The 125087-nt window shown below is 44.7% G+C and overlaps 2 protein-coding genes, 1 long non-coding RNA gene, 3 other non-coding genes and 1 pseudogene across 9 annotated transcripts; 1 reads left to right on the forward strand and 6 right to left on the reverse strand.

The window, feature by feature from the left end:
- Window positions 1–1208: 1208 nt before the first annotated feature.
- LOC131418780 (somatomedin-B and thrombospondin type-1 domain-containing protein-like) lies at window positions 1209–19733 on the reverse strand (annotated as a pseudogene).
- Window positions 19734–52626: 32893 nt separating this feature from the next.
- Window positions 52627–56934, reverse strand: LOC131418355 (uncharacterized). 3 transcript variants are annotated; one of them, XR_009222888.1, is made up of 4 exons: window positions 56611–56934; window positions 54775–56274; window positions 54371–54458; window positions 52627–52793 (listed from the first exon to the last, which is right to left on the reverse strand). It is a non-coding gene; the product is annotated as an uncharacterized LOC131418355 (long non-coding RNA). The 3 variants fall into 3 exon arrangements; XR_009222887.1 differs by lacking the exon at window positions 56611–56934 and having other exon boundaries at window positions 54854–56604; XR_009222886.1 differs by lacking the exon at window positions 56611–56934 and having other exon boundaries at window positions 54775–56604.
- Window positions 54613–54704, reverse strand: LOC131418818 (small nucleolar SNORD12/SNORD106). The gene has a single exon (XR_009223057.1). It is a non-coding gene; the product is annotated as a small nucleolar SNORD12/SNORD106 (small nucleolar RNA).
- On the reverse strand, window positions 54995–55085 carry LOC131418817 (small nucleolar SNORD12/SNORD106). The gene has a single exon (XR_009223056.1). It is a non-coding gene; the product is annotated as a small nucleolar SNORD12/SNORD106 (small nucleolar RNA).
- On the reverse strand, window positions 56350–56440 carry LOC131418816 (small nucleolar SNORD12/SNORD106). Its single transcript, XR_009223055.1, has one exon. It is a non-coding gene; the product is annotated as a small nucleolar SNORD12/SNORD106 (small nucleolar RNA).
- A 333-nt stretch (window positions 56935–57267) lies between the features above and the next one.
- ZNFX1 (zinc finger NFX1-type containing 1) lies at window positions 57268–81751 on the forward strand. Of its 2 annotated transcripts, none has more exons than XM_058562497.1 (14): window positions 57268–57367; window positions 59271–59385; window positions 61758–63566; window positions 68398–68529; window positions 69869–70017; window positions 70917–71066; window positions 72124–72238; window positions 73332–73579; window positions 75103–75242; window positions 76267–76421; window positions 76818–76963; window positions 77804–77914; window positions 78238–78333; window positions 79002–81751. In XM_058562497.1, exons 2-14 carry the CDS (start codon window positions 59325–59327, stop codon window positions 81438–81440), a joined length of 5751 nt encoding a protein of 1916 aa, XP_058418480.1. In that variant the 5' UTR covers window positions 57268–57367; window positions 59271–59324; the 3' UTR covers window positions 81441–81751. The 2 variants fall into 2 exon arrangements, with proteins under 2 accessions (XP_058418480.1, XP_058418481.1); XM_058562498.1 differs by lacking the exon at window positions 57268–57367 and adding an exon at window positions 57856–57994.
- Window positions 81752–84047: 2296 nt separating this feature from the next.
- On the reverse strand, window positions 84048–101928 carry DDX27 (DEAD-box helicase 27). Its single transcript, XM_058562499.1, has 21 exons — window positions 101792–101928; window positions 99969–100115; window positions 98132–98191; window positions 97711–97876; window positions 97118–97161; window positions 96924–97010; window positions 96102–96207; window positions 95115–95288; window positions 94314–94464; window positions 91982–92081; window positions 91686–91827; window positions 90659–90812; window positions 89552–89633; window positions 89266–89443; window positions 87709–87815; window positions 87398–87500; window positions 85952–86046; window positions 85733–85856; window positions 85112–85199; window positions 84352–84426; window positions 84048–84221 (listed from the first exon to the last, which is right to left on the reverse strand). Exons 1-21 carry the CDS (start codon window positions 101882–101884, stop codon window positions 84203–84205), a joined length of 2295 nt encoding a protein of 764 aa, XP_058418482.1. The 5' UTR covers window positions 101885–101928; the 3' UTR covers window positions 84048–84202.
- Window positions 101929–125087: the final 23159 nt, after the last annotated feature.

Below are 125087 nucleotides of genomic sequence, written 5' to 3' on the forward strand. Positions count from 1 at the left end.
TCTGGCCGCAACGGCAGCACGCTCCCACCTCAGGGCCTTTGCACTTGCTGTTCCCTCTGCCTGGAATGCCCTTCCGCCAGACATCCACATGGCTCCTTCCCTCATTTCCTTCAGATCTGTAATCAAATGTCACCTCCTTTGTGTCACCTTCCTTGAAAAACAATAACCCTCAGAACTTCCCCCTCGTCTGCTTTCTTTCCCTGACACTTACCTCCTGTCTGATGAATTACAGATTTGCTTGCCTAATGTCGGTCTCCTCACAGCAGAAGGTCCTCTCCATAAGGGCAGGGACCACATCTGCTTTGTTCACCGCCTCTCCCCAGTGCCCAAAACATCACCTGGCACATGCTTGAGAGTAAGTGCTCAACAAATATTTAGTGAATGAATGAATGAATGAATACCAAGAACTTAGAATAATGCCTGGTACATAGTAAGCACTCAATAAATGTTAGCTACTAGTGGGCTGGCCCCGTGGCTTAGCGGTTAAGTGAGCGTGCTCCACTGCTGGCAACCCGGGTTCGGATCCCGGGCGCGCACTGACGCACCGCTTCTCCGGCCATGCTGAGGCCGCGTCCCACATACAGCAACTAGAAGGATGTGCAGCTATGACATACAACTATCTACTGGGGCTTTGGGGGGAAAAAAATAAATAAATAAAATCTTAAAAAAAAAAAATGTTAGCTACTATTATAATTGGTATGCTAAGTGCTTTCTGAGTCTAGGGGGCTGATGTAAGCCAAATGTGGGCCAAATCCTGCTGTGTGACTTGACTAAGTCACACTGCCTCTCTGAGCCTCAGTTTCCCCGTCTATAAAATGAGGGCAACCAAACTCGGCTTGTAAGGGAATTGTGAGGATTCAATGATAATACCAGCTCCCTTCTCTTCAGCCTTTCTGGATGCCAGGAGCTATGCTAAGTCCTCGACTTGCATGATCTCGCTTAACCTTCACCACTGCCCCATGAGGAGGTTCTCTTATTATCTGCATTTTCAGATGAGGAAATTGGGGTTCAGAGAGGTTATGAGATTGCCCCTGGTCACACAGCTGGGAGTGGCAGGAGCTGCTCCTCCTCCGACACTGGGACCAGGACCTTCCAGGGCCCAGCCCTGACCAGGGAGCAGCCTCTGGCTCCGGCAGCACCTTCCTCTCTCAGGCAGCAGGAAAGCCCCAGGCTCTAAGTCACACCTCCCCACACCCAAGTCCCACTGCTCACCCTTCGGCCCCACCGCCATCCCCATAGCAGCGCCAGCTCCTGGCGTCCTGGGCAGGCCACTCACACCTCACACAAACCATGTGGCCCTGGGTCAGATACCTTGTCCACTGGGTATGGGATGCCCTCACCTGCTGGCAGCTCCCTGGAATGGGCCCCAGCCGGAACTGGACACAGTACCTGCAGCCACACAGGGAGACACCACTGCACACACTTGTGAGCATTTATGGAGCACCCGCTGTGCACCTAGCCCTATGTACGTCCAGGTTGGTACTATTTCTCCCTGATATAGAACCCTTTCGGGAAACCCAATCTGCATCAACAGGCTGCATACAACTAGAGACTCTGCTCCTGCTTTGCTTTTTTTTTTTTTTTTTTTGCTGAGGAAGATTGGCCCTGAGCTAACATCTGTGGCCAATCTTCCTCTAGTTTGTAAGTGGGCCGCTGCCACAGCATGGCCACTGACAAGTAGTGTAGGTCCATGCCCGGGATCCAAACCCAGACCACCGAAGTAGAGCGCACTGAACTTAACCACTAGGCCACGGGGCCGGCCCCTCGGCTGCTGCTTTTTAAAGTTAATCTCATGAAGGAGTCCCATGTGTCAGGCCCTCTCCTAAGCACCATATCCTAAAGACGACACAGGTTACTTCTCATGCGTCTCCCCACTAGAATGTCAGCCTCCACAAACACAGGAATTTTTTTTTCTGTTCACTGTTGGGTACTAGAATACTACCTGGCTCAATAAAAATTGGCTGAGTGAATCATTTGGTCCAGTGGACAAGGGAAACGCTGCGAGGTAGGTGTGGCCCCAGTTTACAGATTAGGAAACTGAGGATCAGAGACAGAACTTGCCCAGGTCACACAGCTAATAAGTGGTGGTGCCTAAATGAACCACTTAAACCCCAAAAGTCTCAATAAGCACTCCTCTGCATTTCATAAAAGATCCTGTGTTGTGGAGAAGATTCTCCACGAGAATTACTTCAGAGGGAAGCCCCCCATTCTGGGCTATCTGTAGTAAGACTGAATTTGTCAAAATTTTACTCCTACCTAAATTTCCTACAAGTCGCAGTGAATGGGCGCCCCCTGCTGGAGGAGACGCGGCTGGTCAGGGACTCAGGGTGACTGCGTGGGGCTGGGCTCTGGTGGCGGCAGCTGCTGGGAGGCCTAAGGAGTAGATGGTTTTCTTCTAGGACAGCCCCAAACCTGTTCCCAGCCCCTTCTCTCTGAGCTGCCCTCAGAACTCCTCAGGAGCCCGTCCCTTACCGGAGGCCTGTGAAAAACTTCCCTGTGCGCTTTTTCTTCCCCTTTTGGTGGTTCATTTGGGGAACCCTTGCCTTCACCCTGTGTGGTCCTGGAGGGGCAAGCAATCAAGGCACCTGGTCCTGGCTGCCTACACCTGCCACTAGAGCAGGCACATAATCGAAGCTGACCAATCAGGGTTCCCATCCTCCCGCCGCAGTGATTGGTTCAGGGATGGGCCTGGGATCCAAGCGGAACCAATGAGGGTCTCTCCCAGAACTGACACACGAAGACTGAGGAAGGGCTGCTTCCGCTGGAGCTGCTAAGCTGGGAGGACGCGGGGCCGCTGGTGGTCGTCTTGGCCACTGTAGCGAGAGGGGCTGCCTGAGAATGACGCCAATATACGGAGAGAGAGAGAGAATGAGAGCAAGAAGCAACAACATGATGTGACCTCTTGGCTTCAGCCATGCTTGCAGTAATTCTATTTCCGATCTTCCTTCTCAGTGACGTAAACCAATCATTCTTTTCACTGGAGCCAGTTTGAGCCGAGTTTCTGTCACTTGCAATGAAAGGAATCCTCACGAATGTAGCTCTCCTCTCCATCTGCATTGCCACTGCCTTAGTTCAGACCTAATTCTTTCAACTGATATTTATTGAGTAGCTGCCATGTGCCACTCACTGTGCTGGAAGGTTGACCTCATCCCCACCAGGAAAAACACACTGGTCTGACTGCAGTCCCTGCAATTCACCCTCACAAGGTGCAGGGCTCCCACTCAGGTCCAAACCACCTTCGCCTCTCGCCCGGACTGTTGCAGGAGCCTCCCCATTGGTCCCCCTGATTCCGTCCTTGCCTCTCTGCAATCCATTCTCCAAACAACATCCAAAGGGGTCCTGTGAAAACCTAAGTCAGATCATGACACTCCTCCGCTCGAAACCCTCCCATGACTCCCATCTCATGCAGAGAAAGTGCCCAACTTCCCACCACAGCCGACAGGCACTGTGAGGTCTGACATCCCCCTCTCAATATATTTCCAGCCTTATTTCTTACTCTCTCACTCTCCCTACACTCCAGCCACACAAGGTCTTGCTAATCCTTGAACACACCAGGCATGCCCTGCCTCAGAGCCTTTGCACTTGCTGGTCCCTCTTCCAGACATGCTGTTCCCTCAGACAGCCTCCTCCAGATCTTAGTTCAAATGTCACCTTCTCAGTGAGGATGTCCCTGGCACCCCCACCCTCTTCCCTGCTTTTTTTTCTCCATAGCACTTGGCATCCTCTGACATGCTATTTATTTGTTTATTGCCTGTTTCCTCCAACTAGACTGTCCAGTCCATGAGGACAAGTATTTCTGTCTTTTTATTCCTTGCTGTAGCCCCAAGGCCTAGCATGGTGCCTGTCATATAATGGGCATTCCATAAATGTTGAGTGAATGAATGAAGTTGAATGGAGACCAATTATTAAAGAATTCAAAATCCATGTTAATGAGCTCACAAATGTAACAGGACAAGAAAAGAGGAGATACCAAAGCTATCAAAGTGAGAGAGAGACATGATGAAAGTTTAATCTAAAGAAAAATGTTCACAAATTGTAGTTGGACTTTGGGTTCACTTGCTTCAACTTACCCTACCGTCTCCTGCTCCTTGGGGACAACTCGCTTTTTCCGCTCTTTCCCGTGGCTGCCTGTGGTTATCAGAGCAGGGACTGTGGGCCAAGGAGAAAACAGAGTTAGGTAGCCCAGCACCCCCCAGGCAATGACACCCCAGGAAGCAGGGTTAGGTACTCCTGGTGTCCGGGTCATCTACACGGCAGCCCTAAGGAGACTGTGGGGTCTTGTAACTGGGTAGTGGTCCCCACTAGGACCCTTTATGCGTGCTGGAGGCAGGATCAGAGTTCTCTCCTGAGACTCAGGGCCTAGCACAGTACGTCTCAATAAAAATTTTTCAGATGAATGATTTTGATGAATGAATAAGTGAACAAGTAAAAAAGAACAGATGAAAGTTAATAACTGAATGGATGGACGGATGGATGGCTAAAATTACAGAAGAAAGAAACAAAGAACGGATGGATGATGGGTAAATAAATGGAAGATGGGAAGATGGAAAAAAGGAGAGACAGAGAAATGATAGAAGAGATGCTGAATGGAAGGAAGGATGGATGGAGAGACGATAGGCGGATGGATAGATGAAGGGATAAAAAACAGATGAATGGAAAAGTGGACAGAAGGATGGATGAATGAATGGTGGGAAGACATAAGGATAGAAGAAAGGAGGCACGGAGGGATGGATGGATAAATGAATTAATAAAATTATTTTCTTGGGCCAGCTTCCAAGTCTCTTCCTTCCTAGAACAGACAAAGGAAGAGAATTGAGAGTCAGACCACGAGAGGCCGGTGATTCCAGAGGAAAATTTAAAAGCCAAAAGAAGTCCCTACCCATCCCCATTCCCTGAGCGAGGGGGCTGAGTCAAAGGCTGGGTGTTGACCTAATGCTTGTGACCGAGAGGAGGGCCCACCAGGGCATCCCAGGCCCCTCTCCCTGCTGCTGCTGTAGACACCGGGCTTGGTCTTTGCCATACACACTTAATCCACAATTCCCCTTCCCTCCTCTCTTCCAACACCCATAGGGCTTCTTTTGGTGCCGTCTACAGCAGTGAGGAGGGTCCCAGAGAAGCCCAGGTTCTAGTCCCAGCTCTCCCTCTTATAGCTGAGTGATCTTGGTTGGCCAAGTTACTGCACCTCTCTGAGCCTCAGTCTCCTCCTCACCAAAATGGGGAAAATACTAGAACCTACATCACAGAGTTATGGTCAGAGCTAAATAAGTATACAGTGAGCCATGTATCTTGGGCAAGTTTTTGCTTTCCTGAACCCTGGTTTCCCCTTCCGTAAAATGAGAATAGGAACATCGGCCTCACAGAGTCCAGTCATGTGGCAAAGAGCTTGGCACATAGTAGGGCAGTCAGGAAAATCTTCCTGGGGAAAACTGACATCTATGCAGGAAATGACAAACCGGACAAGGTTAGATGCAGGCGGCAGGGGAGAGAGAGAAGGATTTTAGGCATTGCTACTTCATCACCCCATTGCCGCCACCTGGTCTAGCCACCATCCTCTGTCGCCTGCACCGCTGCAGTCACCTCTTCCCTGGTCTCCCTGCTGCCCTCTGACCCCTTTCATCAGCCATCCCCACAGTCAGAATGATCCTCTAAAACACAGGCAGAAGGAGGAAGGAGATGAGGTCACAGGAGGCAGGAGCCAGGCTCAGGGAGCTAAGAGACCATGATGAGGAGTTTGGGTTACCCGGGGGCTCTGGGCAGCTACTGGAGAAATTAATCAGGAGGGTGGCACCGTGGTCAGATTTGTGTTGCAGAATGATCTACCCACCCCGCCGGGCTGTGGCATGGGGAGAGATGGGAAGGGGACAATTTAATCCTGCTGCCTGTTCTTCTATCCCTTCTGGAAAACCATTTCATTCTGTTGGTGTATTTCTTCAGCTGTAAAACGGGCATCACCTATTTTTTGTAGTGATATAAAATCCCTTTGTCGGGGTGTGCAATCCAGTGGACCTCTGTTGTTTTGCCCGTCCTGCACCCATTCTCCTCAATTTTCCTTTGGAGAACACCCCTCCCCTACTCTCATTCAGACAGGGTTCACCCTGCCCCTCCCGCCCCAGATTCAAAGGGAGCACTTGCCCCAGGCTCGGCCAATCAGAGCATTCCATACTGATTGGTTCAGCAGCAAACACATGACCCAGGTCAAGCCAATGAGACTTCACCCTAGCACATTTGCTGAAACTATGGAGAAAGAGGGCTTTTCTTCCAGCTGCTAGGCTGGTTGGAGGGAAGCCTGGAGCTATCAAAGACCGTTACAGGGCACGAGCCTGCCTGAGAATGAGGCCAACTCAGAGGTAAACAGAGCTGAGAGATTCCTGGCAACATTGCTTGAGCCCCTGGATCCACCCATGCCTGAATGCAGCCCCTGGACCTTTAGTTCCATGAGCCACATATTTTTGCTCTGGTCAGTTTAAGGTGGGCTTCCCATCCTCTGCATTCAGATGGGACAGATTCACACTGGGAGATGAGCAGAAAGAAGACACGGAGATGCCTAGCGGAAGTCAGAGCTTCTTACCTCATTCACAAGGCGAGGAGGGGGGATCAGAGCAAAGGAAAGCAGAGTCCCATCCCAAACTCAGACCCCACCCAGGAACTTGTGGAGGGCCTTGCAGTCCAGCCAGGCTGTTTCCACTGACAGCGGCCCCCCCGGGCCACCCCAACTCACCCAAGGACTGTTGGCACTCCACTCCCTGGCGGCTCCAGTACTCCACGCAGCCAGCCCGCTCTTCCAGCGGGGGGCAGGGAGCACCCCCGTTCCTCGGCACCTGCAGGACATGCCTCTGGTGGACACGGTAAGAGACCTGGCAGGGCTTGGCACAGCGACTCCAGCCACCCCACTCTGCCACTATGCAGGAGACCGCTGGAAGAGAAGGTGGCGTCTCCAAGGGCAACTTCTACGGAGTTTGGCTGGCTAGCAGCCAAGTCTTCACCTTCCCCACAAGGCAAACCCCCCAAAACACCACAGTGAGAGCTAGAACACTCGCAAACTTGAGTCCATGCCTTCCTTGAAAGTTTCTCTATGATGACTGGTTATACGCGTATCTAAACTTAGAATTCCACGTTTTATTTATCCATCACCCTACTGATGATCATTTAGGTTGTTTCCATCACTCATCCCTTCAACAAACACTTCTGAGCACTAATGGCAACTGATTTCACCTCTCTGTGCCTCAGTTTCTTCCTCTGTCAAATGGGAATAAGAACAGTATTCACCTGATGGGGTGGCCTTGAGGATTCAACCAGACGTGACATATAAAGCATTTGCTCCTGGCACAGAGCAAGCTCTCAACAAACACTAGCTATTCCTCTACAGCAGTGAAATGGACCACAGCTACCCCAACAACAACGTGGGGTGGAAAAAAGCCTCTTGCAGAAGCTATTTCTGGTGTAATACTATTTATATACAGTTTTAAAACCTGCAAAACAGTGCTATATTGTGTCTAAGAATTCATACAGGTATTATATACACAAATATATATGATACTATATATATACCTAAAATATATACATACACATACTAAGTATATATTTATGAGTCAATCCTCACTATTTGCAGATTCTGTATTTGCGAATTCGTCTATTTGCTAAAATTTATTTGTAACCCCAAAATCAATACTTGAGGCTCTTTGCAGTCATTCACAGACATGCACAGAACAGTAAAAATTTTGAGTCGCCCAAAGGGCACGCTCACAGCTGAGGTCAAACAAGGCCACGATCTGCCTCCTTGGACAGAGCGGCAGGCAGCTGTGTGGTGTCACGCAACAAGCTCTGGCTCTGGGGCCAGTTGGATGGGGTCTGAATCCCAACTCTGGCATCTGTTAGTGCTGGTCACTTAATTCTGGACCTCGTTTTTCTCTTTTGTAAAATAAATAAAATGGACTCTACCAGAATGAGTTGTTTTTAGGATTTAAGATTATAATCTATGTACATATTTCCCCTGGAGGCAATGGTTCAGTATTCATCAATTCAGTGTTCGTGGCAATTTTACAGAACATAACTACTGTGAATCATGAGACTCGATTGTGTATATTTATATACATAAATGCATGGGAATTAAAAATGCCAAACTCAACACAGAGGTTACCGCTGAGGAGAGAGGGAAGGCAGGTGCCTGGGGGGGAACACAGAAGCTCCAACAGCACTGGTCAGGCTTGTTTCTTAGCTTTTCAGGAGAGGTTCGTATATTATTCTCTCTCCATTGGAGCACGTATGAAATATTCCATCACAATAAAAGAAGGAAAGTGCTGGGGGTCCGCATCCTTGAGATGCTCCACGTGCCTGCCACACTCAGGGGCCCGATGAGCAGGTCTCTTCTAATGATGTGGCCTCTTCATCCACCCACAGTCCCAGACCAGGACTGGATCAAACCAGACAGGGAGGGCCGTCTGGCTGAAACACGGAATCTGCGGACTTCTCCAGGGAGAGAACGTCTACGGATATGCCAGCAAGCCTTGACAGTGACACACACACACACACACACACACGCTCGTGCACACACAAGGCGGCTACTACAGTCAGAATTGGTTCACTCATTCCAGATATTTACCAGGCGTCTACTGTGAGCCAGGAGACACCATGGGAACAAGACTGGTCTGTCCTCGTGAAAAGCACTCCCAGCTATGAGACATGTCCTAGTTCAGCAAGGTGAACATGTGAAAAAAAGTGTGCATCCTTGAGCTGAGGGAATGAGGTTATCGTGTTGTGAAAACAGACAGCATCGCTTCCAGCACCTCTGGAAGTCACATACTCCTTGCCTAGATCTCAACTCTCAGCAGAGCTGAAATGCTCAGAGGAAGGAAGGGCGGTGGGGGGGAGGAAACAAGGTACGACAGCCTCACAATCATCGATTGCTTCCATCACCCACCTAATAATGACACCAGTTATGTCACTGGTGCTGGACCAGGCAAGTCCATACACAACTGCATGTCATCCTCACAACACCCTTAGGAGGCTGTGTCTTCCTGGATCCCTCTTAGCCCTGTGCCCTCCGGGAAGCCTGTGCATCACAGAGGCTCCCCGGCCCCCTGGCTGCCAGTGAGTGGAGCCAGTGGGGAGCACCGCAGGGAGGAGAGAGCAGCCCAGGTGTTTACTGCTCCCTCGCCCCCCTGCAGCTCAGCCTCACTCCTGGGTGGGGGGACCCTCAGCCATGGACCCTGCTCTCACCAGGCTCCAATAACACCGTTTCCTCCTGTACCCCTGCCCCCACCCTTGTGAATAGAGCCCTCATCAAATTCTCTTCCATTCAACCCCTCTGGGCATACCATCTGTCACTCCCCAGGACCCCGACTCCTATATGTATTCCCGCTATTGTCAAATCCATCTCACAGAGGAGGCAAGTGAGGCTTAAGGGGGCGGAATATCTGAGTCGAGCCAAGGCGTTGGAGTCAGAAAAACTGCAATCTCCCAGGATTGGCGCAATGACGAATGCGAAGCACTGAGCAGATCCTAAATGCTCAAGACAACAGGGGTCTTGATGCGTTCATTCAACAATTTAGGGCCTACTGTGTGCCAAGCACTGGGCCGGGTGCCAGGAACACACAGGAGCAAAGCAGACAAAGCCCCTGCCCTCGAAGAGCTGACACTCCGTGGGGGAAAGAGACAATAAACAATACAATATATGATGTAATTTCAACCAGTGATTCATGCTCCGAGAAAAAACAAAGCAAAATAAGATCGTCAGGGGTGGGATGATAAGAAACTATTTAGATGGAGGGGTCAAAGGCCCACAGAGGAGGGGAAGGAGGGAGCTGTGTACGTATCTGGGGGTAAAGTGTTCCAGGCAGAGGGAACAGGCAGTGCAAACGCCCTGAGGCAGGGTCAAGGTTGGATGCTGGAGGGACAGCGAGGAGGCCAGTGTGGTTGCAGCATAACAAGCAGGAAGGAAAGTGGCAGGAGGTGATGACAGAGAGGGAGGGGATGTGACAGCACACAGGGCTTTGAGGACTCCTGCGAGAAGTCTGGATTTTATCCTAAGCATTAAGAAAAGCCACTGCTGGGTTCCGAGCAGAGGAGTGAGAGGAACACAGTTAAGGTTGTAAAAGGACGTCCCTGGCTGCTGGGTGGGGGTGAGACCCCACCCCTGGGACGCAGTGAGACCAACAAGACAGCTACCGCAGTTGTCCAGGCGAGAGAGGATAATCCACGGTAGAAGAAGCTCTAGAAGAAATGAGTTTTGGTCATTGGAAGTGTTCGCAGAGCAGTTGGACAACCTGGCAGGGAGACTGCAGACCAGATTCGGGCACTGGCTGGGCGGCTGGACCAAGGGGACGCACCAAAGTCCCATGCGACCCCTGCCTGCCCGGCCAGGCAAGTGAAAGATTTTGCAGAAAACTAGGCAGATGCCAGCCCTACATGTATTCTTTCCATGTCATCCCACATCTGTGAAGTCACCAGGCAGCATGCGCACGTGACACCCCCAGGGAACTGTCATCACACCTCACCTATGCCTAGGGTCACGACCTCGGTACATTCATGTGATTATTCACACCTTGTCAGCCTCCTCCGCTGTAATGCAGCTCCATGGAGGCAGCATCCTTGTTCCCTGCTGAATCCCAGCGCCGAGGACAGTGCGTGGCACACAGAGACCCTGTAAGGAACGAGCCGGTGAATACTGAAGGAGCAAATCTTGCCTTAGCAACAACAAAGGAAATATGACCACAGGCTGGTGTTGCAAAAAGGTACCACCAGGGGCCAGCCCCATGGCTTAGCCGTTATGCGCTCGCTCCGCTGCTGGCGGCCCAGGTTCAGATCCCGGGCGCGCACGGACGCACTGCTTCTCCGGCCATGCTGAGGCCGCGTCCCACATACAGCAACTAGAAGGATGTGCAGCTATGACATACAACTATCTACTGGGGTTTCGGGGGAAAATAAATAAATAAAATTATAAAAAATAAAAAGGTACCACTAGATGGCGGTGTTTCTCAAAACAAAAGCCATCCCACCCTTTTGTGAGAAAAGGGGAAATTATAGCTTATCAGCGTAGCTGAAAAGAGCGGGGGGGGGGGGGTTAGGGTTGCTCACCTAGCCCTGGAGACCCAGATAACATCATGCCAGCTGAGCCTGCTGGGGCCAGACCGAATTTCCTGCAGTCCCCTTGGATCTCTCTGCCCCCACTCTGACAGGCCCAGGCTCACCGGGAAATGCCTTTCTGGACCATCCGAACCCCACCTTCTTCTCTGAACCTCACTGCCCAGCCCCCTGACTGTCCACCCTGCTCACTGTCTACCAAAAGGATTTTTCTGGAATGCACTTCTGGCCTGCCACCTGAAATCCTTTAGTGGTTCCCGTCTCCTATTGAGGTGGTTCACAAAAGGTCTTTTTCCATAGTGGATCATAGAGACCCCCAAGCCTAGTGGCTAAAAATCTAAGAGTTCCTGCAAAACATCCCCATTCACTCCCTCCCTCCTCCTCCTATTTAATGTCTCAGCATGCTTTAACTTCAAGTTCCCTGAAACGCATGGTCTCCCACAGCTCAGTACAGAGTAGCTGTCATTTCTGCCCTCCCAGCCTCCTTACCCCCATCTTCTGGTAACACCATCTCAGTTTTCTTTTGAGGAACCAACCCTCCCCATTCTCAGTCCAAGTGGTTTGTATAGGGTTGACCTCACCTTCTCATTCTTGGGAGAGGACATGTGACCCAGACATGGCCAATTGACATAATTCTTCTCCCTAGGCTCAGTGATTGATTGGATCATGGATAAGCATGTGACCCAACATGGGTCTATGAGAACCAGCCCTAGGATTTTGGCTGGAACAACTGGGAAAAGGATGTTCTCTTTCCACTAGGGATGCCGGTTTGGAGCTACTGAGTACTATCTTTGCCACCGCTTGGCGACAGCATGCCTGAGAATGAAGCTAACACAAGCAGAGCTGAAAGGCGGACAAAGAGTCCTGATGACATCATTGGAGTCCCTGGATCCAGCCATGCCTGAAGCAAGAATTCATGGATTGTTTTTCGGTTATTTGAGATAATAAATTCCGTTGTTAGCTTAAGTCAATATGAGCTGTGCCACAACCCTAAGAGTACTGACCAGTATAATGAATATATAAGTGCATAAATGAGGACATTGATTCTTTCAGGGTTGAAGTGAGAATTAAAGAGTATAAAATACATGAAAATGTTCAGTAAAGAACTTGAAAAATGTGAAGGAATGATGTCCATCCTTTAAGGCCTTACTAGTCACTCCAGCCCCACCCTCTCCCTGCCTCCACCCCATCCTCCCAAATCATTTCCAAGTCTCATCTTGCTCTGATTAAAATTGTTTATTTCGGGGCCAGCCTGGTGGCACAAGCAGTTAAGTGCGCACACTCCGCTGCGGTGGCCAGGAGTTCACAGGTTCGGATTCCGGGCGCGCACCAATGCACCGCTTGTCAAGCCATGCTGTGGCGGCGTCCCATATAAAGTAGAGGAAGATGGGCACTGATGTTGGCCCAGGGCCAGTCTTCCTCAGCAAAAAAGAGGAGGATTGACAGATGTTAGCTCAGGGCCGATCTTCCTCACACACACAAAAAAATTGTTTATTTCTTTCACAGCTACCCTGTCTCCCAAAAACAGACTATAAGCTGGAGGGGCACCAGAGGCCCATCTTTCCAGCCCTGACCCTTCACAGCTGGGCACACAGCAGGTGGCCAGCAATTTAATTGAAGGTGGGCGATGTCAAGAGCTCCTCTTCCCCCTGGAGGCTCAAGCTTCCCTCTCCCAACACTTAAGCCCCTCCTACCCTTGAGCAACCACACAACTTTGTGGTCTGGGGCCAGATTGCTGGGGTTCAAACCCCAGATCTGCAGCTTAAGGCTGTGCAACTTTGAGCAGGTCACGACCTCTCTGTGCCTGAGTTCCTCATCTGTAAATGGGCATGATAACACTATCTATTCCATAGGATTGTTAGGAGGCTTAAAGGAGACAATTTACATAAGGCACTTAAAACAGTCCCTCCCTGGCACTTGGTAAGTACTCAGCAAACATTAGGAGTTTTTCAATCATCCTCAATACCTCTCTCCACTACAATCAATTAGTGAAGTCAGTCAACTTGATCTCCTAAATCATTCATGAAAATCCTCATTCTCTCTGTCTCTTGCCTCCTAACTGGTCCCCACGTCCCCTCTTCTCCCCTGGGAGATAGAAAATGAACTTTTCTCTGGTCTATTCAGAAGAACTTGGCTCCACCCAGCCCAGACAAGACACCAGATTCTAGGCCTGTTGACTTTTTGATGCCTTCCCAAAGGAGCAAATCAAAGAGGGAAGGAATGCTTTGAGGCTCCTGGGCCCACCGGCCGAAGCTCTTTATACAACGGAAAATGCTGGGGAGCTGATAACATCGCGTGATTCTGTGGGCAAGGGTCAGACCTCAGACCCTGGGAAAGTATCACTGTTCCCTTCTGCCTGGTCCCCTTCCTGGGGCCCCCACTCCTGGGCTGTGGGAGGGGAGCCCCTGTGGGTGCAGCCCCACACTCTGTATGACCCCAGGGCTGCAGGTGCTCTCTGTACTGAAAGCAGAATACAAAAGTGTTTCCAAGACAGTCCTTCTGCAAGTCTAACCTGGGGAAGTTTCATTTGCTATGATTTGGGAAGACACCACACACAAAATTACTTTTTCCTCTCACTGCTGCCTGAATTTCCACCATTGGCCACTCAAACCGGTGGGAAGCAGCAAGGAGGTAGCAGACGCCGGATCAGACCCAGCTCTCAAACCTGCTGGATCCCCTTGGCTGGCCAGAGCCCTCTCCCCTCTGTGCGGAGCCGTCCTCATCTGCTGAACCAGGACATTATCACACACAGATCCCCAGAGTTGGATGGGGACCCAGCCCAGCTCCTGGGCATAGAGGAGGCAGGTGACCAATAAATGGTGGGTACCTTCAATTGTGAATTTTTGAAAGTTGCCCTCTCTTTTAAATGTAAACTCCTGAAGGAACCCCACTGATGTCTCAGGGTACAGAGGGCCAATCAGTCACTCTCCTTCCTAACAAAGGAAAGTTGGATCATATCCACTTGACAAGGTGACAGAATTTAGAGTTTTGTCTCCAGTGGGTTCGAAAAATTTACTCCTGGGATTTAGAAAGGACAGAGTCTTCCCCACCAGCGACTCAACAAAAGCAGCCCCTAATTTCAAAGCCCGATGGATACCGCTCTGCTGGGGATCTATTTCTAGGGAATGCTTAGACCCTGGTCTGGCGGCCCCGGCCGGCACGGGGACCACTGGGGGCGCGTCACCTGCATTTGGATCAGGCCCTTCTGCCTCCACCCGCCGATCAAGCCTTAAGCTGCTCCCCACCCCGCTCGACCCCACCTCAGTTCCTCCGCCCCTCCCGGACCACCCGGCCCCGGTCCTCCCTCCGTTTTCTCAGCATCGCTCCACTCTAAGCTCTCTGGCTTCTCAACACTCTTTCCATTTGCCTTGTGAACCGCCCGCTCGCAATGTAGCGCGTGCGCCCACTCCTCGTCACTCCCCTCCAGGCTCCACGGCCTTCCCCCAGCTGGAGTTGCCAGATAAAATACAGGACGCCCAGTTAGATTTGAATTTCAGAAAAATAATTAATCATTTTCAATATAAGTTTGGTCCATGCACTATTTAGGACATACTTTTACTAAAAAATTATTGGTTGTTTATCTGGAATTCAGGTTTAACCGGGCATGCTGTATTTTTATTTGCTAAATCTGGTACCCAACTCCAATCCAAGCGCCCTCTCCTCCCTCGCAGCCTTCGATGCTTCACGAGCCCCTCTGACCGCACTCGCCCCCTCCTGCCTCCTACCCCTTCAGGCCCCAGGCGCCCTCCTTAGCGCATGCGCTCGCCCCCTCCTGTCTCGCACCCCTTGGTGCCCGAACGCGCGCATTGCCCTTCGGTGCCCTGCGTGCCGCAGCGGAGCCCTGCCACCCTCGCACGGCCCTCCAAGTCCCGCGTGCAGTCTTTGCACCCCGTCCTCCCAAACACCTCTCAACTCTCCACGCGTCCCCCTCCACGCCGTCCCCGGAGGCTCGCGCGCCCCGTTCATGCCGCGCGCATGTTCCTCCGCGCGCACCTCCACAGCCGCTCTTCCCCCTCGTGCCCTGCGCGGCCGCGTCCCGCCTTGGCTCGCGCGCCCCTCGATGCCCAGAACGCCGTCCGTGGGCGGCTTCCTTCCTTCCGCACCCCCAGAGCCTCGCTCCCCTCCGCGCACGCCTCGCGCTCCCGCGGCCGCACCTGGGCAGGCCCGCGCCTAGTCTTCGCAGCAGTCCCGCCCCGCCCCGCACGCCCGGTCACAGAAGCAGCGCGGGGGCCCGCGGGCGGCGCAGGTCGGCTCACGGCCCGGGCAGCAGCGGCCCAGCGCGGCGCAGCCCTGACCCGGCCGGAGAGCGCCTGGCGGCCCCCGAGCCCAGGACGCCGCGGCCGCCGCGGCCAGGGCGACCGCCAGCGGCAAGATCCGCGCCGCGCCGGGCCGTGACCGGGCTCCGGCCGGGGACCGGACGCCCACGGGGAGCGACCCTACGCGGCCCGCCCGGTGCTGGGCGGAGGCTCCCGGCCTGACCCCTCCCCAGACCCACCTCCTACCTGTCACGGACAGATACCCGCCTTCGTTCGTCCCATCCAAACTTTGCACAGCTCGTGGCGGTGAAACATCAAAATAATGGTAATAAGCGCAACAACTTCGCAGGGTTCTCCGCTGCCCCCACGTTCCAGGGAGACAGAGGCGACACAGAGGTTCATCAAAGCAATATAATAGATCACAGTAGTATATTGTTATAGCAAGAACAGCAGTAATAGCCACTATACCCTAATTATAATGGCGATAATACCAACAATAGCTGCTAGTATTATTAAAATAGTAATAATAGCCATAATAACTGCCATATATGGAGCCTGGAAACCAGACTGCGTGCCAGGCTCTAGGCGCAGCATCAATATTGCCCAAACCTGAGTCCCTTGGATACACCTTCATTTTCTGCTGTATCTTTACCACCTTGACCATTATTTCCTTTAAAACGCGAGTCTTTAAATGGACTCGCGTTTTAAACTTAAAATAATTTATTTGTTAAAAAACTGTATCACAAGCCACAGACTTGGAGAAAATATTTGCAAAAGACACATCTGAAAAAAGGACTGTTATTCAAAGTTTACAAAGAATTCTTAAAACTCAACACCCAGAAAACAAACGACTTAAAAATGGGTAAAAAACCTAACAGACACCCCGCCGAAGATATACAGATCGCAAAAAAAACGTGAAAAGATGCTCAACATCATATGTCATTAGGAAATTGCAAGTTAAAACGAGGTACCACTACTCACCTATTAGAATGGCCAAAATTTCCAAAACTTTCACAACACCAAATGCTGGTGAGGATATGGGGCCAAAGGAACTGGCATACATTGCAGGTGGGAATGCAAAATGGTACAGCCCCTTTGGAAGACAGTCTGGCAGTATCTTACAAAATTAAATACACTCTTACCATATGATCCAGCAATCACGCCCCTTGGTCTTTACCTAAATGAGTTATTTATCCAAATGAGCTGAAAACTCATGTCCATTCAAAAACCTGCACATGAACGTTTATAGCAGCTTTATTTATAATCGCCAAAACTTGGAAGCATTCAAGATGTCCTTCAGTAGGTGAATGGATAAACTGTGGTACGTCCAGACAATGGAATATTATTCAGCGCTAAAAAGAAATGAGCTATCAAACCATGAAAAGACATGAAGGAAATTTAAACACATGTTACTAAGTGAAAGAAGCCAATTAGAAAAGTCTACATACTATATGATTCCAACTATATGACATTCTGGAAAAGGCAAGACCATGGAGACAGTAAAAAGATCAGTGGTTGCCAGAGTTAGGGAGGAAGGAGGGATGAATAGGCAGAGCACAGAGGAGCTTTAGGGTAGTGACCATTCTGTATGATACTCTAATGGTAGATACGTGTCATTACTCACTGTCAAAACCCACAGAATGTACAACACCAAGAGTGAACCTTAATATAAACTGTGGACTCTGGGTGATAATGATGTGGGTCCATGTGGGTTCATCATTGTAACCAATGTCGCACTCTGACGGGGGCTGTTGATAGTGGGGGAGGCTGATCGTGTGTGAGGGCAGGGGTATATGGGAACTCTCTGTGCTTTCTGCTCAATTTACTGTGAATCTAAAACTGCTCTAAAAAATAAAGTCTATTTAAAAAGAAAAGATATCACTACCATAAATGGAAAACCAGTAATACTTTTCATAAATAAAAGAAGGATGGAAGGGCAGAAAGACAGAGACTGTGCAAAGATACTGTAAGTGAGCCAAATCCTCATATACTGGAGGCAAAATCAATAGAGGGGCCGGCCCGTAGCTTAGCGGTTAAGTGCACGCTCCGCTGCTGGCGGCCCGGGTTTGGATCCCGGGCGCGCACCGATGCACCACTTCTCCGACCATGCTGAGGCCGCGTCCCACATACAGCAACTAGAAGGATGTGCAGCTATGACATACAACTATCTACTGGGGCTTTGGGGGAAAAAAGAGAAAAAAAAATCAATAGAGAATGTCTAAAGCTGATAAATCAACGATTGGTCACATAAGTATATAATTTAGCTCTATGGAAATAACAACTAGAAGAAATAGCTACAAAGGCTAGAAGCGGTTACCATGCCAACTAAGCATATGAAGACATTCAGCCTCCTAATAAGACGTTCCAAATGTAAAAGTACAGAGATACCATCCTTACGAATTAGATAGCGAAGATCAGAAAGGTTGATTTTTGTTTGAAGAGAATTGGGGAGAGTGTGGAGAAAGGGACAAGGGTATGAAGTTGGGGGACAAGTACGTTAGTACAATCTCTTCGGAGGACACTTTGTCGATATCAAAATTACAAAAGCACATACCTTTTGACTCCGAATCCTTACAGGTAGAGGCATGCATGTGCAGAAAGATGTGAGCACAAGGTTCTTTGCTGCTTCACTGTAATATCAAAAAGTTGGCATCAACCTCAATGTCCCTCAGTAGGAGCTGGTTAAATCAATTACAATCCATCCTTACAATGGGATATTGTGCAGCCTCCTAAAATAATAAAGCAGTTGTATAGGTACTGATATGGAAGATCTTCGAGATGCATTGTTAGATGAAAAAGGAAGGTGCATAATGTGTCTGTAGCAAGTTACCATTTCTGTTTTATGTTTCAAGGATCTTTATATTATATGCTGACATATGCTTAGCATTTCTCTGGAAGGAGATGTAATAAATTGGTAAGAGTGGTTGCCTTTGAGGAGAGGAGCTGGGTGGTACCTTTGAAATTTTTACCTCATGCCTGTATTACCTATTCAAATAAATCTGAAAACAAAAGTTAAGTGATTGCCTGTAGAGAACTGAATAGGGGGTAGGAAGGGTGGGGCGGAACAGTGGCTTTTAATTACATGTATATAACAAAACGTATGTTATATATGTAATATATCCTATATGTATATATATAAAATATTAGTTGACAAATGTTTTAACTGCCAAGAAAGAGGAAAGAAGAAAGGAAAGATGGAGACAGAGGTGGTCTCTTTTTTTTGTGTGTGAGGAGATCAGCCCTGTGCTAACATCTGCCAATCCTCCTCTTTTTTTTTTTGTTGTTTTTTTGCTGAGGAAGACTGGCCCTGGGCTAACATTCGTGCCCATCTTCCTCCACTTTGTACGGGACGCTGACGCCGCCACAGCATGGCTTAACAAGCGGTGCGTCGGTGCGCACCCGGGATCCGAACCTGCGAACCCCAGGCGGCCCCAGCGGAGCACGTGCACTTAACCGCCTGCACCACCAGGCTGGCCCCGAGGCAGTCTCTTTTGATGTAAGGGTCAAGTGGGGACAGGCAGCCACTCCCGACCACAGCATGTCCCTGAGCAGTCTCCCATGACAAGGACCAGCAGCTTCCTGTAGTTTCCAGCCTCTTTGATCTGGTTTCTCTGTGTCCTGCCAGGTTTGAAATATCCAAGTAGTTGGTGACCCAGTTCCCAGAAAATCTCCCTTGCTGTCTTTTTGGAAGCACCCTGGGGGCTGTGGGGCTCTTGGCGGATGCCACATCTCTGGGCACAAAGAGAAGTTTATTCTCCTCTTAGCAGGGAGAGAGGGACCCGTCAGGTAGCAGACAGCTGTCCAGCTGAGGTGACGCACCCCTCTCTCCACAGGTCTGGGCTGCAGGGCGCTGTGCTCTGGGTGGGGCGGGGAGGCTGGTCAATCTCCCTTCGCTGTTCACATCTGTCTCATTATCTACTGCTGCATAATGGACCATCGCAGAACTTAGAGGCTTAAAGCAACGATTTATTATTATCCCTCATAGTCCTGGGGGTTGAGTGGGCTCAGCTGGGTGGTTCTTGCTTGGGTCTCCCATGCAGTTGCAGTCAGAAAGGAACTGCTGCTGGGCCGGCCCCGTGGCGCGAGTTCGGATCCTGGGCGCGCACCGACACACCACTTCTCCGGCCATGCTGAGGCTGCACCCCACATACAGCAACTAGAAGGATGTGCAACCATGACATACAACTGTCTACTGGGGCTTTGGGGGGAAAAATTAATTAATTAATTAAAAAAAAAAGAAAAAAGAGAAAACAGCTGCTGCTGAAGTCACCTCAAGGCTTGGCTGGGCTGGACGTCCACATGGCTTCTTCACTCACCTGTCTGCTGCCTTAACTGAGATGCCTGGAACAACTGGGGACCAGCTGGCCGTCTTTTTCTCTCCACACGGTCTTTCCACATGGCTAGTTGGACTTCCTCACATCATGGCAGCTCAGAGTCGTTAAACTTCTTTGATGGCAACTGGCTTATCCCAGAGCAGCGTTCTAAAAGCCAAGCCGGAAGCCGCAGAGCTTCTTAGGACCTAGTCTCAGCAGTCAGGCACGTCACTTCTGCTACGTCCTCGGTTACACAGGGCCAGGCCGGAATGAAAGTGGGAGGGGCTGCACAAGAGCGTGAGTAGCAGAATGTGTGGTTCTTAACGGGCCGTCTTTGGAGGCCAGCCGCCACAATGCTGTATGCCATTCAACACTTTCTTCTCTTAGTTCTCCTCCTACCTCACCAGCCAGGCCTTCTTAGGCTCTTTGAGTGGTGTTTCCTCATCTTCCGGCTGCAGATTAATCGAGCATCCCCAAACTCAGACCTGGGCCTCTTCTCTGTCTACACTCTCCCCCTTAGTGATCTCTTCTGGTCTCATGGCTCTACGCACCTATAAGCTGACAACTCCCAAATTTACATCTCCAGCCCAGATCTCTCCTCTGAAGTCTAGACTCCAGTCTCCACTGCCTACTTGACATTTTGCTTGGATGTCTCACAGGGACCTCAATGTGAGCAGCTCTAAAACCACCTTCCACTCCCTGCTCCCAGACACTTCACAAAAGGATATATGCGAATCACCAATAATTGCACATAAAAAGATGCTCAGTATCATTAGTCATTAGGAAAATGTAAGTTAAAATCATGAGATACCACGACACACCCATTAGAATGTCTAAAATTAGAAAGACTGATCATAACAAGTGTTGGCAAGGATATGGAGCACATGGAACTCTCATACACTGCTGGGGGAATGCAAAATGTGGTAAATCACTGTAGAGAACAGTTTGGTAATTTCTTGTAAAGTTAAACATGTATCTAAAATATGACACAACCCAACCGTTCCACTCCTGGGCATTTACCCAAGAGAAACTAAAACATTTGTCCACACAAAGACTCGTACACAAATGTTCAGAGCAGCTTTATTTGTAATCACCAAAAACTGGAAACAACCTAAAAAGTCCATCAAGAGATGAATGGATAAACAAATCATGGTATATCCATACAATGGAATACTACTCAGCAATAAAAAGGAACAAATTATTGATACCTGAAACATGGCTGGATCTCAAAATCATTATGCTGAGTAAAAGAAGCCAACCCTCACCACCCAAAAAATGAGTACATGCTTTATGACTCCATTTATATAAATTCTAGAAAATGCAAACTAATTTATAGTGATAGAAATAAGTCAGCGGTGGAGGGGAGGTGGGGAGGTGACTGCACAAGGGCATAAGGATGGATGATGGATTTGGGGGGTGATAGATATGTTTACTGTCTTAATTGTGGTGAAGGTTTCATGGGTGTATACATATGTCAAAACTAATCAAATTATATACTTTCAATATGTGCCATATAGTGTACTGCAGTTACACCTCAATAAAGTTGGAAAAAATCGAATCAAAAGAAAAAAACAAAGAACGAAAAAAAGGTATATGTTTGGAAGAATACACACCAAACAGTTAACAAGAGTGACCTTCAGGGAGTGGGAAGGGGGCCAAGAACTAACACTTGCTACCTTACATGCAGCTTTCCAGTTTAAATTGTTTACAACAAGTATATATTACTATGAGTTTAAGAAAAAGAGCAATACATTTTTTGCTCCCAAGCCTCAGGAGGTCTGTCACATACCCCAGAACGGACCAGGTCGTTCTGCCAAACCAAAACACCTCCTGGATTTGAGCCAAGGGTTTCTGGGGGCAAATTCCCATCTGGAGACAATGAAAAATGTGCTCCCTCAGAACAAAGACTTTATTTACACCTTATATCTACATCCCGGACTGGGCCCCGCACGGGACGATTGCCCAGGAAGATAATGGAGTCATTAATCTCTGCCCAAGACTGGGCTCTGCCTGCCAGCTCCCATCTGGGTAATTAAACCAGCTGACAGCCCCATGTCAGTCTCCATGGCGTTTGCGGGGCAGAGGGACAGGGCACCTCTGGACACTGTACTTGGCTTCTCCAGCGGAGCAGGTTCCTGGGTGACTTTAGGACAAGTGAGCTCAACCCCGGTCTTGACTTGGCCAGGCCCAGGACTCAGGCTAACATGGGCCTCTTGGCAAGTCAGTAGGTGGGAACAGCTGTCTGAGCTTCTGCATTTATCTTTGGTTGCCCATATGTGCGCTTCTTTTTCTCCTAACCTCACCCTAAACATTGGTTCCTTGAACCCCGCAGGAGCTGGCTTCCACACAGCTAGTCCACCTCTTCCCCAACTTTTTTCCCTCCTCAATAACAGCACCAAGATGCTTCGGGGCAGTGCCGCCTCGCCCTGCCCCCAGACCCAGAAGATAAATCTTAATTCGGCTTGGCCCTCACTACTCAGAGCATGATCCAGCATCAGCACCACCTGGGAGCTTAGAAATGCAGAATCCCAGGCCCCATCCCAGACTTACGGAACCAGAATCTTCATTTTAACAAGATGTCCGGTGATTTGAACACGTTAGTTCTCAACCCTGGCTAAACATTAGAAGCACCTGGAGAGAGTTTTAATGATACCAATGCCTGGGACCTTCACTGAGATTTGGAGGGTATTTCCTTATAAGGCTTGCAGGTCCTATTTTCCAGGGTGAGGTGAGGAGCTAGCGAAAGCTGAGTTGGAGGATTGTGACTGGTGTATGTCAGGTTTCCTTGACAGAGGTTTCCCGTAAGTCCAGGCTGACTTAGGTTTAGATTTGTGACATGGGCGGGGCCCCTGGGGCGGCCTCCATTTTGTGGGTCCTGATATAGGAATTAACTTTGCCACAAGAAAAGCAGAATCTCGGACCCCACCGCAGACCTACTGAACCAGGACCTGCATTTTAACAAAATGCCCACATTAAGCGCTGAGAAGCACTGCTTTAAACTATACACCAGCACATATGCTTTAGATTTTCTGGGCCTTTCTGTGGGCTGCCTCCCCCGACTAATAGCTGCATGACATCATGTTATTATTAATAATCATATGAAACGATGCCATGGGCACTGCGTACAGACCCCTGGCCAAGTTTCCCTTGCTCTCGTTGGTCAGAACTAGGTTGCAGGCCTTAGTGCATAGGAGGCTGCAAAGGTGGCTTTGTCTGCCTCTATTGTGGGAGACAGTTTCTGCCAGCAGGGAGGGTGGGAAAAATGGCTGTTAGGTACGAACCAGCAGTGTCGACCACAAATAAATATGAATGACCTTTTTAGAGGTTGGACAGGCTCAGAGGTGTAAAGTCACTTGCCTAAGGTCACGTAGCTAGAAAGTACTTGCCACTTTGCAGAAAACTGATTTTTTTTTTTTTTTTTTTTTTGCTGAAGATTTGCCCTGAGCTAACATCTGTTGCCAATCTTCTTCTGTTTTGTATGTGAGCTCCTGGCACAGCGTGGCCACTGATAGACAAGTGGTGTATTTTTGTGCCGGGGAACTGAACCCAGGCTACTGAAGCGGAACACACCAAACTTAACCACTAGGCCACCAGGGCTGGCCCGGAAACTGATAAATTTTTATAAATGAGGGTGCCTGAGTCAGTTTGTGCCTAAGCTGGGCCTTGAACCCAAATCCCCTGATGTCCAACACAGCAATCTAGCCACTTCCTCAAGCTACCTTCCTCTTGCCCTTTGGATGTGTTTATGTCTTAAATAATAGGTCTTTTAAGGACAGAGCTAACTCAGTGGACAACAGGTATCTACGCGACTTCCTTTATGGCTAGCCACAGCAGAGAAAAGAGATAGATGCCTGATAAAACTGGAATTTTTCCAGTTGCTTTTGGACACCACCCAATCTAAAATACATGTGGCACCCGTAGACACACAGAAAAATGTTATTTTCATCATTTCCTGCCAAATGTCTAGCTGGTTCCACTGGTAAATTACGTTCGGAGTGGAGCCAGGTGCCTGACTGTCTCTGGATGGTTAACTTCCCGGCTCAGTCTTCTTCCCTGGCAGAGAGTCTGGGAAATTGGAGCCCCCTGAGGCAGAGGTGAGGAAAATCCCTCCTAAGCAAATAAAAACACATTAAGTGTTTGTGGAGAAATGTCTGGAGTTTAAAATTTTTACTCCACCTTAATGTGAGTCCAGGCCTGATAAGTGCTGGTATAACTGTTGTTAGTTCTGTGTGTCTAGGGCCCAAGTTCCATCATGGACAGGTTTATCAGCAGCTGAAGTAGAATATTGGACACAATTCTGGGTAGCTTCACCAAGCTCATTCCCATCTCAGAGCCTTTGAACTTTCTGTTCCTTCTTCCAAAATGCTTTTCCCTTTCAGATTTTCTCATGCCCAGCTCCTTTTCATCCTTTGGGTCTTGACTCACATGTCACATCCTCAGAGAGGCTCTCCTTGAATATTGTATCCAAAGTAACCCTCCAGTCATTTTCTTTCCCATCCCTCTATTTTATTTCCCTTATAGCACTTACTACTGTCTGACATTATCTTCTCTCTGCCTACTTGTTTCTTGACTATCTCTCCAACTGGAATGAAAGATTTATGAGATCAGAAGCCACATATTTCCTGGCTTTGTCTGCTGAGGGGTCTAGAAGCAATGAGCACACCTAGTGTACATCATCTTGGTTTCTCCAATGAAAGGAACCAGGGCTCCTTGGAGAAATGCCTGATTCCAGAGCTGGAATAAGGAAACTGTAAATGATCCAGTTAACATCAACACTAACAGGACAAACTGACGTCATGTGCCTCCTGATACTCTAGTGAGAAGGACACAATATTTACCTAAATGGAGGAACATTTCACAAAATAACTGGCCAGTACTGTTTAAAAATGTCAAGGTCATGAAAGACAAAGACTGAGGAACTGTTCCAAATTCAAAAGAGTCTAAGGAAAGAGGACAAGGAAATGCAACACGTGGTCTTGGATTGGATTTTGGACCAGAAAAAGGATATTAGTAGGAAAACTGGCAAAAGTTGCATGAGGTCTACAGAATAGATCAGTGGTTCTTACAGTGTGGTGCTTAAGACCTTTCCAGGGGGTCTTCAAGGTCAAAACTGTTTTCATAATGATAGTAAGATGTGATTTACCCTTTTCACTGTGTAGACATTTGCACTAAAGGTGCAAAAGCAATGGTGGGTAAAACTGCAGGCTCCTTAGCATGAGTCGAGGCAGTGGCACCAAATTGACTCCACTCACGATCATTGTACTCTTCACCCTACACACCCACCGTAAAAAAAAAAAAAAGAAAAGAAAACCAGTTTCACTTTAGGAATGTCCTTAATGAAGCAGTAAAAATTACTAATTTTATTAATTCAACCTTTGAGTAAATGTATCTTTTAAATGATGTGTGACAAAGTGGAACGTGTATATAAAGCACTTCAACTGCATATCAAAGTATGATGACTGCCTCGGGGAAAAGCACTTGTGTGACTGAGCTGTAAGTTGTCCTAGCTGACTTCATGGAACACCATTTTTACTTGAAATAATGACAGACAAATCACGGTTATTCAGATTTACATATTTGACAGATATTTTCTCTGTCACAAGACAATGTTCCTTAAATGTCAGTGTGTTCATTGCAGCCGAGTCAAATCAATCCATTTCTGCTTGAACTCCACCATACTTGGCCTGTGATACCCATCAATCTCTGGGTGCTCTGCCAGTTTCCAGCTGAGGAAATGAGGCTCAGAGAGGTAAAGTGACTTATCCAGAGTCACACAGCTAGAAAATGGTTGACTTTACACTCCCAGTAGCACTGATCTGTCGAGATCACCATGCACTGCTATTTAGAGATTCAGGATGAAAAATCGTTTAAATAATCCAGTGCTCCTGTAGGGATGGTTTTCTTTAGCATCTCCTTTGGGTTAAGCGCGTCTTCCCCAGGATCTGTTTTCTTCTGCATCAAGAGATTATTTAAGAGATTAACATGGTGTGGGATTTGGCATCAGATAAAAGTTGTTGCTTGGAAAAATAATATCAGGCTGAGCACTTTTCTCCAGCCTCAGCTGAAGTCCACCAACTGGCCAGCTTTTCTGGTAATAATCAGAAAATTTGGAGATTTTTCACTAGAGGGGAGTTCTCAGCCTAGGTCTGCATTTGCTTAATTAGGGACTCAGCATATTGAAGAAGATGATTTGAAAGGGAGAAGGGAGGAAGGAAACGAAAAAACACAATTATTTTTAAATGGATCTAAAAAGAGAGAGAGGGAGAGAACACAATTCTTCCACTTTTTCCAGATTCAAAAAAAAAAAATGCCCTCGGGGCAGCACCCCAGGGTTAAATTAAATAAGCATGCCATTAAGTTGCCAACTCCGCTCACTCTCCTATTTTGCCAATATCTTCACGGGCATTAAGAGTTTGTCCATTTGACAGATCTTTAGTGAGCATCTTTACTAAGCTTTCATGCCAGACATTTCCACACTTAATCTTTGCAGCAACTGAGTGAGGCATCACTACAAGTTCCATTTTACAGGTAAGGAAACGAGGCGAGGAACGATTGCATGATTTTCCAAGGTCATACAGCTGGAAAGTGATAGATCCCAGGATGCCAAGCCACGTGGAATTTGCATATGTGGTGGGGGGGGACTAATTCTAACACACACTTATACTTTCCCTTTGTAGCAACACTCTAGCTCCCATGGGAGCCACGGCATTTCCTGTGACTTTTCCTAGCTGGAAAATCTGAATAGAGAGTCGTTTTATATTTTAATATTAATTCTGTTTTCTTTTCTAAATTTTACTTATTTTTCATAATAGCTATATATTATTTTTATATTCTGAAACATTAAGTATTTTTATGTCCTTCCTAACTGACTGCAAGAATCATCTTTTTTTAAGATGATATGAAAAGTTTTATTTATATCTTCCAAATTTTGCCTGAAAGCTATTTTTTCTTAAAATGAAAGCTTTCTTTGAAAATGATATAGTCTAATGATAAGTCCATCCCCAGCGTTGCCGGAAGAGAGTTCTTCACTGTTCCCTGATGAGAAAGGACCCTGGGCCAAGTGTCAGGGGAAACTCACTGTGTGTCCTTGGACAAGTCAAGCTCTCTCTCTGGAATGCAGTTTCCTCGTCTATACAATGAGGGTAGAGAAGGGAAGCTAAATGTTTCCAACAGCTCTCACATCTCTGACAGCCGTTGGCTATAAGTTACCAAATGTGCCTTAAGAAACAGGTGATGCAAATACTTTTTTTCCATAAGAGTCATAAGCTAGTTGATACATAAAAGTAAAAACCAGAGGGGACCAGCTCTAAGGTGAACTCTTTTACCCCCATGTGTGTTGTGGAAAGTTACCTTTTATATTAACACTGTGGCTGGTATGCTCCTTCCATATTACCAGAGTTTATTGTCGCCTTTAAACATTTTTAAATTGTGGTAAGATACACATAACATAAAATATACCATCTTAACTATTTTTAAGTGTATAGTTTAGCAGTGTTAAGTTGCACAACCAATCTCCAGAACTTTCTCATCTTGCAAAACTGAAACTCTTTACCATTAAAAAACTCCCCATTTTCCCCTCCCCCCAGCCCCTGGCAACCACCCTTCTACTTTCCATCTCTATGAGTTTGACTACTCTAGGTACCTCATATAAGTGGAATTATACACTATTTATCTTTTTTGTGACTGGCTTATTTCAAGGATAATGTCTTCAAGTTCATCCATGTTGTAGCACGTGTCAGAATTTCCTTCCTTTTTAAGGTTGAATAATATTCTGTTGTATGCATATACCACATTTTGCTTAATCCATTCATCTGCTGATGGACATTAAGATTGCCTCCACCTTGTGGCTGTTGTGAATAATGCTGCTGTGAACATGGGTATATAGCTATCTCTTTGAGACCGTGCTTTCAATTCTCTTGGGTATATACCCAGAAATGGAATTGCTGGATCTTATGGTAGTTCTATTTGTAATTTTTTGAGAAAATGTCATACCATTTTCCACAGCATCTAAACCATTTTACATTCCTACAAACAGTGTACAAGGGTTCTAATTTCTCCACATCCTCACCAACACTTGTTATTTCTGCTTTTTTGATGGTAGCCATCCTAATGGGTGTGAGGTGATATCTCACTGTGATTTTTATTTGCATTTCTCTAGTGATTAGTGATGGTGATTATCTCTTTATGTGCTTTTTGGTCACTTGTATATCTTTTTTGTAGAAATGTCTGTTCAAGTAATTTGCCTATTTTCTAATCAGATTATTTGTTTTTTGTTGTTGAGTTATAGGAGTTCTTTATATATTCCAGATATCAACCCCTTATCAGATATATAATTTGCAAATATTTTCTCCCATGCCATAGGTTGCCTTTTCACTTCATTGATTGTGTCCTTTGGTGCACAGAAGTTTTCAATATTTATATAGTCCAATTTATCTATTTTTACTTTTGTTGTCTAAGAATTATCTTTTATTCCATCTTGTTTTTTAATTATAAGTAACACAACATTGAAGAAAGTTAGAAAATACGGAAGATATATAGATGGCAAATAAGCATATGAAGACATGCTCCACATCATATGTCATCAGGGAAATGCAAATTAAAATAATGAGCTACCACTATATCCCTACTAGAATGGCCAGAATCTGGAACACTGACAACACCAAATGCTGGTGAGGACGTGGAGCAACAGGAACTCTCATTCATCGCTGGTGGGAATGCAGAATGGTACAGCCACTGTGGAAGACAGTTTGACAGTTTCTTACAAAACTAAATACACTCTTACCACATGAGCCAGCAGTCATGCCCCTTAGTATTTATCCAAAGGAGGTGAAAACTTATGCCCACACAACAACCTGCATGAGGATGTTTATAGCAGCTTAATTCATAATTGCCAAAACTTCGAAGCAACCAAGATGTCCTTCAGTAGATGAATGGATAAATAAACTGTGGTGCCTCCAGACAATGGACTATTATTCAGCACTAAAAAGAAATGAACTACCAAGTCATGAAAAGACATGCAGGGACTTTAAATGTATATCACTAAGTGTTATCAGAGGTTCGGGGATTCGATCGGAGACGTAAAAGACACTTTCCACTCCAAACAAATGGACTGAAGGTATATTTTATTATATAGAGGATAGTAAAGGTGACACAGATCCAAATAGGTCAAATATTAAGAGGGAAAAACATCAGCCCGACTGGAAAGGGCAAACACCCACATCGGCTGAAGAGAAATGACACAAATCAACCAGAAAGAGAAACACCAGGTTGACCAAAAAGAGAACACATCAAATCAATTATTTCATATCAAATCAATTGCTTCACATCAAATCAGTTACTCACAACATCCACGCCCCACTGCCGGGAGAGCTCTGTCAATCGACGCGGCTGGGCAAGGATCACACGTCCTGGGCAAGGTGTCCCTTCCACAGGTGGAACTCTCACCGGGTCTCAGTTTCCAGCAGTTTTTATACCATCAGTAATTTTCAGAGTAAGCAATTACAGAGTTTGCAGAGCAAGCATTTAGTGTTCCCATGTACAAAATGGTTATCAGTGGCGTACGTGCACTGAGCCCCCTGGCTAACATCCCGGCCCAGTAGTTGTGTACGTGCATTGTTCTCTTTGGTTATCGTCCCAGCCCGGCACAGATGGCCAGTCCATCCCGGGCTACGACGCTCCAAGAGCCTTGAAATGTTACAACTTGCAACTCTCTCCGTGGGAGAAAGGCCAGTTCCCGGGAAAAGGCCAGTTCCCACCACACAGAAAGCAGCTTTGTATTTCTTTTTGTGCTGGTGGCTGTAGGTCAATGGAGCGGCCAAACATGGCTGTACTCATGTCAAGACATATTCGGCCGTGGCCGTCTCCATTAACCATAAGACACCATATGCACAGACAATGAACTTCGTACACAAGTACATAAGGCACATCCAAGAATCCAAAATCCAATGACTACAATAATTATAAAACTATCTCACAATAAAGGACCTAAACCCCAAGGTAACCAATCAAATAACCCCTTAGAATATGAAATGTTATTAACTTGATCTTGCAAATCATGTACAGCATCAAAGATAACATTAGATAAGGTAACACTTAGGCATAACAAATTAGCTTGCAGAAGTCCAGATCAGCCCCCATCACAGAGGGTAGCAGAAGGCAGGGTAATAGAGAAATTGCTTATATTGCGAAGTTGCTTGTTGTTTCTGAGACCAAATTTCTCGGCCATTCATAGTCCAGGTTATAGGTCCCACTGGTGTAGAGCAGTTGGTCTAACTGTAGAGGGTCAAAAGTTGTCCTACAGAGGCATTAGTTGGTGTGTAGGTCTGCAGCAGACATGGAGGTGCAGCACAGCATAGCGAACACAGCAGGAATATCTATTCACGCAAAGAAACAGAGTTTTTAGGAACATGATGTAACTGTTTATTTCCTGGATACATAACTATGAGTGTTGCAGTGGGCCCTTGGGCCACTACTTCTGCGGCACGGGGAGCCACATTGGGTGGATGTGTCACCCACATCTTTGCTTCAGGTTTCCATCCATCTGTAGACCTAAATCCTTGCGTTCCTCTTTTAGTTAATTCACTTGGAGTTTGTCCTTGTGACACATTTGGAGTCAAGAGGGGAAGCACCAATAATTGTCCCACTCGTTCCCCAGCCTCTACAGTTAGTACTGTGTCACTACCATTATATAATATAAATTTTATTTCTCCCTGGTAATCTGGATCAATGACTCCTCCCAGTACATCAATACCTTTTGCTGCCAGTCCAGAGTGTCCTTTTAACAAACCAAAGGTATTTTTGGGAAATTGTACCCCTATCCCGGTAGGGACTATAGACTGCTTCTTAGGGGGCAGTTGAATAGAATGAACAGTAGATAAATCCAATCCAGCCGCTTCGGCCGTGGCACGAAAAGGCGGTTTAGCAGACTGAGTCAGGGGCCAATAGGTTAAGGTCATAAGCTCATGGGTGGCGGCTGCCACTTCTGTAATCTTTGTTGGTAACAACCTTGACAGAGGAGTCTCATTAGGGCCTAGTGGCCTGTTATTTAACATATTTAGAGCAGTACTTAGATGGTTGTGCCACCCCTTTAATGAGCCATGACCGAGTTTCCTCAATTGTTGTTTAAGCAATCCATTCATTCGTTCTATGAGGCCTGCAGCTTGGGGGTAATAAGGTATATGATAAATCCATTCTATATAATTTTCCTTGGTATAGGTTTGAATCAACTTACCTGTAAAGTGGGAACCGTTGTCACTCTGAATTTGTCTTGGTGTTCCATAATATAACTTAATTGTATCTAATAATTTTATGGCACTCTGTTGGGTGGCCACTTTAGCTGGTATAGCCAATAAATAACCAGAATATGTATCAACAGCAGTGCAGGCATAAGTATATCCACAAGAATTTGGCAATGGTCCAATAAAATCTATTTGCCATGTATGGGCGGGAAATAATCCCTTTTGGATATGACCTTGGTAGGGGTGTGGAACTCCCCGTTTATTTAACTGTTGGCATAACTGACATTGTTGTACTGCAGTGGCAATATCATCGTGAGTGACAAGGATTCCCCTCTGTTGTGCCCACCTGTATGAAGCTTGTTCTCCCAAGTGTCCACTCTTTTCATGGACCCATTGTGCTAAGCCTGGGTTGTGCGTTGCACGAATCTGCACCAGCTGATTAGCATGAGAGTTATACTTTTGTTCTGTAGAAATTAAAGAACTGTGAGCATCAACATGAAATACAGTAATAATTGTATTTTGGCATCATAATCATATGTCTTTTTGTAATTTCTTTTTTAAGTTAAAAAAACTTTAATTTTGGCAGAAGTTTATCAAAAATATCAAAAGATTTTAAAACACTTGGTCAAATAGGGAACAATGCCTAGTTATTTATTTAATCAAGTTGACAACAGAAACAGTTAAAGGCAAACAAAGAGTTAAAACAGTCAAAAAACAAAAACAAAAACCTTAAGGGAGAGACTTCAGTCCTTTTGAACATAGGAAATTATTTTAACAAAACATAGGTGTTTTGTCTTTTACATAGACTTACGCAAAAGAACACCTTTTAATTTCTATATAAAGAGCAGACTAAAAGTTTAAGAAAATTACCTTTATAAGAGAGAAAGCCAAATTTTAATCTTTTATCAGCTTACTTTAGCCAACTTGATTATGTGCAAAACTCCTCAGGGCTTTACTTTTACAAACCTTCTGTCACTTATTTTTTACATTTAGAATTTGTCCTACGCCTTTTTTATTTTCTTAGTACTTTAGGACAAATTTATTTTTCTTAACAAAACAAACATAAATATCTTTATTCTTTATACCTTCTTTATGGACAACATACCTTTTGCTTTTTTTGTATACAGACTTTCCAGAAATGTGTACTTTCTCATAGAAAATTCCTCAACATGCATAGAACATGTTTATCAATAAATGTAAGCATCTTTCAGTTTTTCTGAGATAAGAAACCAAAGGCAGACAAATCTATGCTTAGTAACCAATTTTTAATGTTTTATCTTATGTGGGAATGACCAGAGACTCAATAAATTTTTATCAACTTAATTTAGCAAAACTCTAAAGCTTCAAGTTACCAAAAAGATTTTGGAAGCTGTTTTTGAAATAACTTTGTCTTTTAGAAGTCTCTGTGTATTAATTAAAGATTGCATTTCATCGTGAGAGGTTTTGAATCCTCTCTTTTAAGGGCGACCCTTAAGGTGAACTCATCAGATTCTCCAGAATAGCCATCCCAATTTCAAATTATTTCAAAAGTTTACTTATTTTCACTTGTTTAATTTCAGATTAGGAATTCCGGGGGAGTTGAAGCGGGGAAGCTCAGCAAGAGAGGGGAGGGGAGCAGCAGATTCAGCTTAGGCTGCTGGCATGTTTAATTACTTAATTATTTTCTCTTAAAGAGGCAATACAGTATTCCTGATTTTGTTTAAAAACCTCAAAAGATTAAAATAGGCTTCCCACTAGTGGTTTAACTTTTTAGCTGGCTTTTTTCAATTGCATAAGCAAATACATCAGTTTTGGTAAATTGCAATTGCCCCATTTTGGCCACTTTTCCTCTCTGGAGTCTATGGAATATTGTGGCCATGTGGTGTTACAAGAAAAAATTATCTTCTTCTTGGATATGGGCTCTTAGCTGAATATAGCCCATTTAGCCAAGAGGTGGCCCAGAGGCTCTCCTTGGGGACAGATGGAACTTCCCCCCTTCAAAATTACAAACACACAGAACAGACAGTTAAATGGGATCCCAAACAGAACAGATAGATGCATCTAACAGATTTTGGGTAAAAGTCCTACAATTATTCCCATTCCAGTAGGGATAGCCCTGCCTCTTAAAGAGACAGGACTCCAGATGGAGGGGAAGGGAGTTCTTGGTGTAAGCAAAAACAAACAAATAGGCAAACAAACAAATAATTCTAGAGCCTGTTTCCCTGTCATAAGAAAAATGTGCCCAGGGTCAGCGGTGCCAGGTCAGATGGAAAGCACTGGGAGCAGTCCCTAGGGCAAATCACCTAGGCAGCTGCTGGACTGTTTCCCAGGACATCCCACCCGGCCCGGGCCCACCGAGCCACGGACAAAGAGCCTCCCGGCTGGCTCGCCAAATTATTATTGGATACACATTTAGGCTCACTATTTGTCACTTAAGAGGGGCCAAATAAAACTAGAATGCCAGGCTCACGGCAAGGAAAGAGTTTCTATTTTGGGTGACATCAGCCGGGACTGTAAATTTGAAACTTCTTTTTTCAAGAGTACATTCTCCCTTGTATTTTATCCCTATCTTCTATAGCCCGACGATAAGCAGTCAATAAACATTAACCTCGCCGTGCCAGAAAAGAAACATTATCTCTTTTTTCCTACTGTCTGCAAAGCTTTGGTCACATCCAATGGTTCATATCTCGCAGACGAACATCCCAAGTTTCACATAATCCTGACCTGTGAGTCCACTCCCCAGCCAGAGTGCAAGAGGGAGGGTCCTCCCATCCTGGAATTTCTTCCACCTTGGCTTTAGTTACCTTTTGTTTGAATAGGAAAGGCATCTCCTTAATCGAATCCTGCTCACAGCGCCAATTACGTTATCAGAGGTTCGGGGATTCGATCGGAGACGTAAAAGACACTTTCCACTCCAAACAAATGGACTGAAGGTATATTTTATTATATAGAGGATAGTAAAGGTGACACAGATCCAAATAGGTCAAATATTAAGAGGGAAAAACATCAGCCCGACTGGAAAGGGCAAACACCCACATCGGCTGAAGAGAAATGACACAAATCAACCAGAAAGAGAAACACCAGGTTGACCAAAAAGAGAACACATCAAATCAATTATTTCATATCAAATCAATTGCTTCACATCAAATCAGTTACTCACAACATCCACGCCCCACTGCCGGGAGAGCTCTGTCAATCGACGCGGCTGGGCAAGGATCACACGTCCTGGGCAAGGTGTCCCTTCCACAGGTGGAACTCTCACCGGGTCTCAGTTTCCAGCAGTTTTTATACCATCAGTAATTTTCAGAGTAAGCAATTACAGAGTTTGCAGAGCAAGCATTTAGTGTTCCCATGTACAAAATGGTTATCAGTGGCGTACGTGCACTGAGCCCCCTGGCTAACATCCCGGCCCAGTAGTTGTGTACGTGCATTGTTCTCTTTGGTTATCGTCCCAGCCCGGCACAGATGGCCAGTCCATCCCGGGCTACGACGCTCCAAGAGCCTTGAAATGTTACAACTTGCAACTCTCTCCGTGGGAGAAAGGCCAGTTCCCGGGAAAAGGCCAGTTCCCACCACACAGAAAGCAGCTTTGTATTTCTTTTTGTGCTGGTGGCTGTAGGTCAATGGAGCGGCCAAACATGGCTGTACTCATGTCAAGACACTAAGTCAAAGAAGCCAATCTGAAAAGGCTACTGTGTGATACTATCTACATGTATGTAACATACTATGTAATTCTAATTATATGACATTCTGGAAAAGGTGAAAATATGGAGACAATAAAAAGATCAGTGGTTGCCAGGGGTGGGAGGAGAGATGAATAGGTAGAACACAGAGGATTTTTAGTGAAAATACTCTGTATGGTATTATAATGATGGATATATGTCATACTTTTGTCCAAACCCATAGAACGTACAACACCAAGAGTGAGCTCTAAGGTAAACTATAGACTTTGGGTGATTATGTGGTGTCAATGTAGATTCATCCTTGGTAAAAAATGGACTATTCTGGTGAGTGATGTTGATAATTGGGGAGGCTACAGATGTGAGGGGAGAGGGAGTATATGGGAAATCTCTACTTTCCTCTCAATTTATTATAAACCTAAAACCGCTCTAAAAAACTAAAGTCTTTTTTAAAATAGCCAAAAATAATATATATAATATATATAAACACATAAGAAAAATATAAACAATAAAGATTAACACTGGAGTCTCTGAGTTATGTGAATATAGTGTTTTATTTATTTCTGTTTTTCTATATTTCTGACAGCCAGCCCTGGTGGTTTAGTGGTTAAGATTCGGTGCTCTCACCACTGCGGCTGGGTTCATTTTCCGCTCAGGGAACCACACTACCCGTCTGTCAGTTGTCATACTGTGGCAGTTGCGTGTTGCTGTGATGCTGAAAGCTATGCCATTGGTATTTCAAATACCCACAGGATCACCCATGGTGGACAGGTTTCAGCAGAGCTTCCAGACTAAGACAGATAAGGCAGAAGGACCTGGCCACCCACTTCCGAAAACATTGGCCATGAAAACACTGTGACTAGCAGCGAAGCATTGTCTGATAGAGCACCGGAAAGGAAGAGGATGGCACAAAAAGACCGGCAGGGCTCTGCTCTGCTGTACACAGGGTCACCAGGAGTCGGAATCGACTCCATGGCACTAACAACGACAAATATTTCTGACTTTCTACAATGCACTTATCCTTCTTTGGTAATAATGAAAGTTTTTCTTTAAACTTTTTATTTTGAAATAATTATAGACTCACAGGAAGCTGCAAAATAGTACATAGAACACCATGTACCCTTCACCCAGCTTCCCCTAAGAGTAACATCCTGTATAATTGTAGTACAATATAAAAACCAGAGAATTGACTTTGGTACAATACTGCTAACTAGACTACAGACCTCATTCTGTTGTCTTCATTTTTTTACACGTTTATATGCGTGCACACACGTGAACATATAATTCTATGCAATTTTCTCCCATGTATAGATTCATGTATTCCTGTAACCACCACCGTAATCAAGATACAGAGCTGTGACCAGCACAGAGGAATTCCCTCGTGCTGTCCATTTATGTCTGTATTCCTCTCCCCAGTCCCTCTCCCCAGGCAACTGCTCATCTGTTCTCCAGCTCTGTAGTTTGGTCATTTCAAGAATGCTATATAAATGATCATATATATGCAACTTTTTGAAATTGGCTTTTGTCAATAAACATAATGACCTTGAGATCAGTCTAGGTTGTTGCACGTTATCAATAGTTCCTTCATCATAATAAAAGGTGTTTTGTTTTGTTTTGTTTTTTGCTGAGGAAGATTTTCCCTGAGCTAACATCTGTTGTCAATCTTCCTCTTTTTGCTTGAGGAAGATTTACCCTGACCTAACATCTGTGCCAATGTTCCTCTATTTTGTATGTAGGTCGCTGCCACAGCACGGCCGTGAACAAGTGGTGTAGGTCCATGCCAGGGAACCAAACCCGGGCTGCTGAAGAGGAGTATGCCAAACTTAACCACTAGCCCACCGGGCCAGCCCTAAAAGATTATTTTTAATAAGTATATATTTGAGTACATATCCCACCTGAATTTTAATATATATGTTTTTAATTTAAAAAATATATATATATATATATCCCTATTTCCTAATGCGAGGTTAGAGTTTAGAAACCACAAGTAGATAAGCTTGGTCTCATTCCCCATGAAATTGTAGCCTGAAAAATTAACCAGGTAGTTGGTGACTTGGCTGTGGTGTACTTTCGGGGAGACACAGGGATAATCACCCATCTTGTCAACTCTTTGGCCCAGCTCAATGCTTTGCCCCATAGGGAATGTTCAGGAAATGCTTCTTAAAATGATTCTAATTAAGCACTTGGGAGTTGGGGTGGGCTGCAAGCATTCACCAGGAGCTTGTTCCTAAGAATGTCATGTAAAACTTGCATCTTTCCTTGTGGTGGTGGTTTTTAATTTTTAATAGGGTCAATACACAGGCAGGCACAGAAAGTGCATTTAGCAACATTTCCCGCAGTTGCTGTGGAAGAGAAGAGTGATAGAAATGAGAGCAGATCATGGTCCATACCAGAATGAAGACACCATGCCTGGCAGGAGCAACCAGCAAGCAGCTCTGGGAGGCCATTGGTAAAGAGGTTATTTCGGAGTTCTTGGGTTCGAATCCCAGCTCTGCCTCTGTACCAGTCATAGCCCACTGGAAACAGAATAACTCTAGCAGAGTATAATTCCAGAAAAACACAGGGTGTGCACAGGATGTGATGAAACCACAAGGGCTAGTGAGGAACCTGGAGCTGGAAATAGAAGGAGGGACTCCCTACACCTGAGGGCCCAGGAAAGGAGCAGCTACCAGACCCAGAAGGAGAGTGAGTGGAGGGGCTCCTGGAGGAGCGCCTGCAGCATGGAGCCAAGGGGATGCGTAGCTCAGCCCCACTCTCTATCCCTGCTGAAGCTCCGCCACAGGGCTCAGAGCTGTGGATGCAGCGCGTGCTCCAGGAGCACTGAGCAAGGCGGCCCAGGGGAAGAGGGGATCTGGAGGGGCACAGGAAGGCGTTGGCAGAGCCATTTGCTGTGTGGCTTAGGTAAGTCACTTCCCCTCTCTGAACCTCAGTTTTCCCATCTGTAAAGTAGAGATAATAATATTACCTCCCTTGTAGAGCTGAGGTGAGGAATAAATTATTTATAACATGTAAAGTACCTAGCATGGAGACTGGTAGGAAATTTCAATAAACGGCAGTAGCTGTTGTTGTTGAGATGATGTTGACGATGATAATGATGATGATGATGATGAGAAATGGGGCTTAGAGAGGTATGTTGGTCTTGACCAAACGGTGGGACAGGGAAACGTTTGAGGCAGCCTAGCACATACTAGGATAAATACCACCACACTCAGTAGTAGCTCCTCTAGCTGTAAAAACATCAAGTCACCTGGGCGGAGCTAAAAGTGACGTCAAAGTCCCAGACTGCGCACGACGCCATTTTAACATCAGAGCAAAAGAAAAATGCTCTCACCCACTAGGACCACCCCCATCCCAAGGCTTCCCACCTGCAAACTGTGGCCCTGCAGCGCCAGTCTGTTTTAGCAAAAGGACCATTTGTTTAAGTGTGCCTGCCAAGTGAGAGGATCCAGATTTCTCCTTTTCTCTCTTTTTAAAAAAGCCACAGATATAAATAAGCCCAAGATGGTCTGTTTCTGCCATGACTAACAGATAAAAGAAAAGACAGTCGCCTTCTAAACAGACCTGCAATTAATTAACACTGGGGCCTTGGGAGGAATGGATCAGAGGACCAGCCCCATTGGTGGGCCACGGGGCTTGCCAATTACATCCACCCTGGCTTTGAAGCCAGTTTGGAAACTGAGCATCGGGAAACCCCACAAACCCCAACTTTCCCCCAGACAATCTTGGAGGAAAAATCCAAGTCTACAGAGAACACGAAAGTTACTCAGAAGGTACAAGGTCCACCGAGGCTTCATCTTAAAGAACAGATGCCCTCGTCTCAAGCCAGGTGCTCCCGGGAATGAGGTTGCCAGATTCAGCAAATAAAAATACAGAACGCCTAGTTAAATTTGAATTTCAGATAAACAACAAATAATTTTAACTATGTCCCAAATATTGCATGGGACATACACTAAAAGTTATGTGTTATTTATCTGAATTCAAATTTAACTGGGCATGTGTGTTTTATCTGGCCCAGGAATGACAAGGGCAGTGCTGAAAAGGACAGAGCTCCAACTGCCGAGGTCTCCGACTGGCGGCCTCTAGGCCATGTGGAGCCCACACCTGTGCGTTACTCAGTCTTCACAGTTTATATAACTGAAATCAGTTGCCAACATCTGGCTTCCCTTAAAAATGCTGGCAGTGGCCGCCCCACTGTACATAATGGAGACAGAAGAGAAGGTGGGAAAGTGAAAATTGTTACTGATATGTTAGATTGAAGGGATCATGGGTAAATTCGTTTTTGGTTGGTTTGTTGCATGACGAGTTTATTGGTGGCACCATCAGCAGCGCACACCTCAGGCCTGGGGAACTCGCCCTTTCTCAGGCTCCGCTGCTGCAGTCGACCCCAGAAGTGCTGGCTGCAGGATCTAAAAAGCTCCCCCATCTGCATCACCTCTGCCAAGCCATCTCCCCACTTCCTAGCCCAAGGGTGGAAGACTTGCTCCACAGGCTGGAGATGTGGGTGCCCACGGCGCCCCCTACAGACACAGGCTGGAGCTGCAAGTCCTTGAACAAACCCCGCTCTGTCTTCCCTGGAAATTTTATGACCAGTTAGGCGTGAGGCAGGCAAAATCTAGGAGGAGGAGGAGAAAAAAGGAAAAGGATAAGATTTAAAAAAAACTAGAAAATAGCAAACATTTGAAAGCTCTTTCTATGTTCCAAGCAGAGTTATAAGTGTTCCTTCATTCCTCCAAATATCCCCATAAGGTGGGTACCACTATACCCCTATTTTTCAGATGAAGAAATTGAAGCTCAGAGATGTGAAGCACTTACTCAAAGTCACGCGGCTAATAAGTGGCAGAGCCAGGATTCAAACCCAAGAAATCCAATTCCAGAGCCCATGCTTGTTTTTAATATTTTTTTAAATTATCATACAATAAAATTGACTGTTTTTTCTTTTGATGTACAGTTCTATAAATTTTAACATAGTATAAATTCATGTAACCACCACCACAATAAAGATACTGCAAACTTCCTTGTGCTATTCCTTTATATTCACACTCCCTACCCATCCGAACTTCTGGCAGCCACCGATCATCTGTTCCCCATCACTATAGTTTTGGCTTTTCGAGAATGTCAAATGAATGGAATCTTACAGTATGTAACTATTTGAGACTGGCTTCCCTTCCCTCACTCAGCATAATGTCTTCATCCAAGTTGTTGCACTAGATCATCATTACTCACATGAAGATTTTTATTTGTTGTTAGTGCCCCGTCAAGTCAATTCTGACTCCTGGTGACTCCGTGTACAGCAGGGCAGAACCCTGCCCAGTCTTTTTGCACCATCCTCTCATCTTCCAGCACTATACCAGACAATGGTCCACTGCAATTCATAGAGTTTTCATGGCCAATTTTTTCAGAAGAGGGTGGCCAGTTCCTTCCTCCTCGTCTGTCTTCGTCTAGAAGTGCCACTGAAACCTGTCTACCATAAGTGACCCTGCTGGTATTTGAAGTACCAATGGCATAGCTTTCAGCATCACAGCAACACACAGCCACCACAGTATGACAACCGACAGATGAGTGGTGTGGTTCCCTGACTGGGAAACAAACCCAGGTCTTGGCAGTGAGAGCTCCAAATCTTAACCACTAGACCGCCAGTCAGATGAAGAATAGCTATTCCTAAATGAACACTTATCCTGTGCCAAGTGCTACACTAAGCATTTTGACATATCTCATTTGATCCTCACAGAACCCCAAGAGGAAGGTAACACTGTTATGCCCATTTTATGGATGGGAGATCTGGAGCTAGGAGCTGGTAGAAGTCACGAGCTATCTGCCAGGGACCAGGACTAATCCCAGGCTCAGAACCATTTGTAAAATTGCTCTGCTCCCAGCTAATAAGGAGGGAGGTGCAGAGAAGACAATACCACCTTCCAGCTGAAATTCTGGAAGATGCTCTGTGGATTCCTTGTCTTTCCCCATGGCCTCCCAGGAATGCTTGTGATTTCATTCATGCAGCTGGTGAGAGTCTGAAGCAAAAGCCCTTGCAAGGCAGTAGAGCGTAAAATTAGAGGCCCAGGACAGAGTACAAACTCCAGCTGTCACTTCCAAGGTGTGTGACCTCAAGCAAGTCGCTAAGCCTCTCTGAGTCTCAGCTTTCCTTCTATAAAATGGGATAGTAAGGAACAGGGTTGGGGTATAGATTAAATGTCTCACCAACAAGGAAGCCCAGCAAAAACATTTGAACCTTTTTGGGCGTGGGGGCAGGGGGGTTGATGTCATAATAGTTTACAACATTGTAAACTTCTAGTTGAACATTATTGTTTGTCAGTCACCATGTAAATGTGTCCCTTCACCCCTTGTGCCCACCCCCTACACCCCTTCCCCCTGGTAACCACCAACCTGTTCTCTCTGTCCGTGTGTTAGTTTATCTTCCACATATGAGTGAAATCACACTGTTTCTCTTTCTCTGTCTGGCTTATTCCACTTAACATAATCCCTCCAGGTCCATTCATGTTGTTGCAAATGGGACAATTTTGTCTTTTTTTATAGCTGAGTAGTATTCCATTGTGTATATATACCACATCTTCTTTTTTTTTTTATAATTTTATTTATTTATTTTTCCCCCCAAAGCACCAGTAGATAGCTGTATGTCATAGCTGCACATCCTTCTAGTTGCTGTATGTGGGATGCGGCCTCAGCATGGCCGGAGAAGTGGTGCGTCGGTGCGCGCCTGGGATCTGAACCCAGACCGCCAGTAGCAGAGCGCGCGCACTTAACCGCTAAGCCACGGGGCCGGCCCTACCACATCTTCTTGATCCAATCATCAGTCGAGGGACACTTGGGTCGCTTCCACTTCTTGGCTATAGTGAATAATGCTGCAATGAACATAGGGGTGCATAAGACTCTTTGGATTGTTGATTTCAGGTTCTTTGGATAAATACCCCATAGTGGGATAGCTGGATCATAAGGTATTTCTATTTTTAATTTTTTGAGGAATCTCCATATTGTTTTCCATAGTGGCTACACCAGTTTGCATTCCTACCAGCAGTGAATGAGAGTTCCCTTTTCTCCACAACCTCTCCAACATTTGTTATTTTTTATCTTGGTGATTATAGCCATTCTAACCCGTGTAAGGTGATATCTTAGTGTGGTTTTGATATGCATTTCCCTGATGGTTAGTGATGTTGAACATATTTTCATGTGTCTATTGGCCATCTGTATATCTTCCTTGGAAAAATGTCTGTTCATATCCTCTGCCCATTTTTGGATTGGGTTGTTTTTTTCTTGTTCAGTTGTGTGAGTTCTTTATATATTATGGAGATTAACCTCTTGTCAGATATATGCTTTGCAAATACTTTCTCCCAGCTGGTGGGTTGTCTTTTCATTTTGATTCCAGTTTCATTTGCCTTGCAGAAGCTCTTTAGTCAGGGGCCAGCCCCCCCGTGGCGTAGTGGTTGAGTGCACGTGCTCCACTGCTGGCGACCCGGATTCAGATCCCAGGCATGCACCAATGCACTGCTTGTCAGGCCATGCTGTGGTGGCATCCTATATGAGGTGGAGGAAGATGGGCACAGATGTCAGCCCAGGGCCAGTCTTCCTCAGAAAAAAAAAAAATCCTTGATTTCATGAAGCATCACAGACTCTGAGTTGAAAATAAAAACCTTTAAAAAAAAAAAAAAAGAAGCTCTTTAGTCTGATGAAGTCCCACTTGTCTATTTTTTCTTTTGTTTCCCTTGTCCGTGTAGGCATGGAATTCGAAAAGATCCCTCTATGACCAATGTCAAAGAGTGTACTGCCTATATTTTCTTCCAGGAGTTTTATAGTTTCAGGTCTCACCTTCAGGTCTTTGATCCATTTTGAGTTAATTTTTGTGAATGGCGATAGCAGATGGTCCACTTTCATTCTTTTGCATGTGGCTGTCCAGTTTTCCCAACACCATTTATTGAGACTTTCCTTTCTCTATTGTACGTTCTTAGCTCCTTTGTCGAAGATTAGTTGTCTGTAGATGTGTGGTTTTATTTTTGGTCTTTCAACTGTGTTCTGTTAATCTGTGTGTAGGTTTTTGTACCAGTACCATGCTGTTTTAATCATTATAGCTTTGTAGCATATTTTGAAGTCAGGGATTGTGATGCCACTAGCTTTGTTCTTTTTTCTCAGAATTGCTTTGGCTATTCAGGGTCTTTTGTTACCCTATATGAATTTTAGTGTTCTTTGTTCTATTTCCGTGAAGAGTGTCCTTGGGGTTCTGATTGGGACTGCACTGAATCTGTAGATTGCTTTAGGTAATATGAACTTTTTTTTTTTTTTTTTTTTTTGCTGAGGAAGATCGGCCCTGGGCTAACATCCTTGCCCATCTTCCTCTATTTTATATGGGACACCACCACAACATGGCTTGACAAGTGGTGCATCAGTGCGCACCCAGGATCTGAACCTGAAGAACCCCAGGCCATCAAAGCAGAGTGCACACACTTAACCGCTACACCACCAGGCCAGCCCCAATATGAGTATTTTAGCTATGTTTATTCTTCCAATCCATGTGCATGGGATGTCTTTCCATTTCTTTATGTTATCATCGATTTCTTTTGATAATGTCTTATAGTTTTCATTGTGTAGGTCTTTCACCTCCTTGGTTAAATATATTCCTAGATATTTTATTCTTTTTGCTGTGATTGTAAATGGGATTGTATTCTTGAGTTCTTTTTCTGTTAGTTCATTATTAGAGTATAGATATGCAACTGATTTTTTTAAGTTGATTTTGTACCCTGCAACTTTGCAGTAGTTGTTGATTATTTCTAATAGTTTTCCGATAGATTCTTTAGGGTTTTCTATATATAAAATCATATCATCTGCAAAGAGGGAGAGTTTCACTTCTTCATTGCCTATTTGGATTCCTTTTATTCCTTTTTCTTGCCTAATCGCTCTGGCCAAAACCTCCAGTACTGTGTTGAATAAGAGTGGCGAGAGTGGGCACCCTCGTCTCGTTTCTATTCTCAGAGGAATGGCTTTCAGTTTTGCCCCGTTGAGTATGATGTTGGCTGTGGGTTTGTCATATATGGCCTCTATTATGTTGAGGTACTTTCCTTCTATACTCATTTTGTTGAGAGTTTTTATCATAAATGGATATTGTATCTTGTCAAAAGCCTTCTCTGCATCTATTGAGATAATCATGTGGTTTTTATTTCTCATTTTGTTAATGTGATGTATCACATTGATTGATTTGCAGATGTTGAACCATCCCTGTGTCCCTGGTATAAACCCCACTTGATCATGGTGTATGATCTTTTTAATGTATTGCTGTATTCAGTTTGCCAATATTTTGTTGAGGATTTTTGCGTCGATGTTCATCAGTGATATTGGCCTGTAATTTTCCTTCTTTGTGTTGTCCTTGTCTGGCTTCGGTATCAGGGTGATGTTGGCCTCATAGAATGTGTTAGGAAGTGTTCCATCTTCCTCTATTTTTTGGAATAATTTGAGAAGGACGGGTATTAAATCTTCTTTGAATGTTGGTAAAATTCTCCAGAGAAGCCATCTGGTCCTGCACTTTTATTTTTTGGGAGGTTTTGGATTACTGTTTCAATCTCTTTACTTGTGATTGGTCTGTTCAGATTCTCTATTTCTTCTTGATTCAGTTTGGGGAGGTTGTATGAGTCTAAGAATTTATCCATTTCTTCTAGATTGTCCAGTTTGTTGGCATATAGTTTTTCATAGTATTCTCCTATAATCCTTTGTATTTCTGTGGTGTCTGTTGTAATTTCTCCTCTTTCATTTCTAATTTTATTCATTTGAGCCTTCTCTCGTTTTTTCTTAGTCTGCTAAGGGTTTGTCAATTTTGTTTATCTTCTCAAAGAACCAGCTCTTAGTTTCATTGATCCTTTCTACTGTTTTTTGGTTTCAATTTCATTTATTTCTGCTCTAATTTTTATTAGTTCCCTCCTTCTGCTGACTTTGGGCTTTGTTTGTTCTTCTTTTTCTAATTCTGTTAAGTGGAGTTTAAGGTGGGTTATTTGAGATTTTCCTTATTTGTTAAGGTGGACCTGTACTGCAATGAGTTTCCATTCGGGACCACTTTAGCTGCATCCCATATGAGTTGGTACAGTGTATTTTGTGTGTGTGTGTGTGTGTGTGTGTAAGGAAGATTAGCCCTGAGCTAACATCTGATGCCAATCCTCCTCTTTTTGCTGAGGAAGATTGGCCCTCAGCTAACATCCATGCCCATCTTCCTCTATTTTATATGGGACGCCACCACAGCATCGCTTGACAAGTGGTGCATCAGTGCATGCCCAGGATCTGAACCTGCGAACCCCGGGATGCCGAAGCAGAGCGCGTGCACTTAACCGCTATACTACCTGGCTGGCCCCAGTACAGTGTATTTTCATTTTCATTTGTCTCCAGATATTTTTTTATTTTTCCTTTAATTTCTTCAATGATCCATTGGTTGTTCAGTAGCATGTTGTTTAGTCTCCAGATCTTTGTCCCTTCCCAGTTTTTTTCTTGTAGTTGATTTCCAGTTTCATAGCACTATGGTCCAAAAAGATGCTTGTTATGATTTCAATATTCTTAAATTTATAGAGGCTTGTCTTGTTTCCCAACATATGGTCTATCCTTGAGAATGTTCCATGCATGCTTGAGAAGAATGTGTAATCTGCTGTGTTTGGATGGAGTGCTCTATATATATCTATGAAGTCCATCTTGTCTAGTTTTTCGTTTAAGTCCACTATTTCCTTATTGAGTTTCTGTCTGGATGATCTATCCATTGATGTAAGTGGGGTGTTAAGATCCCCTACTATTATTTTGTTGTTGTTAATATCTCCTTTTAGGTTTGTTAATAGTTGCTTTATGCACCTTGGTGCTCCTGTGTTGGGTGCACGTATATTTATAAGTGTTATGTCCTCTTGGTGGAGTGTCCCTTTTATTATTATATATTGCCCCTGTTTGTCTCTCATTACCTGTTTTATCTTGAAGTCAACTTTGTCTGATATGAGTATGGCAACACCTGCTTTCTTTTGGTTGCCATTAGCTTGGAGTATTATCTTCCATCCTTTCACTCTGAGCCTGTGTTTGTCTTTAGAGCTGAGGTGTGTTTCCTGGAGGCAGCATATTGTTGGATCTTGTTTTTTAATCCATTCCAGCACTCTGTGTCTTTTGATTGGAGAATTCAATCCATTTACATTTAGAGTGATTATTGATATATGAGGGCTTAATGTTGCTATTTTATTGCTCATTTTCCAGTTCCTTTGCATTTGTTTTGTTTCTCATCCCTTGTGTTTTGGACTACCAATTCAGTTTCATAGTTCTGTATGATGGTTTTCTTAGCTTTCTCTTTATTTATCATATATGTCTCTGTTCTGTTTATTTGTTTAGTGGTTACCATGAGGTTTGTATAAAAAATTTCGTAGATGAGATAGTCCATTTTCTGATGGCCTCTTATTTCCTTAGACTAAGTCAATTCCACCCCTTTCCTCTTCCCCTTCTAAGTTATTATTGTCACAATTTACTCCATCTTGTGTTGTGAGTTTGTGTTTAAAGTGATGAGGTTATATTTCTTTTTGGTGTTTTCTTTCCCTTAATCTTTGATGTTATAATTAAGTATTTGCTAACCTATTCTGATAGAGAGCTGCAATTTTTCTGATTTTGTCTACCTATTTTTCTCTTTGCTCAAAGGTTTGTACCCTCTTTCTCTTTTTTTTTCAGGCATGAGGGCATTCTTGAGCACTTCTTGTAGTGGGGGTCTTGTGGCAATGAACTCCCTTAGCTTTTGTTTATCTGGGATAGTTGTTCTTATTTCTCCATCACATCTGAAGGATATTTTCGCTGGATAGAGTATTCTCGGCTGAAAGTTTTTGTCTTTCAGAATTTTGAATATATCATTCCACTCTCTCCTAGCCTGTGGAGTTTCTGCTTAGAAATCGGCTGAGAGCCCTTTGTAGGTTTTTTTTTTCTTTTTTCTTTTTTTTTTTTTTTTTGTGAGATCAGCCCTGTGCTAACATCCGCCAATCCTCCTCTTTTTTTGCTGAGGAAGACGGCCCTGGGCTAACATCTGTGCCCATCTTCCTCCACTTTATATGGGACGCCGCCACAGCATGGCTTGCCAAGCAGTGCGTCGGTGCGCGCCCGGGATCCGAACCAGCGAACCCCGGGCCGCCACAGCGGAGCATGCGCACTTAACCGCTTGCACCACCGGGCCGGCCCCATACGTTTTTTTTTTTCTTGCTGCCCTTAATCTTTTCTTTGTCATTCACTTTTGCCAGCTTTACTACTATATGCCTTGGAGAGGGTCTTTTTATGATATTTAGGAGATCTACTGACTTCATTCACTTGTATTTCCAGCTCCATCAGCAGGTTTTGGAAGTTCTCAGCTATTCTTTCCTTGAATAGGCTCTCTGCTCCTTTTTCCCTTTCTTCTCCCTCTGGAATATCTATAATCCCTATGTTGCATTTCCTAATTGAGTCAGATATTTCTCGGAGAATTTCTTCATTTCTTTTTAGTCTTAGTTCTTTCCCCTCCTCCATCTGCAGCATTTCTGCATTCCTATCCTCAATATTGCTAATTCTTTCCTTCATATTGTCAGCTCTATTCTTTAAAGATTCCAGATTTTTCTTTATCTCCTCCATTGTGTTTTTCATCTCCAACATTTCTAATTGGTTTTTCTTTATAGTTTCAATCTCTTTTGTGAAGAAGTTCCTGATTTCATTGAATTACCTGTGTTTTCTTGTAATTCATTGAGCTTTTTTATAATAGCTATTTTGAATTCTCTGTCATTTAGGTTATAAATTTCTGTGCCTTCAGGATTGATTTCTGGGTGCTTGTCATTTTCCTTCTGGTCTGGAGATTTAATATATTTTTGCATACTGCTTAAGGGTGTGGGCTTATTTTTCCTCGTGCTAAAAATATCTGGTCACAGCTTCCACCTGCCACCACTAGGCGGGGGTCAAGAGCTGTGTATTCTGACCCCGCTGCATTCCGCAGGTGCTCTGGCTGACCAGTTGTGCTGGGGCACAGGGTGCGGGAGAGAGGCTCTTTCTTTTGCCTGTCTGATCCCCGGGGGCTTCTCACGCTTCCCTCGCTATCTGCTTTCCTGAGGTGCTAGCTTGATGAAGACATCCCCACAACAATTCAGTCCCCTTGTATGGGACTTTCCCACCGGCTGTGAGAGAACTTGGAGAGTGACGGTTCTCCCGCAGAGGGATGTCCCTCCCCCTCTCTCTCTGAAAGCCATGCAGACCCGGTCCCAGGGTCGCTGTCGTTTGGGAAGGAGAGGAGTTCTCCTTACCTCCTCCCATTTCCTCAAGGGGTTCCAGTACCTCCACCTTCAGACATACGGCTGGGTGGGTCTCTCAGACGTCTTTTGTGTTGTGCAAATGTCCGCTGTTGGTATACGAATGTCCTTTTTGTTGTATCTTGGGGGGGAGAGTCCACAGGGAAAGCGCACTCCACCACGATGCTGACATCATTCACATTTGAACTTTTAACAGCCAGAAATTGGCTCCTTCCTGTATCTGTTAGACTGCATTTAAGTAATAGGCTGAAATTAAGCCAAGGGTTACAAACTCAAGAGCCAGATTGACAGGGTTCGAGTCCTGGCTCTGCCACATAGCAGCTGTGTTGACCTTAGGCAAGTTATTTTACCTCTCTGAGACTGTTCCTTCAACTGTCAAATGACATTAATAATACAACTTACCTCAGAGGATTGTTGGAAGCATACTGTTTTATTACATGTAAAGGACTGTGATGAACACATACTAAGGGCTCAATAAATGTTAGCCATTGTTACTATTATTATTACAACAAGGGCAGGGACCTAAGGAGGGAAGTGGACCATGGTGGGGACTGTAGGGAACTGGAAAGCACATGACCTGCCTAAATGGATGGACACTATTCAGTCACAGCCAATTATTAGCAGGCAGAAAAATGGGTTCACTATGGCCAGATCTTCCAATTTTCCATGAGAAGCCACACTGGCTTCCTTTCTGTTCTCCAAACACAACATCCAACAGGCATGTTTTTGCCTCAAGGCCTTTGCAGCGGTCTGGAATGTTCTATCCCACTGATATTCACACCACTCACTCCCTGATCTCTTTCAGCTCCATACTCAGATGTTCACCTTTACACTTCCATGTCTGTTCCTTTTCCCCACTTTAGTTTTCTCCATTGCACTTAAATAACATACTATTATTTGCTATTGTTTCTCCCTCCACTAGCAATGTCATCTCCCACATAGGCAATAATATTTTTTTTAATATCGTATCCTCAGCATCTAGAACAGAGCCTGGCACATGGTAGGTACTCAATAAATATTTATGGAATGAATTATGTGAATACATTCTTTCTTTAAGAAACATTCTGTGGGCCCCAAAACGGGTCTTTGGGCTGCCAGCTTGTGAGCAATCATTTAGTTATTTTTGCCTTATTGAGCACCTACTATGTGCAAGGTCTAGAAACCACAGGGGAAGTAAATAATAGAAAACATTCCCTGTCCTAGTAGAAGGCAGTAAGCTAGAGAGAGAAAAGGAGGGGCTTTGGAGTCAAACAGGTCAGAATTTGTGACCTGATTCTGTCTCCTATAGAGAGCTGGGGAACCATGGTTCTCAGATCCTCAATTCCTCCTCTGTGCAATTGGGATAAGAATCATGCCAGTTCTGTCCTCACAGGGCTGTCTGATGAGGAATGAAGTGTGCAGGTCAAGTGGCTTAGCACAGTCCAGACACAAGGCAATTGTCTGATTCATTCTTTTGTTTAACAAATATTTATTGAGTGGCCTACCATGTGTGATGCACTGTGCCACGTGCTGCAGAGGGGCCATAGACAAAGGAGGGAGAGCTGCTATCTACATAGAGTCCTGGCTTAAGGAGGGGGAGATGGACAATAAACAAATATGCTGTATAAATACACATATAATGCATATGTACTATATATGCATAGGCACTATTTATTAGGCAGTGAAAAGTAATACAAAGAAAAATGTAAGGTAAGAGAATAGAAAGTGGCAGGGAAGATTATTTTAGATAGGTCCCCAGGGAAGGTGACATTTGAGTAAACACCTGATTGAGACAAGGGAGGAAAGATGCAAAGATCTGGAGAGGCCAGGCTGGTCATTCCAGGCAGAGGGAACAGCAAATGCAAAGATCCTGAGGTAGGAGTGATCCTAAAGTTATGGCAGAACAGTTAGGAGGCTGAAAGAAATTGAAAGAGAAGTGTGGAAATTAATAAAAGAAACCTTAACTAGATTGGTCGGGAAGGCCTGTAGGGGGAGCTCTCATGCCCTATCATACATGGTCAATTACACCAACCTGGAAGAGAGTAGCTTGCATCTTCAATAGGAAGTACAACTACTTTACTACTGAGGGGAGATTTCTCTCCCCACCAGGACACAGCCCAGCCAATGAGATGCCCATGCATCCCTGAACTGTTACTTTCCCCCAATGGACTTTCCTTTAGAATAGCCCCTCCCTATTCCCCCTTTTTCTCTATAAAAGCAGCTCCCCCTCTTTGTTTTCTGAATCTGCCTGTGGTTCACCATAGCATGCACGTCCAAAACTGCAATTCTTGTGACTATTCCTGAATAAATTAGTTTTGAGGGTAAAATAACAGGCTAATTTGCTTTTTAGGTTAACAGAAGAGAGATGAGGTCAGAGATTAATGGAGAGGAGGATGGTACAGCAGTTGACTCTCATTTTTTTTTTCTTTTTGCTGAGGAAGATTCACCCTAACATCCACTGCCAATCTTCCTCTTTTTGTATGTGAGCTGCCACTACAGCATGGCCACTGACAGACGAGTGGTGTAGGTCCACACCCAGGAACCAAACCCGAGCCACCAATGCAGAGCACGCTGAACTTAACCACTAGGCCACCAGAGCTGGCCCCATTGACTCTGACTTTTACTCCGCACGAGGTGGGGAAACATTGGAGGGTTTTGATCAGGATCGGGGCATGATCCGTGGTTTTCAAGATCGCTCTGGCTGCATAAGAATAGATCATAGGGGGCCGACCCCATGGCACAGTGGTTAAGTGCGCACGCTCCGCTGCTGGCGGCCTGGGTTCGGATCCTGGGCGTGCACCAATGCTCTTGTCAGGCCATGCTGTGGTGGCGCCCCACATAAAGTGGAGGAAGATGGGCACAGATATTAGCTCAGGGCCAGTCTTCCTCGGCAAAAAGAGGATTGGCATGCATGTTCGCTCAGGGCTGATCTTCCTCACAAACAAAAAAAAATAGATCATAGGGGGCAATGACGGAAGTGGAGAGACCAGTTATCAAGGCTTGGATGAGGAAGGTTGTAAGAGGGGTGAATTTCAGATGTATTTTGTTTTTGTTTTTTTCTTTTGAGGAAGATCAGCCCTGAGCTAACATCCGTACTAATCCTCCTCTTTTTTGCTGAGGAAGACCGGCTCTGAGCTAACATCTATTGCCAATCCTCCTCCTTTTTCTTCCCCCACAAAGCCTCAGTAGATAGTTATGTCACAGTTGCACATCCTTCTTGTTGCTGTACGTGGGACGCCGCCTTAGCACGGCCTGACAAGCAGTGCATCCGTGCGCGCTGGGGATCGGAACCCAGGCCGCCAGTAGCAGAGCATGTGCACTTAACCGCTAAGCCACGGGGCTGGCCCCTCAGATGTATTTTGAAGGTAGAACCAATAGGACTTGCTGATGGTTTCACAAGAACGAGAGCAAAATGTCAAAGATAACTCCCACATTTTTGGCCTGAGCAACTAGATTGATGGTATTGCCAATAGCTGGGATAAAAATGATTGTGGGAGTGGAGCCTTGGTGAGCCTTGGAGGGATCAGGAATTGAGTTTTGGACATGTTAAGCTCAAGTTGAATGCATGAGGCAAAACACAAGACAAGCCTGGAAATGTAGGTTGGGCCACACGTAAAGAGCTTTGAATGTCCTGACAAGCAATTAAGGAAGTAAAGTCAGTTGGCTGATACAGTTAATGACATGCAAGAGGTCAAGACCATTATAGAGGGCGTTTGATTACGGAGCTCCGTATTTATTGCTGGGTAAATTACCCCCAAAACTTAGTGACTTGAACAATATTTAATCTCATTTTCTGTAAATTAGGAATCCAGGCATAGTTTAGGTGGGCCCTGTTTCAGGGTCTCTCACAGGCATCAAGGTGTCAGCAGGGACTCTAGTCACAAAAGATTGACTGGTGAAGGGCCTGCTTCCAAACTCAGGATTCAGGTCCCTGCATTGTCAGCTGGAGGCCACCCTCAGTTCCTTGCTGTGGAACAGTCTTCAACACAGCAGCTGGCTTCATCAAAATGACCAGGCCAAAGAATGAGAAAACACAGGATGGGAACTAGCAAGAGAATGTAAGCAACTCAGAAGTCTGTTATAACCCATCTCAGAAGTGACATCCCCTCTTCCGCAGTTTTCCATTCATTGGAAGCACTAGGTCCAGCACACCGAAGGGGAGGGGATTATATGACGGAGTCAATATCAAGGAGCTATTTTAGAATGCACAATACAAATGGCCCAACTGTCAGGAGAAAAAAACTGGACTCCAACTTGCTCAGGTTAAGACTCTGTAAGACAGAGTATTATCCATGGGGGGGGAAAGGGGGGGTTAAATAAAACCAAATTGGCCACGTGTCATTAACTAGTCTGAATTTCCCGTGGTTAAACATTAAAAATGCCTGCATAAATGTACAAGTGTGGGATCTGCCATCTATTCCTTGCCCCTGAAATTTGACCTCTGTAGACATTTGGCTGTTACTTATTACCCCTGTTCACTGCTTCCTTATTTCCAGTGACCAAAAACAAAAGCATTTTGATTTAAAGGATTTTATTTTCCTTCTTCAGATAGGAAGGCTAGAAAGTTAAAAATTTTAATAATTTAAAAATTTAAGGGGCTGGCCCGGTGGCGCAAGCAGTTGGGTGCGCGCGCTCCGCTGCGGCGGCCTGGGGTTCGCTAGTTCGGGTCCCGGGCGCGCACCGACGCACTGCTTTGGCAGGCCATGCTGTGGCGGCGTCCCATATAAAGTGGAGGAGGATGGGCACGGATGTTAGCCCAGGGCCGTCTTCCTCGGCAAAAAAAGAGGAGGATTGGCGGATGTTAGCACAGGGCTGATCTCCTCACAAAAAGAAAAAAAAAAAATTTAAAATAATCCTTGATTCTTCAGAATGGGAATAGGTTTTCAACTCTGTAGACAGTCCTCAGGCTATACAATAGCCTCGTGGACTGATTCAACCAGCTTTCTCAGGAAAACACAGGGTCAGTCCTTTTCAAGAGTCCTTGTATTCCAACTCCACTATTGAGGAACTCCTTAAAAGGAAAAAAAGATTGCAATCAGTACCTCATTCTGATGTAAAGGGCTACTTGTCTGGGACATGAAAGCAGCTGAGGGAGACTTCAGGAGCCAGGTGGAGGCACAGTCAAGTCCCAGACCAAGCAGACGTCCAATCTCTCAGGAGACAACCTGTCTCCTCTGCCACATGTTGAAGCCTGTGGTGCACCTTCAATGTCAAAATGTTCCATTCAATCTAAAGCCTTTCTATTACAGGAAATACAGGCAGGGACACATCCAGGACCACACAAAAAGGTTTCCAGTTGACTGGAGAGGAACATGATACAAATGTAACGCATGAACAGTCTAGGGATTAAGGGTTATAAAAGCAACAACTTTCTCTCAAATAGCAAAAACTATGCATTTATACATAGACAAAACCAGCAATTTAAATTTAGGGTAATGAGCAATCATTAATTCCAACTCTTCTGCATGTCTGACATTTTTTTTCATAAAAAATGGGGAATGAATTACCAGGAGGCACATCTATTCTAGCAATCACCTACCCTATACTGAGGGGATGGAGGAAAGCTGATGGGTGCTGCTCATTCCACTCTCCACCAAGTAAGGACACTAGGAATGCCAGACAGTGTAACTCAGGGATCAACCTGGCAAAAACAGCCAGTAAGTTAACACAATTAAGAGGTTGTACAGCTTAAAGGCACACAACCAAGGCCTGATTCATTTAGATAGGTCTGACTTAAATGTTTTCCTTAATCAGACAGCTAATCTGGGGAAATAAGTTCCAGTCATGCAACCACCAGCCATGGAGGTACACAGCACCTAGTGCCCAAAGGATACAGAAAGCGGGTAATGGTTTCTGTTTTAAAAAAGGGGGCTGGAGGGGCCGGCCCCGTGGCTTAGCGGTTAAGTGCGTGCGGTGGCCCGGGTGCGGATCCCAGGCGCACACAGACGCACCGCTTCTCCGGCCATGCTGAGGCCACGTCCCACATACAGCAACTAGAAGGATGTGCAGCTATGACATACAACTATCTACCGGGGCTTTGGGGAGAAAAAAAAGGAAGATTGGCAATAGATGTTAGCTCAGAGCCGGTCTTCCTCAGCAAAAAGAGGAGGATTAGCACGGATGTTAGCTCAGGGCTGATCTTCCTCCCAAAAAAAGGGGGGGCGGGGCGGGAAATGTAGACTTAACTAGCCTGTCTCCTGGGCTTGCTTACTTTGATGAAGCAAGCTGCCATGTTGAGGCGGCCCAGGCAGCAAGGAACTGAGGGTGGCTTCTAGCCAACAGTGAGAACATTCTTTCAAAAAGAATTATAATCAATTTGAATCCCAACTTGAAAAAGACTTGGAGTTCCTTATCTTGTAATACATCTACCAAAGCAGAAATTGACTGTTCATTTTTCATTTCTTGCAAGACCTAGTAGTACCAATAGGTCAAGAGTCCACTAAGGACTTAATTCTCCCCCCTCCTGTTTCATATACCCAACCTGGTGGTTATTCACAAGTGGGCAAACACCGCTCTATCCTGGCACCACTTAATAATCATTTTATTCAGGGGCTGACACCTGGATAACACTATTTGCAGAAACCTCACCTGTTGTAGGAAAGACTGAATCATGCCGAGGGGAAGATCACACTGCAATCAACCTACTTACTGCCCTGCAGCACTCATGGTTCCTGACCTGTAGGAAGTTAACAGATGAAGCCAAGATAAATGACCCGAATCTCGGGCAAAAAAGTATCCATAGAGCAAGCCCAATCCCCACTAAAACAAACCTGCATGGAAAGCAGCCTGCTAGTGGTAAGCAGAAAACAGAGATAGAAGGTATCTCTGGGGCCAACGCATCAGACAAAACTGGCTAATAATTCAGTTAGATCAACAGGGTCGATCTGATGGGGAAAAAAGTTACATCATCAGCTGCACTGGCCAAATCTGATTCACAGCAAGTAGGACCCAAGGTTAATATCCCCATATTTTTAGATAAAAGCAGTTACTACCTCCTCCATTCTCCAGATCCTGTGTGTATTCAGCCACAGCGGCAGGGGCACACCTAGGAGACATGTGGACATCACTTACCAATCATTTCGCACTGCCGGCTTCATCCTGGCCCATTATAAGTCTGCTTCCTGCAGACAGCAAACCTGAGATGAAAACAATGACATGTGAGCTCACAACAGCTAGATGCCCAAGGGAGTGGGGGATAGAAGAGCTGCTCAAGCTGGCATATCAGACAGAAACTGGCTTAGAGAAGTTAGATCAACATGGTCGATCTGTCGGGGAAAAAAGTTCAGTCATCACGTATGCCAGCAGGAAGCTCTTGGCGTCTAGACAAAGAGCTCTGAATCAGGAATAAGATTTTGTTGGTCCACTTCTATACCAGCAAATTCATTCAATATTCAAGCACTTTTGTGTCCCACTGTTAGCAACATGAAACTAGCAGCTAAGACAAACACCCCTGCCTTCTGAGTTTACATGACAGAAGCCAGAGTGGCTGGCAAGAGTTGTGCGGAAATGCTTGGTTTTCACTAAGGTGAGAAGTGACGGCAGGGTTTTGAACAAGTGTCAGGATGTTACATTTTAAGGCAAGATATCATCACTAAAAACCTGAATTAAAGGAACACTCTGGGACAGCAAAGTTTAAAAAAAAATGTGTCCCCCAGGTCATCCCGTCTTTAAGGCATTATTCCTGGACTCAAACAAATTTAACTGTTAGGCAGTTGATAACTAGTTTGAGTGGCTAAGTCAACAGAAACACACATTTGGCTTTCCTTTAAAAAATGCCACGGGCACGCGCTGTGCTGCTGCCAGCCCGGGTTCCGATCCTGGGCTCGCACCGACGCACTGCTTGTCAGGCCATGCTGTGGCAGCGTCACATATGAAGTGGAGGAAGACAGGCATAGATGTTAGCCCAGGGCCAGTCTTCCTCAGCAAAAAGAGGAGGACTGGCATGGATGTTAGCTCAGGGCTGATCTTTCTCACAAAAAAAATAAATAAATAAAAAGAAAAAATGCCACATAATCCATCCACTTGGAAATTTAATGGCACAGGAAAGCTGTTTATCAAGAAACACATGGAGGAATAGAATCCAAAAACGTGCTTTTAGGGATATTAAAATGACATCAAAAAAATAACACCTACTCACTTTAAAAAGATCATTCCATTTTGGGGAATTATTTTTTAAGCTTTGTTTCTTCCCCAGCAACCTTTAGGTACATTTTTAAGAATTTTAAGAAAATAAAGCATCCAAAACACTTTAAAAAATACCTAGTAGCTAAAAAATGCTTAATAAATCTAGCTACCGTTAGTCTTCAATTTTTTCCAAGTTAACCTAGCAAACTAAGAGGCTCCTCAGAACACGCGTTTCCTACAATAGCAGACAAATGCTTACCCAGAGATCAGGAGACCGCAGGTTGTAGATGTCTACACGGGCTTCCCTTGGAGGCCCAGCAGCGACCCCCTCCTCCAAAATCCATTCTGTACCCTCTGATCCCGCTACCCTGCGAACCAACAAAGAAAGGGCATCAATCGCTGTCTTCCCATGGTCGAGCAAGAACGTGGCCGGGCCTTTCAAGGCCGGTGTATCAGAACTAACTGGCAAGTGTTAAACGACATCAACATTGTCGATCTGATGGGGAAAAAAGTGAAGTCATCCTTTACACCGGCCAAGAACTCTTCAGGGCCGCACACGGGTTTTCCCAGCTCTAACTCTTCTCCCCCACCGCCCTAGGGCCTATTTAAGGTCAGAGCAGCGGGAGCTACACGCAGGGCCGACGGCAAAGAGGGAAAAGGAGGAACAGAGATCTCGAAGGGAAAACAGCGGGGCCTCCACTCACCACACATAGCAGTAAAGCCGGGTTCCCAGGGCAGGACGACATCGGATGAGGAACCACCAACCACAGTACCACACCCCACAGCACCGCAAACGCGAAAGAACGAAAAGAGCCTCGGACCTCCCTTATATAACCAGAGGAGGCTCTCGCGCCTGCGCACCGGATCCGAGGCGCTTCCCCTTCCTTCCCGCGCTGCGCGTGGCTATCTGGGAAACGTAGTCTCCGAGCCGCCCAACCCGAGGCGATCGAACGGTCGTCAAGGCGGCTGTAGCCCGCTCCCTTCCACTACACGCGCGGCCGCCTGGGCTCGTCGGCCTCGCCGGCATATCGCGCTGCACACACGCCGAGCCGCCTGCCGGCTTCCCCCTCCTTCGGGGATGGCTGAGGCCTGCGAAGGCATTGGGCGCTGTTATCTCGGCCCCCGCAGTCCCCTCCCCTCAGGCGCGCCCGCCGGAACCCGCGGGCCCCGCCGCCGGAGGGAGCTGAGGCGCCGCCCGCCCCCGCCGAGCCTGAGGGCGGGGACACCGGCAGTGCCAGGGCCCGGCCCCCTCGCTCGCCGCCCCAGGCCCGCTCCTCCTCCTCCTCCTCCTCCTCCTCCCGGCCGCCCGCTCGCCCAGCCCCTCGCTCCGCCCAACTTCTGCGGGGAAAGGAAACCGAAAGTGCGCGGCGCCGGGCGGGGCCGGGACCTGCTTGGGCCCCAGCCCGAGCCCGAGCCCCAGTCGGCGGCGGCGGCGGCGGCGAGAGGACGCGCCGGAGCCGGGTGAGTCACCCCCGCCCCGCGCCCCGGCCAGCACCTGCTCCCGCCCGCCGGACCCCCACTGCCGCTGCCTCTGCCGCCGCTTCTGCCCCGGCGCAGCCTCAGCCCCGGAGCCCCGTCACCCTCCTCAGCGCCCCCGGCGCCCCCTCAGAGCCCGCGTCATTTCTCAGCGCCCCCGCCATCCTCCTCAGAGTGCCCTCTCCTCGGCGCACCCATCACCCACCCCAGCGCCCCTCGGCGCGCCTTCACCTCCTCTGCCCCCACTCCCGTCTCTGCCCTCGCTTCCTGCCACAGCCGCCCCTTCATCCTCCTCTGTCCTCACTTCCCGCCACCTCACGTACCCCTCAGGACCCCGAGCCCCTGTCCCCGTTTCCAGCTCCCCCGTCGCTTCAGCGAGCGCCGCCAGCGGAGCTCAGCCCCACCCTCTTCTTGGGCCCCCAGCCCTCCCCCGCCGCCCCCGCCGCCCCTCGCTTCAGCCACCACAGCCCGGCTCTGCCTTGACCCCGTAATATTTCCAGCAGGACCTGCTGGCTCCTGGGAGCCAGGGACTCCCCCACCCCCTCTCAGCCCCTCTCAGGACCTGGAGACTTCCCCCTGAAACCCGGCTCCCGCCTCTTGCTGCCCACCCTGGTAATTACCACTCTCCCCTGCTGTGACCCCTGTACCAGCCTGACCATCACTGCCTTGCTTTCTCCTGCACTTTAGGCCTTGATTCCCAAAGAAACCCACTGTAGTCTGCTTTTTTCATGGCATTTCCTGTTCCTCTCTGCTCTTCCGTTTCCTTGCCTTTTGTTTCTTTTTTCTTCCACTTCCTTTATCTCAGAAAATTTCTGAGTTTCTGTTTTAATGTTTTTCAACAAGAGGAAGAGGGGGTTTCCCCCTCAGAGAAGTTTTTTTATTTAAAAAAGAAAACTCTAAATATTAAACCTGCACCATGAGGGCAGAGTTTGATGAGGGAAGAGAGTCACCGAAAGTATTCCCAGCAGGAAGGAAAGGGACTCCTTTTTTTCGTGAGGGTAAAAGCTACTCCTCATGTAATGCCAGATCTGTTTACAGTTTCCAGCTATGAATATTTTAAAACTCAGAGAGAAGGACAGTCTCAAAAGTCCCTTCACTGAGGACTCTGAGTCACCCACTCTTTCCCTAGCCCACATGATGTGTGTGAGTTGGATTGAGGAGTTCCATTAAAGGGACTTCCTCTTCCTCTTACAAGACCACTGTCAAAAGCTATTAAGGTAGAAGAAAGAAAAGGAAAGAACTGCGGATTTCTAGCTGGTCCTAAGGAAACAAGCATCCCGTGGATGCTAAGCCTCCAGGTTATTGAAACATGCAGTTTCTCTCTCTTGATTCAGTAGAGTGGAGGGCTTAATCAGATTGGCTGCATTCCAAAGAGTAGGATAAGGGATAACTGCTTACTGATTATTTCCAAACTGTAGAGTACTGTGAGCTATAGAATACTATACGATATAAATGCTGGATGGGGTGGTGAATACATGGTTTTTGGATTAACAAAAATATACTTTCTATCCTGGCAACAATATTTGTCTGTTTTACTGGAGAGGAAAACAAAACCTAGCAACTGATTAAGTAACTTGGCGAAAGGCATAAACCAAACAGTAGTTTTGAATAGGAATTGATGACACTCCCTCTTCCCCAAGCAAGTGCAAGGATAAAGGGAAGGGGGAATTTGACCCCTTGAAATCACCTAAATTGTGAATTTAATGTGTTATATCATAATTGGGTATTCACAGAGTTGAACACTTGTGCCCTTGATTCAAATTTGTATTTCACTCTTAGTTAACAGATCACTAAGGTGTAGAGGCAGAAGGATTGGCTTAATGCTGTTGGGGGTTTTTTCTGGTAGATGCTGTGTTTAAAGGGCACTGATAATTCTCCATCTGTGCAGATTTCCAAATAACGGAAAGTAACGTGAACGTGGAGGAATTCAGGTAACTCAGACATGGAGGACAGAAGACCTTGTCCAGAGACCAGGCCCAGGAATCCCCATATCAACCACAGAGGTGAGTAAGGTTTTCTCCCTAATGGGAAGAAAATTGAGTTCCCTGTGGATGAGCAGGCCACCTAAGATTGACTTAAGTCAATCTTAAGTAAAGAATGGCTTATTCCTTAGCTATAGCATAAATGACTCTGAAAACAGACAGTCCTTCCCTTTCCCTAAGAGAGCTGTTGAATGAGTGCAGTTCACCTTAGCAAAGATAGTGATGAGGTGTCAGAAATGGAAATAGCTCCAGGGTTTAGAGCAGCACTATCCAATAGAAACATAATGCAAGCCAAAAACATAATTTTTAATTTTCTAGTAGCATCATTAAAAAAAGCAAAAGAAATAGGTGAAATCCATTTTAAAAATTTAATATTAATTTAATAAAATAGTTGTCTTATTTAAGCCAATATATCCAAATAATATTATTGTATTATAATAATTGAATATATTTTATCATAGTAGTCTAATAATTTTAATGTTTTTATTTACCCTCCCAAATACTCAAATGTTATTTTAAGATGTTATAAAAAAATTTTAATGAGATATTTAACTTTTTTTGATATTAAATCTTCAAAATTTCATGTGTTATTTTACACATCTTAATTCAGACTAGCCACATTTAAGATGCTTAATAGCCACACATAGCTAGTGGCTGTGTATTTGATAGCATGTGTCTGGAGTCCTAGTCACCAAAGCAAAGTTAGTTCCAAACGTATCACTCTACTGCAGTGATTGTTCTCTTTGTTCAGCACCTTCTAAAACAAAACCAAATGGATTCGTGCTTTTCCCTAAGTTTGCAACATGTCATCCGAGCTTTAGCTATGGAACAAATGAAGAAGAACTGTTTTTTGAGTTATGTGAATGTTGAAAGAATGAGAAACGATACCATTTTCTGTTCTTCCAATACATTGAATCTTCTAATCAGATCAGAATATTAAAAGTAGGACTTTCTTCTGATATCTTGGGAGTTTGAAAAGTAAATATGAAAGTAACAATTAGAAAAATTTAGAGTTCAGTAGTACAGTGTTTATATCTTACCAAATATTCCTTTATGTTGTCACATTAAAATTTTCTCTAGAAGCTGTGAAACAAGGAAAAATATACATAAGTGGATTTAGCATCTGATGTCTTTCATGAAATGGTATGATTATCTTGAATGTGATGTGCATTTGAAACTTTCACAACATTTTTTACCATTAATTCATTGTATACAGTCTTATTTTGGTTGTTTTTAATATCTCCAAGTCCTTCTGGTAAGTTGGATCAGCTCCAGAATCAGTTTTAGAGGAGAGGAAAGTGAAAAAAACTGGACTTGGGTATGTTGGCCAAGGTCACTTATGAAATGTGAGGCAGATCAAGGAAGACAAGTTCAGCTTCATCCACAGGGTGGTGTTAGCTTTCCTGTGTGTACTGGGTGTCTCCTCCCTCTCCCCACACTTTCTTGTCTGAGGGTTGATAATAGATAAGTACTATGTGGATGAACTCGTGCTGCAGAAAGGAGGAAAACTTAAGTTTCATTTTTCAGTTTCCTGAATCAGGGTTTTAGTTTCATTTTTCACCTTCCTGAAACAGAAGTTGAGTTTCATTTTTCAGTTTTTTTCACAATCTATTAATTAGCTCAAAAACATCTTGGTAAAGGAAACCTCACCTTTCCCTTTGCCATCTGCTCTTGGGCAAAGTTCAAGAAGCATTTCCCTTTATAGTTTTATTCCCCTTGAGGCCTCTGTTGCCTATGACATACCTTTGTAATTGTTTAGTGATGAAACTAATGGCCCTAGAAATCAATAGTATATTCCCAATAGAGGGTTATTACTAGTGCTGTTAGTAATAACTAACATTAATGAGAGCTTTTTATGTATCAGGTACTATACTATGTTATCTTATAAACATTTAATGTTTACAACAAGCCGGATACTGAGGCTTAGAGAAATTATACAACTTGGCCAAGATTATGCAGTGTGGAAGTGCCCAGGCCAAGATTTGAACCAGGTCTGTTTGGCTCTGAAACGCATGCTCTGACTGTTGTTTGGTACTGGCAAGAGACTACAAACAATGAACTGATCTCTTTGACCCCCTGAAACAATCCCAGCTTATGAAGATTAAATGAGATACTGCAAATATTTATTCTCTGGCATGTATTAGGCACTCAACAAACGTATATTCCTTTTTCCCTTCTGTACCCTCTGAAAAAACAATATTTTCATAATATATACAGCAACCATTGTAATCTATTTTACATTTATTACCCAGCTTGGTAGGAAACATTTTTTCTCTCCAAATAGTACCTAAGCTCCTTAGTTGTTTTGGAAAATGAGAGCATATTCATTGTTGTCCTATTGGGTTTCCTTGCACCTTGACTTTAGTGTTAAGCAATATTTCCATTGTGTTTAGGGCCTATGGATGGAGAGTTACCACCAAGAGCTAGAAACCAGGCCAATAACCCCCCAGCCAGTGCTCTCAGAGGAGGAGCCAACCAGCCCGGAAGGCATCCTAGAGCCAACAACCATCCTGTTCCTTACCGGCAAAGAGAAGAGAGGTTTAGGGCCATGGGCAGGAACCCACATCAGGGAAGAAGGAACCATGAGGAGCACACCAATGATGAACCTAGAGGCCAAAGACATGGTCAAGAGAATGACACCAGGCAGAGAAATGGCAACCAGGAGGGAAGGAACCGCAGACCACAATGGTCTGATGAAAACTTCCAGCAGTGGCGGGCCCCCCACCAGAACCCTGCAAAACAGCCACAGCAGGTGAAAAAACTGGGCTACAAGTTCCTAGAAAGTCTTCTGCAGAAAGACCCCTCTGAGGTGGTCATCACACTTGCCACAAGTTCAGGGCTGAAAGAGCTCCTGTCTCAACCTGGTATAAAATCCAGCTTCCTTGAGCTCATCTGCCAGGTTCTTCGCAAGGCTTGCAGTTCCAAAATGGACCGCCAGAGCGTTCTGCATGTCCTGGGCATATTGAAGAACTCCACATTCCTCAAGTTCTGCCTGCCATCTTATGTGGTAGGAATGACCACTGAACCCACCCCTGACATTCGAAATCAGTATCCAGAACACATTAGCAACATCATCTCCCTCCTCCAGGACCTTGTGAGCGTCTTCCCTGCCAGCTCTGTGCAGGAAACTTCCATGCTCATTTCCCTCCTGCCAGCTTCTCTTAATGCTTTGAGAGCCTCTGGTGTTAACATAGAAGAGGAGACAGAGAAGAACCTGGAAAAGGTGCAGACCATCATCGAACATCTGCAGGAAAAGAGGAGAGAGGGCACTTTAAGAGTGGACACCTATACTCTAGTGCAGCCCGAGTCAGAAGACCAGGTTGAGAGCTACCGGACCATGCCCATTTACCCTACTTACAACGAAGTGCACTTGGATGAGAGGCCATTCCTCCGCCCCAACATCATTTCTGGAAAATATGACAGCACTGCTGTCTATCTGGATACCCATTTCCGACTCCTGCGAGAAGATTTTGTCAGACCCCTACGAGAAGGCATTTTGGAACTTCTCCAAAGCTTTGAAGACCAAGGCCTGAGGAAAAGAAAGTTTGATGACATCCGAATCTACTTTGATACCAGGATTATTACCCCCATATGTTCATCATCAGGCATTGTCTACAAAGTGCAGTTTGACACAAAACCATTGAAGTTCGTTCGCTGGCAGAATTCTAAGCGATTGCTCTATGGGTCCTTGGTGTGCATGTCCAAGGACAACTTTGAGACATTTCTTTTTGCCACTGTGTCCAACCGGGAGCAGGAAGATCTCTGCCAAGGAATTGTCCAGCTCTGCTTCAATGAGCAGAGCCAACAGCTGCTAGCAGAGGTCCAGCCCTCTGACTCTTTCCTCATGGTGGAGACAACTGCATACTTTGAGGCCTATAGGCACGTCCTGGAAGGGCTCCAGGAGATCCAGGAGGAAGACATCCCCTTCCAGAGGAACATCGTGGAGTGTGATTCTCATGTGAAAGAGCCAAGGTACTTGATAATGGGGGGCAGATATGATTTCACTCCCTTAATAAAGAATCCCTCAGCCACTGGGGAATTTCTGAGGAACACTGAGCACTTGAGACATACCAGAGTTAATGTCTTAGACCCCAGCCAGTGGCCCTCAAAAGAAGCCCTGAAGCTGGATGACTCCCAGATGGAAGCCTTGCAGTTTGCTCTCACAAGGGAACTGGCTATTATTCAAGGACCTCCTGGAACAGGTAAGAGAGAGTTTTTAAGAACACATGTCATCTGCCCTATGAGATAGGCAAGGGAGGCTTGAGTCTAGGTTTCTAGAGTGTCTCAATTAGAAACATTCCCGTGGGCCGGCACCGTGGCTTGGCAGTTGACTGCCCGCGCTCCGCTGCTGGCGGCCCAGGTTTGGATCCCAGGCGCGCGCCAACGCACCACTTGTCTGGCCATGCTGAGGCCGCGTCCCACATACAGCAACTAGAAGGACGTGCAACTGTGACATGTGGCTATCTACTGGGGCTTTGGGGGAAAAAGAAAGAAGGGAGGAGGATTGGCAATAGATGTTAGCTCAGAGCCGGTCTTCCTCAGCAAAAAGGGGAGGATTGGCATGGATGTTAGCTCAGGGCTGATCTTCCTCACACACACAAAAAAAGAAACATTCCCCTGAAATGAGCATCAAACTTGTTTATAAAGTAACTGTTCATAGTGATTTTCCTGTGGGGACCCATTGGTTTAATAGTAATAGACCAAAATCACAAGGTTAGAAAAGACTGCTAAGGGGTCAGACTTAGGAAGATGTGTTAGCTCTGCTTCACCAAAGGCTGTATGAATTTATGTGATTTTATATTACTTTAAATTAAATAATTTCGAGTATATAGTAATAGCACTATGCGCCAAGTACCGTTTTACATGCTTTACATGTTAACTCATTGCATCCTCACAATAACTCTATGAGGTAGAAACCATTCTGTTTTTGATAAAAATAAGGCAAAGAGTGGTTGAATAATCTGTTGAAGCTCACACAGATGATAAGTGACAGACCTAGGACTTGCACTCAGGCAGTCTGGCTCTGGAGTCCTGGCTCTTCTATCTAACAAACTGTACTTGCTTCTCATGGAAATGTACCTCCCTACACCCTCCTCCCCATATGCCATTCTCTAATCCTACTCTGGGGTGATAACTACTATTAGCAGTTTGATGTGTATTTTTCCAGATGCTCCCCAAGGTTAACACTGATATATCTTTGTATCTACATGTATATTTGTATGTTTACATACATACATGCATACTTTTTCTATTTTTTTAATAACAGAAATGTGATCATACTCTATATAGTGGTCTACAATTTATATGTATATATTTAGCAACATGTTATGAACATTTTTACATTCTCTACACTACAGTCACATTTAGATATGTACCTCACTCTTTTTGCTATGCCTGCATTCACTCTAGGGTATGAATGTACCATAATTTTTCTTTAGTACTATAATAAGTATCCATATATCTGTATCTGTGTGAGTGTTTATCTTTGGGTACTCTGCTTATTATTTCTGTAGTTTTTTTCCTGAAGTGGGAATTTACGTTAATAGTTAAAGTAGGTACTGCTGAATTACCCTCCCACAGGATATACCCAAAAAACAGCAGGAAGACGGGGCCCGCCCGTCTTCGGCTGGCCCAGTGGCATAATGGTTAAGTTCATGTGCTCTGCTTCAGCTGCCCAGGGTTTGTGGGTTCAGATCCCAGGCGCGGACCTACACACCACTCATCAAGCCATGCTGTGGCAGCGTCTCATGTACAAAAAATAGAGGAAGATTGGCACAGATGTTAGCTCAGGGACCATCTTCCTCGCAAAAAAAAAAGGCAGGGAGAGGTTTTTAAAAAACACTGATAAAATAATGGCAACTCATGATAAAAAGTTAATATAACAGAATAGAAAGTCCTTTCTGATAAGAAACACCTATAATGATGGGAAAATATACATAATAGAAGTAGTGCTTTCAGGGCTTAAAAAAAAGGATGTATCAGTTTGTACTGCCACCAAGAATGAATTAGTGTTCCCGTTTCCTTACATCCTTTCTAGCAATGTTATATGTTATCAATCTTTTTTGCTGATCAGCAGTTTTTGCTGATCTGAGAGGTTAAAAATTTTGGCTCATTATTAATTTTAATTTTACATTTTAATAAAAAATGGTTCCGAATTTTTTAAAAGTCTCTGTCTCCCTCCTTCCACCATCCTACTCAGTTCCCTTCCCTAAAGCAAACAATGTTATTACTTTCTTGTTTATCCTTCCAGAGATACTCTATGAATAGTCAAGCAAATGCATACTTATATTTATTCCCCTCACTTTTGTTGTTGTTGTTGTTGAGGAAGATTCTCCCTGAGCTGACATCTGTTGCCAATCTTCCTCTATTTTGTATGTGAGCCCCACCATCACAGCATGGCCACTGATAGACAAGTGGTGTAGGTCCGCACCCGGGAACCAAAGCTGGGCCACCAAAGTAGAGCACACTGAACTTAACCACTAGGCCACCAGAGCTGCCCCCCCTCGCTTTTTTTTTTTTAACCTACTATGCTAGAAACTCTTCTGCATGTTGCTTTGCTCACTTATAAAATATCTTGGTGATCCTTTCATATTGAAATGTAAGTAGTGTCTCACTCTTATTTGTGGCTGCATAGTATTCCATTGTATGGCTAGCTCATAATCTCTAACCAGTTCCCCATGGAGTGATTTACTAATATAAACAATATTTCTGTGAATAGCCTTCTTTTGAGTTGTTTCACACACAAACAGAATATATCCAAAAGAGAAGTTCCTAATTGGATCAAAGAATATGTGAATTTATAATTTTAATAGATATTTCCAAATTGCTCTCTGGAAATGTATATCACAGTGGTTAATTTGTACTTCTTTAATTAAGAATGAGATTAAATATCCTTTCTTGTGTTTATTAGCTGTTTATATTACTGCTTCTGTGGATTATCTTTTTGTATTTGCCTGTATTTCTATTGAATGGCTTCTTTTTTTTATTGATTTGTAGGAGCTGTGTGATTATTCAGAATATGCATGTTGCAAATAATTTCCCCTAATGTTATCACTTGAATTAGGATTCTTTAGTTCTGAGTATACTAATCATTTCAGGCTAGCTTAACACAGACAGACACACACACACACACACACACACGCGCGGAGCTACTAGGAAAGAGCCTGCCTGTGAGTATGAAGGGGAAGTAGTAAAGGAGGTCATTTTTGAGATGAAAATCCCAAAAAGTATCCATTCTAAGGGGAAGGAAGCAGTGGGAAGGGATAGAGTAAATATTGAATTATAAAGATTTTCTTTCCTCCTCCTGAGGTATCCTTATCCATCCAGTCCTCCAAACTAGAAACCTAGGAGTTATCCTTTCCTGCTCCCCACCCCAGCGGAATCATTATTAAGTTCTAATCAATTTTACCTCTGAAACTTCTCTTCAGTCTGCCTGCTTGTCTCGTCTCTACTGCTGGAGCCAGGCCTTGGTCTTCACTCATCAAGAAGGTGTCAGGAACCCCTCAACCAGTCCATTCCTATTCCCTCTTGCCCACTCTTACCCAGTTGTCACTTCCTGGGGGGACAGCCTGGTGGTGTAGTGGTTAAGTTCGCGAGCTTCGCTTCGGCAGCCCAGGGTTCACACGTTCCAATCCCAGGCACGGACCTATGAACTGCTCATCAAGCCGTGCTGTGGTGGTGTCCCACGTACAAAATAGAGGAAGAGGGGCATGGATGTTAGCTCAGGGCTAATCTTCCTCAGCAAAAAGAGGAAGATTGGCAACAGATGTCAGCTCAGGGGCCAATCTTCCTCACCAAAAAAAATAAAAAATAAAAACCAACTGTCCTTTCGCCAGGGAATCCTCTTCTACTTCATCGACTAGGCCAGAATCCCAATTATATGTTTTCTTGGCACCATGCATTTATTTCCCACATTATGATTTCGTTTGTGTGATTAATTATCTTTCTCTTCTGTAAGTCTATGAGGTCCAGGAAGATAAGAACCATGACTGTTTTGCTCACTGTTGTATTTCTTGCACCTAACCCAGTGCCTGACACCTATTAGCCACTCAATACATATAATTTGAAGACAAAAAAGGAAGGAAGAAATTATTTATCATGGTATACTGACATCTTTGGTTTTCTTTTATCACTCCCTCACTCAACTTTGAGTTTTTTGATGACCATGGCTACGTTCTCAGCCTGATACAATGTAAGAATTTAGCTATTTGTAGACTTAATTAATTATTGGCCACTTACTAATGAGCCCATAACTCTAACTCCTATGTTGATTTCTATGAGTTTTTCCCTGCTATCACAAAGGCAAGTCTACTGTGGTATATTAAAAGCATTTCTAAATAATTTGCCACATGAGATTGGAATCAATGTATATGTCCATCAATAGGGAACTGGCTAAAAAATACCTTACAGCTGTGAAAACCAGAAAAGATGGGGATTCTTTTTATGTACTGATAGAGAACCACCTCCAAAATACATTAAGTGAAAAAAGGAAGATGTAAGACAGTGAAAATAGTGTGCTATTTGTATTAAAAAAAAGAATAGAAAAAGACTATATATTTTTTTGTATACACATAGAATGACTATCTCTGTAAAGTTACACAAAAAACTGTTAGCACTGGTTGCTTCAAAGAGAGGAACTGTGTGGCTAGGGGACAGAGTGAGGGGACTTTTCGTTATAGTCATGCTTTGTTTAACAACAGGGACGTGTTCTGAGAAATGCATTATTAGGCGATTTCGTCGTTATGCAAACATCAAAGAGTGTATTTTACACAAACCTACGTGGTATAGCCTACTACACACATATGCTATGTGGTACTAATCTTATGGGACCACCATCACATATGTGGTCTGTCGTTGACTGAAATGTCGTTATGCCGCACATGCTGGATACCCATTTGTGCTTCTTGGGTTTTAAACCATCTCAATGTGTTACCTTAAAATTTTTTTAAATAATAATAATTTGCTATAAGTAATTCATTACTACTTTTAGGAAGTCTCTAAGTTTTTTAACTCTCCTTTTTCCTTGTTTTCTAGGCAAAACCTATGTGGGTCTAAAAATTGTTCAGGCCCTTCTAACCAATGAGCCTGTTTGGCAAATTGGCCTTCAGAAGTTCCCCATCTTGGTTGTATGTTATACTAATCATGCCTTGGACCAGTTTCTGGAAGGTAATGTCTATAGGCAAAATTGTTCTCTATCAAGACATTTGGTTGAGCCGTCAGCAGCTGCAGTAGCTTTCTATTACTCTTTGAGTAAAGTTCACAGTCCTTACTATGACCTGCAAGGCTGTATGTAGTCTGCTGCAGCCTAACTCTGAACCTCTTCCCTTATTTTCCCTAACTCCAGCAACACTGATTGTCTTCAATTCCTTGACTTTCCTTCAGCTTCTCCCTTGGCCCATGATGTTCCCCTTGCCTAGAATGTACTTTTTCTCGCTCCTTCTCTCTGCATCTTGACCCCATCCTGCCTGGCTGGCTCTGACTCATTCTTCAGGTCTCACCTTAAATCTCTCTTCAGGTGGACTTTCCCTGTTGCCCCAGACAAGGTTGTCTCTTTTTGTATTTTTTCTTCAGAGACTTAGCACATACATAACAGTTTATTTGCATGTGTCTCTATGCTAGGCTGTAAACACGAAGAGGGTTGATTCTGTTTCTTGCTTTGTTCACAGATCTTGCCACATACTAGGCACTTAAAAAATGCTAATTGTATTAATGAATGAATGAGTATATGTTTTTCTTTTTGCTTAGAGTATTATTTCCCATTCTTCTATATCCTCCTTTCATCTAGATTAAATCTTCCTTATTCTTGGAGGGTCTGTTTAAATATTAGATCCTCAAGGATTAGATCCCTATCCCACCCAAATTGGGTAAGATCCCCTGTCATACACTTACAGCATCATGTACTTACAGCACTTACTGCACTTACCACTGTTATGATAAATTATTTAATGTGTGTCTTCTCTGCCAGACTGTGAGATATGAGAACAAGTTAGGAACTGAGTCTGTGTTTTGACTGCTATATCTTCAGAACCTAGCACATACCTGGCACATAATAAGCAATCAGTAAATATTTGCAGAGTGAATAATAGAGAACATTTACTAAGTGCTTACTTTGTGCCAGGCACTACCTAGGAGCTATAAAGATACTGCCTCGTTTATCAGGAGGTAGTCCTATAAGGAAAGTAGTATTGTCTTCAAATCACAGACGAAGAAACTAAGGCTCAAGTTACGTAACTTGCCCCAGGTTACATAGCAGTAAGTGTTGGAGGCAGGATTTGGGTCCCCAATTGTCTGATTCTAAAGCCTCTGCTCTTAAGTACCACTTACTGCTCCACAGGTCACATCATCTCTGGGGCCTTCTTGCTCATTAATGGGGTAGATTTCCTGTAAGCACCAGTTTGTTCCCTAAGGGACCAGCTGAGAGAACATCCCAAACACATACAGCTCTCTCCTGAAAGAATCTAGCATAGCTCTTCTCAATTCTGCTGTGCTCCACTTTGTTCCATAGGCATCTACAAGTGTCAAAAGACTAGCATCGTGCGAGTAGGTGGAAGGAGCAACAGTGAAATCCTGAAGCAGTTCACCCTGAGGGAGCTGAGGAACAAGCGGGAATTCCGCCGCAACCTCCCCATGCACCTCCGAAGGGCCTACATGAGTGTAAGTCTCAGCTTTGGATATCTGAGGTAGCGCAAGAGGGAACTAAAGATAGCAGTGGCTTTCTGGGTAGGCTGTCCAGGGGAGATAGGGAGGCTCCAAAAAGCTATGAAGGACTCAGGTTCCTTCTGCTAATCCCATGGTGTTACCTTGCTCTTGTAATCCAAGATGGGGAAAGGACAAAAAAAGGCACACTGCCGCTCCTAACTCCTGCCAGGACCTTAAGGCTACTTCTCCCAAACCACCCACAGCACTTCTACTTACAGCCCACTGACCAGGGAAATATCATCTGCTAGGTGGGCAGCAGTGTGCTCAACCAAAACACTGAGTTCTTATTACTAAGGAAAAAAAGAAGTCTCCACCACAGTGTCCTTGGCCTGTTTTTCTGTTGTATTATTTGTTTCCTTTTCTTACTGGTTGGTAGGAGTCTTTCAGACATTTTAGATACTAATCCTTTGGTTTTAAGACCACAATAATGTGCTTTGGGAAATTGGTTTGTTGGGTCTGTTTATTTATTCTCCTTTCTTTTTTTTTTTTTTTTTTGTGAGGAAGATCAGCCCTGAGCTAACATCCATGCCAGTCCTCCTCTTTTTTTTTTTTGCTGAGGAAGACTGGCCCTGGGCTAACATCTGTGCCCATCTTCCTCCACTTTATATGGGACGCCGCCACAGCATGGCCCCAACAAGCGGTGCCTCAGTGCGTGCTCGGGATCCAAACCCGGGCGCCATCCAAACCCGGGCTGCCAGCAGCAGAGTGCATGCACTTACCCGCTACGCCACAGGGCCGGCCCCTATTCTCCCTTCTTGCTATTCCTTTCTTAGCTTTGTTTTCCCTCAAGGCACGGACTGAGTTTGGGGGATGACAATACTACCTCATCATTTCTTTCCCTCTCTTCTTGGCAGATTGTGACACAGATGAAGGAGTCAGAGCAAGAGCTGCATGAAGGGGCCCAGACTCTGGAGTGCACCACGCGCGGCGTACTACGGGAGCAGCACCTGGAGAAGTACATCTCCCCCCAGCATTGGAAAAGCCTGATGAATGGACCGATACAGGTAGGGGTCATCCTGGGGGGAATAAGCATATCTCTTGTACCTGGAGGGAGCCTCCAGCAGAAGCAGCCATCCAAAGTATTAGCCCTTTGGTAATCTGATGCTCCCATAATGGAAAAGTTTCTTTTTATGAGGAGAGGCAGTTGAGTATACTAGTCAAGAACAAGACTCTGGAGCCATCCTGCTGGATTTGAATCCTGGTTCTGTTCTGGGCAAGTTACTTAATTTTTCTGTGCTTGTTTCCTCTTTTATAAAGTGGGGATAATAGCAACATTAAGTTGAACCATATGAAATTGCTAATATTTGCAAATTTGACTTGCAAAAATGACAATTTCTTACAGATCAACTTAATTCTTATAGGATTGTTATTTGTATAAACAAGTTAATATTTATAAACTTCTTAACTTAATAAGTGTGCTGTAAGTGCTTATTAAATGAAACAAAATCACAACGTGGCAACCTAACACATAAAGAGACCCTGGGAGTCAACAGACTGAAGTCACAGAGATTGACTATGTGACTTGGGCCAGTGTGATCCTCAGGTCCCTCAGCAAGCAAACAGGGATGATAATAAGGCCTGCCTTCAAAGGATATTATGAGAAGTAACTGATACAATCTCGGTAAAAGTGGCTGGCCTGGGATCCAGTGACATGGTAGCTCTATTTTCAGTGCGTTAGTGATTTCCAGGATTATAAACCCGAAAGCCTAAAGGGGTCAGTCAGGTCCTTTAAATGACAGAAGCAAGCTAGATATGAGAAATTGGGAAGTAGAGAAGATGGTGGGAAAGTGGAAAAGGGGTGGCAGCAACCCGCTTCCAGCCATTTGTTACCCTTCAGCAATACAGGCTTATTGCTGCCTTAGCCCCTGATTTTGTCAAGAGAGGCAGGAAATTTTTATTTTTAAAATTCTATGCAAGTCGTATTAAATGATCCAGTTGTCCAAGAGTTGCCAATTTGCAGCCTCTAAATTTTAAGGGAATTACTTTTGATTCTTCAAGGAAACCTTTCTTTCACACTTGGTATCACAGAATTCTCATGGCTGATAATTTTTCCTTCCTCAGGATAGCGAATGGGTTTGCTTCCAGGGCTGGAAGCATTCCATGATGCTGGAGTGGCTGGGTCTGGGTGTCGGTTCCTTCACCCAAAGTGTTGCTTCTGCAGGACCTGAAAATACAGGTAAGAAGTGCATGTCTAGAATCACATCTTAAAGTGGAATATGATATAAAGACCAGAAGAGCAGGACTTAAAAGTAATACCCAGAGCTATACTCAGTCAGGGAAAGACAAATAATAGCTTAATAGTAAAATAGGTAAAGGCCTTTTACCAAGCACATTACAGAATAGGAAATCAATAAACATATGAAAAGTGCTCATTAGAAACGAGAGGAATTAAAACCACAATGAAAAAGAAAACCGCAATGAGATACTATTACATACCTACCAGATCGGCAAAAGTTTAAAAGTTTGATATAACCATGCATTGATAAGAATGTGGAGCAGTGGGAACTCTGATACAATGCTAATGAGGATGTTAATTGGCACAACCACTTTATAGATAATAGAAAAACAGAAAGAACTCAAATGTCCATCAACATTTGTACAATGGATGGATCGATTACATTCTATTCAGATAATGAAATACTGTACAACAGTGAGAAGGAATGAATTATAGCATGTACGGCAACATATATGAATCTCAAAAACATGCTGAATGAAAAAGGCAGATTATAGGAAGATATATACAATATGATTCCATTTATTTAATGGAGCTCAAAAAAGTGAAAACTAGGCAGTGTGTTGTTTAGTAGAGATGTATATGCATTATATATGTGGTTGAGTTTTTTTTTTTTTTTAAAGGGAGGAATGAATGTAAAATTCAGATTAGGAGGGCCCACAAGGGTCTTTAAAGAAATTGGTAATTTTCTGCTTAAATTGGGTGGAAGGTATCTGGATGTTCATTTTATATATTTTTATTATCCTTCAGATTGCACATTTACATAGTGTACTCTCCTTTGTATATGTATTTGACATGAGTAAAATCTTTCTTAAAAAGGTATACATGCATATGATTTTTTAAATGTAACAAAAAAGTGTATAAGGAAACCTGTGTTTCCCTCCCCTAACTTTCATTCTTCACAGTTTCCCTCCCCAGAGGTAACCACTTAAACCCTTTGAGAATGTCTTCATGCACCTAAGCTCTTATAGGTACCCTCTTCCATCCTTGGGCTTCAAGAGTCTCCATCGCTGTCCTGCCCACTTTCCTCTCTTAGCCCAGGCAGAAGGGGAGGAGGAGGAAGAACGGGAAGAGGAGGGTTCACTGATTGAGATCGCAGAGGAGGCTGACCTGATTCAAGCAGACCGGGTGATTGAGGAGGAAGAGGTGGTGAGGCCCCGGCGGCGGAAGAAGGAGGAGAATGGGGCAGTCCAGGAGCTGGCTAAAGCGCTTCTGGCCATGAGGCTAGACAACTATGGCCCTGGGACAGCAGCTGGGCAGGAGCAACCCCTAGAAGAGTGGGAGGTAAACTCACTTCCTTGTGGCCCCTGAAAGCCCTAACAGAATGGAAATGGGAATTCAGTTATTACTGCGAGGTGGGTGGGGGTTAGACTCGCCTGAAACAGGCCTGAGAGCTTCCGTTCTGACTAGGACTGCAGGCTCTTATTTTCGCCCACTTCTGTTGCAGTGTATTCACCTTATCCTCACAAGTAGCTTAATTTACCCATTTTACAACCTAACCCTGCTATAAGATGGGTCCAATTCCTAACAGTATAAAAATTATGGCCTTTCAGAGGGACCCTGGCGAGAAATGCCAGCTTAGAAAGACAGGGAGCAGATAGCCAAGGGCTTCTCTTGAACTTGTAGAAAAATGCAGCACATATGAGTCCAGTCAAACGCTTATGGTCTCAGTGCTTGGTGCTTTCATGAATGTTCTCTTCTCGACTACAAACAAGTATATGAACATGCATTAAGATTTTAGAGGATTCAGGTAAAACAAAATGAAGTAAGCCATACAGGCTGGATAGAATATTCATCCTTCATTCACCCTGGAATTTGATATTTCTCTTAAAGCCAGAATAGTGTGAAGGCCCATACTTTTCCTCTGCTCCTTCCTTTGGTAGAACCCAGTGGTCCTCAGAATTTACCGTGTATTACTATGACAATAGAGGACTGGATACTGAAAATGTTTTCTGAATCCCACTAATGATTTAAGGGACCATCAAGGGCAACTTTGACTGGTTGCAATTTTCATTGGTCTGTGACTTTGAACCCAATCTCCTAGTTCAGTTCAACGTCACGATATGTGATGGGCAGCGTCATGATCCCAATACATGGAAACATGGGTTGGGCAACTCTCTGCCACATGGCCTCAGGACAAGCTGCTTTGTTTGGTTTTGAAGTGGGAGGAGGCCCACAATACTGTGACATCCGTCTCACATGCCAATCCTTCTAAAGGCTCGTGGCCTCAGACTCAGTGACAGAGCCAGGGGAGAGTACTTTCTCCTGAATGGTGCCTTTCACCCACTTGTTAAAGTACTATCTCAATATGATGGCATTAAGACCATCTTAGCAGGCCCTGTACAGCATTCAACGAGAGAGACTCATCTCACTCCTTTCATGACACATGTTTTAGGAATGAAAAACAGACTGTGGTCAGAAGATGTTCAGTTATAACTAGTGCCAGCAGTATTCTGGGTATTTTTCATGTATTTACGCCTTCAGTCAATCCAACAACCCTATGAAGAGGTACTATTATTATTCCCATTTTATCGAAGGGGATGCTGAGGTGCATAGAGGTTCAGTAACTTACTCTAGGTTCCACAACTAATAAGAGGTAGATGGGGCTTTGAACCCAGGCAAACTGGCTCCAGAGCCCTCGTTTAGCCACTCTGCAGTGGAGTATCTGTTGGGAGAGTGTGAGACACTCAAAGAAGTTCATCAGAGGTGGCAGCCCCTTTTTTTATGTGCTCTGGCCCCCACCTTGGGCTTAGAACCGAGCCCACCTCTGCTCAAATGGTGACCTTGGCTGGTATTGATGTCTGCAGACCCAGCGCAGCCAGAAAAAGAAAATGAAGAAGAAAGTAAAGGTTGAGCTTCGCAAACTGAATACCATGACCGAGGCTGAGGCCAATGAAATCCAGGATGTTTGGCAGCTGGACCTAAATTCTCGCTGGCAGCTTTATAGGTACTGTGCCCGCTCCCCACCCACCCCCGGCCAGCCCTTGTAATTTCCCCATTGGGTTCCTTTTCTGTTCCTAGAACATAACCTCCTCCCAGACCTTCAACAATGTTAACTAATGATTGGTTGAGCACCCCCACTGAGCTGAGTGCTAGGGATGCAGTCATGTGATAGAACAGACACTTGACTTTACCCTCCTGGAGTTTAGAGTCTGTCCAGGGAGACAAATCAGTTAATTTCACAAATAAAAAGTTAGAAATGGGCATAAGCACTAAGAAAGAAAAGAGCAAGAAGTGCTCAGAATATTAATCTGAGATCTGAGCTGGTCTGAGGTATCCAGGAAAGTGACATTGGAGGTGAGATCTGAAAAATGAGTAGGCATTAATAAGTCCAACAAGGAAGGAGGAGCAGATGAGATTGAGGGGACCACATAGGTAAAGGCCTTGAGATGGGAAGGAACATGTCTGTTTGAGAAATTGGAAGAGGGCAGCCAGCATGGCTGTGGCTCCGGGAGAGAAATGGAAAGTGAGGTCAGAGAAGTGGGCATGGGCCAGACTGCGCAGGGTAGGGCTAAGGTGAGGAGCGTGGATTTTATCTGAAGAGTATTGAAAAGCCATTGGAAGGTTTTACAGCAGAGTAGTGACATGATCTATTTTACTTGTAAAATAAGACTCTGTGGAGAATTAGGGGAGAGGAGGGGACTCAGGCAGGTATGGGGAAGGGAGAATTTGTAAGAAATTCTTATTGAAGCTTTTGAAGTCCCTTACTCTCTTCCCAATAATCAACCTCTGTTCTTTATCCCATCCCCTTTCTTAGCTCCTGACTATTTATATATATATTTCTGCACATCTTTTTGCTGGACATTTGGACTCTTGGGTCCCTGCACATCTGGGTGTCTCCTCCCTCTCTCTGTGGCCTATAAGCTCCTAAGGGTCTAGGTTCCATTCATACACAGGGCACACTGAAGGGGGTTCCTCCACCTTTTCAAAGAGCACACGACTTTCTCTCCCTGGTTCTTCACATTCTCCAGGCTGTGGCTACAGATGTACCAGGCTGACACCCGCCGGAAGATCCTCAGCTATGAGCAACAGTACCGCACATCAGCAGAGAGATTGGCTGAGCTGAGACTCCAGGAAGACCTGCACATCCTGAAAGATGCTCAGGTTGTAGGAATGACAACCACAGGTAAGAAAGCATGGGGAAATTTACCTGCTCCAGCCATTCACTCCTGGTGCCAAGCTCTTGTCAGATTATCTAGGAAGGTAAAGAGAAGCTTCTTTAGTAGGTTAGAGGATAATACCATGAAAAGCTATTGGAAACAAGCTGTGTTTAGGGAACTGTTGGTGAAATCCACGCACTTGTGCCTGCTGCATTTGGAACCCCAACAATGACCAACATGGGTATGATGCTCTGGAGACCACCCAGCAGCACTTTTTCTCTCATTCAGTGGTCACCACAGCCCTGGATGAATGTGAGGGCTCAGTTATCACAGACCCAGGTTCAGGAGTCACCAACCCACAAGCCCAGTGGCCTGGTGGGTTCAGTGCATCAGCTCAGAGGACCTTCCTCTCTTAACTCGAGGTGCTGCCAAATACCGCCAGATCCTGCAGAAGGTGGAGCCTCGGATCGTCATTGTGGAAGAGGCTGCCGAAGTCCTTGAGGCCCACACCATTACCACATTGAGCAAAGCTTGCCAGCACCTCATTCTGATTGGGGACCACCAGCAGGTAGAGCAGGAGCCCCTGGAAGATGGGCTAGTTCTCTGAGCGGCTGGAATCAGACAGGAAGACCCTGGCCTCTCTGCTTCACCAGTCCTCAGTCTTATTAGTGGCTTTCTGTGATTCCTCTTTCCCTCACCTCCCACATTAAATCTAAGAGCAAGTACTCTTAGATTTGGGGTATGTTCTAGAGGTAGCATCATCCATTTTATCTGTTCCCTCTGCTACTTATTCTAATCCACCATGGCCTTTTAAGTGGGCTGTTAAAACAGTATGCTTCCTACCTCCCTGCTTCCATTTTTACCACCCTCTAATCCATTCTTCATAAAGGAGCCAAAGTGAATTAAAAAAAAAAAAAGTAAATGAGATTATGTCACTCCCCAGTTTAAAACCCTCCAGTGGTTTCCCATTACACTTAATATAAAAATCAAGCTTCTTAAACTGGCCTACAAAGGCCAGTGTTCTCAGGGTTCAGCCTGCTTCTCTGACTTCACCTCATACCACCATCTCACTTGCTCACTGTGTTCCCACCCCCTCTCCTTTCTGTTCCCTCTCATGGCTTGCTTTTTGAACTACTGGCAGTTTCCTCCATGCTGGCGTGAACTCAGATGTCACTGTTTAGAGAGGCCTTTCTAAAGAACCCCATCCTTAGGCACTCTGTCACATCACCCTCATTTCTTGCCATCATGGCCCTTGTCTCTCTTTATTCTTAGCCTCTCAGCACCTAAAGCAGTGCCTGGCACATGGAAGGCACTTGAAAAACATTTGATGGGTGGGTAGATGGATGGATGGATGAATGTTTAAAATATCTTTTCAATAGAGAATCCTCAGCCATATTTCTCTTCTCAGCTGCGACCCAGTGCCAACGTGTATGATCTGGCCAAGAATTTCAACCTTGAGGTGTCCCTCTTTGAACGGCTGGTGAAAGTAAACATTCCTTTTGTCCGTCTGAATTACCAGGTGAGAAGCTGGGCCTCTATTATTACCGAATGTCCAGGGGAAGGCTCCTGGGACCCTGCCAACTGCCAGCAAGAAGCTCATAAAAATAAAACCAGTTTCGTAATGAAATGACTCTGTCAGACTCATTTTGTTTTCTATTTTAAAATACCACAAGATAGCCTGTGTTGAGTTTGTGTTGGATGAAGAAGCTATTTACATTCTGCCCTTTTCTCCCTATTCTTTTCAAATGTTACCTTCCAGGTTTTCTACCAGCAACCTAGTCTTAGAAAACTGTCCATTTATTCTCTGCCCATGTTTCTAATGATATACATGTCTTGTTTCAGCACCGCATGCGCCCTGAAATTGCCCGGCTTTTGACCCCCAACATTTACCAGCATCTGGAGAATCATCCTTCTGTTCTCGAATATGAAAAGATTAAGGTGAGTCTGCCCTACGTGGTCTTTCTCGGATGCTGTCAGCAACTTAGGAGGCTATATTTTCCTCAGGATGAAAAGGGCTTCCAGAAGGGAATAGAGCCAGCTTTTTCAAAAGCTGGTTATTACGAGGAGGAATAATATCGAAGTTGAGAACATAGACGTGGGTTTTTTAATCCTGGCTGTGCCTCTTAGTAGCTTTGTAACCTTTTAGCAAATTATATATCAATTCTGAGTGTCAGGGTCTTCTTACAGTGAGAATAATGGTTGCTGCCTCATTACATTATTATATTGAAGGAGATAATGTAAGCAAACCAGTAAGCACAGTGAAGTGCTCATAAATTAGCTGCTCTCTTGTCATCTTCACCATCATAGCTGCTGCTTATTCCCTAGACTATGATGGTTGGATTATGGATGGCTATTATACATTTTAATATCAAATAAGTATCTTAAAAACTAAAATAGACAAATTCTTTATCCATTTTACTATTTGCCATGGCCTCAAAACAAAGTACATGGTAACTGACTCCAGAATTAAAGATGTGTGGTATGGAGTATACAAAAAGCCTTCCATAGTCTCACCCTAGAACGGGGTCAGCGGCCAACATGTGTGAAGATAGGAAGAAAAAAACTGCCATGAGTGAACCTCCTAACGTCACTTCTTTCCTTTCCAGGGAGTTTCTTCCAACCTTTTCTTTGTAGAACACAACTTTCCTGAACAGGAAATCCAAGAAGGCAAAAGCCACCAGAACCAGCATGAGGCTCGCTTTGTGGTGGAGCTGTGCAAGTACTTCCTGTGCCAGGAATACCTGCCCTCGCAGATCACCATCCTCACCACCTACACCGGACAGCTCTTCTGCCTGCGCAAACTCATGCCTGCCAAGACATTTGCTGGTGTCAGGGTCCATGTGGTGGACAAATACCAAGGGGAAGAGAATGACATCATCCTCCTCTCGCTAGTGCGGAGTAACCAAGAAGGCAAAGTGGGTTTTCTCCAGATATCCAACCGCATCTGCGTGGCCTTGTCCCGTGCCAAGAAGGGGATGTACTGCATCGGAAACACTCAGATGCTGGCCAAGGTGCCCTTATGGAGCAAGATCATCCATACTCTTCGAGAGAACAATCAAATAGGCCAAACACTCCGGCTGTGCTGCCAGAACCACCCTGATACCCACACTTTAGTATCCAAAGCTTCTGACTTTCAAAAAGTGCCTGAAGGAGGCTGCAGCCTACCCTGTGAGTTCCGGCTGGGCTGTGGGCACGTCTGCACCCGTGCCTGCCACCCCTATGACTCCTCGCACAAGGAGTTCCAGTGCATGAAGCCATGCCAGAAGGTCATCTGCCAAGACGGGCACCGGTGCCCCCTTGTTTGCTTCCAAGAGTGTCAGCCTTGTCAGGTGAAGGTGCCCAAAATCATTCTTCGGTGTGGTCATAAGCAGATGGTCCCTTGTTCCATGCTTGAGTCAGATTTCTGCTGCCAGGAGCCTTGTCCCAAGGTCCTGAAATGTGGGCACAGATGCAGCCACCCCTGTGGTGAGGACTGTGTGCGGTTGTGTTCAGAGATGGTCACTGTGAAACTCAAGTGTGGGCACAGCCAACAGGTGAAGTGTGGTAATGTGGAAGACGTCATGTATGACCTTCCAGTCAAGTGCACCACCAAGTGTGGCACTGTCTTGGACTGTGGGCATCCTTGCTCTGGCTCCTGCCACAGCTGCTTCGAAGGGCGCTTCCATGAGCACTGTCAGCAGCCCTGCAAGCGCCTGCTCATCTGCTCACACAAGTGCCAGGGGCCATGCATCGGCGAGTGCCCGCCCTGCCAGGAGACCTGTCAGAACCGCTGTGTCCACAGCCAGTGCAAGAAGAAGTGTGGGGAACTGTGCAGCTCCTGTGTGGAGCCCTGTGTCTGGCGCTGCCAACACTACCAATGTACTAAACTCTGCTGTGAGCCCTGCAACCGACCCCCTTGCTACGTGCCTTGTCCTAAGCTGCTGGCTTGTGGTCACCCCTGCATTGGTTTGTGTGGGGAACCATGCCCCAAGAAGTGCCGTGTCTGCCACCAGGAAGAAGTCACCCAAATCTTCTTTGGCTCTGAGGATGAGCCTGATGCCCGCTTTGTGCAGCTAGAAGACTGCACACACATCTTTGAGGTGCAAGCCCTGGACCGCTACATGAATGAGCAGGATGGTGAAGTTGCCATCAGGTTGAAGGTCTGCCCTATCTGCCAGGTGCCGATCCGCAAAAACCTGAGGTATGGAACCAGCATCAAACAGCGGCTGGAAGAGATTGAAATCGTCAAGGAAAAGATCCAGGGCTCAGCACGGGAAATCACAACCAGCCAGGAACGACTTAAGACCCTTCTGGAGAGCAAGAGCCTCCTCTACCAGTTGCTTCCTGGAGACTTCCTGAGGTTGAAGGAGAAGCTGGCCCAGAAAAATCTGTCAGTGAGGGACCTGAGCCTTGTTGAGAATTACATCAGTTTCTATGACCGCTTGGCTGGCCTGTGGAATTCCCTGAAAAAGGTGCATGTCTTAGAACAAGAGAAAGTGAGGACTCGACTAGACCAGGTCCATGAGTGGCTAGCCAAGAAGCGTTTGAGCATCACCAGCCAGGAAGTGGATGACCTCCAAAGTGAAATCCAGAGGCTCACATACTTGGTGAACCTCCTGACCCGCTGCAAGATAGCAGAGGGGAAGGTGAGAGGGAGCATAGCAGAAGAGGTCTACAGTGTGCGGGAGATCCTCGAGAGAACATGTAAGTTCACCCAGGAGGATGAACAGCTTGTGCAGAAGAAGATGGAAGCTCTGAAAGCTGTCCTTCCCTGCTCTGGTCTGGGCATCTCAGAGGAAGAGCGAGTGCAGATCGTCAGCGCCATGGGTTATTCTCGTGGCCACTGGTTCAAGTGCCCCAATGGCCACATCTATGTGATTGGTGATTGTGGGGGAGCCATGCAGAGGAGCACATGTCCTGACTGTAAGGAGGTGATTGGGGGCACAAATCATACTCTGGAAAGGAGCAACCAGCTTGCTTCTGAAATGGATGGAGCCCAGCATCCTGCCTGGTCTGACACAGCCAACAACATGATGAACTTTGAGGAGATCCAGAGGATGTTGTAAAAGATGGCATACCGCTGCCTTTTGCCCTGGCCACCATACAGCTGGGGTCGGCTCTCTTATGAAGAAGCGAAGTTTGGTTTTTTATTATCGTCCTTTAGTCTTAGCACCTATTTAAGGATCCACTTTTAGGGCTTGCCCACATTTGTTTCTAGATTTAACCCTGCGCTAGAGTAAGCACTTTACCTCCAGAACTGAGAGGAAAGTTAACAGATTTCTTCTCTTTTTCTCTCCTGCAAGTTAGTGGACAGATTCCCCAGAGCATGCATGGGGCTTCCACCTAGGGCTACCTAGTGGTATCTCTGGGTCCTCACTTCGGGTCCTGACTCGGTCAGATGTTTTTTCTACAATTTCTACAATGCATACCCGGGGCACAGAGTATGAGCTCAGTGAAGCCGACTCGTTCTAACTGCCAGGCCCTAACTTGCAAACTAACTTGCATTATAGTAAAGAGGCCCAGAGGAGTCATCTATGAACTGCTTTTCCTTTCAGGGAGCACAAGAAGCCCTCCTGCCCTCCTCCTTGGGCACCCTCACTCCAGGAGACGGAGACATGTGCTAAGACAGACTTCACTGACGAACCGTGACCCAGTTACATATTCACTGAGAGGGAGAGGAGTGTGACTAACCACAGCTGGGGGCTTATGCAGCGGGCCTAGGCTAACTAAGGAGTGATTCCCATACCCTGTCCTGTGACTTGCACCTTGTGATGGTGGAGGTCTGCCTGCAGTAGAAGTTCAGTAGCAGTGTTGGTTCCCCAGGGCCCTGAATGGAACTAAACTCACATTTGGTACCAGCAGCACCTATCCAAAGTGTGACCCTTTGTCCCAACACCCTCTTGCAGCTTTTGCCTGGGCAGGGTTAGCATGCCAGCAGCTTCTGCAGGCCCCAGACCCATGCCAGAAACCAGCCCGCAGGCCTGCTGCCTGCATACATATTCCCTTAGTCCAGTGTTCCCTAGAACAGACACTTAGGCATCTCAGGTCTTTCTAATGTTGGCAAGAAAAACGTCCCTTTCCTATGTGTGCATTTCCTTTTTTGTCTTTACTATGCACTTTAGCCTATAAAGCCAATTAATAAAAACGATGATTGAGAACATCAATGGTCCGTGTTTGTCGTCAACTGTTAGAAGCAGCTTAGGCAGCTGGAGACAGTGAGGACGGGAATGGAGGCACTGCCTACAAGGAGGCCATTTTGTTCCTGTGGCATGGGGTTCTTATTGAACTGGTGGGTCATTTTTACTCATGGTAAAAGAAAATCCTTTTCGACCTGTACAAAAGGGTGTACTTGAAGTTTCCTTCCCAGAGGCAACCCTGTTAACAGCTTCATGAGTCTTCCTCCCAGAGATAATCTATGCATAGGCAATGTATACCCCTTAAAAAAGAAAAAGAAAAAAGTACACAGTGCTGCACTTGGCTTTTTTAGCCCAATGACCTAGCTTGGAGATCTTTCTGTAAGCACATACAGTGAGTTTGAACCACACTCCATCATGCAGGTGTGACATTATTTAGTGAATTAGAACTCTCTATTGGCAACTGTTAGGTGCAGCCTAAATGTATAGCTTTGAACACACACTTTAATTTCGAGAGTATGTGCTACCGGCTGTTACCATTTTTGTGCTGGGGAGGGTGTCTTTGTACTCCTTGAAATTATATGTGACATAAACTGAAAACACACAATTATCTCAAGGGGTGCCCCCTAGCTTTCATCTAATTCTCAAAGGGACCTATGATTTAGAAAAGGATGAGAACTACCATTCTACAGGATAAAAGCTGTTTTTTGCAACAAGAAATGAATTTATCTGGGAGCCTTTCTGTCCCCTTTGAGCTTCCATCTCTCCAGTAGCACTTCCACAACACAGTTAAGAGTCAGGGTATGGGTTCAAGTAGACTCTGGTTTCAAAAACCTGAATTCCCAACTATGCAACTTGGGAAAGTTACTCCATCTTTCCGAGCCTGTTTCTTTATCTGCAAAATGGGGATAAGAGCACCTGCTTCACAGAGGTGTGATGAATTAAATGAGACCATGCTCAGTACACAGAGCATCTGGTACAGTTGGTGCTCAGTAAATGATAACTTCCAGTTCTAGGACATCAACAGAAAAGAACTTCTGGCAAGAATTTCCTTACTCCACATCCAGCTCCTCTACCAGCATAAAGATGCATTCCAAGTATATGTACGTGGCAGTGCCAAGCTAGTAGACTGGGGGTAGACTGTGCTACTGAGGGAAGAGACAGGAATAAAATATAAAATTAGATTGGTTTCTTCCCCTTCCCAAAAAATACATCTTCCATTTGGTATATTTCTATGTGAAAGCTGATTAATCAGCAAGAAGGGAGCCTTGGCTGACTAACGGGTGCTTAGGAAATAGCTACATACCACCCCCACCAACTTTTTAGTTTTTTTTTTTTTTTTTAAACTTTTATTTTATTTATTTTTCCCCCAAAAGCCCCAGCAGATAGTTGTATGTCATAGTTCCACATCCTTCTAGTTGCTGTATGTGGGACGCGGCCTCAGCATGGCCTGAAAAGCGGTGCGTCGGTGCGCGCCCGGGATCCGAACCCAGGCCGCCAGCAGCGGAGTACGCGCACTTAACCGCTAAGCCATGGGGCCGGCCCCTAGTTTTTTTAAATGTACAAATGACACAGACTTCTTACAGTTTTAAAGAATTTTTTTACAAATAGAGAAAAGACAGACCAAGCCTGGATGACTTCTCACAACGAAGGGATCTAAAGGCCACACCACGAACTTCTTCAGGCCACCACGGCTACTTCCTCCTCTTGTACCTATGAGACAATAAGCAGAGTAAAGACCAACCCCCAAGACCAGACAGAGGAAGGAGGAGCTCCTTTTCCATGAAAGATTTCTTCTCAGTCCCAGTCAAAACCTCTGGCCCTCCAAAACTGTAAACATTACCTGGATTTAGATTTAAAGTTTCCTCCTCGTCTCTCGCGGGGCAAGCCCAGCTGTCTCCTTTCTTCAAAGGAGGGGCTGTGAGTGAGAGAAGATGAGATGCTGAAAAGGCAAGCTGTTAGACAAATGGGTGGTCTCATCCCCAACCCACCCCCCGGCTCCCACACAAAGCAGCAATATCATGGATGCATCATTTTCAGGGCCTGAAGTTCTAAGCCTGTGTGTGTGTTCACAGGCCTGACTTGGAAGTCAGGGCCCAGTTTTTTTGTTTTTTGGGGTTTTTTTTCTTTTTTTCTCCCCAAAGCCCCAGTACATAGTTGTATGTTATAGTTATAGAGTTGTACAGGCCCAGCTTTAAAACAAGACTGGAAGAGGCTCTTCCTTCTCATGTACATAATAAAACTACTTGGGAAGCTTAGTCTGTCCCCACCCCAACCCCGGCCCAGGGAACGTAGTGGGGACACACACTCCCAAGAGCAAACTAGGGTCCTTTGTTTGGGGTTCTACCACTCCCCTGAGAGAAAGCTCTATTTCTGAACCTAAAATGTGTTATTTCACCTCCAAGGCAGGAGGGCCTTAACATCTCTTTCTTCCTGTTCTCATTCTGGGATTCACACATGGGTTGGTGGGGGGATGACAGGAGCCCCTGAAATTATGTATTATATAGCTAGAGGTACATGAGACTTGGGAGTGAGGAAGGAAGGAGAACATTCATAGCTTTCATCAAAATACCAGGAGCTCCATGATGACTTAAAAACCCTACCCAGCTCGATACTGTTTCAGGGCCTTCTTGCTCGTGTTGGTGAGTTCTTCATCAAATACAGATTTCTTCACCTGCTTTTGCTTCTTGCCTGTGCACAGAGAAAATGGGTTAGATATGTCCTATTTGGCCCAAGCTCCTAAATCCCCTTAAACTCAGGGTAATGGTTCCAAGCTCAGATGCTCTGGCCTGATGATTTATTGACATGGAGATAAGAGATCAGTTCCTGGCAGAAAAGGGATAAGGAATCACAAGTACCAGATGTAAAGAACCGCTCCAAAGGATGACTGCAGCATCCAAAAGTGAAACAGGCCATTTACACGTGAAATGCACCAATGACCATCTTGGCTTCATTATACCCTGACCTGCTCCTCCAAGTAGCAGGTGGTAAGGACTTAGGCTCCAGAGTCAGAAAGGCCTGGGTTCAAATCCTAGCTCTCCCCACTAACCATGGGAGCCACTTCACCACTTAGAGCCAATAAAAGGACAGCTGTACACACTGGTACATACTCATCACTCAATGAAATGCTCTTATCATCATCCCTCCAATTTTCTCCCTGATCACAAGCACAGGTTTCAGGCAGAACCTTCCTACCAGTTCCTGCAGGCTCCCCAACTGCCTACCAGGGCCTCTTGCTGGCTCCTCCTCAGGCATTGCTCGGGCCCGCTTGGCTCTGCGATTCCTCTTGGCCAGCCGCTCAGCAAACATCTGTGCCTTGAGGATTTCAAATTGGGACCTTTCCTCTGCCTGGGAGAAGGATGGCGTGTGACTGCAGAACAGACCAGACAGCCCTCACCCATGCCAGCAGGCAGGCACCCAACTCCAAAGGGGAGGCTACTCACTGTCATCTCCCCCTTTTTCTTGGCATCCTTCATAAACTTTTTCCTTTTCTTCTTCCCCCTTAAGGCCAAGTCAAACTCCTGCAGAGCTTTGGCAACTGGGATGAGAAGAGAGCATGAGATTTCAGGTACTGTTTTATATCTCTTTTTAAAGTTACAATAAGAAGTGTACATATTTTAAATTGGTACATGAGGACTTAGAAGCAGCAATCACTTCCTCTCCTGGTGGTTACCTCCATCTCACTAAATAACATGCTTGCTTGTACTATTTCTTGATTAATTAATTTGAGACATTCATTATCTGTCTATGTCTACCTCCTTTTGTGAAAGATGAGGATTTAGTTCACTTGTACTCCCCTACACCTTCCCACAATATAGTTATAACTCTATTTTTAACACAGAAACTTAACATACATAACACCCTAATTTTCTGTCCCATCAAATACAGGCAGTATTTCTTAAATTGCTGGTACAACCTCTTTGGAGGGTAAATTTGCAATCCCTAACAAAATAATAAACACACATACCATCTGACCTATAAATTCCACTTTTAGGAATTTATCCTGCAAATCAAATATACTTGCTTAATTGTGAAAGGGCATCTATACAAAGTTATTCATTACATCACTTGTTTATAACAGCAAAAGACTGGAAACAACCTCAATGGCCCCCAATGAGGGACTAATCAAATAAATTATAATCTACCCTTATGATGGAAGACCATGCAGCCATTTAAAAAAAAAAGAAAGAAAAAAAAAGGCAGCTATCTGTGCCTATTTAATTGAAAAAACCAAGGTGCAGAACAATGTGAATTCATTTGGGTTTAGAAAAAGGTGGAGGGAGGAATATATATAAATATCTTCCTGACTTATTTTTTTAATTGTTGCAAAATATATATAACATAAAAATTTGCCATTTTACCCATACTTAAGTGTACAATTCAGTAGAATTACATTTACAATATTGTACAACCATCACCATCGTCTGTCTCTCAGACTTTTTTATCATCCCAAACAGAAGCTCTGCAACCATTAATAACTGGTATTGTACCCAATACCCTACCCAAACCCTGGTAATGTCTATTCTACTTTCTGTCTATGAGTTTACCTATCTAGGTACCTCATATAAGTGGAATCATAAATATTGGTCCCTTTGTGTCTAGATGATTTCACTTAGCATGTGTTCAAGCTTCCTCCTTGCAGTATCAGAACTTCATTATGGCTGAATAACATTCCATTGTAGGTGCGTACCACATTTTGTGTATCCATTCATCTGTTGATGGACACGGGTTGTTTCCACCCTTTGCTATCTGACTAATACTTCAATGAACACTGGCGTACAAGTATCCGTTTGAATCCCTATCTTCAATTCTTTAGGGTCTAGGGAGTGGAATTGCTGGGTCCTGTGGTAATTCTATGTTTAGCTTTTTGAGGAACCTCCCAGACATACTTTTTTCCTTCTTCCTCTCTTCTTTGGTCTGGAACCAGCTCCTCTCAGGTTCATGGTTTGGTGCCTCCTTCCCCTTCTCTAGGAGCCGCTTTGCTGTGTTGATCTGTGGGGACAGCAAAAGGATGCTTGTCATGAAACCTACATCTGATAATACATAATATGGCAGCTGCAGGAAACCACAGGCTGCAAATGCTTGGGCTCTGATGATATGTTGGGCAGACACAATACTTCAGAAGGGCAGAAGCAGCAGGGGCCCGTGCAGGCTGCTTACTGAGCAGCACTGTGGACCAAAGCCCTCCTCATAGCCTCACCTGGGCTTCTGACTGTTGCATCTCTTTTTCCTCAGCTTCTAGTTGCAGAACTGCATACACGTCTTTCTCCATTTTCTCAATCTTGTCCCGGAATTTGAGGATGACATCTCAAGGGAAGAGAACAAAAAGACTTTAAAATAAAGATGAGGGGCCAGCCCAGTGGCAGAGTGGTTAAGTTTGGCATGCTCCACTTTAGTGGCCCGGGGTTCACAAGTTCGGATCCCGGGCACGGACCTACACCACTCGTCAAGCCGTGCTGTGGCGGCATCCCACATACAAAATAAAGGAAGACTGGCACAGATGTTAGCTCAGGGATAATCTTTCTCAAGCAAAATGAGCAAGATTGGCAACAGGTGTTAGCTCAGGGCCACTCTTCCTCACCAAAAAAAAGATGAATGCTGTGCAGCTGATGAAAATAATGTAGATCTGTATTTAGTGACATAAAAAACTGGGTTTTTATGTGTGACTTCTCTCCTTAACCACACCCCCAAACAAAGGCTTCCTGTAGCTCTTGGAATAAATTCCAAACTCCTAAGTGTGGCCCCTGCCTACCTCTCTGACCTTCTACCTCCCCCTTGCTCACTATGCCCCAGGCCCTCTGGCCTTCCTTCTCTTTTACTTCCACAGCAAGTTTGTTCCTGCCTCAGAGGCTTTGCCTTGGTTTTCTCTGCTTGGCACATTCTGTCCCCAGACTGCTCATGGCTGCCTCATTCTTATCATCTAGGACTCAACGCAAATGCCTTCTGTTCAGAGACCTCTCCTAAAGAACTTTTCTGAAGTACGTACCTCTCCTCCTCTTGATCTCAGTCACATCTACTATTAGCTTATTTATTGTGTCTTCTTCCCAACAGACTATCAGCTATTTTGTTTCTTGCAGTATCCCCAATACTGAGGATAAATAGCACCAGGCACACAGCAGTACTCAATGACTGTCTGCTGATTAAATGAATTAAATGAAAATGAAAAAAATGGAAGAAAAAAAAGACATATATGAATGGAAAAAAGGTCTGAAAGGATATGCACCTAAATGCTAACGGTGGTGAACTCTTTCACATATAATTACATTTTTGCTCTTATTTTATTTACTAATTTCCAACACTGAATACATATTATTTTTGTAACTTTAAAAAGGATGTGCTTTATATGACCCCTATGGATGAGAAGAACAAAAGGAATAAAAGATATCCAAAAAGAATGAGTGCTGACCTCCTCCCCAGGCTCTGCCCCCCACAGAGAGGAAGGGGGGCTGGCTAGTGGGGATTCTGCCCCAAGAAGAGGGCTTCTCTTCCCAAAGGCTGGAAAATTCCTATGAGTGGGGCACTTTGGGCCCAAGTCTATCATTATTCCCTTTCACACACAGAGAGACTGAAGCCCAGACAAGGGGAGAGGTGCTGAGGGTCACTCAGCAAGGAGTGGCCAAGCTGGGATTCAAATCTGGCTCCTGACTGCAAAGCACCTGCTCTCTTTACCCTCTGCCCCCTGCCCCATCCCAAAGGGTCTGATGAAAGACGCTGTCCCTCCCACCCACCCTGAGCTGCTGCAGTGGCGCCTGCTCACCTTGGGGAAGTATCCGGGCCTTCACAGGGGCCTTGGCGGTCTTCACGATCTCCTTGAGCATCTTCCGCTCCTCTTCTCCCACCAGAGAGACCGAGCGCCCAGCCCTGCCAGCACGCGCGGTTCGCCCTACCCGGTGGACGTAATGCTTGATGGTGTTGGGCATCGTGAAGTTGATTACCTGGAAGGTCAAAGTTAAGCATCAGTCAGACCTGGGAGTTGGCGGAAGGGGACACAACGAAGCAAAAAGACTTCCAACAAAAGTTCAAGGAAGATGGGGCCTGCTCACCGTTTTGACTCCCTCGATGTCAAGTCCACGGGCTGCCACATCTGTGGCCACAAGGATGTCAATCTGTTCATCCTTAAAGCGCCTGGAAATAGCCACAAAACAGATGTTCCTCTGGATACCCAACCCCAATAATGCTCCACAAGAGCCTGAGCCAGCAGAGAGAATCCAAGCCCTTCTGGAGTCAAGCAGCAGAGTACCGACTATCACAGTGGGGACAGATCCTAAATGTCAGCCTGTCTGCCACTTGCACGTTCCTTTAAACATCCCATAACGTAGAGCACACACAGTTTTGTGTATACCACCTTACAACAATTCCTATAAATGAGAAAGCTTGAGAATCACAGAGCAAGACTATAGGAAGTAGCACAGCCTTTCTGTGATGACCTGAGAGAGGTGGAGAGTTTTAAAGGCTTCCTCCTTCCTACCAAGTTGACTCCATTCTCTGAGAATTAAACAAGAAATCACACAGAAAAGCACAGGGCCTAGCAAAGTGAATGCTCAAGGAATGGGAGCTGGTTGACTCCAAATCTCGTTCTATCAGACCCAGATATGTCACCTGCTCTGGAAAAGCTGCAGAGAATACAATGTGTGCTAGGTCTTCTCAAGTCAGAACCGCCATGGGCCGGCCCCGTGGCTTAGCGGTTAAGTGCGCGCGCTCCACCGCTGGCGGCCCGGGTTAGGATCCCGGGCGCACACCGACGCACCGCTTCTCCGGCCATGCTGAGGCCGCGTCCCACATACAGCAACTAAAAGGATGTGCAACTATGACATACAACTATCTACTGGGGCTTTGGGGGGAAAAAAAATAAATAAATAAAATTATAAAAAAAAAAGTCAGAACCGCCTGCTGTGGCCCCACCCAGCAGCTCCCACACTCAAGTCTTAGAGCACGAGTATCATCTTCCAGGAGCCTACCAAGTCGGAGTTCTGAATGTACCGAAGACATGACCTGACAGAGATGAAACGAAAATTTTTAAAGTGGGGAACTGTGCTATCTGCGTCCCCTGCTATTGCTGTAACGTAACTTCTGAGCGGTATTTTCCCTCTTTCGAATGAGGAGAGCACTCTCTGAAGGATGGGCGGCAGCCTCCGCCCCCCGACCTTTACCGGAGGGCCTCCAGCCGCTGCGTCTGTGACAGGTTGCCATGGAGCTCGCCCACCTGCAGCCCCATGAGCCCCAGGAGGATGTGCATGCGGTGGGCCTGCTTCTTGGTCTGGGTGAAGAGCATCACATGGTCGGTGAAGGTTCTGGTCAACAGAGCTGGCAGAGAGAGAAGAGTGAGCTGCAGCCACCTCCAACACCTACTCCCTCCTCGCCTGCGAAGTGGCTGCTGTGCCTGGCAGCAGGGAGACAGGCAAGGGCCGGCCTTGTGGAGCTCACATTCCAGGGCAGACAGAGAAGCCAATGGCCAATTCCCAAGGGTGATTAATGCAGTGAGAGAGTGAAGGAGGATGAGGAGGCAGCTCCTGAGGCTGGCCTCTCTGAAGAGGTGACATTAGGCTGAATGACAAAGTAGGCTCATCCACAAGATTTGAGGGAAGAGTCCAGGCAGAGGAAAGAGCAAATATAAAGGCCCCGAGGCAGGACAAGCTTGGTGGGTGTGAGAGAGCGAAAGCCAGTGTGGCTGGAGCACCATGAGCACACGTGCCACTGCTGGGGACTGCAGACGGCAGGGCCAGGTCCCAGAGGGTCTTACAGGACTAGGTATTTTTTGTTGGGATTTTAATCTAAGAGCAACGGAAGACACCAGAGGGTTTTAAATAGGGAAGTAACAGGAGTGAATGCTCGTTCGTATCTGAGCATTTTAAATGACCTACAGTGTGGAGAATGGATTACCAGGGGACAAGGGCAGAAGCAGGACGGCCCAGGAAGAGGCTGCTGCAACAATTCAGGCCACAGACAGCAGTGGCCTGGACTAAGGGCCAGAGGGGCAGTTGGGGGAAAGTGGTTGGGAGTTCAGCAGGACATAAAGAGGCCTGGATGGTGGGAGGAAGGAGAGGTGATAAAAGAAAGGGAGGAATGACTCGTGGCGAAAGTGACCAAGCAGATGCACGGCAGTACCACACACTGGGTTAGGGGAGACTGGATGGAGGAGGCGCCAGGGCACAACCCAGTCCCACCCTGGGCTTTCACCTGCCACGATGGCTTCCCGATCCCCTTCCCGATTCGGCCGGATTCGAATGAACTCCTGCCGCAGGAAGGGGGCCACATCCGTGTTGCTGTTAACAAATATCCGGACAGGATTCTTCAATGAGACAGAAGCCAAATCTTTCACCTGCCAGGCACAAAGACAGGGATGCTCACCAGCCAGCCAAGAGGCAGTGAGTGAGGCATGCCCATGCTCACCCCAGGCCACCCCTTCCAGCCCAGCCCTGGTCCCGTGCACTGCCCCTCCATTCACCCCACCACAGAGAATCCCTGCGGCCCACCTCGTCCGTCATTGTGGCTGAGAAGAGCATGGTCTGGCGGTGGTGGGAACACATTCGGATGATCTCCTTCATCTGCTCCTCAAAGTACTCGTCCAGCATCCTGGCAGGCAAGGAAGGAAAGGAATCAAGAGAAATGAACTGAGCTCCCTTCTGTCGCAAGGAGAGACAGGAAACATCAGAGAGGCGACGTTCTGCTGTTGTTGTTAGTTGTTTCGGACTTATTTACTTACTTTACTACTATTATTATTATTATTTTACCCTTTCATCAAGATTCACCAAGAATTATCATCATTTTGTCACATTTGCTTTATCTTTCTTCTGAACTATTTGAAAGTAAGTTACAGACATCAGAACACCTGACCCCTAAACATCTCGGCACACATCCCCGAAGAACAATGACCTTCTTCTACAGAACCACAATATCAGTATCACACTCGAGAAACTTAAGTGTTTGAATAAGATCTAAAGCACAGTTCATGTTCATATTTCCCTAACTGTCCCAAAAATGTCATTTTATAGCTGTCTTTTATTTTTTCAGTCCAGGAAGGAAAGTTCCTATGTTGCATTCGGTTGTCATGTCTCTTTAATATCCCTTAATCTAGAAAAGTCCCCTCACTCTTTCTCACACTCTGGATTTGTCTAATTATTTCCCGGGGACTGGATTCAGTAAGTCCTCACTGGGGGAACGTACAGAGGTGCGGCTGTGCGCTTCGCCCTCGCTCCATCAGGAGACACAGACAGTCAGTTTGTTCCAGCCCGCTGGTGTGAGTTTCATCACTTGGTTGAGGCGGTGTCTGTCTGCCAGCTCTCTCCACTGCAAAGGGACCGTCTTCTCTGTAGATAATATTCATCTGTGAGATTGCTTTGACTCCAGTTTTTTCAACTGACTCAATCCTTGACAGTATTGCACCCTCCAGTCCAGCCTCTAGTCGACGATCAGGGATCACATTTAGCTGTCACGTCTCCTTGGTCTCCTTAATCTGCAACTTCCATAGCCTTTCTTGGTCTTTTGAGACATTGACATTTTTGAAGAATACAATTCCCTTCCCCTTTAAACCTAAATCAGATCATGTTCTCTTAGGGCTTAGAACAATCTCCACCACCTCCCTCAGGCCTCAAGAATGGTTCGTTTGCACTGGGGGAGCCAATCACTTATTCAACAAACACTTACTGAGCATCCTCTAGGTACCAGACAAGCCCGTGGGCAATGGGATGTGGCAGTAAGCAACACAAAGCCGGCCCTTCATGAATGTGATGTTCTAGGGGAAAGGAGGAACACACCCACCACACGAGCATTCAGGTAACAATGTGGGAGGGAAAGAGGTGTTGCATCTCAGAGAAGGCAAGGCAGGAAGGGAGGGATGAGGCGGGGCTGTGGGAGGAGGGCAGGAACCGTTACAGACAGTGGCCAACAAATGTCACTTAGATAAGTGACAAGTGAAGCAGGAACCAGAGGAGGTCAAAGAGGTCATGCCATGCTGAGGGAGTGGCCAGCACAGAGCCCCAAGGTGGGCATGTGTTGACAGGACTACCAGTGGATGCCTTACAGGTGTGAAAACAAGAAGACAAGCATGACACTAAGAACTGTGGCCCAAACAACTGGAAGGACAAAACTGCCATTCACTGAAATGGGGAGAGGGAGGGAGGGAGATGGGATCAGAAGCCTGGTTAAGGACCTGTTTAGTTTTGAGAAGCTTCAAGTGGAGAGTAAACTTCAATAGGCCTTGGGGTTATTTGTGGCCTCCTCCCCTGCTCCCACCTCCATCATTAGTCCAGTTCAATAAGAGTTCATTGTGATCAGTCCTGAAGGAAAGAGGTGAGCAGATGGGACGTGTGTGAGAGAAAGGGAGGGAGAGAGAGAAGGGATGGGAAAAAGGAAGGAAAGAGGGAAAGAAGGAGAGAGGGAGTCCCGCATCCCAGTAACAGAGGCTGTTTGCTGAACCCTCACCATGCACCAGCACTTCACCTGTGTTACTCCTTGAATCCTCAACACCGCGAGGTGGGGACGATTCTCATCCCCCACTTACAAACAAGGAAAGGTTTTACTTTGAGAATCTGTTAAAATAACATTTCCAAATCTCAGTTAGGAAGTGGCTGAGCCAGAATTTGACCTATCTTCCCTCTCGACTATCACGTTACTGAAAGAGAGAAAGAAAGCAGGATAATCTGGGCTAAGGAGAGACACAGGCCCAAAAGTGAGCAGCTGAATTGGCACTGCACACCAATGGCGATGGCGAGAGCCATGGAGGATAATGCAGGATGGCAGGTTCCTGTCCAGAGGTGTGGCCCTTGGGGCCTCAGAGCGCCTGGGGCCCCACCATTTCAGGTGTACCTGTCAGCTTCATCCAGGATGAGCACCTCGATGCTGCTCAGGTGGAAAGAAGGGCAGTTGTGGAGGTGATCGATGAGCCGGCCCGGGGTGGCAATGAGGATGTCAGGCGCTGCCCGAAGAGCTGCTTCTTGAGACTTCACGTCCAGGCCACCTACAAAGAGAAGAGCCCCACCCGGCAGCCAGTTCTGTCACTGGTATTGACTGAGCCCTGCCACCTGCCAGGTCTCATACCAGATGCAGAAGAAACAGCAGAGAACAAGACTGACGAAGGCCCTGCTCGCATGGATTTTACAATACGTTGGGAGACACAAATTATTTCATCACCATTGTGGTAAGTGTGAAAACCAAAAAAGACAGTGACACAAAGGCACTTCAGAATAGATTCAAACATCTAAGGATTGAGAGAAGCAGCTGAGAAAATTGATGTATTTTTACATCACCTTTGACTTCCCACTGCATGGGAGGGTAAAATGAAGGTTAGATAACAATATGATGTAACATCATCAGAAAAATTCTGTCACAAATAATATCTGATTCATTATTCACATGACACAGAAATTACATCCTTAATTTGTTCAGTATCAAGAAAATTTTTTTTCCATAATTTCGAAGTTTCAAGGCTGGTTAAGTCTCCATCAAACCCTCTCCCCTCCCGCCATCATCTGCCATGAAAACCCGTCATCCATTTTTAGGTGGGTTCAATCATATAAGGCCTTCCTGTCATCCTCAGACGCTGGGGCACACCAGTCCTCCACCACATCCAGTCTCTTAGGGGCTGGCAGCCCTCAGCCAGAAACTCACCCACAGCCAGGCAGGTGGTGACGCTGCAGAACTGGGCCAGCTGCTTGGTGACGGAGTGCACTTGGATGCCCAGTTCTCGGGTGGGAACCAGCACCAGCACGCGGGTCACTGGAGCCTCGCGGGGTTTGTAGATCAGACGCTCCAAGACGGGCAGGGCAAAAGCCGCGGTTTTCCCTGGAGGGAAGGGCAGGAGAGCATGAGGAGCGCTTCTGTCCCTTCCAGGTTCAGGTTTTCACCTGAGCACTGAAAACCTATGTATCTGCTCAGGGGGAAAAGAAACAACTTACTTATCACAAAACTGTTTTTCTGGTTTTAAACCACATGGTCAATGTAAAATATCTGGGAAATATTAAAAAATATGAAAATAAAAATCACCCACAATTCAGCCAACCAGAGATAAACATTAATGTAATGGTATCTATATCACCAATTTTTTTACATGGACAGAAATACAAAAATATAAATTTTAATGTAATAACACTATATATTCTGTTTAGTAACTTCCCTTTTTAAAAAACACTTGTATATTTTCCTATTTCTTCAAATACTCTTTACTTTTTTAAAATAGTTGCTTAGTATTCTATTACATGACTATACCTACTATATTATTAACTGCACTAATAGACAATGTTGCAATGAACATCCCTTTCACAAGGCTTGACTCCTACGATGGGGACCTATCATGGCAGCAACAGGAGGTCACGGTCACAGAGACACCCTGATAGGACGGTCACGGGGCACACGTTGTAGGGCACCTGGTGAAGGTCATCTTTATTTAACCCTATCAGGTTATCTTTTTTTTAAAAAGAGAAGTTACTAAAAAGAATATATAGTGTTACTGCATTAAAATTTATATATTTATAAATATAAAATTCATATTTGCATATTTAGCAAAGTGGTCTTTTGCTACGTCAACCTAGAGCCCTTTCTAGGTTGAACATCCTCCTTCTGCCTCCTCTCCCCTCCCCAAGTCCCTGTCCGTTTTACCTGTCCCAGTGGCGGCACAGGCACAGATGTCCTTCCCCAACAGACCCACAGGTATGCACGCCTTCTGGATCGGGGTGGGCTGCTTGAAGCCCATGGCTGTAATGGCCTTGGGAGAAAAGAGAGGATCACACAGGAAGAGGAGGGGCAGTCTCAGCATGAAACAAGGCAGATTTCCAAACAAGTGGTAACTACTGCAGTCCCTCCCAGTCATCCATTCCACATTTATCGAGTGCCTATTGTGAGACCTGTTCTAGGCACCGAGGATCCAGCAGTAAACAAAAGAAATAAAAACTCTGCCCTCAGGAATCTTATAATTTGGTAGAAAAACAGGCCAAGAACCAACATATGTCATATGGAGATAAATGCTATGCAGAAAAATATAGCAGTCAAGGGGGCGGGGAGGGCAGGTGGGAGGGCATGGTGCCATTTACAGCAGGGGTGGCAGGGAAGGCCTCACTGAGCAGGGGATACTGAGAAGGACCCTGAAAGAGGTGAGGAGCACCCCAAGCAGGTTTCTGGAAGAATCTTCCAGACAGAGGGAACAGCAAGTGCAAAGGCCCTGAGGAAGAAGATGCCTGACCTGTCTGAGGGCCAGCAAGGAGGCCAGTGCGGCCAGAGCAAGAATGAGTGGTAGGAGACATCATCAGAGGGAACCAGAAGGGGCAGGGCCTTATAGGCCAAGATGGAACTTTCTGTTTAAGAGAGTTCTCTGGCAGCTGTGTGGACAACAGAGTTTAGGGAGGCAAAGAGCCCTGTTTAGGGTGGGGAGCCCAGTTAGGGGGCAACTGCAATACTCTCATGGTTGCCAAAAGAAGCTACTACCTTCAGAAGAGGGCGGGAGAGGTTCATGTCCTGGAATGAGAGGTTTTCATCATACTGAGATGCGTCTTCAAAAAATCCTCCTGCTTCCTACACCAGGAAACCAAAAGACAGAATGAGAATTCAGCAAAAAGGGCCCTTACAATTCTTTCAGGTTGCAAAAACAAGCTCACGCTCTTTTCCGAGCCCATACCCACCTGTCCTTTCTTCTTCTTCTTCCGCTCCTTTACTTTGAGTGTATCTGTGGAGAAAAATACAGCTGCTATCAGGGCGCATACTTACTGAGCACTTGCAATCTGCTAGACATCGTCCTAAGTGCTTTACGTGGATACCTCACTGAAGCCACACAACGACCTGTCCTCAGGCTCATTTCACAGATGAGGACATTGCACAGCAGTGCAGGTAAGTAACTCACCTAAGGTCAGACAGGAAGCAAACTCGGCGAGTTCCAGAGAGCAGGCTCTCAACCACTACGCTATATCACGATGCTTTAGCATTCAATAGTTATGGCTGGACTCATCTGGGATGTGGGGGACCTATCACCCCAAATAAGTTTGAGCCATAGAGGTGCCAGCAGTTTGTGGGGCTGGAGACGGGGAAAGAGTAAACTCTGCCTGCAAAGTACAATAACCCTAACAAAATCCTAGGAAAAAAGAGAAGCTAAAAGAAAGGAGTTCAACATGGAGCTCTTATATTTAACTCTGTAGAAGAGCACAGGAAATCCTACAAAGCAAAGGGGGACACTTTCCAATTTCCTGTCCATTTCTGACAGCACCACTGTATCACCCACCTGCTTTGGTGAGGATGTTCTCATCAGCTGACGCGTAGTCGGTCTCTGATTCTTCATCTTCTGAGCCTGCCTCGTCTTTCCCTTCAAGGTCTTCCTGCTCCTCCAGTTCAGAACCCTCCTTTGCTTCTTTCTCCTTCTCTGACTTCCCAGACTTGGCTTCTTTATCCTGGAAAAAAAATCATTATAATGCAAGGTGACTACAAACTTCAGGAAATCCAAAACCTCCAAAGAGCAACATTATGCTCTCCAGTCTGGGCAGAAGGCTATGCGGGTTCTTAGTGAATATTTACAACAGACACACAAAGAAGCCTCCCTGCACCAGCGGCCCTCCCACTCAGGCCTAAAGAGGAATGGTGGCGTCATGTTGAGAGTAAAGCTCAGGGCTTCACTACAAAGAAAAGTAACAGCTTTGCTTTCTTACCTCTGTTTTCCTTTTCTTTCGAACTTTCTCAATCTTCTCATCTAATGTAGTGGCTGCTCTCTGCAGATAAAAATAAAGAAATGAAGGGGCCAGCCCGGTGGCGCAAGCGGTTAAGTGCGCGCGCTCCGCTGCGGCGGCCCGGGGTTCGCTGGTTCGGATCCCGGGCGCGCACCGACGCACTGCTTGGTAAGCCATGCTGTGGCGGCGTCCCATATAAAGTGGAGGAAGATAGGCACAGATGTTAGCCCAGGGCCGTCTTCCTCAGCAAAAAAAGAGGAGAATTGGCGGATGTTAGCTCAGGGCTGATCTCCTCACAAAAAAAAAAAAAAAAAAAAAAAAAAATAAAGAAATGAAAAAGAAATACACGTACGGGAAAGAGACAAAGCAAGGTTCCTCTGAGGGTCGGGTCTCAGATGCTAATATAGAAAAAGCTTATCTGTCCTTGCACAAATTAATCAATCCATAGATTATTCGTGGCAAAAAAAACCCATGAAATAAATGGTCTATTTGTGAAAAAACTTTAAATTACCTGGAACCAATAAGAACATCCCTATTTTAGAAGGTGTTCACTATTCAGAATGAAATAATTACCAAGAGATGTCACAGTAGATCTGAATGCTACTTGGAAAAACTCTTCCCTTTACCAATCAGACATCATTTAGCCTATTAATTAAAATGTTGAAATCCGAGCAAATTCAGGTAATGCTGGATATTGCTAAAAATTTAGAAATGGCAGGCCCCCTTTATGCATGCTCAAAGCACCCTGAACTGCTATGGCACTTACCACAACCACAATCAACTGTGTAATTATTTGTCTACTTATTTTGTAAGCTTTATAAGACCAAGTCTTTAATTATATGGGGCCCATATGAAAAGAAAAAAAATGCTCTCAAGATGACCTTGACAAGGCAATGCTGTTTTATTTCAATCGGAACAGGGACCAGCGAAGTCTGGAGTAAACTGCTCTGAGCAGGCAATGTCTCTCTTTGAAGTGCGTGAAATGGAAATAACTTTCACGCATCTTCTAGCCTATTCACCAGATTCAAAGAGAAGCACGGGATCTTGGCAAATAAGCAGATGACAGTGACATTTGTAGCAGCTTTGCCTGTGCTGTGTGGGAACCAAGGACCCTCAACAGTGATGCCATGTGAGATCACCTGGCAAGAGACAGTATCTGTGGGGCAGAGGCTAGCTGTCAAAAAGACCACTACCAAGGATGCCTGCTAGATTGTTCTTTGTTACAAACTGATATAGCAAAGGTTTCTCTCTAATATTCAAAACAAGGAGTGAACACCTAAAAAACAGACCATTTTAACATAGCTATGTCCATTTTTTCAGGTCAAGCAATTTATATGTAATGTGTGGTATTCTTAAATCATTGGACTGGTATTATCAGATTTCCTCTAAGAGTTTTTTTTTACACTTTTTAATGTCTATGAAATCAAGAAGGGTCTCTCTTAATATATACACTTAAGTTAGTCTGAACTCACCATCCCCTCCTCCAGGAAAAGCTCCATGGACATTTTATAAGGAAGGAAATAAAATATTTCTGATACTTTTAAACGTCATCTATAGATCAATGAATGTGTTTGTAACTAAAGTCTGCAAGAAATCCGTTTTGCAACATTTTATACTTTGGTTTTAATCAAGACTGTGGGTTATTTGTGACCACCTCTCCCTACCCCATCAAAACTACACACATATTTCCAAAGGAATTCCAGTATCTGCTAAATCTAAGTAGATGGAAAAAGGCAGTGAGGTCACGGTTAGACTCCGAAAACCACTGTTCAACCTTAACAGCCCAAGGCCTAGAACTGCCTATCACTGTCAGTCTCACCTTCTTCTTGAGCTGGCTCATGACGTCAGCCATGGCCCAGCTGCCATCATACATCCCCTCCTTCTCAGTGAAAACGAAGTCAGGGTTGAAATCGGCACTGCGGTTCTTCTGCAAGGCCTTCTGCTTTCTGCCCAGCACGATGGGCCCCTGGGAAGAGGGAGAAGCAAAGTCACGATGGGGCTGAGATGAAAGAACACTAGAAAAGGAAGAAGGAAATGAGGGCACTCAATAAGAGAATGGAAATATACAAGGCAAAAATTGACAGATGACAAGAAGAAACTGACCAATCTACAACAGTCATGGGAGATTTCAACACACCTCTCTCAGTAACTGACAGATCAAGCAGACAAAAAATGAGTAAATCTGTAGAAAATTTGAACAGCACAATTAATAAGCTTCACTCCAATGAACACATACAGAACACTGCACCTACCACTAGAGAATGCCCATGCTTTCTGAGCACATGTTGAATCGTTGCAAAAACTGATCACGCAGTAAGCCTTTAAGCAAATCTTCAATAAGTTTCAAAGAATCAATATCATACAGACTCTGTTCTCTGACAACAATTCAATTAAGTTAGAAATCAATAACAAAAAGATAACTTTAAAAATCCATACATTTGGAAACTGGAAAGGAAGGACTGACTGAACTATGGCTTCAGGAAGATAAACTGAGAAGAAAAAACCCTGAGAACTAAAAAGTGCTATACTGACTTTTTTTTCTCACTTGAATTAAACAATCTCATAAGAACTCTGACGCTAAACTTTATTATTAGTAATGATTCTATATCATTTCTCAGGTACCTACTTTAACCATCAATAGTTGTATAGCACTTCATACTTGAAGTTTTGCATTGTCATTTGCCATATTTGCTTCAGTTCTTTTTTATGATAGTTTTCCATTCAAGAAATGAAAAGATCCTTCTGGCTGCTAAGTGGAGAATACACTAGAGGAGGTGGGCAAGAGAAAGAGCTGGCGACCAGATATGTTAGAATTGTAGGTATCCAGACACAAGAAGGCAGTGGCCTGGACTAGGGTGGGAGCAGTGTGGATGGAGAGAGGCGGAGCGGCTTCAGAGAGATTCCTGTGCTAGCTTGCAGAACGCTGGAGGAAGAAGCTGTCAAGCATGACTCCAAGGTTTCTGGCTTGAGATGAGTAGGTTGGGAGGGTGAGGGCGACCAGAATTCAGCTTTGGAGAAGTTGAATTTGTAGAAGCCATGGGACACTCAAACTGAGGTGTCAGTAGGCAGGTGAGGCCACGGGGGGGGGGGGGGGGGGGGGACCACCCAGCTGGATCTTTGAAGGGTGAGCACCTTGTTCACGTCACTGATCCCTTTTTAATTGCCATACTGCTTAATGTCTATAACCACCCACCCCAATATAAGCTTCAGGAGAGAGCTGTCCTTGCCCATCTTGTTCATCACCATGTCCCGAATGCTTAACTCTAGGCGTTAAGTTTTCAATAAATACTGGCTGAGTGAACGAACGGACAACCACGGCTCCTTGGCCAAGAACCAGGACTGGCTTCACCTCTGGCTCTCTACGACACAGGGCCCGGCTTAAATATCAGCTCAGTGAATGGGTACTGAGGTCACCAAGGCGACACGGAATGGCACGGGCAAAGGCGCCGAGGTGAGCAAAAGCTAGTGGCGAACAAACTCAAGATCTCGTGGTCCCAGTGAGACCCTCCCCGGGACACCTGCCGGCCTGGCAGGAGATGCTGAGGATTTGGGACGGGGACCTGAGGAATCACGGGCAGGGAAGCAGTCAAGGAGACTGGACTGCCCGCCGCCGCGCCCCCGCCCCACCCCACCGGCTCATACCTCCTCCTCCTCGTCTCCAGAGTCAGACTCGGGCTCCACCGGCACCTCGTCATCCTCGCCTATGGTCGGGATGAAACCCAGCTCCTCGAGCATGTTGCCGCAGCCCCTACTTCCGGACACCAGCTCGGCGCGCCGTCCGGCCCTGACGACCGCCTCGTCGTCACTGCGCATATGCTATACGTCACTTCCGTTTTGAGGCAGCCCGGCAGTGCGCCCTCTGCCGAGCCTTAGAGCGCGCGCGCAGCGATCTGGGGCGTGGCTTCGCGAAACGACATCAAGGGGTGGGGCTTCGTCTTGGGCAAATTCCATTATCTCGGGGCTCGAGAGAGGTGGGAACGTAGGAGGAATGTGCGGGGCTTGAGGGAGAGAGGGTACAGAGGTGTGTGGATAAACTCTGTATGTGTATGTTTATGTACAGAAAAGTGTGGAAGAACATACAGTAAACAGCAGTGATTGTCCCTTGGGTGGTAGAATTTTAAGTGATTTTTATTTTCTTTTTAGATTTTTTCTATAATAAACATTTATTTTCGGTAAAAAGAAAAAAAAACTGACTAGCTAACACTTGCACAACATTTACTATGTGCCAAGTCCTGATCTAAATACTTTTGTGTGTATTAACTAATTTAATCCTCACAGCAACCCTGGCAGGAGGTACTGTTACTATTGCCATTTTACAGATGAGGAGACTGAGGCACAGAGAGGTCCCGAGTTCACAGAGCCAGTTAATAACAGAGCCAAGATTATAACCTAGGCAGTGGCTCCAGAGTCCTTAGGAAGGTAGGTCTCAGGGCTCACTGGGAACTTTTCCTCTCATCTCTGCTTGTGGAAATCTTACGCACTCTTAAACCCAGCTCATGATCACTGCCTCTAGGCAACTTTCCCCTAAACAACACTGCTACATGAAGTCTTCCTGGACTACTCATCCTCCTTCATAACTGTTTGCTCCTTCCATATCAACACTTCCTACTTGCAACGGTTGTAGTTGTACCACAAAAGTAGTCTCGATTGTCTTTTTTTTTTTTTTTGCGATTTTAACCATTTTTAAGTGTACAATTCAGCGGCATTAATTACATTCACAATGTTGTGCAACCATGACTACTATATGTTTCCAAAACTTTTTCATGAGCTCAAACAGAAACTCTGTAACCATTAAGCAATTACTCCCCATTCTCCTCTCTCCCCAGTCTTTGATAACCTCTAATGTACTTTCTGTTTCTATGAATTTCCCTGTTCTAGCTATTTCATATAAGCTGAATTATACAATACTTGTCTGTTTGTGTCTGGGTTATTATCCTTAGCATAGTGTTGTCAAGGTTCGTGTTGTAGCATGTATCAGAACTTCATTATGGCCAAATGATGTTCTCTTCTACATATATATATACCACATTTTGTTTATCCATTCATCTCTTGATGGACACTTGGGTTGTTTTCAACTTTGGGCTATTGTGAATAATGCTGCAATGAACATTGGTGTACAAGGATCTATTTGAGTCTCTGCTTTCAATTCTTGACGTATATACCCAGGAGTGGAATTGCTGGGTCATGTGATAATTCCAGGTTTAGCTTTTTGTGTGTGTGTGTGAGGAAGATCGGCCCTGAGCTAACATCTGCCAATCCTCCTCTTTTTTTTTGCTGAGGAAGACTGGCCCTGGGCTAACATCCATGCCCATCTTCCTCCACTTTATATGGGACGCCGCCACAGCACGGCTCGACAAGCGGTGCGTCGGTGCACGCCAGGGATCCGAACTGGTGAACCCCGGGCTGCCACAGCGGAGCGCGCGCACTTAACCGCTGCGCCACTGGGCCAGCCCCTATGTTTAGCTTTTTGAGGAACCACCAAACTGTTTTCCACAGCTGCACCATTTTACATTTCTACCAGTAATGTATGAGGGTTCCAATTTCTCCACATACTCAACAATACTTGTTTTTTTTCCATTTTTTTAAAATTTATTATAGCCTCAGATGTCTTTTAATGGTGGTGGTGATGGTGGTGAGTTTCATGCCCTGGCTTCAGATGCAGAGTCTTGTGAATGAAGAACATCTACCATTTTACTGAGTGTTAGTTCCTAGGCCAATGTTTCTTTACCTACAGATAGATCATAAGGGAAGGTAGACCTCTCATAAACACAAAAACCCTCTCATAAGCACATAAACACAAAATTTTTAATAGAATTACAGGGGCTTCGTTGGCTTCCTGAAGTCCATCCAGTCATCCCAAGTGAGAACCCTTGTTCCAGACAGTGGACAGCAGAGGCTCGATCTGAGTCACCTTCTGTCCACTCCACTTCTACCGCCACTAGTCTCTCTCAACTGGATGTCTGCAACAGCCTCCCCCGGTCTCTGTGATTCCACTCTTGGCTCCCTTCAATCCATTCTCCACACAACAGAGAGATCTTTTAAAAACCCAAATATTATTGCCTTGGTCCCCTGCTTAGACGTTACAATGTACTTAGAAGAAAATCCTGACTCCCTGGTGTGGGCACCACGATCTAGCCCCTGCTGACCTCTACAGCTTCTACTGCGACCCTGCCCCTTGTTCCCCACACTCGAGCTGCACTGGCCTTCTTCCTGTTACACAGGCCAATCTCATTCTCAGCTTACGAGACTGTGCCGACTGTTCCTTCTGCCTGGAATGCTGTTCCCTCCGCTCAGTTCTTGACTGGCTCTTTCCCATCCTCAGGTTTCAGCTCAAATGACACCCCTTTGGAGAGGCCGTCTCTGAGCACCCCATAAGCCAGGAGGGCCCATCCTGCAGTCATTTTCTGTCCCATCCCTCTTTTGTTCTCTTCATAGCAGTTAGTGCTCCGGCAAACTTGTTTACAGTCTGTCTTACTTACTAGCTGTGAGCTCCAGAAGGGTGAGGGCCTTGTCTCTCTTGTTCACTGCTGTATCCCTAGTACTTAGTACAGTGCTTGGCACATAATAGGCGTTCAATAAATACTAGATAAATAAATGAGTGAATGAATGTCTCTATGTGTTTTTGAATCATTTTCAGATGTCTATCAAGTATGTCAATGTTTGCTCAACTCAAATAGGCCTTATGTCAACCCTGGCTGCCTCCACCCTACCTGAGCCCTGGAGGGCGGGAACCATGTCCAGCTCTTCCTGGTACCTCGGAGCAGTACTGCAGGTGCGCAGTCTATAGGGAAGGACCAGCATTTTAAATTTCCGATCCATTGCAGACTGGCACTTTTGTAAAATACAATGAAAATGTTGTGGCAATGTCAGTTTGCTAGAAAACTTTCTGAAAGCTTATTCTCAATGTCTCTACTTACGTTGTCCCGAGCAGGTATTAAACAGTTTGCAAATGGGCACCAGCTGCAGTCCACTTTTGAGTCACGCCGCCTTAGAGCTCAGCACAACACATGGGAGATGTCAGTGTTTAGAGCACTGTCTTGAACTCTTAGAAAACCAAGAAGACAACATCACATGGGATTAAAGGCAAAGATGGAGATGAACAGATTTTGTTCACTTCAAAACATAATAAATGCCAGTTGTTAGAGCAACACTGTCCATTGGAACTTTCTGCAGCATTGAAAATGTTTTATATGTGTGTTGTCCAATATGGTAGCCACTCGCCTATTGACTTGTAATATAGCTAGTTCAGGAACTGAGTTTTCCATTTTTATTTTTTTGTTTTAATTAATTTAAATTGGCTAGTGGCAAATGCTTTTGATAGTGCAGTTATATCAAATTTTATCTTGGTAAACTCAATGCCTCCATCTCCTTTAGCATCTGATACCAATCAGTTTCCAAGCTCTATCTATTCTACCACCTAAATATTGGTCCAGGCAGACCCCGTTCTCCATCTCAATGGATGACAACAGTATTGAAGGAGTCGTGCATACTTGATTTCTCCATCTCCCTCAATGCTGCCTCCCCAACCTCCAATTCATCACCATATCCTGTCAATATTACCCCCTAAGCATCTTACGTATATCTTACAAATAGAAGCATAAACTCCTTCCATTTCTCTCCATCTTCACTACCACCTCTCTCCCCTGGACAGTTACTTCATAACCAGCTTCCCTGCATCCAGTCTGGTTCACCATTCCTACCCTCAGTACCTTGGTGGAAATCCTTGAGTGGCTTCCCATTGTTTTTTAGGATAAAGACAAACCTCTCCCTTCTCCTGGGCCTACAAGCCCCTCCTTGGTCTGGCCCCATTCCCACTCCCAACCCCTAACTCGGTCAAACCCCTCCTCTTTTTTTTTTTTTAAATAAAAGCCTCTCATGACCAATGTAGTTCTCCTTTGGAGCGTCAGGCACAATTTCAATTTTACTTTCATTTGTAGTAAGCTGATTCATGGTCTCCCCTACCAAGTTATCAGCTCCATGAGGACCAAGACTAGATCTGTTTTTGCTCAACATTTTATTCCACCACCTGGCACAGTGATAGTATTCAATAAATATTTGTTATCAGAGTGGTTGAGCTTGCAGCTTCTAGAACCAGCTCTCTAGGTTCAAATCCTGGTTCCACCTCTTACTGGTTGTGACTTTGGCAAATTAACTTCTCTGTGCCTCAGTTTTCTCACCTATAAAATGACAAACACCTCTTAGAGTTGTTAGATTACATGATTTACAATAGCACTTGGCATATGGTAAGCACTTGATAATGTCAGTTATTATTATTAAATGAACACATATTGTTATTAGATAAAGGAATATATGTACTTTACTATAGGCCTCCCTGCTGAATCCGCCAGGAGGGGGCGTGGGTGAGAGACTGGAGGGCTGGAGGAGGTAGAAGGGACTTGCTCCTTGTTTGCTTCCCATTCCTGTGAGTGTCATTCCAACAGCTCTTCTTCTTCCTGGAAGTGGCCGTTCATTCCAGTTTGTAGTTGATTGCAGTTTGCAGTTTATTCTTCTTTTTCTTTTTTTTTTTTTAATAATTTTATTTATTTATTTTTTCCCCTCCAAAGCCCTAGTAGATAGTTGTACGTCATAGCTGCACATCCTTCTAGTTGCTGTATGTGGGACACGGCCTCAGCATGGCCGGAGAAGCGGTGCGTTGGTGCGCGCCCGGGATCCGAACCCGGGCGCCAGCAGCACAGCACGAGCACTTAACTGCTAAGCCACGGGGCCGGCCCCTATTCTTCTTTTTAACACTCACAGAACCAGCTTTACTGTGCCCACTCAGAGCACCAGTGATCACTGAGCAACGCCTCCTCCACAGTAGCTTGGTTCTCAGACCCGTGGGAACTTCCTCTGGGCTCAGAGACGTCAGCACCAGCTGGTTGCTGCCTCTTTGGAGATCTGAGCTTCAGCTGCTTCAGACCCCTTCTCTAAACTTCTTAGTTCTAATAATTTCAGCCTCCTCCCTTTGTTCCCCCAGCTCTTGGGCTGCTTCCTGCAATTACTACCTCTGTAATACTTAGTGTTCCTTTCTGCTTTTGAAGTTTTCAGCACCTGGTATGGTGGTTTTGAAATATGTCCACAAATTCTTTGATTTCCTTTCTTCAAGAGGTAGAGCTCAATTCCCCTCTTGAGTGTAGGCTGTGTTTAGCGGCCTGCCTCTAAAGAATAGAATTCGGTGACAGCGACGGAGTTCATAACAGACACAGAGGCTTTCACCTTGCTCTTTCTTGAATCACATACTCTGGGAGAAGTCAAGTGCCATGTGTTAAGGACACTCAAGTAGCCTGTGGTGAGACCCATGTAATGAGGAACTGAGGCCTCCTGCCAACAGCCAGTCAAAAACTGAGGCCTCTGTGTTGTAAGGGAGCCATCTTGAAAGTGGATCCTCCAGCCCCGGTCAGACCTTCAGATGAGCACAGGCCCTGCTGACATATTGACCACACCTTCGTTAGAGACGCTCAGCCAGAACCCTGCAGCTGCACCACTTCTGAATTCCTCACCCACAGGAACTACAAGGTAGTTAATATTTATTTTAAGCCACTAAGTTTTGGAGGTAATTTGTTATGTAGAAATAAATGCCTAATTCATCTGATTAAGAATTCTTTTTTTTTAATTGAGATATAATTGACATACAACATTATATTAGTTTCAGGTGAACAATATAATGATATTTGTATATATTGCAAAATGATCAAGACAATAAGTCTAGTTAAAATCCATCACCATACATAGTTACAATTGCTTTTCTCTTGTGATGAGAACTTTTAAGAGTTACTCTCTTAGCAACTTTCTAAGGTACAGTTCAGTATTATTGACTATAGTCACCATGCTGCACATTACATTCCCATAACTTATTTATTTCTTACCTGGAAGTTTGTACCTTTTGACCCCCTTCACCCACTTTTACCTCTCCCCTCCCCCCACCTCTGGAAACCACCAATCTGTTCTCTGCATCCATGAGTTCAGTTTTTTTTAAGGGAGGGCTTTTTTTTTTAATTCCACATATAAGTGAGATCATATGGTATTTGTCTTTGTCTTACTTAGTTCACTTAGCATAATGCCCTCAGGGTGTGTCCACGTTCTTGCAAATAGCAAGATTTCCTTCCTTGTAATGGCTGAATAATATTCCATTGTGTATATATATCACGTTTTCTTTATCCATTCATCCATCGGTGGATAGTTAGGTTGCTTCCACATCTTGGCCATTGTTTATAACACTGCTGTGAACACAGGGGTGCAGATATCTTTTCAAGTTAGTTTTTGTTTTCTTTGGATAAATACCCAGAAGTGGAATTTCTGAATCCTATGGTAGTTCTATTTTTAACTTTTTGAGGACCCTCAGTACTGCTTTTCATAGTGGCTGCACCAATTTACATTCCACCAGCCATGCACAAGCGTTCCCTTTTCTGCACATCCTCTCCAACACTTGTTATTTCTTATCTCTTTGATAATAGCCATTCAGGTGTGAGGGGTATCTCATTGTGGTTTTGGTTTGCATTTCCCTGATGATTAGTGATGCTGAGTACCTTTTCATGTACCCTGTTGGCCATCTGTAGGTCTTCTTTGGAGAAATGTCTATTCAGATCCTCTGCCCATTTTTTAATCAGATTGTTTGGTTTTTTGCTATTGAGTTGTATGAGTTCTTTATATATTTTGTATATTAACCCCTTTTCAGATATAGTATTTGCAAATATTTTGTCCCATTCAGTAGGTTGTCTTTTCATTTTGTTGATGGTTTCTGTTGCTATACAGAAGCTTTTTGGTTTTTTGGGTTTTGTGGGTTATTTGCTGAGGAAGTTTCGCCCTGAGCTAACATCTGTTGCCAATCTTCCTCTTTTTGCTTGAGGAATATTTGCCCTGAGCTAACATCCACACCGGCCTTCCTCTATTTTGTATGTAGGTCGCCACCACAGCATGGCTGACAAGTAGTGTAGGTCCATGCCTGGGATCCGAACCTATGAACCCGGGCCGCCGAAGCAGAACACATGAACTTAACCACTAAGCCACCCGGCTGGCCCCAGCTTTTAAGTTTGATGTAGTCCCACTTGTTTGTTTTTGCTTTTGTTGCTTTTGCTTTTAGTGTCAAATCCAAAAAAATCGTTCCCAAGACCAAAGTCAGGGAACTTACCACCTATGTTTTCTTCTAGGAGTTTTGTGGTTTCAGGTCTTACATTCAAGTATTTAATCCATTTTGAGTTGACTTTTTTGTATGGTGTAAGATAGTGGTCCAGTTCATTCTTTTGCATGTGGCTGTCCAGTTCCCCAACACCATTTATTGAAGAGACTGTCCTTTCCCCATTGTATATTCTTGGCTCCTTTGCTGTAAATTAATTGACCATATATATGGGGTTTAATTTCTGGGCTCTCTATTCTGTTCCATTGATCTGTGTGTCTGTTTTTATGCCAATACCATACTATTTTGATCACTATAGCTTTGTAATATAGTTTAAAATCAGGAAGCATGATATCTCCAACTTTGTTCTTCTTTCTCAAGATTACTTTGGCTATTCGAGGTCTTTCCATTAAATTTTCTTTGTTAAAATAACTAGTATATTTTTCTGCCTCATAATTGAACTTTGACTGATACATAAGCCAAAAAATATGTATCCAGACAAGTGCACACAGTCATATGTACATTGAAGCACTATTTTCTAATGGTGAAAAGCTTTTAAATTACTCTATTATGTAACAAAAAAAGAAGCAGTTCTCTCGATTCTGGTACATTCCTACAATGGAAAACTGTAACCATTAAAATATATGTAGTTCCATTTATGCTGATGAAGGGGAGGAAGACTATCCTCTACCCACTCTGGGTCCTTTCTGGTTGGGCTACAAATTAAATTGACATGAGACCGAATAACAAGAGAAAATCAAACAAAGCTTTATAACATGTATACATGGGAAAGACCCAGGAAAACTGGGTAACTCAACAAAATGCCTGAGATTCTCCTCATAAATACTATCTTCAGCTAAAAATAAAGGAGGATGTTGAGGAGTGGGAGGAATCAGTTATGGGAGAGTACCAGAAAAGCACAATAAACAAGAGTAAGGTTATAATGCAGATTTAAGGCCTTGCAGTGATAAGTTTCTAGAGATGAAGTCATCCCCCCTTCTTTCCTGTACAGAAAAGGAGATACCTTTACAAACTGAAGTTTCCTTTACAAATGTAAGTGTTTGGTAAACAGAACTTTGATAAGAATGGGCTTAGCAAGGACCCTCCCAGTCTATTGATACCCAGAGTTATCTATGATGGTGGCCTGTCCTGGGGACAGGCCTTCTATCCTAAATCCTTTTAGGCGGATGGGGGAGGAGGTCAAAGTGTCTTTCAGAAAATAAGGTAAAGAGACATATTTTGAAGTGGCCAATTCTGATCCCCCACACTGACATAGAATAATATCTAAGATACCTTAAGAAAGCAGATTATAAAACAACATATGTGGTATGATTCCATTTTTATGTATGAAATATGGGTGAGTTATTAAGAAAATAATTGATAATTTGTGCTTTTTGCTGCTGTGGACTCACCAACTCAAAAAAGGGGAAACTGAATTTCAGGCCCATCAAGGAAGGTTAAACTGAAGAGACCCAGAGGAGAAAGCAATAGAGGTATTTGACGTCAAGATTATGAGAAGGGTGTGACCTAGTGTTTATGTGGGGACATAGACTCCCTAATATGGGAAAGGGTGGAAGCTACTGCTTTGAGTTGAAGATGAACAACGAATCCAATCAATCAGAGAGTTGTTTATCGGTCATTGTGATGGTTAATTTTATGCGTCAACTTGACTGGGCCACAAGATGCCCAAATATTTGGTCAAACATTATTATAGGTGTTTCTGTGAGAGTGTTTTTGGATGAGATTAACATTTAGGTCACTAAATTGAGGAAAGCAGATTGCCCTCCATAGTATTAAGGACCCTCATCCAATCAGTTATGGGCCCGAATAGAACAAAACGCTGACCCTTCCCTGAGTAAGAGAGAACTCTTCCTGCCTGATGGTCTTCACAAACTGGGACATCAGCTCCTCCTGATTCAACAGCAACTTCCAGCCTTCAGGCTTGAACTGGGACATCAGCTCTACAGATTTTGGGTTTGCCAGTTCCATGATCACGTGAGCCAATTCCTTATAAAAAATTTCTCTCTCTCCCTCTCTCACTCTCCCTCTCTTTCTCTCTCTGTCTCTCTCTATATCTATATCTATATCTATATCTATATCTATATCTATATCTATATGGTTATCTCTGGATGGATAGATAGATAGATAGATAGATAGATAGATAGATAGATAGAGATAGATAAATCTCTCCAGACCTGAAGGCTACATCCAGAAACAATGACCAAATTACTCAGCAGATCTTCTTTGGTTGACACACCACCGATGCCACTACTGGTCCCAGATATCATGATTTGATCTCTGACTGCAGGACCAGAGGCCACTGCTGCCTCTGAAGCTGAGTGTCTCTGCAGCCACGCTGGCTAGAGTGGATTCTTTTTGTGTGTGTGTGTGTGTGTGTGTGTGTGTGTGTGTGTGTGTGTGTGTGAGGAAGATTCAGCCCTGAGTTAACATCCGATGCCAATCCTCCTCTTTTTGCTGAGGAAGACTGGCCCTGGGCTAACATCTGTGCCCATCTTCCTCTACTTCATATGGGAGGCTTCCACAGCATGGCCTGACAAGTGGTGCGTCGGTGCGTGCCCAGGATCCCAATGCGGGTCGCCAGCAGCGGAGCGCACGCACTTAACTGCTACACCCCGGGGCCGGCCCCGAGAGTGGATTCTGACTGTGGCTCTCTGCTTCCTGTGGAAGACTGGCACTGATGCTTCTGATTGGCAGAGCCTAGGTCACAAGCCTGTACTTTAGCTGCAGGAAGCCTGAGAAAGTGATTATCTAGTCTCAATCTTTTTTTTTTTTTTTTGTGAGGAAGACCAGCCCTGAGCTAACATCCAATGCCAATCCTCCTCTTTTTGCTGGGGAAGATTGGCCCTGGGCTAACGTCCATGCCTATTTTCCTCTACTTTATATGGGACGCCGCCACCGCATGGCTTGACAAGCCATGCATCGGTGTGCGCCCAGGATCCGAACCTGCGAACGGTCAGGCCACCAAGCAGAGCACATGCACTTAACCGCCGCGCCACCGGGCCGGCCTCTCTAGTCTCAATCTTAGAAAGGCATGAATTGATGAGGTGGGATGTTCCCAAATGCTGGATAGGGAAGGAGTCCAAGAATATTAAGCAGCCATAGGAATAACAGACATTCACTACAGCAAGGCTGAGAGGACAGGGGGTGGTGAGTTTCTTCATGGTCAAGACCTACATCTCTCACTCCTGTGTCACCCTGGGGAGCAGCAAGTCCCTTGATAGGGGTCCATGCATGGACAGGCTTTGCACAGAGGAAGTGGATACCAAGGGCAGAGCCATCTGACCTTGATAGGACTTGGTCTTGGAGTTGGTCTCTGAGCAAATTGGCAGTAATCATGAGCAGAAAACTAAAGGGCCTTCCTCAATTTTCTCATATTATCAGAACCTGGATTGTTGGGTTTTTTTGCAAGATTCCAAGAGATGGGAAAGAGCCCCCAAAAAGAGTTGACTTTGGATTTACTGCCAAACTTGGTGAATGGAGACTGAAGTCAAATAAATTCAAAGTTGATTTCCTTTTTGAATAAAAGGGCAGATAGATTGGCTTCACAAAGTCATCAGGGACCCAGGCTCCTTCCATCCTTTTGCTCCACATCATCATCACATGGCTTCTACTACATTGTCCAAAATGGCTGCTAAAGTTCCAGCCATCAGGCCTCATTCCAGCAAGCATGAAGGAAGGGGCAGAGAAAGAAGATCACATATCCTCCCCTTAATCACACTTCGAGGAATTCATACAAATGACTTCTGCTTCCACCCCATTGGCCAGAACTTAGTCTGTGGGCACACCTACCTGCAAAGAGACTGGGAAATATAAGTTTTTAGTTGCTTCTTTATAGTTTTCCATAATACTTGATTTTTGAAAAATTGACCAGATATTTATAATTAGAGAGGGAAAAAAGCATTATCACTCTTCCAGTATGAATAAAAGAAATGGTAAAATAATGTACCAAGAGCTAAAGCAATTTTTAAAGAAACACATCTGCTCTCATGGAGAGCTTGTGCAATGTTCCCAAGGAAACAAACCTGGAAATGCAGCTTCCTTTAGCAACACCATCATGACTGTCTCCAGCAACAGATAAGATCTTGTCCTCCTCGGAATGCCCTGATGATCTGTTTGGACTTGTCATGGCACAAGGCTTGCTTGGCATTGACTTCTGTGTACTTGCCTCCATCCTGGTGCCACAAGCCTGTGTTCCATGAGTGCTTTGCGTCTCCCTGCACCACACGTGGTGCCCCATGGGCTGCAGCCTCATTAAATATTTATTAGATCGGGCCAAATCCAGGCCAGCCTCCTATCTTAATTCCCCAAAGTGATTTGCAATTGATAAGATCTGGGTGGATGTGGAAATCTTGACAAGCTTGCCCAAGAATGAGCAAGTCCTCTGAGATCCTTGGAGGTCAAAGATGTTGGGAGCTTTGGAGATTTGCTGCTCTTGCTTATAAACTCCATCTTGACTCTCACTCCCACATCTCCTCCTCACCATCCCCACCTAATTTCTTCTTATCTCCTCTCCAAACCAGAGTCTAAGAAGATCAGACTGGAATAAAGGATAAAAGACTTCTTATTTTCCTCCTTGGGATTCTGACATCAGCCCCAGAACTTTAGCTGTATTTAGGAGAACCCAGTATTCCCCCTACCCCCAATTCGCAGTAGAGAGTTTCCAACTGATTTTATTCTCAGAGAGTCAAAGTCGGTGTTACTAAATAATTAATGTTGAGCAATATTCTACTACTAAACAGTGGCACCAACTCAAGATCAATTTACTAACATATTTTCATTAATTCCACCAGTATTTATTAAGCTCATACTTTGTTCCAGGCTTTGGAGCAAAGACAGACACTGGGGATATTGCCATCTGGTTCCCTCCCTCGCTCCTCCCTCTGCAGAGCCAACCTTTCTCATGAATTTGAAGTGTGACCTTCCTATTGGTGCTTTTATATCCCCATTTTACACGTGAAGAGACTGAGGCACAGGGAGATAAAGGAACTTGCCCAAGGTCACACCCTTGGTAGGTTGTGGAACCAGTACAAACGGGTAATAAATGAGATGAAGAAAAGACGGCAGGTTGATAAGAGGGACTGGGGCATGTGGTCAGGGAAGCCCGCTCTGCAGAGGTCACCACATTCCAAAGCTGAGAGCTGAAGGTGGAGAAAGAGGCACTGAGCGAGGGTTTCTAGAAAGAAAGAACAAGTACAAAGGCCCCAAAGTAAGGACAAACTTGGATGGAACGGCTGCCACTCTAGTCGCTATCTTGGACCAGGAGGATAAGGATGGTGGGTCAGTGAGCTGGAAGAAGCCTGCATGACTGAGGTCTTTCTGGAGCAAAAAAATCATATAAGTCTTGAACTACTGACCTCAGATTTCATTTATGAATGAAGCCAAATGATCTTCTATGCTGTTTAAACCATGTTATTTTGTTTTGTTTTATTGTCACATGCAACTGAAACTAATCCTAATAGATCCATTGACCCCTTCCTTCCTGTCTCATTTTTGCTTCTATGCCCTGTTTCTTCATCTTTTTTAAAGTAAGTTGGAGTCATGGCACAGTTTTGCTTTTGGTGTTGGTTTTAATTAGAAATCATTTTATTGCAAGAAACAGATACCTGCTGAAGCTAGATTATAGAAAGATTTATTAAAAGGTATCAGGCGTCTCAAGGAAATAATAATGATAAAAATATAAACCATATTGAGCACTTATGTTTTAAACATTATTCTATGATTTACACGTATAACTCATTTAATTCTTACAATAGCCTTATGAAGTAGATATTGTCAATACCCCAATTTTTTGTAACAGTTTTATTGAGATGTAATTCAAATACCAAATAATTCACCCATTTAAAGCAACATCACCAAAATCAATTCTACAACATTTTCATCAAATGAAAACCCAAAAGAAACCTCATACTCTTTAGCTATCATCCCCAATCCTCCCACACACACTCCAGTCCTAGGCAACCACTCATCTACTTTTTGTCCCTATGTATTTGCCTATTCTAGACAATTCATATAAACGGAATTCTTCAAAATGTGACTGGCTTCTTTCACTTAGCGTGTTTTCCAGGTTCATCCATATTGTAGCATGTATATGGCTGAATAATATTCTATTGTATGGATACGCAACATTTTGTTTATCCGTTCATCCGTTTACCCGTTGATGGGTATTTGGGTTGTTTCCATTTTGGGGGCTGTTATGAATAATGCTGCTATGAACCCACATGTACAAGTTTTTGTGTGGACATATGTATTCAATTCTCTTGGGCACCAGGGGTGGAATTGTAGGGTCACGTGTTAACTCTATGTTTAAATTTTTGAGGAACTGCCAAACTCATCAAAACAACATCAGGATCATCAGGTTGGGAACTCTGCTTATTGTGATCACTCACAGGCCCAGGCTCAAGAAGGCTTCATCTAGACAGGGGATTTGATCATTACTGAAGCAGCGAGAAGGGGATATGGCAACAAGTGAGCTGCCTCTTAGATCTTTTGCCCAGAAACGACACATATCACTTCTGTTCATATTTTATTACTCAATTCAAGTCATACAACCACACCCAACATCAAGAGGGCAGGAAAGTACAGTCTTTTTTTTTTTTTTTGTGAGGAAGATCAGCCCTGAGCTAACATCTGCCAATCCTCCTCTTTTTTTGCTGAAGAAGACTGGCCCTGAGGTAACATCCATGTGGATCTTCCTCCACTTTACGTGGGACGCCGCCACAGCATGGCCTGACAAACGGTGCATCGGTGCACGCCTGGGATCTGAACCCATGCAGCCAGCAGCAGAGCTTGCGCACACCATGGGGCTGGCCCCAGGAAAGTACAGTCTTACCCAAATGCTGAAAGAGAGAACTAGAAACATTTACACAACGATACTAATGGCCGCTGCACTGAATGTTACATAAAAGACTTAGGGAAGGCCTCTGTGAGGAGATGACATTTACTGTGAGACTTGAAGGCTCAGAAAGAGCCTCTTTGAGATGATGAGGGCAAAGAGTATTCTAGGCAAAGAGATGCTCAACATCACTAATCATTAGGGAAATGTAAATAAAAACCACCAGGAACTATCACTTCACACCCACTAAGATGGCTATAACTAAAAAAAAAAAACATGGAACCCGCCCGGTGGCATAATGGTTAAGTTCACGTGCTCCGCTTCAGCAGCCTGGGGTTCACAGGTTCAGATCCCAGGCACGGACCTACACGCTGCTCATCAAGCCATGCTGTGGCAGCATCCTATATACAAAATAGAGGAGGATGGGCACAGATGTTAGCTCAGGGCTAATCATCCTCAGCAAAAAGAGGAAGATTGGCAACAGATGTTAGCTCAGGGCTGATCTTCCTCACTGAAAAGAAAAACCCAAAAATAGACAATAACAACTGTTGGCATGAGTGTGGAGAAACTGAAAAGGGTGGGAATGTAAAATGATGCAGCCACTTTGGAAAACAGTGTGGCGGGTCCTCAAAAAATTAAACATAGAGTTATCATATGACCCAACAATTCCACTTCTAGGTATATACCCAAGAGAATTAAAAACATATGCACACAAAAACTTATATATAAATGTTCATAGCAGCATTATTCATGATAGCCAAAAATGGAAATAAGCCAAATGTCCACCACCTGATGAATGAAAAAACAAAACGTGGTACATATGTATCTATCTATCTATATATATATATCTCCACACAGTGGAATATTAGTCAGTAATAAAAAGGAATGAAGTACTAATACACACTACAACATGGACGAACCTTGAAAGCATTATGCTAAGTCAAAGAAGCCAGCCACATATCTTATGGTTCTGTTTGTATGAAAGGTCCAGAACAGGCAAATGCATGGAGAGAGAAAGTAAATTAGTGATTGCCAGTGGCTGGCGAGAGGGAAGAATGGAGAGTGACTGCTAATGGGTATAGCGTTTGTTTTTGGAGTGATGAAAATGTTCTGGAATTAGATAGTGGTGATGGTTGCACAACTTTATGAGTATACTAAAAACTGCTGAATTATACACTTTAAAAGGGTGAATTTTTTTTTCAAGGGTGGATTTTATGGGGCCAGCCCCGTGGCATAGCAGTTAAGTGCGCGCACTCTGCTGCTCATGGCCTGCATTTGGATCCCGGGCACGCACCAATGCACCGCTTGTCAAGCCATGCTGTGGCGGCATCCCATATAAAGTGGAGGAAGATGGGCATGGATGTTAGCCCAGGGCCAGTCCTCCTCAGCAAAAAGAGGAGGATTGGCATGGATGTTAGCTCCTGGCTGATCTTCTGCACCCAAAAAAAAAAAAAATGGGTGGATTTTATGGTATGTGAATTACATCTCAATTAAAAATAGATAGTTGATAGATAGATAGATAGATAGATAGGTAGATAGATAAAGTAACAGATTATAACCCATTGAATAAAAGAGAAAAATAAAGAAGTTGAAAGTCTGATGAGGAATAGGATATTTACCTAGTTTCAAAGTACCTCTCCACAAAATACTTAGTAAGTAAAAGGAAAAAAGAGTAACTATACAGATGTGAAACCCAGCAGATGCCACCTTTAAGTAACCAAAGTGAACGCCATCAGCAATGGGATAAATCACAATTATGTGCCACCTGATGGGATGCAATGAGAACACAGCATCGTCGGTGTTTGATTTTCCTGCCAAAGATGCATAACCCGACTTTAATCATCAGGAAACCTCACTTAAACCCAAATGGAGGAACATGCTACAAAATAATTGGCCTGCAATCTTCAAAAATGTCAAGGACAGGATGATCAAGGAAAGACTGAAGAACTGTTCTGGATTGAAAGAGAGTAAAGAGACAGAATAATCTGAATGCAAAGATCTTCCTGCTGCAAAGGACATTATTGGACGAATTGGCGAAACTTGAAGGAGGCCTGAGGGTTAGATCATGGTACTGTATCATGTTAATTTTCTTATTTGGATGGTTGTATCACATAGAAGAAAGTCCTTGTTGTAGGAAATACACCCAAAATTGGGGGGTGATGAGGAATCAAGTTAGCATTTACACTCAAATGGTTCAGGACAAAAAAATGATCAGAACCATATTTACAACTTTTTTGTAAGTTTGAGATTGTTTTAAAAAATTCATACACCAATTTCCAATTAACTTACTTTAACATTAATCTTCTCTTCACTTTGCAATATTCCTGATACAGTCATGTGCCACATAACGACGTTTTGGTAAACGACGGACCACACGTATGACAGAAGTCCCCTAAAATTATAATGGAGCTGAAAAATTCCTATTGCCTAGTGATGTCGCAGCCGTCTTACCGTCATAGTGCAGCACATTCCTCACGTGTTTGTGGTGATGCTGCTGTAAACAAGCCTACTGCTCTGCCAGTTGTATAAAAGTATAGCACATACAAATGTATAGTACATAATACTTGATAATGACAATAAGGGACTATGTTACTGGTTTATGTATTTAATATACTTTACTTTTTATTGTTATTTTAGAGTATACTCTTTCTAGTATAAAAAAAAGTTTACTGTAAAACAGTATGCTGTTACGCCAGCAGCAGCCTCACACATCTCCTGTTTACTGTGTCTCCTGATTGCCTCATTTTCTCTTGTGCTTGATTTAGTTTCACGTTGTTTTGTTCATTATGGCACCTAAGTGTACAAAATCCACTGCTAATGTTGCCAGTAAGAGGCCACAGTGCGTGACTGACCTGGAAATGAAATGAAAAGTGATTAAGTTCTATGAAGGTGGAAAATCAGTAATGGTTATTGCTCGCCAGTCAGGCATGTCCCATTCCACCAGAGCTTGTTCTTGAAGAACAAGAACAAAGTGACGGAAGCTGTTAAAGGATCTGCTTCACTGAAGGCCACAAGACTAACAAAAATTTGAGAAGGGCCTATATCAGACATAGAGAAACTTCTAATGACCTGGGTTGAAGACCAGACACAGAAGCACATCCCTCTCAGCACCATGATGATCACGGCCAAAGTGAAAAGTTTGTTTGCGATGTTGACAGAAAAGGATGGACTCAACTATGATTTTGAATTTACTGCTAGCTCTGGGTGGTTCAAACGATTCAAGAATTGTTATTCATACATAATGTGAAAGTGAGTGGTGAGTCTGCAAGTGCTGATGTGAAGGCAGCTGAAGAATTTTTGGAAACTCTAGATAAGCTGATTGTGGAGGAAAATTACTTGCCAGAGCAAATATTCAGCATGGATGAAACCTCCCTATTCTGGAAACAGATGCCTGAAAGGACTTCCACCCATCAGGAGGCCGAGTCAATGCCAGGTTTCAAGGCTTTTGAGGACAGGATAACAGTCTCGCTTGGGGCAATGTTGCAGGCTACTAATTGAAACCTTTGTGATCTGGCACAGTGAGAACCCCAGGGTCTTCAAACATATCAGTAAGCACACGCTGCCAGTGCACTACAGGAGCAATGAGAAGACATGGATGACCCAGCTCCTCTTCCAAGATGCCCTCCTGAATTGCTATGCCAGCGAAATGAAGAAGTACTGTTTGGAGAATAGCATATCTTTCAAGAGTTTGCTTATTGTTGATAATGCTCCCGGACATCCACCTTTATTGGTGATCCTCATCCTAATGTCAAGGCAGTGTTTCTCCCTCCAAACACCATCTCTTTGATCCAACCAATGGATCAAAGAGTTATAGCAGCTTTTAAGGCCTATAACCTGAGGAGGACCTTTGCCCAGGCTATTGCTGCAACTGAGGAAGAAACTGAGAGGACGCTGATGCAATTCTGGAAGGATTACAACATCTTTGTATCAAGAACCTTGCTTGGTCTTGGGGTGATGTCACAAAGGAGCGTATGAATGGCATCTGGAAGAAGACACTCAAGAGGTTCGTCCATGACTTCAAAGGATTTGCCAAGGATGAGGATGTTGCAAAAATCAACAGGGCTGTGGTTGAGGTGGCAAATAACTTTAACCTGGGTGTGGATGAGGATGACATTGAGGAGCTCCTAGAGGTGGTTCCTGAGGAATTGACTAGTGAGGAGTTGTTGCACCTGGAACAGGAACACAGCTGAAGAAGAGGCAAGAGAAAAGGAAACTGCAAGAGAAGAAAAAGGAGAAGAACCGCCCTCCCATCGAGAAAATTCACAATGGAGAGTTTAGCAGAAGCTTTTGCAGACCTTAACAACTCCTTAAAAAGTTTGAAAACATGGACTCCAACACCAGAAGGTTTTCATTAATAGAGAGGAATGTTCATGGTGCATTATCTGCCTACAAGCAAATCTATGATGAAAAAAGAAACAAACCAAGCAAATCACCATGAACATACTTCTGAAAAGAGTGACACCTCTTCAAGAAGAGCCTCAGGCAGGTCCTTCAGGAGGTATTCCAAAAGAAGGCATTCTTACCATAGGAGATGACAGCTCCATGTGTGTTGTTGCCCCTGAAGACCTTCCAGTGGGACAAGATGTGGAGGTGGGAAGACAGTGATACTGATGATCCTGACCCTGTGTAGGCCTAGGCTAATGTGTGTGTTTGTGTCTTAGTTTTTAACAAAAAAATCTTTTAAGTAAAAAAAAAGTTTTTAAGTAGAAAGAAATATAGAATAAGGATATAAAGAAAGAAAATATTTTTGTACAGCTATACAATGTGTTTGTGCTCTAAGCTGTGTTATTACAAAAGAGACAAAAAGTCAAAAAAATTAAAAAGCTTAGGGGCCAGCCCCATGGTATAGTGGTTAAGTTTGCACACGTCAGTGGCCTGGGGTCATGGGTTCAGATCCCAGGTGCGGACCTACACCACTTGTCAGCCATGCTGTGGCAGCAATCCACATACAAAATAAAGGAAGATTGGCACAGATGCTAGCTCAAGGCTAATCTTCCTCAAGCAAAAAAAAAAGAAAAGAGGAAGATTGGCAACAGATGTCAGCTCAGAGTGAATCTTCCTCACCAAAAAAAAAAAAAAAGTAAAAATTTTATGAAGTAAAAAGGTTACAGTAAGATAAGGTTAATTTATTATTGAAGAAAGGAAAATATTTTTTATTTTATTTTATTTTTTTGTGAGGAAGATCAGCCCTGAGCTAACATCTGATGCCAATCTTCCTTTTTTTTTTTTTTTTTTGCTGAGGAAGACTGGCCCTGAGCTAACATCCATGCCTATCTTCCTCCACTTTATATGGGATGCCGCCACAGCATGGCTTTCCAAGCAGTGTGTCGGTGTGCGCCTGGGATCCGAACCAGTGGAACCCTGGGCCCCCACAGCGGAGCGCATGCACTTAACCACCTGTGCCACTGGGCCAGCCCCAGGAAAATATTTTTTAATAAATTTAGTGTAGCCTAAGCATACAGTGTCTATAAAGTCTACAGTAGTGTACAGTAATGTCCTAGGTCTTCACATTCACTCACCACTCATTCACTGACTCATCCAGAGCAACTTCCAGTCTTGCAAGCTCCATTCATGGTAAGTCCCTATTTCTACGTTTATATGTTTAGATACACAAATACAATTGTGTTACAATTACATACAGCATTCAGTACAGTAACAGGCTGTACAGGTTTGTAGTCTAGGGCTATGGGCGGCTATACCATATAGCCAAGGTGTGTAGTAGGCTATACCATCTAGGTTTGTGTAAGTATGCTCTGTCTTGTTTGCACAACAATGAAATCGCCTTATGATGCATTTGTCAGAATGTTCCCTATCATTAAGCAACGCATGGCTGTGTCTTATTGAATATGAACAATATCTACCATTTATTTGGCACTAAATTTTTTATACATGTATGATAACATGCATAAAGAACCCTGTAATTTATTGCCTCACTTAGGGTTCTTTGATGGCAAGCAACAGAAACCAGCTCTGGCTAATTCAAGCAAGAAAAAGAAATTACTGGAAGGATATGAGATATATGGAAGGTTCTGTTGGAAACAGCTCCTCCACTTAATAAATGTGTGTTGCTCTTGGGCAAGTGACTTTACTCTGTGCCTCAGTTTCTGCATCCATAAAATGGAGGAAATTATAACACCTATCTCATAAAATTGTGGGGGTTAAATTAATTGATATGTGTAAAGCACTTAAAAGAGTGTCCGACAGTGCTCCATAAATATTATTTATTATCATTAACTGACTTGTCCACAGAAACCAATGATTTGCCAATGCAGGATTTGAACCCAAGTCCATCTGAAACCAAAACCTGAGCTCCTTACCATGACAACCCTTCAAGTGATAAAGACATTAACTGAGCCATGATCCTCCCTCTTTCCTCCTAAATGCTAATGAAAACCAAGGGCCTCCCACCACACTAGTAGTTACTTCCTTTTGCATTCTCCTAAGGCTTATAAACAAAAACTTGTCAAGCCGGCTGGTCCTCTTCAGAAGTGCAGTTCATGCCAACACCCTCCAAAAGCTTTTGCTTCACTGCTATACCTTGTTTGCCTTGGGTAATGTTATTCTTTTAAATATAGAGGACATTCAATCTAAGCAATACTGTCCGTAGTCTTTGATCTAGGCGTGCACCAGCTGCAGCTGTGAGGTAATAGGCTCGCTTCATGCAGTGTCTGTCTGCCTTGTGTCTAAGCATTATCCTTCCCTCTCACATTTGATGGAAAATATCAGGTCAACATCTGAAAGAGTAATGCAATTCCCTGGAAGGTGCTGTATTAATCATGTTTTGTTTTTTTTTATTTTCTGTATTTTATGATGTTTTGATATCTTAAAACCTTTTTGATAGGGGAGAGGCCACTCCTCCCAGGGTACTCAATTCTTAGAGATAGTAAAGGGCTCAGCTGGGAGCACATCTTTCATATGCAAACCAACCAACCTGCAGTCCATAGTCCCAACCACCTTCTTATCTAACTCTCACACACCAAGCCAGTATTTCCCCTGCCTTAAATCATCCCAGGGCCAGGTACCAGACAACTAGAGACCACCCCTATAGCCCAGAGCACACTGACTTTATTCAAACTAGCCAATCCTAAGCCATTTACTCAGCCCTGTCTTGCCTTTCCCTCTGAAACTCCAATAAAGACTCTGGCTCAGGCTTTCCCCTCGCTCCTGTCTTCTGCCATCTGACCAACACCTGGTGCTTCCCCTGTGGCCCTGCATGGCACCTGTCTGAGACCTGTGAATATAATAAACTTCTTCCTTGAAGGAGAGCCTTGTTCTCACTTCCTCCTGTGGCCACACCAACTATACCATACCATATGCAACATTTACATTCCTAGAACAGGAATTACAAGTTGATTTTTTTCCCTAAAAAATGCTTGATCTATATTTATTGTTAAAACACTATTAATGCATGTTAACTATACCTAAATAAAAATATATAGTGCAAAATACTGTTACACTATAAAGAAAATTTGAGAAAGACAAAAGATAACACCTATATCCTACCATTTCAACAAAACCACCACTTTAATTTTCCAGTCAGCCTTTTAACTTTGCTCCATATGCATTTCTATTTTTATATGATTAACAAGAAAATATTAATGATTTCCACTAATTACAGCACTCAGATTTGCAAAACACTTTCATCTATCTCATTTTGAGACGTTAAAAAGACAGAGAAGGAGTGTTTAGAGAAATAGGAAAAAAGCTAGAAGAGAGTAGGGTCCAGAAGCCCAGGGAGGAGAATATTTCTAGAAGGGAGTGATGGACCATGTCAAATGTTGGTGAAAGATCAAGTAACAAGAGATCTGAAAATGCTTATTGGATTTTGTGACATGTTTTAATAAAGTATTGGCAAAATTTTCAAGAAGTTTGGCTGTGAAGAAAAGGAAGAAAAGGGGCTGGGGCTGGTGAGCAAATGAGACTAAGGTATTTTTTGTTTGTTTGTTTGTTTTGTTTTTGTTTTTTAGATGAGAGACTTGAGAATGTGTAAATACAGATTGGAAGAATCTAGTTGAGAGCTAATGCTTAGATATCCAGAAGAGAAAATGAATCATTGATAGTGTCAGATTTATATGAAGGAGGGGAGGAGATAAGTATTGGTTTGGATAGGAGAGACACCAACCACTCCCATCAACAGGATGGAGATTGGTTCAGATGTAGGTGGGTTATTGTTTTGTTTCGGGAAGATGAGTGAGTTTTCCAATATAGACACTGACAAAGCAGAAAGCTGGGGCTTTGATAGACAAGTGCAATAAAAATACAAATTGTCGTGGGAGTTTAGGGGTATTGGAAAGAGTGTTCATGAAATGATGGACCATAAAATCTTGCTGAATAAGGAAGGGCATGAAGGATGGAAAAAGCTGAGGGAAGAGGAGAAACCAGATGACTAAATACACTGGGGTCCTGATGAACTAGAAGAACAGTCTTAGTGAGTCATTGAATATGGAAGCTGGAAGGGTTGTGACCAGAACATAGAATGATGTTTTGGAAATGTTTATTTTTTATGTCAAGACCCATTGGATGGCCATAAGGAGGGATGACTGAGGTGGGATGGAGAGAAGGTCACTGGAAATGAGAAGGTCCTACAACTGAATGACGAGGGTCTTGGATTGGCTGTCTGTGTGAATGCTGAGATCACCAGGATGATGAATGGAGGGAAATTATGTGAGCCAGGTGCCAAAACGTGATGAGTGAAGGCAGTGAGGAGGGGACAACAGGGACATAGCTGAATAACCTCTCTCCTGAACCCCATTCTCACATTTCCAGCTGTCTAATTAACACAGACAACTTGGATGTCTAATAGATATATTCAACTTAACAATGTGGCCATGCCTAGAAGCAGAGGGACTGGAAAACATAGCGTTTTTTCTGGGCACATAGTTACCCCAAAAGTAAAGTTGGGGTTCTATTACAATAAAAAAAAAGGGGGAAATGGACATCATTAGGCAACAAATATTTCTCCAACATTGTGT

This window comes from Diceros bicornis, chromosome 19 (assembly GCF_020826845.1).
Source record: "Diceros bicornis minor isolate mBicDic1 chromosome 19, mDicBic1.mat.cur, whole genome shotgun sequence".
NCBI lineage: Eukaryota > Metazoa > Chordata > Mammalia > Perissodactyla > Rhinocerotidae > Diceros > Diceros bicornis.

Coding starts and splice junctions, on each gene's coding strand:
- ZNFX1 (XM_058562497.1), top strand. CDS start 59,325: ATGGAGGACAGAAGACCTTGTCCAGAGACCAGGCCCAGGAATCCCCAT. Junction 59,386..61,757: donor TCCCCATATCAACCACAGAG/GTGAGTAAGGTT, acceptor CATTGTGTTTAG/GGCCTATGGATGGAGAGTTA. Junction 78,334..79,001: donor TCGAATATGAAAAGATTAAG/GTGAGTCTGCCC, acceptor TTTCCTTTCCAG/GGAGTTTCTTCCAACCTTTT.
- DDX27 (XM_058562499.1), bottom strand. CDS start 101,884: ATGCTCGAGGAGCTGGGTTTCATCCCGACCATAGGCGAGGATGACGAG. Junction 97,162..97,710: donor GAACATCCTCACCAAAGCAG/GTGGGTGATACA, acceptor TTTTCTCCACAG/ATACACTCAAAGTAAAGGAG. Junction 92,082..94,313: donor ATCCTGGATGAAGCTGACAG/GTACACCTGAAA, acceptor CTTGCCTGCCAG/GATGCTGGACGAGTACTTTG.